At 40.0% G+C, this 144,179-nt stretch overlaps 1 protein-coding gene and 2 long non-coding RNA genes across 7 annotated transcripts; 1 reads left to right on the top strand and 2 right to left on the bottom strand.

The window, feature by feature from the left end:
• Positions 1–64,085: 64,085 nt before the first annotated feature.
• LOC132326647 (uncharacterized) lies at positions 64,086–72,865 on the bottom strand. Its single transcript, XR_009486285.1, has 2 exons — positions 72,730–72,865; positions 64,086–68,646 (listed from the first exon to the last, which is right to left on the bottom strand). It is a non-coding gene; the product is annotated as an uncharacterized LOC132326647 (long non-coding RNA).
• On the top strand, positions 71,308–122,699 carry CPEB2 (cytoplasmic polyadenylation element binding protein 2). 5 transcript variants are annotated; one of them, XM_059845147.1, is made up of 12 exons: positions 71,308–71,428; positions 72,227–73,274; positions 75,947–76,225; positions 86,185–86,275; positions 94,228–94,278; positions 100,785–100,808; positions 104,301–104,471; positions 106,049–106,138; positions 111,677–111,795; positions 112,087–112,201; positions 114,000–114,181; positions 118,731–122,699. In XM_059845147.1, the coding sequence occupies exons 2-12, from the start codon at positions 72,702–72,704 to the stop codon at positions 118,956–118,958; spliced, it is 1,923 nt and encodes a 640-aa protein (XP_059701130.1). In that variant the 5' UTR covers positions 71,308–71,428; positions 72,227–72,701; the 3' UTR covers positions 118,959–122,699. The 5 variants fall into 5 exon arrangements, with proteins under 5 accessions (XP_059701130.1, XP_059701132.1, XP_059701131.1 ...); XM_059845145.1 differs by having other exon boundaries at positions 71,367–73,274; XM_059845146.1 differs by lacking the exon at positions 100,785–100,808 and having other exon boundaries at positions 71,368–73,274.
• On the bottom strand, positions 117,847–129,572 carry LOC132326646 (uncharacterized). Its single transcript, XR_009486284.1, has 2 exons — positions 129,068–129,572; positions 117,847–118,975 (listed from the first exon to the last, which is right to left on the bottom strand). It is a non-coding gene; the product is annotated as an uncharacterized LOC132326646 (long non-coding RNA).
• Positions 129,573–144,179: the final 14,607 nt, after the last annotated feature.

Here is a 144,179-nt window from a genome sequence, read left to right as displayed (position 1 = left end):
AGCACAGGTACATAAATAATAATAACAGCAGTAATAATAGTTAATAATAATTACAATAAATGCACATACATGGAGCTTAACCTCATTGTGAAGTGAGTGCCAAAAGATCAGGGAACTGGTATGCTCTGGGCAATGCCTTTTTTGAACCTACTGTGGTAACTACTTATATTGCACTTTTTCACAATGAAGGCAATGCTGAGGTCCCATGTTCCCACTAAGGCTGTCTCAGGTGTGCTTCACCACAAAAGCAAATCCTGTGCCCCCACAACCCACTCACTACTTTAGTACCTCTGAGGATCATTTTGTCTATAATCCTCCAGCTACCAGCTGGTGTTGGGATATACCCTCCTGGAAATCTGCCTGATCCATCTGCAGGAGCCACCACAAAAGTAATTAATCCTAATGGTCTGAGTTGGGAAACTCCTACCTTAGAGTAGGTATTTTCCTGCTTTGTAACAAAAAGGAGTCATCAGTCTCACTTGTCCTCTGATACAGATTTGAAGGCACACTTGCAGACACCCCAAGTAAGCGTCACTAGCGTTATTGTCGTGGTCTCTTCATACCAGCACAAGCCCCACACCATTGTGACTTCTCCTTACCCACCTCTCATCCTCCTCTGGATTTCTCCTGACATGTGTCCACGAGGATGTATTGGATGTTTCAAGGTCAGATTTCCAAAGTGGCTGAAGGATATGAAGATGAATACAAACCCACTCAGAATTTAAATAACTGAGCACTCGGGTAAATCCCACTAATCCCACCTTTCTTTTAAAGCTCGTATGCATACAAAGTCTATTCTTAGGAAAAGCCATCCACCAGAAGTCACCATTCTCATGCATACTGCCATGCCAGGGGTTCTCTTTTTCTCATAGCAATGAGTCTGCTGGTCAGACAAATCCATTAGCCCTACTTGAAACAGCCTCCACTCAGAGGATGCAAATATAAACATCTCCTGAGCCAGTATATCAGTACTGTCTCTCTTTGATAAATCTTGGCATTTTCTTCTAAAGTTGTTCCATATTTTACAGCTTAATGTTAGCTAATGTGCAAATGTCCTCTGTAATGTCTCTTATGTCTCCTCTCATAATTGAAAGAGTAGCATTTGTGCTGTTAGACCAGCATAGCCACAGGTGAGCACTGGCCTCTAATTTATGAAGAGCTAGCACACATCCCTGATGTGTTCACGTGCTATGTTTATTGCTGAAAAGTATGGGGGCTTTTACCTCGCAAATACATGAAACATTTTCTAAATATAGCTCTTGGTAGTACTTGTTAAAAAAAAGGGGAGTCACAAATTTCTCACTGAAAAATTGCACATTTCAAAAATATCTGCAAATCTTGGAAGAAACTTCATGTAGGTTTTCCAGTATCGCTTTCCCCTCCCCCAAAAAAGGAGTATAAAACTACCACTTTTTGTTTTCAGATCTTTCCTCCTTCCTCTTTAAACTTTTCCCATTGTAAATAGAAGCGGAAAAGAATTTTTAAGAAGGAAGAGAAAGAATTATGAAGAAAAATTGTCATGGGCTTTTAAAAAATCCAGGTTTGGGGCTTTTCTGCTCCTTCCCTGAAATACATTAATTTGGTTGGACTGGAAGCCTCTAGACCAGCCTGTTCTTTGGACTCTGAATGTAAAGAGCACATCCAGCCAGAGGTAAGAATCCAAGGTTTCTGGGAGAAAACAGCATCAGACAGAACAGATGGCAGCTCCTGATTATGCCAGAAAGATGAAATGGTGCTGCCAAAAGTGCAAAGAGTTCATTCAGCTCTATTTAATGCTCTTTGCCAAATTTCCAAAAAGAGTCCAAACTCTCTGTGAAGTCATGTCAAACCTATGGCTGATCCACAGCATGGTACAACTCCTTTCACTCATTTCAAATAAAAGCATGATGGCAACACAGCAAAAAAATGGACAGAGTTCCTCTGATCTAAAAGATGCAGCAATCTTTGCTTCCAGGGGTATGCAACATGCAGATAGGACAGTGAGCCAGGGAAATCGGTCTAAAATCAGTCATGAAGAGAAACACTGGTAAGCAGTCATGCAGACTTTAGACCTAGTGCAATGAAGGGCTCATTTCAGTGGTAAGGAACCCCCAAGAGAGGATCCAGGGCAGTTCCACCACTGCAAGTAACAAGTGTCACCTTCTTGCCCGTCCTACTGAGGAGAAAAGCTGAATTAGCTGAAATAGTCAACAAATAGAAAATCTAGATCAGAAGTGGAATTGAGCAAGTAGGATTACTTTGGGATGTCCTACAGGAATCATCTCTTTTTTCCTCTCCGTGGCTGTTTGAGAGGACCACTAGCAGCCTTAGGAATATTAAAGAGGAGATTATGGAAATCAGTATTAGGGGCTACCTGGAGTATGGACCTTCCCTAGTGCTTGGTAGCTCAAAAGAAGGAGGAAGCAAAAAAAGAAATAAAGAGCTCAGAGGTGTAAGATGAGTGAGAAGAGGAGGCTGTAGGCAAGGTGCTCACTCAGGCTGAGTGACCTCCAGGAGGAGGCAAACACCAGGGGGGCACAAGGAACAAGTAATAAATTGATAGCTGAGGCCAGTGAAAAAGTTGTCTTTTATAGTCTGAGAACAATACAAGATTTTCACTAAAAGCAGATGAAAGTCAGTAATCACCGCCCATGACACTGTAGGCAGCTTACCCCAGCTGGTGTATCAAAAGGTTCACAAAAAGGTAATATGGGTATTGCAGATTTACATGTTAAGAGAAGGAAAGATATAGGAGACATCAGCCAGTTCCTTCAGCAACCCCCTAATGAATAAATTTTTTTCTCTTACTACTGGTTGTACCTATTTTTATTTTAAATAGACTGTCCAAGGACAGGCAGTGCATACCTGTGGTGAAGTTATTTGGAAACTTTCCTATCCAATTTCTGCTTCAGATTTCACTTTGAAAATCTAGCAATTCAAAAACAAACAAAAGCATCCCACAGAATGATACCAAAGGACAAAGTTATTTTGGGAATACAATTTTAATCAGCGCAGTACCAGCATTTAAATCTGCTGCTGTACTGACATGAGTGGGGAAAATATAATTAAAAACAAGGAGTCCAGAGGGACTAGCAGTTTTGGAAATGAATCCACACCTGTGTCACCTTAACATGGGATTACTGCAATTCACTCTTGATGCAGAAACTGTGGAGGGAACAAGCACTGCCAGCTCACTTATTAGGATGAGTTTCAGTGTGAGTGACACCTCTGCTCTGTGATGTACAATGGCCAAAAACCAATTTCTATCTGACTCCCTGCATTAGGGACTCAGCAAATTAGTCACCTCACTTTTTATTTTCATGTGAGTCCATGGTGTCCAGATCACTGTGGTGAGAAGACAAACGAAATCAATAGAATCTCTGCAGCAAAGAGATTATCTATCAAAACAGAGCGGCAAGGGGACAGAAAGGGTACAGCAAACAAGGGTGGCCACTCACCAGACATGGGTGACACGTGCTGAGTACACTTCCTTGTCACCTAGGGACAGGAAACCAATTCCTCTGAAGCACATTACCTTATCTGTGTGTCCCCAATGTTTCCCTGCCCCAGGGACAGGCAACACCCCAGGCTATGGTTCAACATGGAGCCAACACCAAGAGCAGATGTCACTGGGACCATGCCCTGGTCCTACAGGTAGGGACATAGCCCTTCGAAAGCATCTCCCATCCCACACCAGCCCCTGTTTCCCACCACCTCCCAGAGAGTGAGCAGCCCCCCTTCCGACCAGGCCAGAGGGATCCACAAGAATCACTTGGACACTGTAAAAGTAGTATTCCACTGCAGTGTAGGCAGTTCAGGGGCTGGCAATCACAGCCTTTGCTACCATGTGGGCTGATGCTTCCTAATCAGCTATGCAAATCAGGACAGTGTTTGGGTAAGCTTTATTTGGCTAAAACACTGGTTTTCCAGAAGATAAAAATCCCTCTGAAAGCGTGAGAACACCCATACTTGTCAGAAGAGGTTTCTCATTTCTTATTGCTGCATGTTGCGAGGAAAGTAATTATTTATCCTTCTTCCTTTATGTTTTGTTTTTCCTTTATCCTCATCTTATAACTCTGAAGTAAAATCTTGCTGATGTTTTCCAACATAAATCTGCTGTTCATAGTTATTTCAAATAAACTGGATTTCAAACTGAGCCCCAGAATTTCCTAAAATGTTCAAATCTTTTCTGTGACACTTCAAAATGAAACATTTCTCTAAAAAATCCTTTTGAAACATCTACACTATTCTGAAAGGCTTGAAAAAACCACAAGCGAAATAAAAAGTTGCACTTTGAATAATAATTAAAAAAAAATAGTATTGCAATAAAGCCAATTTTTCCATCCAGTTTTTCAGCAGGGTCATCACTCAACCCTGGAATATGGCTATATTTTCTTTAGGGCATAAAAGAGCTGATCTGTATCTGCTAGAAGCAAGGTGACAAAGTATCACCCCCCCGTGAGTGAAATGAGCCGTGTCACTAGAAGTGCAGTCTGAGCCTTCCAAGCTCCTGCCAGGAGAGCTGCAGCACTCTGGGTCCCCAGCACAGGGCAGGCTGGGTGCCCTCCGTGCAGCCCCCAGCACAGGCAGGGTTTGGGATGCACTGGGCACACATCACTGTGTGAGCAGGCAGGAGAGACACCCCTGCAGCTGATGGCAGCAAAGCTGTGTTCACAGGGCTTTGTTTCAGTGCTCTCCTGGCCCTGAGGGCTCTGCTGCCCAGGTAGAATAGTAATAAAGCTCACCAGTAGGTTTTCTTCTTGGAGAAACCCAACCCAACCTCCATTGACAAAATGCTCTTGCACAGGCCAGCTCACAGCCCCCTTTCCCTGGTGGGAGTATTGGAGGCATTCCTGTGTCTGCAGGACCCTTGGAGATATGACTGTAAGAGGACACCTTGCTGCCAAGTACAATATTGCTGCAGCCAATAACCATACTCAGACAGTTTTTCACTGAGCTCATGATCATTTTAAGCATAACCTGTTTTCAGAACCCCTCTGGATGATAAGGGAAAGGTGGAGACAAAGCTAAAGGAGCTGGTGGAGGTCACTGACCAACCTGGAGCTCCCAGCCCTGCTGCTGGCCAGGCTGCCCTGAGCCCTGGGTGAGTGGTGGGAGAGCAAAGCCACTGAACACCTACACGTTATCCATAACTTGTCACACAGCAGCTTTTGTGAAACAGGGAAAATCTCCACTACCCTGATTCTAGGGATATGAATCAGGATTCAGGTGATGGACAGGCTTTTAAACTCAATTTTTTTCAAGCTAAAAGCTTCTGCAGAGGGTGTTTGAGTATACAACATCTTTTATCTAGTGCTTTCACACAAATATATAAAGCTAAGATTGGCAGAAAATGGCAATTGTTTGAAGCCTTTGGCTTACAGTGTATGTGGAGAAGCCAAAGAGGAGAGCCAGTGGTTTTCCATCACCTACCCACCTGTGGTGTTGCGAGGTCTTTAGGATGAGGTGAGAGATGAGAATTTGATTCTGTTTCTCAGGAAGCTGATTTCTTATTTTATGATATTACATTAAAATGATATACTAAAATGATATTAACTATAGAGAAAGGATGCAGACAGAAGGATAGTAAAGAATGAACAATAAAAACCCGTGACTGACCAAAGTCTTGACTTAGTTAAACTAAAATTAGTTATTAAATTAAAACAATTTACATGCTGAGTAAACAATTCTCCAAATCACATTCCAAAACAGAAAAACAAGGAGAAGCTGAAGATTCCCAGCTTCCCAGAAAAAGAAATCGTGGCAAAAAATTTTTCATAAAATATCACAGTAACCCTCGCCCTCCATCCAGGCTGAACTCTCCAGTCCCTGATGCTTGGCACTGCCACAGCAGCTGCCAGGGGACAGAGTCATAAGCTACAAACCACAGACACATACAGACATGTGCAAACAACAGGACTGGCAAAAATCAGACAGGTACTCTTTCTGCACAAACACCTGCCACAACTGAAAGCTGACAGAGGAGAAGTCCTAAACTCCTGCCAGCATTACTTACAATTCCCAGGCACCTGGGTAGCTGTTACCAAACTGGCTGACTTTATGTGAACTTCTGCTAAATAACCCCACGGGTGCCAGCTAGCACTAGAGATTTCACATGCCATTTGAGCAGTAGAGGCTCAGTAGTAAGCCAGCAGAGAGATGAAGAGCAAATCACCGAGTCAGTTTACTACCAATGAGCTCTATTAAGTGACTCTAATGTAGTTCATCGCCCTGGAGTAGTCACTGCCCCTCACTAATCTAATGGTAGCATTGACAAGGATCATTCGCACAGCTCCCCTTAAAAGGTTACCACGATGTGTCAGGACTCTCTGTGCTCAGGATGCCGTGTGGGCCCCCACTGGCACCCCAGGCTTGCCTATCCTCGCTGCAGAGCCGCAGCCCCGGGCGGCACCGGCTCCTCTGCGCACAAGGTCACGCTGCTGCAGCCAGGCACCGGCTGTGCATCCTCCAAACATCTGCCAGGGATTAGCAGAGACAGCACAAACCCATCCTAAGGGCTGAAACAATGCAGAGAAATCGGCTGTTTGACAGCAGTACCTTGCCACCAGGTATCAGTTAATCTGCATTAAGCCTACCCAGCTGTTTCTCGTGGTCAGTGTACATACTCCCCTAATGCTAGGCCATATCACACAGTTGTAGGTTTATGTCCTTGATCATTAAGTGCAGCCACAGCTTAGTTTTACATCTTCTATGTAAAAATGAAGAATAAAAATCACTAGTCCCTCAAGCATCATCTCTGAGCTTTAACTAGCAAGAATTATCCCCTGGATTCTAAATACACAGATCTTTCTGGCTAAAATGTCTGCTTTGCAGCCCCACTCCTTCTCTGTTTTATGATGATGAATTGTTCAAACATCACTGCTATATTTGAATAAAGTCTCCTCTCTTCAACATCCAGTTCTGTCTAGAAAATGAAAGAAAACCACAGCAACTTCCAGATGCAGATGAGAGGAAAGACAAGGAGAGCTAATGTGGACAATGGGCACTTTAAACCCTCTCTACTCTTACAATGTAAATAGATAAATCAGAGAGACACTACTTGAAGTATAAAATTATCTTGGTCTTTCAAAAATAGCTTAAACTGCTTTAAAAAAGAAAAAGAAAAAAAAAAGGGGAAAAAAAAAGCTGTTGAAATTCTACTTAGATTCCCACCTAGGCTCACAGATACAGCCAGATGCTCCAAAGGTGCTGGAGGCCACTTTTTGAGATAGTCTCAAAAGAGACTTTGAGAGAGGATCAAAGGATCAGGGCAATCCTTGGGATGTAATCCCTGGCAAAGAGGGACAAGATTAGGAGAGAGGCAGCGAGGGAAGGTCTCAGACCTTTGACTCTCTCCAGTCTTTCAACCTTGCTCCATGCTCTCCACTGGACATACTCTGTGTCCTTGAGCAGAAACAGGCCAGGTTTGCCCATGTTTGGAGGAGGGCCTCTAAAGCCTCTGTGTCACTTGCTTATTCCTTCCCCAGGCAGCTGTCATGTACCTGCTCCTGCTCAGCTCTAGGGCCACCAGCTGCTTCTGCTGCTCCAGGTCCACAGGTGACCTTGTGGTGGAGCTAAACCAGGATCTTTTTGGTGTTTGTGAGCAAAAAATATAAAGCAGACATGAAGTTTCAAGCTGAGTAGAGGAACTTGCCTGCCTGCCCAGGGCTGTGCATGTGGGAATCCCTACTCACAGAGGGATCTAAACCTCCCCACGTCTTCTGCACAGCCTTGGGGAAGAGACCAGGTCCTAACGCCTCACCACTTGCACAGGAGCCCAGCAGTCCATGATCACTCCTTCCCAAAGGGGGCAGGACACTTATTAATTTCCCATTATTTTCACTTTTTTCTCTCCCACCCTGCAAGTAGCTTGCAGGGTCACACAAGGAGACAAAGCACAGCAAGCTGAGGGAATCCACTCAGACAGGTTTACTCTAGTGGGAGGCAGCCAGTGCTTATTCTGCTCCTACTGAGCAGCACATAAGAATAGTCATTAAGTTCAACAGAGCAAGGCCACACAATAGAAGAAGAAAAGATTACCTCCCTTTTCCATTTTCTTCTGTTAACACAGAAAAAAAAATAACTTCTCAATTCTCCCAGCATTTGAATAAATGTGCTCTAATGATCAAAATATGAATCTCTGACACAAAATCTTTTGGGCCAAATCCCACAATTAATCAAACCCTCACAGCCCAAATGAGGACTCCCCCCAGAAAAAGATGAAGCCATCTGGTCTTAGAGAGTGGGACAGCTGCTGCAATGGTATCCCAGCCTCCCACCACAGAGAAAAGTTCACTGAGAGAAAAATCTCTGCTCTGTGGCAAGAAACTGAGAAGCTCTGGATACCTGGCCACTCCAGGACTGGGGAACTGCCTGTAGGTCCTCTAGTACTGAAAACACCAGTTGAGCACAATTGAGAAAGCAGCTATTGGCTTTCAGTCGCTCTAACAACCCATACCCTTTCTTCCTCTCTAAAAAGAGGGTACCTGCCTACTGACATCATGTACTGTTTGGGCTGTTAGTTTCAGGAATATAAACACATCCACATCCCTCTCCAAATACCCTCTGCCTAATCCACTAATACATTTACAAAGTATTGTACAACAGTGATGCTGAGACTGCCAAGTCAAAGTCTCAAAGAGAGGAAATGCAGAATTAAAGCTGCTCAGTCACTCACATGCTGTTTTACTTCAAATACAATTGGTGCTTCAATTGGTGCACCTGGAAAGAGCTGGGTTATGCAGTGAATTCAGGTGTTGTCCATGGCAGGTTTTCCACATTTGCCACAAAAACCCATGAGGAGAAAATACAAATTAGAGATGACAGAAAAATACTTTAATTGCTTAAAAAGAAATATCACCTAGAGACAGGACTCTCTCTGAGCACATGCCAGAAGGAGCCCTTCTGATACCAGGCAGTGTTTTCAGACCAAGTTGCAAGAGAATGGTTGGTAATTCATGTCACCTTCCTAGTTTTCCAGAGGTCAGACATGGGAGGATAGTCAGCAGTGGCTGTGGAGTGGATACACAGCAGTGAGGAGGAACGCTCCTGGCTGTGGTGAAAACGCCTGGAGTTAATTCTGTGTTCCATGGCCCAGGGCCTCAGTGCCTCAGAAAATACAGTAAACAACAGAAGGTACTTTCAGTGAGCTTGTGCTTAGTTTCTCAGCAGTAAAATGGGAATTACAAGATCACCCAAAACTCACAGCAAAGCTGTAAAGTTAGTAGATTGATGCCCATAACATTTTTGGTGACATCAAAAAAATGTCTAAATAACAAAAAACCCCAGCCCTTCACTGAGGGAAACAGGAGTCCTGGAAACTGCAATGTGAGGTCAAGCATTCCAGCCTCAAAGCAAGAGCATCCAGGACTGGAGCTTAGCAGGCTTCCCCAGCATGGGCCCAGTATGGGTGTACACCAGCTGGATGAGCTCCCCCTGCTCCCAAGTGCTGCTGCTCCCCTGCCAGGATGGGCAGGAGGCATCCTGGGCACCCAGCAGCAGTGCCTGATCCCTGATCCACCGTGCCAAACATTCCCCAGGCCTGATTCAGGCTGTGGGCCAGACCTTGGGTCTACACTGAGCTACACAAGGCTGCTAAATCTGGAAGCAGCTCTGTGTTTCAGTGAATGCAAATGGCCATTAAGCACCACCAAGCTTACTGCTCAAGGCTAATGCACCCAAACGCGTCCTTTCACTCCATGCAAAGTGCTCTGAAGATGAAAAGCATAGGGTATTATTCTGGCAGACACCAGGATCCTAAATGCAACTCTATTTTTTCCTACTTCATGCTGAAGTTGTTAAAATTCTTTGAATATTAAATGTCCAGCCCCACTTTCAGGGTTGACTTAAATGCGGTTTCCAAAAAATGTGCTGAATATTATTCATTTCTCAGGGAATCAAAAAGCAAGAGGCCCTTTGATGGGGTTGCTTGCATTTCTAAATCACATGCACACACACTAGTTAGAAGACTTTGGCAATTATGGTTATATATGCTGGTATCTCAGACAAAAATACGCAATGCAAAAGTCAAGATATTTAGAACTTTTCTCTATTATATTTTTTGTGTCTTTAACCCTAATCTCTCCCACATTACACAGCACAATCCCAGTGTCTGAAGAAATTAAAAGATGAAGCCCAGAATAACCAAAAAGTGCGGAGAACTGCAATCTGCTACCTTCCAAAAACCAAATTCCTTTACACTCACTGATGAACACAAGGAAATAAATTTTGCCCAGTGCTAAATATGGATCTTATCTTGTGTCTAGATCTCAAAAAAAGGATTCTGCAACTTCTTCAGGAAATGTTTATGCTTCAATATTTATCACCTGTGTTGTTAGTGAACTAAACTTGTAGGAGCTGATATGGGATAAAATCTGAGCAGAACATTTGCTCCTGGAAAAAACATACTTGAAGATAAAAGACAAATTTGAACAAAATTTGTAATACAGTTTTATATGTTGGAGTATTTATTCACCATTTAGAAGAGAGTCAGGCTTCCCATGGACAAAACTGGATTGCCAGTGACCCCAGACCACAGCATCCACAGTAGGAGACTTCCCATGCTCTGCCCAATGCAATTTCTAGACCAGCTCTCTGACCTGGCTTTCCTGGGCAACCAGAAGTTAAACATGCAAAAGTACAACACCAAACACTACAGGGCCTAACATTTTGGCACCCAGACTCCTTAGAGCAAGTGAAGATTTTAGCACTAACTTACACCAGGCTTACACAAGTGGGCATGGGCTCCTCTGGCTGGCATGGACAAGAGCCAGGTGTGGCTCAGAAGTGCTGAAGGCTGCTGTGCCTGAGCAAGGATGCCCTGCCTTTCAGGGATTGATCCAAAGTCACTTTGGATTATTGATCCAAGGACTGATGTCACATTTACAGCTGAGGGAACACAGCTGGCTCTCATCTGGCCAGCTCAGGCCACAGGCAGAACACATATGTCTGTCTGCACTTGTCTTTAGAGGCATCCTCTGGTTTGCATGGCATACAGGGAGCCACCCAGATTATCTCAAGGAAAGATGCAAAGCTTAGATGCTTTAGAGAGTCTAGGTGATTCCATGCCAGAGTACATCATCATCTGCTAACAGTGCTCTTGATCACACATGTTCTTTTGTATTCAACACCCAAGACAGGCTTTTCCCACAGAATGCAGCAGGAATTCAATGCTTTCTCCTCCCATACACTGCCTTTAATCTATATTCTTGTGATTATAGACTTCATGTGAGAGGTAAAAGTGCACTTTTTTACCAAAGTCTTTTAACTCAGCTTCTAGCATTCAGTGTAGCAGTCTAGTCATGAAAGTATGCAGTGGGTTTTGGAGGACTTTCTCTGTCTCTCCTCTTAAAATTGCTCTTCTTTTCTTGAAGCAATTGCATATCTACTGGGGCAAAGGAAAAGTGGTTTAGCTAGGTTAAGTGGGTTCACGCTCAGCTGAGGGTAGGGGCAACTTAACAAAACAAATACTCAGCCAAAGTTGAAAAATGTAAATTTTTTGAGAACATTTGTCCCAAAACACCCTGAGGTGGAGCAATCAGGCTTTCCCGGGAGAGAGACAAGCAAGCCAGCCAACAAGGAAGGGATTTAAATTTGACTTTCTCATATCTCTACAATATTGGTGCCACTAATGTGACAGTCTCCCAGTGAAGGATGGTGTGGGTGTTCTTTGCCACTCTCCTCTGCATGGGGAGAGGAAGACTCAGGAAGTGTCTTGAGAGCAGGACTCATAGGCTGGAAAGAAGCCAAGCACCTTACTTGTCATCCCAGCAAAGTCTCAGCATGCACTGGGATTCAGATCTGCAAAACTTTTAGCTCATCTCTGAGTTTGCTGCTGCCACCCATGTGCCAGCCCTGCCACCACCCAGCCAAGATCCAGCAGTGCAGATTTGCCTGAATTCTCTCCCTCAGTGCTTGCTTCCTCACTGCCCTGATATTGCCCTGGTACTGCCTGTCTGCCCTGAAAATAAGAAATATCAAATGATAAACTTAGGCTCTACCTGGCAGGAAGGGACCACAGCAGCTTCCAGATACATCTCATCCTGCTGGGATCACCTTGCTCTTAGTGGAGCAAGGAGGGCAACCCTTCTCCTGTGTCAGGGACATGTGTATGCGTGGCTGCCTGGCCCATGGAGATCACAATCCAGCACCCCACTTCCTCACAGCCAGGTGTTTTGGGGTACAGGCAGTCTCCAGCCTTCTCTGCAATGCTGGGCACATTTGGCCTGAGCACAGATATGAGGGAGAATGTTGTTCCAGGCCAGCACTGCAGACAATCCCTCGAGGTTCAAAAGTCTGTGTGCATGTCAACATTAAACAACATCATCAGATAAAGTGTGCTGCTTCTCCTCTCTCCTGTGTTCTCTCTCTTACTCTGTGGTCCATGATTTCTGTACCCCTTCTGCCCTGTGTCTGTCTGAGCAGCAACAGGAGGCACTAAGAATAGCCCTCTAATCTCTACTCACTTCTTATTCCTCTGATACTTTCAGAGGGAATGGAGGATGCCTTTGCATTCCTTTCATCCTCTGCCTGGGCATGCTCATTTGAGACTACATCTCCTTTCTGCAGCAGAAAGTGTCAATAGCTTGTTTTGTTTTGTTTTCCCATAGTGACAGAGTTTCATCATATGATAGTGTATGTCATATTCTTAATTTTTGGTACCATCTTCTGTTCAGGTCCACAGGGTCACTCATTGTGCTGGTTGTTTCAAATTTCTAAAATATTTCTTCTGCAACTTTTGTAGTTTTCATTTTAAGGTGCTTGATTCCAGGGATTTGAATAATTTGCCAGGGAACAAAAGAAACAGCCAGGAACATGGAATTTGGCATTGACCCAGCCCTTCATTCATAATAAAACTTTCAAAAAATCAGCAATGACTCAGCACTGGCATAATTCACAAACCAGAAAGACCTGCTTTTCTACCTTACAATTACATTAGTAGGTACTTAATCACAGCAAATAACATAGTGGATATTTTATTTTTGAAACCATATGCTGTTGTGTTCATCTCCTGAAATTGCTCTAACACATGGCCTCTCATTTAAAATATCCTTGTCAGATATAATTGGCAAAAGTCATCAGATGAAGCTCACATCATATAATTAGATATATTATATTAGGCTGAATGCATCACTTTAATAGTAATGCCACAACATAGGCTAACAAGATGTTTTAAAATACAAACAACTTCCATGACCTTCTTGAGGCAATAACTCTGATTCTCTGTCATTTTGTTTTGGCAATAATCTATTAAAAATATGTTGGGCAACTTGTTTGGGCCTTTCTAAGCCTCCTCATCCAAACACACCTGTTGTTGCAGATCCACACACCCACACAGCTCAGCTCAGCCCTCTGCTCAGCACCTCCACTGGCACGGGATGAGGAGGGGCTGGAGGTGAGGGGCTGGGGCACTGCTGCCCACCTCCAGCATCACACTGGGCCTGTGCACTACCACACAGCCAAACCACTGCACAGACTTGCTGTTCTTACAAGCTCCCCAGTTCTTACAGCCCAAGGACCCAGTCCCCAATCCTTTGGATGCTCATCCATCACATTAAAAACAAGTTACTTTCCTCCTGGCTGTTATGCACAGTACTATTGCTAATAAACATAAAATGGCTTTTGCTCAACCTAGTCATACCAGGTACTTCATCTAAGGGGAAAAGGAAGCCCAAGTTTTACATTTGGGAAACACCTTAACGAAAAAGAGGCAATGGCCACATGGTGACTCACTGCTTCCTGATGGTATTCTGGTTTTTGAATAACAGTGTGGGTGTGGATGTCTGGGTTTTGGGTGGGTTTCTTTAAGTTAACGATCTGAAGACGCCCCTTGGTTTACCCTGTGATGCTCCTGGCTTCCTGTCTGTGTCACAGCTGAGATGAGTTCATGATGCCTTACATGCCTCAGTTTCTCTAGCACCTCTGTTGCAACATCAACACTAGGAACTGAACTGAAATACGGGTAGGAAAAATACAGCCATCTATTTCCAGAGTTGTACATTGCTGGGCTGTATCCACACACAGGATTTTTAGGACTAAAAAGGTGCACACCATGTCCTTTACCAGAGTAAAGCTGTTATTAGTCTGCTAGCTTGTTTCCCAGGAAAGACATGCCTGTTCACAAATTCACAAGGATAATTATTTGAGCAAACACTCACACTCCCCACTGACCCAGTTAGGCTGTTGGAGAAGCTGGGGACAACCTCTCACACACACAAGTGGCCCTGCACATGCAGCAGCCTTGCTCTCTGTGTCCCCCCAGGACGTGCAGGTCTGAGCAGGCACAGGAATTGGGGGTCAACCCACAGCTGCCCTCTGCTGCAGCTGCCTGCAGGACATTTTGGGGTGCACCCAGAGACGATACTCTATTATATGTATACAGTAAAACAGGGGAGAATTCAAAGCTTTGTCGCATTCCTTTGAAGCTCACTGTATTCAACAAAGATGGTGAAGGGCCTTGAGAGAGAGCCATGTGAGGAGAGGCTGAGGTCACTTGATCTGCTCAGCCTGGAGAAGAGGAGACTGAGAGGAGACCTCATTGCATTCCAGACCTTCCTCATGAGGGGAAGTCGAGGTGCAGGCACTGCTCTCTTCCCTGTGATGACAGTGACAGGATGTGAGGGAATGGCCTGAAGTTGTGTCAGGGGAGGTTTAGGTTGGATATTAGAAAAAGGATCTTCACCAAGAGGGTGTTTGACATGGGAAAGGGCTCCTCGGGGCAATGGTCACAGCATCAAACCTGACAGAGTTCAAGAAGTGTTTGGACAATGCTCTGGGACACATGGTGTGACTCCTGGGGACGGTGCTGTGCAGGGCTGGGAGGTGGACTCCATAACCCTTGTGGGTCCCTTCCAACTCAGCTTATTCTGTGATTCTTATTCTGTGTATTGCCAAGGTCTGCTTCACAGTTAGACATTTTCAGGTGTCAGATTACTGCCTGCAGCTCGTATTCAGGTGAGGAGTAACATCACATAGGGACAAAAATATTACACATAACCTTGTCTGACTTCGGAGAAAAAATTATTTACTTCTAAAGACAAACTTCTTCCCTAAGAAAGCACAGATTTCTTTTCAACACAGCCTGGCTCCCTCATCCATGCAAGATAGACTGATTCATGTCAGATATAAGAATTACACAAAATTAGGATAGTTTGTCCCACAGGAATTTCTAATTCATCCTGATCTTATTTTATCAAATCTTAGACACAGAAATATGGAAGTGGCAGGTCCCAGAATGGGCAAGCTGGATGGTCCAGAGCACTGTACTGGCCAGCCCCTGTCCCCTGCAGTGGCTGCTGATGCTTGCAGAGGATACACTGAACACAAGGACTCCCCATCTTCCCCTGGTCCAGCCATCTGTGACTTGGACTTCAACACCTGAGGGATGCAATGTGTTTATTTGCTACAGTGAGACTGACCTTTCCTTTTACATTTAATACCTTCGAGACCATTTATATTCTTCATCTCCATGTCACTCAGCAACAATCAATTGTACATAATTACATACTGTGTGGAACAGATTTTCCTTGTGTTTATACTGCATTCTATTTAATAATTTCTGTGGGTGCCTCTGAATCTGTTAAACTCAGAGAACAGCATGCAATCTGCATAAATGTCTCTCTAATATCTCTAAGGTTTTATAAAACAATGCATTATTCCATTCACGGTACTTTGTCTTTTCCAAGCCAAAGAGTGCCAAACAACTGTGAATGCCTTACAGTTTTTGTTTCAAGTTGGGTTTTTCTGTTTGCTTTGGACTTTTTTTCTCAATTTTTCTGTATCTTTTCTTGAGTTGGACCAACCAGAACTACTTTTCCTATACGAGATGGGTTCATGAATTTAAATAGTGATATTATTATATTCCTATAATGTTTTTCTCATCATATATAAGGTGCTACTTACCTGTATAATTCTTCCAAATACTAATGCTAATACTATGTGATGATTATCCACAATATTTCCAAGGATTTTTTGGTCTAAGTTGTAATAACTGAAAGTGACCTCCTCATTATACACTTAAAAGTAATGTGCTTTATTTAAGTTCTGTTTTCCTCTATCCTCAACAACTGTGTATTATCTGGAAAGGCCATCCTTTGTTATTCATCTGCTCTTTCTTGATTAGTTGTGCTTGTGTCTAATAAATCTTAGGACAAGAGATGTGAAAATTAAATTAATGATCATTTCAAAAAAGCTTCTTTTCAGAATACTGAAACATTTCACAGTCACATCTTTCAGTGATAATCATTGCTTTGTGATTTTTGATTTTCTCAAATTATATTTAATGTTTGTGAACTTTAGCCAAGCCAAACCCTAGCCTTGTTACCATCAGTGTCCAACTGTACATGTAACACAGTGCCCTGTTGCTCTGTGGCACACCTCTCTTAGCAGCCTGACCCTTCCCAAACACAGCCAGATGTCCATGATACCAGGGGCTTTGTTAAAGGTTTGCTGTTTCATGACATTTGTGTTGTGAGTCAAGTCCAGTCCTGTGGTTATCACTCTGGGGCATACTAAATACAAAAAGCTAAAGTGAAACTAAAAGGATATAAACCTATGTAAGACCAAACCTACCAAAAAAATAAAAAATTAAAAATTCAGGGGTTTGTACCTACAGAAACTTTTTAACTGTCCCGTGCCATGAGATATCTTACTCATTAATCTCAGTCCCTTCTTAAACAATCTGCCTGTGTGGAAAAAAACACACCTACCCCAAGACCTTCCAAAACAAGGAAGCTATTATTTCACATGTGCTTATTTGAAGCTAGCATTGCTTCCTGAATTCATGGTGAATGGTTTTACTTTCCAGCAACATGAATGAGCACAAGTCACAAGAAAAGCCCATGACCCCGTGGCAGTGACAAGGCACTTCTGGGCCCTCTCAGCCAGGGATGTGATCAGCAGTTCCCTCACTGCCAGAAATGGAGCCTTGCCCTGTGTGCATAAAAAACCCCCAGAAACCAGCCAAGAGAGTTAACCATTCCCTCACCCTAGCTCTGTCCATTGCTCTCCTCCTCAGCTCTGCTCCCAGGTCAACATGCAAACCCCAGATTTCTAATACTGGTGCAGGTATTGGAACTGGATTTCTGCTCACACTGAGTGCAGGGCAAAAGGTATTAATTATTTACTCTTTTGATTATGATGTCCTGGGGAGTTTTCTGGCAAGTTAATAGCTCAGCAACTATGGAAGGAGAACTGAAATGTAATGGGCCATAAGTACAGAAACGTTTGGCCATGCAGAGCTTTTCAACACATGATATCAGCCAGGGGTTTGGAGTGTTATTATTCTATTTTTCCTCAATAAAACTTAAGTTTAACTTAATGTGCAAGGGATTGTTTGGCATGATAATAATATATGTATCACTGTAAAAGGTAGTTAATTTATTGCCAGACACCTTTCCTCTCTGCAGTCAATGTTCCTCCTTCAAGAAAAGTGACATCCTGGCCTGGCTGAAATAAATGCAAGAACTCCCTGTGGTTTCAACAGGAGTGAACTTCACCTTGCCCAGGATCTGGGGAAGAGTTGGCATCAGCCTTCAGATTAAAATTCAAGAGTTCCTGGCTCCCCTTTAAAGTGCACATTATTACCATGCTCCCCTGCTCACAGCCATCCATCAGCTCTGCCTATCCCACAAGTGCTTTGTAAAGGCTTCATTTTTTAGAAGCAAACTTCTGTCTTTCTGTCTTCTCATCCAGTTTCCACGTTTGGAGTATTTGAGCATCTTTAGCAGGTTTCTGTCCAACTTTGGCAGCCTCTCTTGGAAGCCACAGAGAATTAATCACCTGCCAAGGAGAAATTAATCACTTTGTTGCTGCCTCCCTCATGTGGGATGGCAGAAATCCGAGCCTTTGGCTGCACCAGAAGCAGCCACATGCCTGCTTCAGACCGCTTCAACTCTCCTGAGTCACCTCTCCCACCTTCTCTCTGCTTGCAGCTAAGCTCAGGCTATTATTAGCTGGTTTTAGTGATGGAATATGCTTGCTTTCCCCCCTGCCCTTTCTGCCAACGAGGATGCACTGTGACTAATACAATCTCCAGCTCCAGGCTGATTTACTGCGATTGAACTGCATAGGCAGGCTCTGCCAAGGCTTCGGCCTCATGGCCATGGGATAGCTCCATCTCAGGCAGAAGGAAAATACCCTGGGGGTCTGCTCACTTCTTCCCCTCCTATTCCAAGTCCATTTCAAAACCTAGGAACTTATCAACAAAGTTCAGCTGTAGCTCAGACCATATCTCCAGCTGCAACTCAGCTGGCAAAGGATGCTCCACTAGCAAACAAAGATCAAGTATGCTTAACTTGTGAGTTCAGTTGCAAAACAAGAAACTGAACAAGATTAGAAAAATCCAGAATTTTTAGGAAAAAATATTGTATGTGTTTTTCAGAAAAAAACTGTATACTGTAACTGCATGACTCCATATTTTGTGGTTTTTTCTGTCTGGTAGCTCATATACTCCACGTACTGTTAGGATGCCTGTTGTTTTGTTGGGGTTTATTTATCCAAGGGGTCTTTGAGAGTGTCTGGGAAAAGTTTAATCTAAAAAAGGTGCATACTTCAGCATGAAAATGTATAAGGACATATAAAACTGAAAGGTTTGAAACCCCTTAATATATATGTTATGTATACACAAATCAATGTAAGAGCATTACGTATTCAGCATTCAAAAACATAATGTACTGGGACAGATGTTGCCTGTGTCATCTTAATTCAGTCTCCCTGTGTGCTTCATACAAATTTAAATTATATAATCACTTTCCTTTCCTGCCCAAACTTGTTGTTTTAAATTTATACAAAATTAATCAACTCTGAAGTTAAATCGAAGGTGTGTAAGCATGCTGGCTATCATCCACAGGGCAATTTTTTGTTGAAGAAATCAGGAGGTACATAGTGAGTGAAATATAACTGGGTTTGTTGAACTTGATCGGATCTTGAACAGAAAGAAGGAGTGGTAGAGTTCAGGCCACCCCTACTCTATCTCTGTAGAAGTGACTTTCCAGGTTCCTTGCTGACTAGACCAAAGAACAGGATGTTAAAACAAAGGAGAAAATTGAAGGAGGAATAAAAGAATATTTTCAGTTCAAGATAAAGATGCTTGGAATAAAATGGAGTACATCACTTTGACACCTGGAGAAGAATTCAATAGCCTCTGCTCCAGACATATGAGCATTGGCCAGAGACAAAAGGGACTGAGACCCTCATAGGAGCACAAAATCACTCCAGTTTATCTTGTTAAAACTGATAACTAAATCCTTATAGTAAGAACTTGGAAATCCTGGTTAACCTCCAATTTAGGAAGGTTTCAGTGAGCACAAATTTCAGAAAGTAGTGCTCTGTCATTCCCCATTCCTAGACCACAGGCAGCTGAGAAGCAGATGCCTTGAATGTCCCAAGTGCACAAAAAGTCCAGCCTGAGGGATCACAACAGAGTGCAGGGGGCTCATTTCCCCAAGCGTCTCCCCAGCTGGATGTGCTGGGTTTAGAGTTAGCTTTCTTCACAGGGGCTGGTGTGGGGCTGTGTGTGGATCTGTGCTGAGCACAGGGTTGATAAAACAGAGATGTTTTTGTTCTTGCTGAGCAGGGCTCCCACAGAGCCAAGGCCTTCCCTGCTTTCTGCACTGCCACACTGGTGAGGGAGCTGGGGGGCCATGGGAGGCTGGGAGGAGACACAGCCAGGACAGGTGACCCAGACTGGCCCAAGGGGTGTTCCAGACCATGTGACATCATGCTCAGTGTATAAAACTGGGGATGAAAAGGAGGAAGTGGGGGCATTTGGAGTGATGGTGTTTGTCTTCCCAAGTCACTGCCATGTGTGATGCTGCCCTGCTCTACAGGGGATGGCTGAGCACTTGCCTGCCCATGGGGAGCAGTGAATTAATTCCTTGTTTTCCTTTGTTTGTGTGTGTGTGGCTTTTGCTTTCCCTATTGAAGTGTCTTTATCTCAGCCCACGAGTTTTACCCTTCTGATTGTTTCCCAGATCCCTCTGGTGGGGCAGTGAGGGAGTGGCTGTGTGGGGCTTGGCTCCTGAAACCACGACACAACAAAATCTGCACCCACAGAGTGCCGAGCGAAATGTGCTGGGTGCCTCTTGGTCCCAGCACCTCTTGGTCCCTGAAGACATTTCATGTGTCACTTTTCATGCTCAGAACAAATTGTATCCACATGAAAGGAATTCTGCCTTACATCTCAGTCTGCCACAGAAAAACTGATCAGAGACTAGAAATTGACTGTTGCTTAGGCCTTTTAACAGATGTAATTATGTGCAAACAGAATTACATGCTTGGATCTTTGGAAGTTCCAGGTTCACAAAGCTGGGAATTGTTATGCAAGAAATCACCTGGAAGAGGAAATTTAAATTAAAAAAAATTCAATTATAGCTGGGAAATATTCAAGAAAAGAGATGAAAAAGACCATAATAAATAGATTTTATTACACATATATATAGAATAAATAATCCTATGAACAAAATAGGGTGATTTACATGTCAACCTGCTTAAAAAATAAGACATAAAACAACCTTATAAATATGGGTAATAATTTGAAAGTGCTGAAAGCTGAGCAACAAATACATATCAGTTAACTCTTAAGAACTGTAGAAAGGTTAGCAGCAGAGGCAGAAATACTCAAGAAGTGAGATCAAGGTACAAAAGGTTAAACATATGGAAATTAACTGGTCCAGCTAACTTGTAGTCTCAAAGTGTTAAAATCTTGTGGAGAAGGTCATCAGACCCTCAATATTGGTTTTCAGTACAGCAGCCATTAAGTTGCAGCTACCTGGCAGACAACACTTGCTACCCAGTAACTGCAAGAACAAATGGGCCATCCTGCTGCTCTGACAGAAACCCCAGGGGCACCACAGAAGAGCAGATAAAAGACCTGAGTTTAAGGCTAATAGTAGAGGTAATAACAAACAGGTTTATGGAAACCATATAGTAGCAAAAAATATTGATGACTTTAAAAAATTGGAAATTTTGTTGATAAAGCCTCCACCACTGGAAAAAAAAAAAAATCCTGAATTGCTTTAAGATATTCAGCATTGAGTCACATATGAAGCAATGGGGAACTCAAACCCAGGTTCACATGATTAAGTGAGAAAGGAAGTTAGTTCTTTGATAGTTTCAAAAGTTATACAGAATCAGAGAGACAGCAATGTTTCTAGTGAGTTTGCTCTGGGGCTAGGTGATAGCTCCATGCCATTTCATACTGAAATGAAAAAAACCTCAAACATTTTAAGGGCAATGACAGAAATATTAGAATATGGTGTAATAGAGAGTAACTGTTCCTCAGTAAAGGACTATACAGATAAAGGTACAGATAAATAACCAGTTCTTAAAGGAAAAGGAAACATCAGTGGGATAAAAATGAGAAGGAGCATAGGTGAAGAACTGACGAGATGGAGATCAAAAGTATCTTCCCAGGACAAGGACTTCAGTTCTTGACAGAACTGGAGAAGCAGTCAGCCATTCGCCCTTGGGTGGCTTCTCTTTCTTCCAGGCCAAAGCAGGAGTAGGTGCTAAATAGATGAAGGCAAGAGAAAAGAAACAAGGTTTCATTTGGTGTCACTGCAAGAGAAACTGAATACCTGCTTTGAAGGAAAGGTATACATTTTTAAAAAGGAAATCCACCCCACCCACAGAGAACAGCGTTCAGGAGGGAGGTCTGGTGCCAGGCACTGCTCTGTCCCATGGACTAGAGCAGTGGCAGGGCTCTGGCAGCTGCTCCTCAGAAGCCCTGCTGACAACTGTACCTGTTCAACACTCCCACAGGGAGACCCTCTCTCTGCAAACTCTTACTAACAAGTATTAATGCAAGAAATTTGGATGGTATAAGGAGATGCATGATTTCAGGAAGAGGGGAAACTGAGAGAGTCTAAGCAGCATTGGAAAATGCTGGGCCCCAACTAAAAAAGATAATTTAAAAGAAGTAGTATCTCTTGGAGCAAAAAGAAACAGTGCACAGAGTGACCACATCAATGATCCAGCCATCTGTAACATACCTTCTCCAACACAGATGAGACAAGTACAAGAACACCTTGAGACCCTGGACTACAAAAAAAAAAATCACCATCCATAACTCAACTGTCTAAACAACAAGCTTGTGAAGTGTCCAGTGAACATAATAAATACCTTTTAGAGTCTGAACAACAGAACACAGAGCTCTAAAACTGAGTGACTTGAACAGCAGGTTCAAAGCACAGTCATTCACAGATGTCCTGAAGGATGGTATTGGCAGACCTGTTTTACAATTGGGTGGCCAAAACTAGAAACCAGGGAGTTCTCCACTGCTCTGCAGGTGTTATTTAAAAAAACAAAACCAAAAAAAAAAAAAAAAAACAAAACAAACCCAAAAAACCCCAAAACCTTTGCACCTATCCCCTCATCTAAGCAAGGCAGCTGTGCACACAGTAAGGGCACCAAAAGGTTCCTGTGCTGCCTGCAGCCCATGTTAACTGAAACAAACCACAAAACTGCTGTGGCTTCTGAAAGGGCCTGGCAAACCTCATTTTATCACAGAAGTACAGAGCTTATTTTTCAGCTTCAGATGTACAATTTTCAAACTTTATGCAAACCTCAGAAAGATTCAATTGTTACAGATACACTCTAAAGAGTTAGAAATACACTGTGAAGAACAAACAAGACCTAGATACCAATCAGATAAAAGAGAAAAAACAAAACAACTGCTGCAAGTCAGGTTTCATGAGAACTCTGATTTTTAAAGCTACTGCTAAGGTACAACCCTGTAGACTTTTGGCCCTATTTTCAGCTCAAAGAAATAACCCCATAATCTGAAAAGAAACAGAAAAGAATACATTTGAAGACCTGAAAGTAGTTAAATCTGAGATACCATGGTATTCTAAAAGTATGAATTAAGCTTTTTCAGAGTTTAAGAAATTTAAGACAAAGAGTTACCAGGATGAAGATGGTCAGGTTCTTTGCATTCAACAAGCAAACCAAAAGAGCAATTTACTGATAGTGCTCTATTTGTTGGTTTTGTGCTGGCGCAGTGTCCACATCTCCAGATCCAAATCCTGCTCTTCTTCAGTCTTCCTAAGAAGCTGCTCCCACTCTGGGGGTCTGGAGTTAATGGAGAGGGGACTTGAGGCAGGCAGGGTGGACCCTCTGGGCTCAGTTCAGGTGCCTCACTGTACATACAGGAGCACATGCAGATTTACACATTAGCCTTGCAGGAATCTCCACCTGGCCTGTTAGGTTTTCCAAAGTGTTTTAACTCCCAGAGTCTTCAAAAGACACCTCTTCAAATACTCCTTTTTTCACCAGCAGCAAAATTTACTTTCTATTGTTTTTTTATCTTCCCTCATCCTGAGAAGAGTTTGGACTGAAGTATGTCTGCTGGAAAGCACCTGATGAGAACAGCAAGCCCAAAGCACACCAGCAGCAAGAAGGTCAGCCCAAACTGCTGTACCTCAGCACAGTTCCTTCCAGCCAAAACCACCCATGAGACTAAAATGTCCAGCCTGCTTGCAAAAAACATTTCTCTTTACAAGCAGTTGCAATGCAAAATAGTGTGCTGTAGAGAGAAGGAAACCTTTTATAAAAAAAGATTGACTTCTGGAATTTATTTAGGTCAACACCAGTGGGACTTTCTCAGAGGGAAGGAAACTTTTTGTGAGCTAAATGTTTACCTCCTTTGTGGGAGCAGCAAATTAGGTGTTTACTCCTTCAAGCAGCAACAGAAGCCAATACACCTGTTCCTTCCAGATTGTCCCTGCTTTTTTTGGCATCCAATACCCTGAAAATGGCTCCAGTGATCTGCCACAGGAAGGCCAGGCGGTTTGACAAAACAGGTTGAAGCATTTGTTTTTTAAGTACTAAAAAACCCCAAAATAGTCAATGGTTGTGCTGGCTAAGAGAATATAATGCTTATTGCCACATTTTATTATTTCTGGCAGCAATCCCGCAGAATATTGAAATTATACTAAAATAAAAACTGATGAAATGTGGGTAAAACCAAACATGCCACATGTATTTATGAAAAAGCCTTTAATCCAATATGGCTGTGCCTTTCCTCATGGGGTAAGGGATGGGATCACAGAGATTATTGTTATCCATGGCCTGATCCATCACTGTTCTGTGAAACACCCAGCCCCAGTTCCCAGCCCTGGGAAGGACAGGGTGACAGGAAGGGCACCTAAAATCCCATCCCTTATCTGCCAAGTGCAAACTTGTGCTCTGTTCCCACAAAAAAACCAGCAGGGAAGGACTGAGGGGTGGAGATAGTGTAAGTGTGAAACCCAAGTTAAGCATCTGCATTTCTCTAGTAGCACCTTGCATCAGCTGTCACCAAATCATCACAGCCTGGTAGGTGACATTCAGTATATTTATGTATATGGAAAGCCACAGCTGGATTCAAACAAATTTTTCTACAAAAGTGATAGGCTGAGAGCAGAGAACATTAAACCTTAGGGGTTAGTTCACAGTCCTGTGAAAAAAAGCATTGGTTTTTTTTCAGTATCAGTCCAAAAATGTCTTCAGTGTCAGAAATGGTGCTGGGCTATGCAGGCAACCCAGCTCAGCCCTGGCCAACAAATCTGCAGAGTAAAGACACAGATTTAAAAATATAAAGGGCTTATGCAAAGGAGCCAGACTGAAAGGTGGATTGAAATTCCCTTTTGACCCTACACTCATCACACACCTAATCCCTTTGGAGCATCAGTGCCTCAGCCCTGGGAGGTGCAAAATAGTAGCTCATCCTCTGGGCACATCAGCACATGATGGAGGTACAGCACTGGCCCTGCCACAGCCAACACCCAGCACAGAGAAACAGCTTATACCAGCAAAAAAAAAGTTGTTTTGCTGGTAGGAATTAAACCACTTTGCTGAACAGATTACATTATAACAACAAAAAGGCCTTTTGATGGTAGGACTGAACTCACAGTAGGGATTTTACTGTTGTAATTATACTCTTGCCATGTCAGCAAAACTTTTTAAACATAGACCAACTCCCTGCATTTTTATCTTTTCAGTTTAAAAGGTTACACAGAGGCAGTAGCTATGGAATTGTTTGGTACCTGGCATGGGAACTGTCTCAGCCCCCTAGAAAGCAATTCATCTTCCAATGGAGAAGGTTCCTGAGAGCAACTTCCCAAAGGAGCCACAGTGATACAGCAGCTCTGGAGCTGTGTCAGGAGAATTGAAGTTGTGGTCCGAGGGGTTTGCAGGTGTACTTTCCTTGCAAGTATTTTTTTTGATGAAGACTTTGGTTGGTGGTTTTGTTGTTTTTTGGGGGGTTTTTTGTTTGTTGGGTTTTTTTTTTTTTTTTTTTGGTAGAGTACCTCTTTGAAATGTTTGCATCTACTGCACTTATAAATCTCAGGGGGTGGGGGATATTAATTCTAGGGAAGAGATTCTGCACTGATGAAATGAGGTGTGCATATGCAGATCAAATCAAATTGTCATCCTTTGGGAAAATCTGACAGGTGAATGCTCCCTATTCTGGATGTGCCAATTCAATGGCAGACACACTTTTTATATATAATGTAATGCAAGAATAAGAAACTTAAGACACATTTGAAGAGGGAAAAAAGGGTGGAGCTCCTTGGCAACAGCTCTAATCCCTTTGAAGGTTCTGGCATCTGCTGAGTCAGGCACTCCCTCCCTATGTTTTAGTTTACAATCAACCACTGAGTCACAGCAAGTTCCTGACTTCCCTGTTGGAGCTACACTGCCATGAACTACAGTTGCATATTTTTAGAGATTGGATCCTTTTATTTAATCTGTTTGGTTTTGTTGTTGTTGTTCAATTATAAATAAACAAATATTGAATAAATAAATTAAAAGAAAGGAAAAAAAAGAGTTCTGAGCTCTCAGCTCTGAGTACAGCTACAAGAGACTTGTTCTCATAAATGCTGTCCTCGAGCCACAAAGCACACTTCATTCCTTGGGAAGTCCTTGGAGCTGGAGAAGCATTTGGAGAGCAGCCATGGGATCCTCACACGAAGCATCTGGAGGTAGGATTGCACTAGCAGAGCTCTCTGCCCTGCTGGATAGACCATGCTCCCCAGCAGCAGACTAATTAGCCAGGGTGGAGCCCCATTCTGATATAAATCCATGCTATGTCTTTCTACAATGCTTCCCAGTGCCACGCAGACACAGGGATGTGGCCTGGAGCCAGCCACCAGTCCTGCCTTATTTCCTCATCCAAAAATTGAAGATGCAGCCTGCCTGCCAGCAGAAACTCCCATTGTGAAACTGAGTTTGCTGATATTTGCAAAGCATTTAAAGGTGTGTCTTAGTGGGAAAAAGTGTCTGAACTCCAGGTAGGTCATAAGAATAAACCTGTTTCTGCTTTTAGCAGACAAAACAGCAGTGAGAAGCATTTCACATGCGCAGAGTTGAACTAGGATTTGTCTTTAATCAAGTTAAGTCAGGTTTCATTCCTGCCCCTGCCAATTATTTAAATCCCATCTCCCCACAAAAGCCTCCAACCCTGCTGTGGTGGAGCTGTTGACTCACTGTCTCTCAATCAGGGTTACAATACACTGACCTGCAGTGATCACCAGCATGGATAGGGTGTAGCTCCATGGGAATGTGTCAGTGTATCTTCTGGCACATCCCTGTACTGCCATGGCACGTGCCAAGCCCCAGAGAGATCCCAGAGAAGTTTCCTGGGAAGAATTAACATAGTGGGTCAGGCAGAAACTTCTCCAGCCATCAGTGGACGTGCCCTAGAAACCTCAGGAGAACGTGATGCAGGTAAAGCCCCTGGAGCACCTGGGTCACCCAAGAGGCATCATGATGACCCTTGGGCTTGTCCCCTTAGTGCCAGGAGATTAGCTCTAGGCAATTCTGCATCAAAATATGCTCTGCATTAACCCAGGCCAGGGAACTGAAACCATGACCCCATCTCTGTGCTTCACGAGAACATCAGGGGGGAAATGCTGAGAAAATGCAATGTGACTGTTCATGGAAGAATGATTTCTGCCTTTTCTTCAAAATGTTTCTTGAGTTTAATAGAAGCATCAACAAACTTATCTATTAAGATCTCCTTTGCTCATCAGCAGTGTTTCTATCTCTAGGCAAAACTTGATATCTGCTTAACAGCGCAGAGCAAATTTATAGGACAGCTTAAGGTAGGAAATAATGAATTCCACTTCAGCAACTGATAGCACATAATTGTGTGTAGCTACAGTTTGTCACACTGAAATTCATGATAATATGTAAGCTCTGGGGTTCAGTTCTTATTTGCCTTTCTTTGTTTAAAGAAATAGAAAAATTAGAAATATTAAAAAATGGAAATAAGTTCCATTAATTAGGTCACTTCCAGTTCAGTGAAATTCTCCATTACTTTTTAAAATGCACTCTTAACCTGTATTTTTTTTAAAAGTAATTTTGTCTGCTTCATTTTCATTTTTCTCCCATGCTCTTTCTGTTTTTGTTTTTTATTTCCATGTACATTATATGAAAAGCATCCATTTCTTTCATCACATTATTTTCAACAACTTTTCTTCAGCTTTAGAAACATTCCAGAATGTCTAAAGAAAATGAAAAATTTGTATGTTTAAAAGTCTTTAAATTTTAAACTTGTAAGTAATGCCTTTTAATGATAGAAAAGCTTAAAGGAAGAGAGTGACATTTATAAAAGCTAATATTTTACCACCAGTTTTATATTTCAATTATAATCCCTTAAATATTAAAAAGCCCAGCATTTCATTTAAGGTTTTGAAGTCTTAAAAGCACATATTTTCATTGAAAAAAAAAAAATCTGAAGAAAAGAATTGAACTTAGTCTGAAAACAGTGACTTTTATTGCTGAAGGAATGGAAATTAAAAGCAGTCATGTTTACTGAGGATCTGATGGTAAGGGGACAAGGTCATAATTTGCACGTAATTACTGGTTTGCACTATCGTTTAACCACTACTGAGATGAATATGTTTTTCTTCCTTCCCTCTTCCTGTGCAGCAGTAGTGTTCAGCACACTTCTTATGCATTAGATGTTCTTGTGCAAATCACTGCTTTCTGTGGCTTGTGATTCAATAGCAAACATTGCTGTCACAAACAAGGTCTGCATCTAGAGATAGCTCTGTATTTTTTGATAATATTTTCAGTCAGTAAGAATGTACCATCAGCACATAATTACAGACTTGCATGCTATGACAAACAAAGATGAAAATATTGTTGACTAGAGTAAACCAGGAATATTTTAAATATGGGGTGTGTCTGCCTTAGTTTAGTACATACAGTCACACCAGACTCCTCTGCATCAATTCACACAGAAAATATCCAGCCAAGTATTCTGGGTGAGCCTATAAATAATACTGTTTCCCAAGGCTGAGAAATATATGCTTCTTGGATAACTTTTAAGGAATTTGATTTTCAGAACTGGCCAAGGTTTTGCTTGCTTTGTTAGTGCCCACTCTGAAAATGCAGTGTCCAGGAAGAGGTGAGCATCCCCACTCTGGGAACCAGTCCTCAGCTGAGGAAGACGTCAGGTGCCAAGAAACAGAGGGGCCCAGACCCACTACACATGTTAGTAGTTTGACCTTTATATCAAAGTTACTTTAAAAATAGCAAGATTTTGTTTCAGCATTTGATGGTGGCAATACTAGACACTGCAGCTAGAATAAAGCCATACACACTGATATCAGTGTTTGTGTGCCCAAGGGAGGGCTACTGCCAGCCCCCTTTTCAGAGGCAGCTCTTCCTGCCGTGGCCATAACTCACCTTATCCATGATGGTCTGTTGATAATTATTTCATGTATGACCCATTGTGCTGCAACGAGCTTGAAAAATAATGACAGAATGTTTGCTCCCTCTCTGATATCTACAGCCTCTGTTCCAAACTCTTGCTTTCAAGGGAAGTGCGAGGCTTGGAAATGGATACGGTTCTTGGGACTCCTCTTTGGCAGTCTGTGTGGTAGTCCTGATATGACCCCCAAAGCCTGATCTTCATATTCTAAGCCAGCTACACCTCAAAATTCACAGTGAAGGTAGTTTGCCTGGGCTACCCAATCTTCTTGGCTTAATAGTCAAGATTTTAATTGCTTCTTCTCCAACATGCATTTACACAGAATTTCTAGAGACAGGATGAGTTCCTGTCTCTAGAAAGCTGGGACAAAATAAATTTCCAATTTCTCCACAAGACAGAACACTATTCTCTGCCTGGCTCTGAGAAGCTGATTGTGGGTGAGCGGGTGCAACCCTCCCATTCTTCTCCAGCTGCCTGTGCCAAGGGCAGAATACTGTGGGGGGTATTCACACACTGCACTCCAGAGCAGCTCTTTGCACGCAGGCTGGAGAGATAGGAGGGTGGGTGGCAATTCATAGAATCACAGTTACTGAAAAGGACCTCTAAGATCCTCGAGTCCAACTGTGAACCCAGCACTGCCAAGTCCCCCATTAAACCATGCCCCTGAGCACTACAGCTGCACGTCTTTCAAATACCTCCAGGGATGGTGACTCCACTACTTCCCTGGGCTGTCTGTTCCAATGCTTGACAACCGTTTCAGTGAAGACGTTTCCGCAAATATCAGATGCTCCTGTTGTTCAGCTTGAGGACCTATCACTTTTTACATGAGAGGAGATCAAGCCCCACCTCACTACAGCTTCCTCTCAGGTACTTGTAGAGAGCAATAAGGTCCCACTCTGAGCCTCCTCTATCCGAGGTTAAAAAACCCCAGGTGCCCCAGCTGTTCCTTGCAGGAATTGTGCTCCAGACCCTTCACCCGCTCCACTGCCCTTCTCTGGACTCCCTCCAGCACTGCAGTGCCTCAGTAGGTCCCCTTGTCATAGGAGGAGATCAGGTTGATCCAGCAGGACCTGCCTTTCATTAACACACACTGGCTGGGCCTGATCCCCTGGTTGTCCAGATCCTTGATGCTGGAATGGCATAAGGAAAGGCTTGTGCAACCTTAATTCAGCCCTCTCCTAATCTTCAATTACAAAATCACATACTGTATTTTCCGTGGGGCTCTGCCTCATTCAGTTCACGAAATAGCTAGTGTTCACTTAATGAGCAACTATTCAATATTTTATTTTCTTCTCACTCAGTGTGTTGCCCTAGGCATGATTTACTAGATGTAATTCAAACCTAGCTGTGCAGCCAAAATTATTAATTTCAGCGCAGCTTTTTTTTCCTTTGATACTCATCCTCACAGCACTCCTGAGTGCTACACAAACAGTAAATAGTATATTTTCATAATACCACTGTGAGGGTGTTTTCATAATTCCCCAGTGTGATTAAATGGGGAGGAGAGGTGGAATTATCCTCTGTGTTTCACAGGTGCATAGAGAAGGCAGAGAAATACAGAGAAGACATTACAGTCCAAATATTCAAAAATTATCACTCTCTTGACAATTTGAGTTCTGACTTTTGAAAATTCTTAATATAATTCCAGTCAAGTCAACCTGTATCCATCAGTGCTCAGAGATGGAGGAGACCTTCTAAGCCATAGACGGGTTCCCTCCTATCACAGGCAGCTTTTTAATAATCTTATCAAATTGGACTGAATAAGAATTGGGTTTCTTGAATTCCTATTAAAAAGCTGAGAACTCACTCCTCTGATAGTTAGAAGCCCTTTTCTAATTTTCAGCCTAAATTTATTCATAGCCAGATTGCACTCATTTGTTCTTAGGCCAACATTGTCCTTCACCTTAAATAGTTCCTCTCCCTCTCTGGCATTTGCCTCTGCTGATAAATTTAGAGTGAGCAATCACATCTTTTTCTCTCTCAGCATTTGTCTTGAGGAGCTAAATGAGCTACACTCCCTAAGCTGACTCTCTCAAATTAAGCTGCCAGGTCCCCTGTTCATCCAAGGAAATGCCTTCCATACCTGCTTCAGCTTGCACTTAGCTGCTCTGGGCATGGCTGACCAGGCTTGCAGGCAGCACCAGACCTTCCTGTATTCACCCAGAGGAAGGTTAAGAGGCAAAAGGGTAACTGCTGGTGACCAAATGAGTTAAAAGTATTTCCATATCTGCCCTGGAAATGGTGTGTCTCAGAATCAGCCTGGGATTTCCACAGCTACAGCACATCAGTAGCACCCCAATGACTGAAGTCTACCAGCACATGCCAATTATGGTCCTTTTCACTTTCCCCCAGAAAGCCTCAACACTGGTTGAAAGAATGCATGTGTTTTGTACCCCTGAATTTCATTTTGCTGCTCTCCTGCCAGGGCTCTGGATCATCACTGCATGCCTCTGCTCCAGTATCCCAGTCCCAGCCTGGATGGTGATGCTCCCACAAAATGTCAGTGTCTGACTCCACTGGCAGACCAGTGAATGTATACCTGTACACACAGGTGTATACCAAGTTGTTTTTTGAATCTGTCTGCTCCTGAGATAAATTTTAAGGAACTAACCAACTAACCAGAAAAAAAAAAAAGAAAAAAAACCAGAGCAATTATTAAAAAACCACACAGGTCAGCCATGAAAACTCAGAGCATTAGATACTCTGATTTCATACCTTTTGAAAAATTCCTCTACTCAGTGGCTGTCAAATGTTGGTCACCTATTTGACATGAAATAAATTATATTTTTATTTCCAAGAAGAATATACTCCATTAAATGTAAGTCTGCTTCAATTATGACATATATGCACCTTTTGGGGATTCATGTGTTTTTCTTTAAGGTGTGAATTGATTTATGCAAGGCCATTTGTAGTCATTTTTTTCAGTCAAACATCTCTCTTAGAATCACATACTAAAACACCTGGTAAATAATGACCAGACCAATTGAACACAACTGGAGAAACAAAACATAATACAAATTTGACAGCAAGAAAAGAATGTAAGGCAAGAAATCCAAGGAGAATAAAAGCAAGGTAGTAAGCGTGTGACACCACGACTTAGCTGAAATAAATCACTTCCAGTTGCACAGACTGCTTGCTTTTCTGGCTAAAAAATCTGCATATTTCAAGGAGAATACAGCAAGGAGGAGGATGCTCCCAATCCACTAGACCACAGCCCAAACCTGGGGGAGTGGCCACAGCAGGTGATGGTAGAACTCACTGAGCAGCTGATAACAGAAGACTGACAACCGTGAGACCATATCAGACTTTGTGTCACTATCCTCTCCACAGATAATAGCCCTGGACAAGCTGAAGGCACCCAGAGGCATACACTGTCAGATTTAGGCCACTTTAGGGATGCTCTTGGGCATATACTGCCTGCAAAATGCTCCAGAGACCGGTGTAGGCAAGAAAAAATTTTCAAGCCAACAAATGATGGTGATTTCAGGACAACTTAGATAACCTCCAAGGCGTAGGAGAGATCAGATTTGAGGTGGAATGATCCAGAAAGGCAGTGAATAAACATTATGCCTCTCTGACCTCAGGAGGGCCCAGCCCAGATAGATAGAAATAGTTGCAAAATACCCTTTGGAAAGTCATAACCTAAATTCAGGGAGATATTAAACAAGGAAGAGGTTTAATATAGGAAGATGTATGTGAAAAGGGTGCGTTGTCACATGTACTTGGGAAAAGAGAGAAGACTTTCTAGCGTGCAGGGGAAGAAAAGCAAGAGCCACAAGGAAGGCTTGGGCAGAGCAGAGAGCAGGTACAAGTGTGTAGGCACTGGTGAGAGAAGAGGTGCAGGAAGGAGCAATGTTCATGCAGGCACTGCAGGTGGGAGGAGGCAACACATGCACTGGAGCCGGGTATTGGAGAGGGGGGACCTCTGCTTATGGCTCCTGCACTGCTCCCTGAGGGTAGCCCTGCCTTCATTACCCAGTGGAGGTAATTTTGGTGCCTCTGTGAACACAAACCAAGTAGATCCAAGGAGCTCCCTTAAAGCAGACAGTTCACCTGCACAGACGGGTCTGGGGAGGTAAGGATGGAAAACATTTGGTGTTACGTCAGTGTGTCTGACAGAAGTGTATTTAGTCTCTTCCCAGTGAATAACACCTATTTTGGGGGCAGAAAAACCCCAACTGTCTGACAAAGCCACACTTCGTATGCCCCTTATTCTTCCTTGGGAAGTATCTTCAGCTGTGAATACGTGTATATACTCTAATGACAGTCAGCTGTCACGTCTGTAAACATACATTTACCTCCCATTAAGGGTTATTTGCCCCTTTTTGTGACCTTTCACCAGCTTTCCATACCCTGGCCATGTGGCACAGATGGTATAATCCTGTCAGGCTAAGGCAGGTGACAGTGCTGCTCAGTGTTTAGTAATCAGTGACTGTAATTAGCCAGACTGGACGCAGGCTCAGATAATAGGGCAGTCAAACAGCTGCCAGTCATGAGGCTTTTCCTGTGGACTGCAGGGGATGGAAGAGAGGATGATATAAATAGGCCATGCATTTTTTCCAATACACTTTATACAGAAACAGTGATGATGTTTCTGTATATATGGTGGTTTTCATTTAAAAAATTCCTTCTAGAGTGACCAATAAAGTATGTTCCATATCAAGAAGAGATTTCAGTTGGTTTTTAAATCTGATGGAGGTGTCTGGAGAGTGTTTAGCAGCACCAGAGCTTTTTCCTATTTGGAGACTGTCTTGTCATGTTTTCCTTACACAGATATATTCACACACACACACAAAATGTGGATGGATGAAGCACTCCAGGTTCCCGATCCTTAAAGCAACTCTTTTAACACAGGAAAGTGCTGTCACAAAGCTTCTACTTGTTTGCATTCAGAGATCAGGATTTAGATAAATAAAATGAAACTTAGTTGTTGTGAAAAGAAAGAAAAACAAAATTAAAGTGATATTATTTTAAAAAATGGAGAGTATTGAAACTTTTTACTGGTTTTAGTTCTTAGAGATCTCAGAGACTGTCCTCATTTCTGATCTTGTGCTACACTACACATTTAGATGATACATAGGCTGCACATGCTGTATTTAAGAGAAGCAAGCAGTGTGCTGAACCAACCATATTTTCATGTGAGAGATGATTCACTGTCTCCTGGATGGTAGAAAATTCTCTGTCCTAAGCAGATGCTCGTGCTTACAGTCTGTGAGGCTGAAAGAGGTTTTATTGCCAAAGAGGCAGCCAGTCATCTCTCGCAGAGGAAAGACTAGCATTCATTGCCTAGGAGGGCTTTCTTTTCCTGACTTCAGTATTTTTTTTCCTATTTTTAAACCTTTTACCTATTATTGCAAAGACACTAATCATGAGATATATTTAATTTTTAAAAATGCACACATTACAATTAATGAACTTCTCCTCATCCTTTATTGCATTTATTCCAACATCTTTTCTCCCTCTTCCCCTCCAAAATTGCACTATTTATCTATATGGAACAGATACCTTAATCTTTTGGGGAAAAAGCGGAGAATAATTTCAATTTCCATGCATTTATGAGAAGACATTCTTAAATAGGCCAGTGAAAGAGATATTGCATCTATAAATAAATTATTCCGAGGCGGGCAGTGGATGGGGTTACACATGGCCATTGTGCGGGGAGGCTGCAAAGCCTGACCCGGGAGTGCAGCTGTTGTCTTTGTGCCGGGCACTCTGCCTCTGCCATTGTTCCCCTGATTACAACAGGCACGTCGGGGGCGCAGGGAGGGCAGGGGGGGTGAGAGGATGGCTGTGCATTGATAACGCCTGGCACTGTCACAGAGGGCGATGCTGGGCTTCTCAGCTGCGGCGCTATCGGGGCGCGGGGCTCTGGAGCGTGTGCGTGTCCCCCGCCTCCCCTCCCTGAATCAGCAATTTCGGGAGATGTGAATGTGTTCACCTCCTGCCAGCTGGATCTTACCCAGACACACACACGGGATTGTGTCAACAGATGGTGTAAAAGGGGACAAAAAGGACAGTATTTCCAAACTGAATACGTAATATCAAACAGGTGTGGAGGTAAGGAGATGGTAATGAGCAAGGAACGGCGAGCTGCAGGAAGGGTGTCTGCGCTGCTCGCAGCAGAGAGGTGGGGAGGGAACTCATTGCTCTCACCATGCTCTACTCAACTGGAGGGGAAAACGGCCATGATCTCTCTGCCACTGCCATTGTCCCCACTAACACCTCAGCTACTGCATGGCCTGGCCGCAGGGAGATAGCAGGGGTGAGGTCCCTGCTGCCCTTTCATCCCCTGCATCATCTTATTTCCAGCAGCACCTCTGAAAGCCCTACACAAAGGTGCTTGGCCTGTCAGCATCCTAAAAGCTGTTCTCAGCTGCTAGCTGGGCAGAGGCAGGCCAGGAGGACAGGACACCAAGAGCAGAGATGTTCCCAGCTCCTGTTACCAGCGGGCCTGGGGCAAAAGGGAGAAATACCCCGGAACAGAAAAGCCCAAATCCACTGGGCTAATCTGGGATGCTGCTGTCAACACAGATGCACTGGGGACATCTGAGCTGCATCAGCATGAAAGGCATCCATGCCCCAGGAGGTATTGCATGGCCCACACCTTGCTACAACAATGTGATTGAATCCCATTTCCTTCTGTGGATCTCCTGACACCTAGGACAGCTGCCACTCACTGCACCATCGACCTTTAGGGCTGCATAGCACACCTGGTGTGTTGAGCCTGGACATGGGCAGGGATGCCCATGAACCTGCCCTGAGCCCTTTGGGAGAAGTCTGCCAGGCATGCAGAATGCAACTGGGTTATTTACCTCCAAAAGATGACAAAGCAGCTGTGCTTGGCAACAGCCATGGAGTCCCTCATGGCCAAACTGCCTGTCCATTTTTATCCCAAGATGTGTCAGAAAAAACACAGTATAGCTTTTTTCTCCCCACTGTCTTGTGAACTGGGATATACAACAGCTCACCATTGCTTCGTAAATTTTTCCCCTTCCTAAAATCCAAAGAAAATCCTTCTATTTCTCAGCAGATGCTATCTGGTCACTCTGAGCTCCTCCTCAACTGCTTCAAAGAAGTATTCATCTTAAACCTACTTAATTTTTATATCCCTGTGGTTTTCCCATTTATTTCCAATTACTGTGTGTCTCACTATCTGTCAGTAATAGGATCACAGGTCTGTCTCCATGTTAAAACTGCTAACAGACACCAGGAGTAAAGGATTTCTGACATGAAAGCCATGGCCACCCATGACAAGTAGGAGTAGAAACTAAGATGCCTGTTACTGTGGGACTGGGACAGTCACTCAATGCTGTTTTGCTGCTTCAGTTGCTGTCAGAGAGGTACTTACAACAACACAATCTGAAAACAAGTTTGCAAAGTAGACATACACTAACTTGTATATTCCTGCATTCTTTCTTTTGTTTATCCTGAACTTTTAATGCATTGCATACAAATTCACCTTACTGATAGTCATGCATTTATTTTATTTGCAATCTGGTACACATCTGTCATATGTAGATGAGCTTCCTTCTCTCATCCCTTTCAAATTGTTCTCCCAAGAACTGTGTTCAGCCAAAACTGAGTGTTGCCATTTCACCATCCTCTGTGATCCCTAAACTGCATTCAACACAATTAGCTTTCTTGTTCATCATGCAATCCTGCCCTCGTTTACCTGGCTAGGTCATTTCCTCTTTCCTCTTCCCTAAATGGGTCAGTGAGAGGATCTTCCTGATTCCTCCTCCAGTTTTCCATGGAGGTACCTGCAAGCCCTCACCATGGTCCCACTCTCTTCTTCCTGAGTCATGATACCAGCTTCCACCACAGGCACCTATATTTTAATCAGCTTCCTCCCAGCTGACTCTTGTTTAATATCTCTCTGTAATTCAGTAAATTAATAAAATCTAAGTTACTGGAGAACCCACCCCAATCACCTTTTCTTCTGATGTGGCTCCAAAAGTTGTAAGATACTAATATACACAGGCTGACACCCAGTACACTGATCAATACCATATCAGTCTTAACTTGTATTCTCTCACACATCCCTCTCTTGTCTGACGTGTGAAGGTCTCTGTTTGCACATCACAGCTGGGGCCTCTGTCCCCCATTGTCTTAATTATGGACTCAATGTGCTGCAGATATATAAATCATGGAAATTTAATCAGGCTTATTGCATCCTTCATCTGGCAGCACAGACTGAAATGAAAACTGTGGTGAAATAAAGGCTATTCCAAATGAAAGGGAATGCTACATAATTCTCTTGATATTTTTCCCTAGATATAGTATCTCTGGGGACCCTCTTCCCCCACATACACGGGCATAAGCCCCAACTCATTCTAAGTCATTTAAAAAGTTACAGTCAACATATAAGACACAGGACCCAGGCTGACATGCTGCCAGTGGTTTGTTTCCACAGAAGATGGGAAGGGAGGAAGGCATATAAGATGGTCCTGGGGATGCTCACATTCTTTCAGAGGTAAAAAAACCCACCAGGGTGAGAACATGGAGCAGGTGAGCACTGGCAGGTTCATGGAGAAAGTAGTCTAGGTTTCTGTCCTGCCTCAATCCCTAAGTCCCTCCCTTTACAGGCTGCTGAGATTCCTGGCTCCTTACCAGCTAGGTAAGGAGCTGCTGCTGCTTTGCATATCCTTTGCTCACCCACTCCTTGCTGGTGGCACAAAGATGGGAGCATTGGAGTGTCACTGTGTTCAGACCCACCTCAGTGAAAGACCAAGCATGAACCAGCAAACTGCCACCTCCACAGATCTATCAGTCCGGGCACAGTAAATACTACCACTGGAGTAAGTATTTAAGCAGACCTGTGGGACAACTTGTTAGGTCATTCCCATTTGCTTAATCAGATCCTGTAATAGGTGTTAAATTGTAACATCTCCTTACACTGATGAGAACCTGACTTATCCACAGGCTATTCCCAAATAGCAAATTGAGACTGCTAAAGTGAATCCACTCAGCATGGGGTAGAGCTATAGAAAAACGAAACACATATCCAAATTGTTATGGAAAAAAATCTCATCTTGATAGGGGAATTTGAGTGAAGTGTGATACACACTTGTTGTCCAAGGGACAGAGCACATTAAAGCTTTTCATCACTGTGCATTGCCAGAGCCTGTATGATTAGCACCTATTGAAATCAATTAGTTTAATCACAGTTTAATATCCTCCAGGTCTGGATGGTTTTGAAAGACGAGCCCCAAAACCTTGCCTCTACAGGGAAAATTACCCATTACTGACACTGGCTACACCCTAGCAGATGCAGATGAATAAGTAAACACATTAAGCTGCTGAGGTAGACTAGGACAAACAGCATTCGGCACTGCTTAGTAACCACTCGGTGTTACTCATCTGCCAATGTGTTGACTGCTGTTTAACTTGTGATGTCCTGATTGACACTTGGAGCCAAGCACTGTTCAGTCTTTGTTCCTTTGGTGAGCAAGGTATGAAGCCTGGGTATCTGTGGTTTTCAGAATAGCGTTTAAAAACAAAGATGAAAGAGTTATTATAATACAGTAGAGTATAAAATTGATGCTGGAATATTATTTTAACTTCAAAATGCTCCTATGAGCATTGCTGAATGGGATGGAATATAACACAGATCCTAGCCAGTATTAATAAGTAAGGATGAAAGCAGATATTGTGCAAAAATTTGGGGGATAAAAAAAAGCAGAATTAAGTACTAAATCAGACCAGCAGAACTGTCAAATGTGTTAGACTATATTCACAGGCACTCATGTGTGACATGCAGGCAGAAAACATAAACATTTGTTTAGTTTGAGTAATTTTGCTTTTTAGAGTAAAAGGCTTTTTTTTTCTTTTTTTTGGAGGAGGAGGTCTTTTATCTACAGTCTGGAATTTTAAAAGTCTTATATCCTGAAAGGACTGTTTGAAGCAGTTCCAGAAGAACTGCTTTTCATTAGCAAGTGCTGACTCAATGATCTGTAGAAATGTATTGAGTTCATCAAAAAAATTAAAGAAAATTATTTGGTTTTACTTCTAAAAGGTTAAATAATTTCAGTTGGACCTCATCACTTAAAGCACTATATACTATGTTTCAAATATGTTATCACTCAAAAGTTGAACTAACAAAGGCAAAACAAACTGGTTTGATTTCATTGAAGTCTTTGATAAAGAGTCCTTTTGATGACTTCAAGGAAAGCAATTCCCAAATAGAATTTCTCAGTAAATTTTGAAATTTCACAGTTTTGTTTAAATTTGAGAAAAAGCAAAAAAAATTAAGTGATTGCCTTTCTTAAGGAACATAAATATTGAACTTAGGCAAAAGCTGATATAATTGTGCCCAGCAGCCCAGGGATTTTTTCAAGTGAGTAAGTGTTTGTGTAGTTATATGTGATATAAGCTTGAACATATGTGATCTAAGTTTGGACATAAAGTCTAGAGAGCTGCCAGGGCAATCCAGTTTTTCAAGCTGCTCTAATACAAACCAGAATCACAGTTATTGCTTTTCTGCAAAATAAGAGAGTCTATACTTATTCTTCTCCCCAGCCTTGTCAGTTGGGTAAAAGGGGCTAAAAAGACACTGAAAAGGCACTCTGGTTATACCTACACTGATAAATAGCACGCTCAGGCATTTTAACTGGCCTAGAGGCTAGGCTGTATGGCTGTGTTCCATGCTCTTGGCCTTTCTCACCCACCTGAAGAGGATGTGTGAGAAACAAGCATCAGTCTGCATCAGCCTCATCAGATGGCAAGCAAAAGGTAGCATTTGTTTACATTTCACAGCAAGACACGGTGGTGTAGACATTACTCTTCATGCACTCTTTCAAAGCCCATGATTATCAAGTTAAGAGCAGGGAGTTAAAACCATAGTCCACTCACCACAGGCTAAAAGAGAGTTTGAAGCCAGCAGTTACCTATTTCAGAGAGGTTTCTTCATGTCATTTTCTTGCCCATGCCCCCAGTCTGTTTTCTGTTCAGCCAGCCTGTAGCAATAGTCCTGAGAAGCACAGATTCTTCTTTTCATCCTGAGTTCTTTAGATTTAGTTTGTATCAAGCATTGACATCTGAACACATAGGCTTATCCTACAGCCACAAACTCTTCAGATTCAAGAAGTACCATCTGCTCTCAGTAAAACTACGTAATCAGCCCAGCTCCTCCATGATAAATTCTTCTGATGCTGCTACACATCATAGGAATGGTCCTGCTCAGAGCAAAGGTCTGCCTGGCCCAGGATAGTAACCCACAGCGGATGCCTCGGGAAGGGTTTGAAAACACACAGTGATGGCTTTCCCTGAAGATGTGTTAGGTATCTAATGCCAGCACTAATGTGTTTGAGTCTAGTTTTTCACAGTGGGATCTTCTTCCATGGATTTTTTGGTGTAGTTTTTTTGCCTCTGCTAGCTCACAGCACACATAACACACACCAACAAATTGCACACCTAAGTACGCACCACGTAAGTAAAAACAAAAGGTAGCTTTGAACTGCTTATATGCTGGGATAGACACCTAGATCTTGATGGAAAGAGGTAAGGAACCAGTAGTCTCCATATTATTTTCTTCAAAACTTAGAAGACCTATAAGTCACCCTTCATGTGAAGGCATTTCCATACATTTCTTGTTTCCTTTCTCTGAACTTTTTCCAGTTCTCCACTACATGTTTTTAAGAAGAGGGGACATGAACTCTGTAGGGATTTATGCAGTTTCTTTTGTTCTCTATTTCTTTTCTAATAATTCCTAACATTCAATTTACATTTTTATTGCTGCTGAGCATTAAATTGGTGGTTTCATAAGAACTATTCATTAAAATTCTGAGATCTCATTCCTAAGTGGTAACGTTCAATTCAGAGCCCATCACACTACAAGGAGAGTTCTGATTGCTTTTTTCATGGGTATCACTTATATTTATCTACATTGAAGTGGTGATACCAAAATTTGCAATACAGTCAAAACTTCAATTTCTGCCATAAAATAAATATTTTCAAAAATATAAAAACTTGCTCTTATTAAGAAATACTTGTTTGAATCTACGTCACTGAAGAATTTTCCAGTAATGACATAATGACAGTGTAACATAAAGAGATCTCTATACATCATTTTATACCACTCTGTTTGAGCAATATTCTAATGAGTCATCATGCTATCTTAGAGCCACAATTCCTTGAGACAAAGGAATAGAAGAAAATCCCACTTTTCATTAACAAAAATCAAGTACATTTCAAGCTACGTGTGTATAAAAGTTAAAAATGTGATATGATTGCATGGTCAAGAACAACAGTAAACAGACAAAAAGAACTTTTTTTCATTTTAACATCCTTTTAAACCCTATTTCATGCTTTGAGAAGCACAATTTTTAACTAGATAACAGAATTATGACGGTGAACAAAGGACGCATGTATAGGTACTGTCAATCAAATTTATGTACAATGGCAATGTGGGATATATTTCTAAACTAGCCTAGAGTTAATCCAGTTGGTTTGGAGTTTCTTTTCAAGAAATCTGGAAATGCTGTCAGATTAATCATATCGTCAAGACCACACTAGTTCTTCAGGATGAAAAGATTTAATACATTCAGGAAAACACCAAACAGACCACAACAATTTAATAGCAAGGAATGTGGTCCTATTTAAGACCTGATGGTGATATTATCTCATTATCCAAATGAGTGTTCTGCCCCACAGGCTCTCAGCTGGTCTAGAAAGCATTGCTCACAGTTTCTCTTCATGGAGCTGTTCCACAATGAGATACCAAGGTCCTGATCTGAAGCACACTGAGTTTGAAAAGCAAAGCATGAAAACTACAAGCATTAGGGAAAAAAACATTTTCTCTGTTTCTATATTATGGCATATATCTACAGATATGGACAATATTTTGTCTCTGTGACTTCATTGTTGTCTTTTGGATCAGGAATGTAAATACTTTGATTTATAAGAGCTATTAGAAATTAGTTATCATTCAAAACATACATAGTTTTAACAATTTAAGGGCAAATCTTAGTCTCATTTAAGTATGCACAACTAGCTAAAATGAAGCCCAAAAAGAATTGTCAGTTGTTTTAGAAACTCCTAATTTTCCAAGTCAAGCTCTTTGGAAATACCAGTTTTATTAAACATTCAAAATAATTAATACTTCAAACTTGTCTTGAGAATAAACAGTTTACTATCTATATCCTCATAAGCAGTAAGCATTTTAAGATAATATATATGCACAAACATAGTGTTCACAAAATCTTTTTTTCCATATTTTCCCTGATGCTATAAGATCCATTTTTAAATCATGACAAACAAAAGATATTTTAGACAATCATTACATGGCACGGTATATAATAAATGTAAATCATCCTATTTCCATCCATAGGATCTTAACCAGTACAAACACAAGAATTCATGTTTCAGATCTTATTTCTAGTAAAAGGCAGATTACCTCTTACCATCCTGTACTCTTCATATTCATTTTACAAAAGAAGCCCTTACTTAATCTTGCTGTCAGTTTAATTATGAAGTGTGAACTGTCACAGTTCTAGTACAAGTTGTGGTCCCTGCTCTGATCGCTTCATGACTTGCACTTTTAATAGTGCATCACTGGAGACAGTTTGGTGTGAAGACCATTAAACCATGGAAAAGCATTCACTCCTTGCTTTGGGACCCAGTGGTAATAACTGAGCTCGATAGCCAGGCAAATCAGTGAAGGCAAACTCCTCCCATCTTTTTCATGCAATGAGATCTGCCTTCTGGACACCTGTGTGTCACCTGAAACAGGAGACACATGGCTTGCTGGAGTAAGGAATAAGGACAACACTCTTGTCCAAATTTTCAGGCTAAAATCTTATTTTGGTGATACTCTTTGCAGGGGCACAATCTCTCATAACTGCCCCACCCCAAGAGTCTTGTATGCTTCTTTTTGAACACCAATGTGTGGAGATACATTAAATGATTTCTGCAAGTACCTTGTTTGCCAGAGAGGTCTTTAGCAAGTCAACCTGAAACTTGCTGTTGTAATATTTTCACCTGGTGTTTTGTTGTTAGGAGTTTACTTAAGTTGGTTAAGCTGGTAAATGTGAGAAACGTCTTGACTTCTATTTGCCCCAGCTACCTTATTTTTTCTTAGATGGTTCCTGGTCCACCCAGCTGACCACTGCCTCTGCGATGAGCTCAGAAAGCTCCATCAACACTCAGGCATGTACAACATGCATAATCTGCACAGCTCTTCTCTGATTAGTATGTGTCTCCTGTTCTCCTGTGTCGCTTCAGCTATCCTCCAAATTACAATGCAAGGTACATTTAAACTCATAAAAATTTCTCAGCTATTTCCTCTCAGGATGAGAGGTTGTTTTGAGATCAGTTGATGTTGTTTTGAAATTTCCAGTGTTGGGCAGATGCAATAGCCCCATGGATTTTGGATTTTGAATTTTCTGACCCTTCTAAGTAAACTAAGCACTAAAAACTGGGAAGCAGGAGAAGCTTGGATGTATAAAATTGTAAATATTCATTTCCCCTTTGGATTTTGACAGAAGCTTTAGCAATTTTGTATTTTGCCTAAATTGCTTCAGTGTGTACATAGTACAGATGGTCAACAGGTAAAATAAAATTCTAACTTTAGTTTTGAGTCTCAGCTTTGTATTGAAGGTGCAAAAGCATTGCTAGGAAGAAAGCTGGGGTATAATGCCTCAGACTGAGATAGAGCACCCTGCAGCTCAGTAGATGTAAAAATGATTCTGCTATAACATCCATATGTGGTAGTAAAGATGAACAGCACTGCTAGCTGGTGGGACAGGTGGGAAAGGTCAGCACTATTGCCTATTCTTCCCATTTCAAGAATCCTAAGGATTACCATAGTGGTATATGCCAAGTGGAAGAAAGAAAAGGCTCTGTTGAAAGTGAATAATCAGTTTCTACATAATGAAAATATGTTCATCTTCAGATTCTAGAGACTGACTTCACAGAGTCACACAGCTCTGAAATCTAAGTGATACAACAATATGCCCTCTAAAAGCTAGCTAGAACACTCTTCCCTTCTTTCAGAAGATCCTGATCTTCCTTGTGGAAGTAAACCTGTGTTTCTGTGAAGTGAAAGTTTACTGCATTATTGTCAGCTTGAAATGACCTACCATACGGCTGTTGGAGATTTCACAAGCAAATTCCTTGTGTGGCTGTGGGAAGGTTTTACACAAGACAGGAAATCACTTGTAAAGTATTTTGACAGAGATTCCAGATTTGTGAGTCTGTCTTAAGTTCTATGTGACATTATCAAAAATTGGCAAAAAAATAAATTACTTTTTTCTATTATATATGCAAGTGTATAACTAAGGAATTACAAAAACTATCTTTGCCTTTTGGGATGAAGTAAGAGAATTAATCTTTTACTTACCGTGAGACAGTGTTACAGAGCTGAAGGGCACAGAAGTATTAAATGTGTTAGGCAATAATTGAAAGCTAGAAATCATGTTGAAGGATATGCACACACACATGATTTTCTATTTTAAAACTTGGTGTAGGATACACCTAATACAAAGATATAATATCTTTCAATCTGCACATAATAAATGGAGCACTTGGGTTTTATCTATTTGGATTTATGCACAACCCAAATGCAACAATCTGGTGCTCTGGGCACCTGTTCCATAAAAACATAGTTCTTAAAACAAGGTGCCCACAATTTATCGTTTCCATATTGTATGGCAAAGTTTAAACTAATAAAACAAACCCACCCCATTTTCAAATGGAGTACACATCATGGCTCATCTCCTAGGATGCATTATAATAGACAAAAATCTAACTTTGTCCTGGCAATTAACTCACTCAAATTATTTTGGGCTTGATGAAGGAAGTATAGGCTTCAAAACTGTGGCACTTCTACATATCAAATTAAAAGACTGTAATTTACATAGACGGGGAAAAGCAGTTTCTATAGCCAGCTACTGGCAAGCCAGGGCAATAGAAATCAAACCAGTCAGTGCCAAAACATAGATCCATTTTCTACTGAACAGCAGCAGGGTAGGAGACAGCATCTTGAGAAGCAGTCAGGCCAAAAGCAATCCTGCCACAAGCACCATGGTGCCCTGAGCTTACCCTCATTGTTCAAACACACCAGCTGTGATTGGGGTGCAGAGGGAAGAAGGGCTGCATCTGTGCAAGGAAATCACTGCAGCATCTGTTTCCTTCCCTGATTTTGATCCCATTTGCAGTTTGATAAGAGAACTGCCATGTTGCACTCTCATAGCATTCTATATGTATCAATCAAAAGGAAAAAAAACCATCAAAAATGAATTCTGAAAATAATTCATCAAGAAAAAAAAGGCCCCATAGAAGCAGACTAATGTCACTGCTGTGTATTTTTAAAGCTTTTGTTTGGAGTTTACAAGTCTGATCTTATTAAAACAAAACTTTACCTTTTTCCAGGCAATGCAATTTCTAGATGAGATGAAGCATAAGCAAACAAAAAGTCTATGGTGGAGTGATTGGCCAGCTCAGTCTGTGCTCCAGGAGCATCCCTGCATTCCCCAGAGCTAGGAAGCTCTTGCACAGCAACATCTAGGGACAAGGCTCTCTCCTGACCCTGGTAGTACCCAAGGCACCCTGTCAGGCCAGTAAGCTGACTGTGGTTGTTTATGTCAGCTCTCTCCTTGACCCAACCACTGGACATAGTCTGGGCAGGAGACCTTGCATCCATTCATAAAGTCCAGCATTCTGGGGCACTCTTGATCACCTGCTCTGCATGAGCAGCCATCAAAAGCAAAGCCTTTGGTTTCTGGATTGCTAGTCCAGCTCCCTACAGAATGACGAATGCTTCAAGTCTTGCCCTGTAAAGCATTTCATGGTTGAGGACCAAGATTGATAAATTTCCTGAGAAACCAACATGGTCAACAGTCACACAATGAAGCCTACACAGTAAAATTAAAACTGACTTTGGGGTGAACAGTTTTAGGATTTCCTGAGAGCCATTCCTGAAGACCTAATAAAAATTAGAAAAGTGCTTAATCTTTTATCTCCAATGAAAAGCATATTCACATACATATTTGCATATCACACTATATGTCATGGTAGGAAACAAATCAGCAAAACAATTCTACATTGTTCTAATATGCACATTTCTTTCTCTGTCAAGTGGATAATTAAAAAAAAACAAAAGACAGATGGGAAGTCATGCTTTGTTTATTGCCTTCACGATAAGGTTTTCTGATGCTGTGGTGGTAAACTTATTTTGAATAGCAAGCATTTACTAGATCCTATTATTCTGCAATTTCTGTGGGAGATTTCTTGCCACCTTGGAAGTTATATGTTTGTTTCTAGAAAGAAAAATTAGCTTTATTCAGAGGTCTAAGTAATTTGGATATATGGCAAGTAGTATCTAAAACAAAAGTCTAATATCAACATCCCCAAAAGTAGATTTTATGACTGTTAAATATACATGTTGCAAAAGATTAGATTTACTGGTTTGCTTATATTGTGTTAGTCATTTATAACGTTTGGTGACTGAACAACATAAACTTATTTTACGGTTCTTTCATCCTTTCTCAAAAGGATTACAGGCTCCTAGTAAGAGAAATTCAGCACAAGGGTTTCTGGAATATAAGCACTGAACATACAAAGGTAGTATTTCTGATGGATAACATTCTTTAAAGGTCTTTTCATGATCCATTAATTTATGAATTACACAGCAGAACAGGCATTGTCAAGGGCTTAATTTCAGTTATATGTTGATCTTCTTCCCTTTAAGCTTTTATCCAAAAAGTAAGTAGGACTAAAAATACCATGTTCCCTTAGCCTGAATCTGACAGGTCATACCATAGAATTAACTGTTTTATTCTTAACTTATCAAAAGGTGGGCAGTTGGGCCGATCCTTATCTATGAACAGGAACACACAAAAAAATCAAAATAGAAAAGAATAGTTCTAAGGCTTGCTTCATTCACAGCACAGTTACAAAAAGCAATGCAATTGCCATGGAATAAAATTTACAGTAAGGAATGAAATATGCAAATTAATGCTGCACAAATATTAAGATTAAAAAATTGTTAAAATTTTTTTACAATTTTCTGGAAAACTGTCCCTCTTGGGAGCCAGATTTCAAGGAAAGCAGCCTACCTCCACCTTGCCAAACCTAATTCAATTCAGGTAAACCAGAAGTAAGTTACTACAGACAGGTTATTTAGAAGTCGATGAGAAATCAGTCTCAGGGTCCACCTTACTTGAAAAGAACATTTGTGCTTTTACTCGTGGCTTAAAGAAGATGCCAAAAAAGAGTCTCATGAGCATAATTATGGAAGTATTCTTACTCCCTGAGTACTGTTCTCCTCAAGGACTGAGGTACAGGCAAATTTCATAAGCCATCATAAATCAATTTTATAGATAATAGCTCAGTGTTTAGAGCTGTTATTTCTCTTCTTTCTCATCTCTCTTTTTCTTACAGCAACAAAAAAAAAAAAAAAACAACCAAGAAAACCAACAAAACAAGCAAACAAACCCCCCCCCCCAAAAAAAAGAAAAACAAAAAAAAACCAAAAGCCCTCAAAAATGAGAGGGAGAATCTGCTAGCAAGCTAAAAGAGTGGTGATAAAATTCTGACCTCAGGAGTTTTTGACACAAGGAGCAACTGTAAGCATTGCTGCTAAATTGAATTTGGCCAAGTGTTCGCAGTACAGTATTTCAAGTAATCCAGATCAGCTGCAATTAGGAGATCTGTTTTTTACTTACAGGGTGTGGCAATATGTAAGAAACTCACGGTATCCTGAGAGAGGGTTTCTTAACTTCCTTCTCATTACACTCAATGGTTTCTGTTTCACAATGAAAAAGTGTGAAAAAATGCTGACAATATTTACATTCAAATTTCTCTTGCAAATAATTATGGTCTTTAATGGCAGCTAAGATGAAACTAACATAAACTTTAATATGACTATGATATTTTTGAATTCTGAAAGAGCAGAAGCCTCTTTTTCTTCCACACATTACCCTAGAGGCATTACCTGACAACGTGTAGTCAGATCTTGGTTTCTTGAAGTTCCCACAACATTTTCAGGCATTGCAATTGATGGCAATGTTCTTGCCATAAGCATAATTGTAATCAAGAGATGAGATATCCATTGAGCCATTATTTAAGTGGAGTAATTATTTTATCTTTTTCAGTAAAACTTACAAAACAAAGAGCATGGTTTTGTTAAGAATCAAACCCAGACATAGCTGTTTGTTCCATACTGTTGTGGTTTGGCTCTCCAAAAGTTTCTTTACATGTCAGCAAATCTGTGACAGGTTGGAAAAATAAAAAAGATTCATTATGAAGGTAAAATTGTCAGAAGTCCAAAAGATCATGTAATTTTCTTGAAACAAGCATAAACATGAAATTCTAGGGATAAATGGGAGAAAGCTGCCTAAGCACACCTGGAAATATTTCAAATGGAAATCATGGATTCTAAGCTACCTCTGAAAATATCCAGCCATCAGTATACAAGTAAACTAAATGCAGTCACTACAGGTGCTATTTTATCAGCATATAAGACAGAGTCATTCCTTACATACATGCTTTCAGTTCCATTCACGAATTTAAAACAGATCTAATGAAATAATTTAAAAATTCTAATTTTTAGTTTAATTACAAGATCAACTTGTTACTGCTTAATAATGCCTTAGTCTTCAGCTGAGCATAGTAATAGATTGTGTGTTCATTCTTAGACTACAAGCATACATGAGAAAAAAAAATCTTTAAAATCTCTGTGAAATGGAGTTGTTTGATCTAATGATTTCTGCCTTGTGTTGGCAATGGGCTACTGGACTGCACACAAATTCATCTCCACTGACATGTGGTAACCCATTAAGCCACTGTAACTCAATTTCATGTCTGACTACATAGAGAGAATTGAACTGATAGAGTTTGAGCAAAGCTTCATGTTGTCAGGGTGACTACAATCTTCCTAAGGTAATAGTTACTTTTCCAAAATGGAGAACAGATTGAACATTTCTCTGCTTAAAGACTTTATACACACATAAATGTTAAACTGCCCATTTTAACAATACCAAGATAGTTAAAATGGTACATCTGGTATCATGTACTGCTGTAATGTTGATATGAACAAAGCCATTCTGACAAAGTTACTTCTGTACAGATGAAAAACTGCTTCACTATTAGGGATCCTCAGCCCTGTGTAATTATATCCAACTTTACAAGCTGTAGTAGTTGTCAAATAGTTGGACCAGCACAGGAAAACACCCCATCTGTTAATTAAGCAAGATCATTTTTAGATCCCTCTGTGATAATTTTCAGGTAGCATGTAATCTAGCTTTCTCAGCCATAGCCTGACACACTCAGAATCTCTTTGTGTCAAAGGAAAGTAGGGAGGAGACGCTGTTTCATTTGCAGATAGCAGGCAGACTGTGCTGTTACAAATGCAGGGAAAACATGTGGAAGGTAACAGAGAAAAGTCAGCTAAAAGGCTTTGTCTGAACTCCAAACTACACAAATGAGTCACCTCCATGGAGCACACTATGACGACATGAACTAACTCTACAAGAAAGTGCTGACCTAGTGTGGGAAACAAGAATTGCCTCACACTTGATTGCTGAAATTCTTGTTGTTTCAAGAATTGCATATTGACAGCCTAAGTTTTTGTCTGCATTGAAAGAGCCAGCATGTTTTTTGTTGTTCTAAAACTAAGTCCAAATAGTTATTTTGAATAAATACTTTAAATAGTCTACAATTTGCTGGAAGTATGGGAAAAAGCACATTTACACTGTTGCTCTTTCTTCCAGAATAACAGCTAGTGTTTGTGTGGTTTGAAGGCATGCATCTGTTTGAAGGCTGAATACTGGCATATTGCTGACATAACAAGTAGGACTTTTAAAGCAGTGCAGTAGTGTATCACCTGTCATTGGCCCTAGTGCCACTGCTAATCACTTTTGGAATAATCCAATGCAATAGACATTGAGGCCATCAATATTTTTCCCATTACCACAATGTAGAGACCATTTGGATAATGATCACTGCCCCAGAAGAGCAATGACAGTTCTGTGCCATCACGCTTTGTCTTGAAGCATTGTGTGCACTGTACATCATCTGGGGCTCTGAATGGCAGCAGGATAAGGATTACCAGCCCTCTGTTCACACAGCAACCACTGGCAAGCAGTGTGGTTGAAGAACTGGGCCCTGTCCAGCTGCTAAGCCTTCTCTTCTTTACATGGAGCAGAGACAAAGTTCAGATGGAGGAAGCAAAAGAAAATCCACTAGGTGCTTTGGGGAGAAGAGAAGTAGCAACTGGGGTTTCAGTCAAGCAAAGAGAAAGGCATAGGATGGTCACCACCAGCTGTAGACTGCATTCATGTCAACATTAAGCTGCATGCAATGTTTCTCTTAAAAAACTCTTCCCATTTGCCTTCCAGTGCATCTACTACTGCATGATGTCTTTTATATGTGTGGGAAGACTAGGAGAGATAACTTGGTTGTACCTACAGGTCTGAAGATTTTCTGTCAGCCTACCAGTGGATAGGTAGCGGAAACTGCATCAGGGTCATGATAAGCAAAGGCCAATGTAGATTAAATTTATTCTCTTGAGGAGGTGTGTGAAATTTACATTGGAGGTTGAAGACTTCCAATCTAGGAGCACCGCTTTGGACGTCATGAGGAATTCTACCAAAGTTTTTCCCATCAGGAAGGAATTGTCCAAGAGCACCCAAAACTCATAAGAGACTAAAAGACAGTTTCATTCAACTCACACCCAGGAACTGTCCTTCGTCAGGATTTTATACTTTAAGTTTCAAATAAGATGCAACATGGGAGCAGGATATATGGTATCAGCCACTTATAACTTCCCTTTGTAACTTCTGTCAAACAGTGCAAAAAAGGGAGAGCTGGGGGGAGCTGGCTCTTCCTCTAGTCTGGGTGGATCATTTAAGGAGAAAATTTAGTCTCTGTGATATCTAAATCATGGCCTATTTATTTTGAATTCCAATGAAGGGCTAATAGTGCTAGTTACAACAGCAGGAATAGTGATGTGGCTATTCACACACAAAAAACCTGGCGGAGACCAAACTCCACTTTCATATAGGTCAGCAAAAAAAAAAAAAGAGTGCGTTGCACTTTGTCACATCTCATTTGGATTGTCTTCAAAATGCTGAGCTAGAGGCAAAAGGTACCACAGTTCATTTCCAATTCCACATCTAATCCTCTCACCTTTAATTTATTTTAAAAGTTTAATCATGAGTTCATAAAGCTCAGATATCAGTTTTTTAATATAAAAAATTTAAGCACCTGCAGGTAAGGCTTTTAGGAACTCATGGTTGGCCCAAGCTTCATTAAAAATAGGGACTCTCACAGTTCACCTTTCTGCAAATGCTACTGTGATAAAATGTAACTTTCATTCCCTTTCCGTTGCTTCAGGCATGTGTCATTTACAGAAAATAAATAGAAGACTTCTATCGCAAAGAAACCATGCTCCACTCGGGGTCAGTGAAAAGCTGCACCTCTCTCTGGAGTTTCTAGCAGCATAGTAAATAACTTTTCTGTGGAAATTGTCACTAACTGCTAGAAACCTTAGTTCTAATAGTAAAAGTACTTGAGATATTCTTAGTATGCAAATAATGCAGTATTTGCAAATAGAGAGACTTTACTAAATTTGGGGGTTTCAATTTACTGTTATTTGATTAAAATGATGATATTAATAGTTCTTCAAAGATGTCAGCCAGCTTTGGAATGCCAGTTGCTGTAGCGTTCTCGAATTTCCAGAAGTAAAATATTTTGACAAGTCCTTTCTCTAAAGGCTCTTAGAGAAACTAAATTACCAGAAGGATGAAAATTCTTCAGCAGATAAACGATGTGTTGGAGCATAGTATTAAATTGTTTTCACCATGGGAGAGAAGTGATCAGATATCTGCACTAGAACTTGCTCTTTCAATATATTCATAAATGATCTGGAAAAGGGAATTGATAATGAGATGGTAAAGTCTGCTGATGACACAAATTACTCAAAACAGTCAATACCTCAAAAGGTGTCATTATACTGAACACTGAGTGATTCAGCAACAAAAAATGTAGACATTATTTAATATTGATACATGCAAAGTAATACACATGGGGGGAAGCCTAACTGTACATACACATGGAAAAATACCAAACAAATAAATAATTTAGTATCACTTCCTCAAGAATCTTAGACTTGTTCAGAACTCTCTGAAAACATCTGTCCAGTGCTCACTGGCAGACAGAAAATGTAAACTGAATTAAAAATCATTCTGTAAGTAAGAAAAGACAAACTATTACACCATTGTATAAACCCAGACTGCGTCCACATTCCAAACACTTCACCTAAGTCTGAATGATCCAAGTCCAAAGGTTTATTAGAGGTAGTGGTGATGTATGCTAGACAACATAGATGAATAGCAGCATACTGTTGTAACTGTATGAGGGTGGATGAAAGTACTTTACAACTTTTAAAGGAGAATAAAAAGAAGAAATAATTGTATATAAAAGTGGATCTAACATAGCTAGTAAGTAAAAAACATTTCCTCACTATTCATCCTACCATAAAACTTAACAAGCACCAAGTATCACAGTTTTAATCAAACAGAAATATTTTTCCATACAATTCACTGCCACACAGTATAGGCTATTGTTACAAGAATGTTGTGGCTAACAAAAATATAAATGTGCTTACTAAATAATTGGAACAATGTGTAGAGAAAGGGTTCAGCAAGGGATAAAAAATAGATGATCCATCTTATCTACAGTTTAAGTAGAGTGTATATTGTGCACAGCTGGAAAATGGGAAAATTATCACTGTGCTTGTCCTATTCTCACTCCTAAGAAACAGTTAAGAGACTGCACTCTGTTCTGATTTAGGGTAGTCATTCTTGTCCTATTATTTAGACTCAAAAGCCACAAGTTTCACAATCTAATTATATCTGCCTTCAAGAACAACTGAAATTTGACTTCTATTTTCAGCACCAGGCAGGAAAACCATTAATCCTCTTTTGCAATAAATAGGGGCTGAGCAGTGCTGGCACAATGATTAACTCCTTCCTGCAGCAATTCTGCATATTCTGTACTGCTGCAGCAATCCCTTCTGACTGCAGAACAAATTCACTCCCTACTTACTCTTCTTCACCTGACTCTGTATCCTATTGATCTCTCATCTTTCTCTAAATTATATTTATCATTTTGTACTTTCCTGATTATTGCATATAAAGGAAACTTCTGTGTTCTCTTCGACATGTGACAGAATATTACATGTAACACAGTCATATTGCATTGTATTTAAAAGCAACATATAAAATTCTTTTGCATTCTGTAGTACAATTTTATTTTCAGCACTGATTTTAATTCAGCTTTGTCTCCCTGAAAATTTCAGAGTGTGAAAAAGTACAAATAATTTCCAGGATTTCATAGTTAGACAGAGAGATAGACAGACACATATATATGGGTAAAGTATTTTCAACATCGTATTCACCAAACTATTTATATCAACAGTTTTATTGATCAGATACTTTCATTAATTTTTATGGTTTGGAAAATGAGATTTTAAATGTAAAATCAGTATCTGTGTGGCTACATGAAGCTGCAGTTCAAAATGGGAGAGCTTAGTGAGCCGCAGTATGCTCAAGCTCTAAGGCAAGGCTGTTCCTCAGCACCAAGGAGAAGGAAAGGTGAGCAAAATCAGCCCTGTCCACTTCTCTCCCCTAAGCAGGCTTATGCACAAATTAAATTGGAGGAAAAAAAAAAACCAAGAACTACAGATAATGGCTGAGCTTTTTAATATAGCTTATATGCTTCACTTCCACAGCATTTTAATGAAATTGGAATGCCTAATTCTTCTGGGTTCTTTTAAAAACCCAGTCTGCATCACCAGACGCATAAACTATGACTGAACGCTGTCTTTGTCTTTTAACATTTCCAAGTCACAGGACAGAAGAACCACATTTTGTATTAATTATAAACTGTATTTACAACAACCAAGTGAAGTGCAGGAAGGCCTGGATTAAAGCAAAATACACGGGATGATTTGTAAGAGCCGTAGTTCCCAACTGGTCTTCAGAACACAGAAGGCATGTGAATAAGCCCCAGAAGGCTGTTATCAGAATAAATCAAAAATCCATTTCCAGAAACTTTAAAGCCTTCAAAATACTGACTTTACAGCACAGAAACAGTGATACAATAAATGCATATTTAGCGTCTACATCTTTTTGCATCAAGGAATCCAAATCTGCTCTGCTCAGCCTGCATAGGTATGTTTGTCACAGCACAAAGCTCTGTGAGCAACAAGGGCCAAGAGGACGGGCTGGTGGCAGACACCTTGCAGAGTAGCAGTCTTCCAGAGATGCTTCAGGAACACAGGCACTCTGAAGAACATCACCATAATTCAAGCTGACCTAGTTCAATTTACTCACTTTGAATAAACAACCTTAAAAGACAAAGGTCTTCTGACACCTAAGGAAGAAAATGGTTCTTCTAAATTCTGTTTATCCTCTAGAGTTTGGGAAAAGCAAGGTGATTTTCAGGGTTGGAGGCTGTTATAACAAGGCCAGATGCAGAAATTAAATAGGAATACCAGGCAGTGTACAAGTCTAATGTGTTGTATGTATTATTTTCAGCACATTTATTTTTTGAGAAATTCATTCTGATGGTTTGAATCAACGCTGTGTTAGCACACTCTGCTTCTTTATTTTGATAATTAATGGCAAGCTTCTCAAATGTTAGCTGAAAATTTTCCTAGGCAGATTTGGGGTTTTTTTTTAGCTTGGCTTCGTGAGAAAATGAAGCTTGCGTGCATCACACCGTCTCTCTGTCATGTTTGTTCAGCTTCAAGTGAATTGAACAGTGTAGTCATTTTTTAAGTAGGAAAATCTTACAACGGACCTGTGCAAAATTCAGCACATCATGGAAGGCAGCTCCCAAAGTCATTAATTTTGCTGCCAGCAAAGATGAGGAGCAGTTTATGAAGTTCATCTTGTAGCAGCTCCTGACAATGCTGGACAGGTATAGGTTGGCCACCTTGCATAAATGCACCTCCAGTATAGTATTTGCTGTGTCATTCCCAGTTGTTAGACCAATAAATGGTAGGTAAAAGCCATGGAATGAAGAGAAGCTAGGGTTAAGTGAGACATCTCACTATGAGGACACAGAGAGATTGGAAAGTACCATGGAAGAGGGCACTTCAGTGGGACAAACTCATATGTCTTGCATACCAAAGAGCCAAAGCCAGAGCAAAACAGTCCTGTTTAATTCTGCTATTCAGGGAAGGATCCTATTCTGTTGGGTTTTCTCTTCATCTCTCTCAATCCACCTATCTCCAGTTTTCCAGCTGGACTTATCTTTCCTCACAGCTCCTACATACAAACCCCTACTGAGGCATGAAGAGCTACAGATAGGTACTCAGCCACCTGAGAGACAGTGGGTAGAGGATAAGCCCACAATCAAACACATATGTATCATAAGCTAATATTATATGTGATGCAAAAGCTAATGCTATATGTGATGTATCATAAGCTAATGTATAATGTGATGCAAAATGACATACAATAGATCATAGAAGAGATGGTTTATCACAGGTAGGGTGATTATGCAATAAGCCAATGTGTTTATTTACGCAAGTGCCAGTTCCACTTGCACACAACAAGCAGCACCTGAAAAGGTGTCCCTCAACTGGACACACAAAAAGAATACATAAGGGCTCATATCAGAGGGATACTGCCTTTTCTTCGCATGCTAAAGAAGAAAACACGCTGATGCTGATGAAACAGCAGGTCTATTTTCACAGCTTTGCAGGATGATAATAGGTGCCTGTTGACAGCTTCCTGAATGGAAAGGAGGATCTTTTTGAAGCACAGGAGTACTTTCACATGCATGTAACAGAGCAGTTTAAGTGCAGACACCTGCCAGCACAGCAACCAGGCAGAACCCTGGCAGACCTGTTTGCCTTAGGAGATGATGATATGTAGCTTGACTTCCAGCATCTCCTGCCATCCCCTTTCCACCCACTGCCCTTTGCAATTCACCAGAACCAAAACAATAAGCAAATCTGTTGTATCCTCCCTCTCTGATAGTGCAATGATAGTAAAGTTTCTTATTTTTGCTTTGGAGAAGTAGGTTTTTTAAACAAAAGCAGTGCTGCAGAAAGGAAGCTAGACTCGGAATAAAAGCTGCTGCAAGCACAACACACCCTTTGTTAGCTGCTGTACACAGCCAGCAAAGCAGCACTCCCAAGCCTGAGTGGCAGTTCTGCAACTCCATCAAGCATCCTGACTGGCAGCAGCCCTTTTTGAAAAAAGATGCAGTATTTGTTACCTAAAACTCTTACTGCAGCAAGAGTAAGTGATAATTCAGGTTTTAAATCAGAACAGACCACCTGCTGTTTTGTGTGTGGCATAATGGTTCACCTGTTTACCATTCCTTATTAAAGTGAGCTGTGTTATGCAAAAAAACCCCAAACAAAACCCCCAAAAAGACAAAACAAAACAAAAATCTATCTTGAAGAAATTAAGCTGATAAGAATTCCAAAAAAGATTCTGATGCCTCTCCCACCGGCCCCAGTATTGATATTGAGTTGTTTATATCAGATATGCCCAAATGATCATAATTATGATCTCAGATATGCCTAGATGACATAATGAACAAGAAAGAAAAAAGAGCTCAAAGTCCTTGCTACCCTGAAACTGTCTGATCCCCCAGCCAGACAGAAGATAGCAGCTATATGAAAGAGAGGACTTCCCTGCAGAGAAGCAGCCCAGTCTCTCCAAGGTTTTACAACCAGCCATGTCTGCCCCTGAGGCTTTGGAGAATAACGAAATAAAAAAAAAAATCCAGAATTAACCTAGAGAATCAGCGTCTCTCCTTCTGCAGTCAGCCAGCTGTTGCCCTGAAGCATAAGACTGAGTTTTTTTAGTCATTATCTTAAAGCAGAGTTGAGTATGAGAAAATGTTGTGGTCAATGAGTGCTCTCTGTTTTCTTTAACAGCATATAAAAAAGGGAGTAACAAAACACAAATACAAATTCACAGATGTAAAGATTGCATGGAACAAATGACCTCCACTGCCTTCCACAGAGATGCTGCCAAGCCTATTCCCAGACTCAGATTAAAGTGTATCCAATTGGATTAAATTCCTAGCAATGGCAAACTTACCACCTACCTACACTGGGAAATTATTTCTACATGTAATCACCCTCACTGCATCTTTATAGTGATTGAATTTTTCAAGCTTTGATTTCCAGCCATTGGTTCTTTTCTGGTTTGTTCCTGCAAGACTGGAATCTATACTTGATTTAGGTGTTCTTTTGTTCCTAATACATTGGTAATGTCTTCTTATTGTCTTAAGCTCTACTGGCCAGTAATAATTCCTTATTACCTTTAGCTTCTCCAAAATGTCATTTACTTTGTGTAGATTCAATTTTCATTCTCAGTTATGCCCCTCTTTTCCATACTTAACATTGATTTCTTGTTTAATTATCACCTTTGTGCCTTCTTTACTAGGCTAGCTTTCCTCTCCAAGGTAACTTACTCATCTGCTCATTAAAGCATAGCCTTTAGAATACCCAGCAGGATTTCCTTGAGAAGTCACACTTTCTATTAAAGCTTCTCCTTTTAGCACTTGGTTAAGGAAACAAATTGTTCTGATGAACTGGTCGATTTTATGTTTCACATAATTCTGCCTGGTGCAAAACCTTTGCTTCCACAAACTAGAGAAACTGCAGTATCTGAGAGTTTTTGGCTAACACCAGCCAACACTGCTCGGTGCATCACCAAGTCCAACACAGATTTATTTCATGCTTGATGCAGATATTTCCATATGACAATATCCTTGAGATTTTCCTGGGATTAGCTTATTCCTAATGTTGTTTAGAAGTAGTTCTCATTCTGGATTTACTGATGGCAGTACATCTTTTCCTCAGACATTGTGAACAAATCCTAGAAATTGATCCTCTCCATTGCATCAGAATTTGTCCATGTATTTGTACTAAATGCCCGCCAGTCTAAAGTCTGCTTTGCTGTTGGTGTAATGGACACAAAATGTGTGCCATTTTCATGGTACTCCAAAATTCCAAATCAATTACCCTAATTTAAAATTTCTGGGTGATTGTAAATATCTTTAAAAGGCAATATAGAAATATTGCTCCCCTTTAATATAACAATTAAAGTTATCATTGTTTTTCATCCTTTGGAATCTTCAAGTAAAATATATTGTGGAGAACTCAACTGAACAATTCGTATTGTGCAAGTAAAATGCCAGTGGTTTGGTTTAATGGTTGTTTTTGTTGGGGTTTTTTTTGGTTGATGTGTTCTTGGTAGATTTTTTTTTTTTTATTCTGGTACTTGGATTGCAAAATCAAATAAGAGTAGCAATGAATATTGATCCAGGTTTTATTACCCAGTACATCAAACATTATACCCAAGCTGCTTTTGTTAAAAAACTGTGGTACTTGAAAATACTTTTAGATATTTCCTGGCTCCTCTAAAACAAAACAGATTCCTTGTCCCATCACAAGTTACTATATCGTATAGATGAAGTTATATGAGGTACAAAAAAGAATTAAAAGGCCCCAGTTCCACCAGTTTTAATACTAAAAGCATTAAGGTAAGTACCTTTCTAAAAAATAATTAAATTTGGGTAGCTTCACTTTCTCAGCAACACAACCAAGATGGAGCCATTCAAGTCATGACTAATCACTTTACTCCAGGCAAGTTCATTCACATCAAAGGAAAGAAACCAAACATAAAGACCTTGAATGTCATAAGAATCACACTGGAGTTGGGCAAGCACATTTTATTTTCGAATTTTGGGGAATTTCTCTGTACTTTTGCATTTGTGAACCAATGGCAAGGAAGAGGGAGAGGAGAGGAGAGGAGAGGAGAGGAGAGGAGAGGAGAGGAGAGGAGAGGAGAGGAGAGGAGAGGAGAGGAGAGGAGAGGAGAGGAGAGGAGAGGAGAGGAGAGGAGAGGGGGAGGGGGAGGGGGAGGGGGAGGGGGAGGGGAGGGGGAGGGGCAGGGGGAGGGGGAGGGGGAGGGGAAGGGGAAGGGGAAGGGGAAGGGGAAGGGGAAGGGGAAGGACAACAAATGAAGCCCAGGGAGGTATCACACCTGTAGTCCCTAGTCTAAGAAACATCAGAAGTATATTAAACAAAAGTATCATTGTGGCAATATGTGAGTTTGAAGGAACTCCAGAAGATGCTGTGGCTTGTTACAGTCTCCTCCCGAGGGCACAGCTCAGGGTAGGGAGCAACACAGGCAAAGCTCTCCAAAAGAAGGAAAGAACTAAAACCAAGTCTCCCTTACTGAGGGTGAAGGCTGAAGTCATTGGGCTTTAGGGTAAAGCCCTTTTCTTCCAGAAGCTTTGTGAACTTCTGTTCCTTGCTTTCATTATATGTAGTCTAAAAGTAAATAGTATTATTGAGGGTAAAGAGATCACAAGATGAACACAAGCCAGCCTGGTGCTCTTGCAGGAATGAAAGCAGATGGTGTTGTAGGTTTCCTCAGTATGCCTACAGCCAGCAAACCAAGAGGACATAGCAATTCCATTCTCCTCAGCACTTACTAGGCCACACCTGGAATACTGTGTCCAGTCTTGGTCCTTTTAGCTAAAAAGACCTACTAAAATTTTGGAGATAATCTAGCAGAAGGCTGTCAAGCTGATCAGAGGACTGGAGACCTTGACAGATGAAAAAAACTTGAAAGAATTGGGTTGGTTCAGCATGAAGAAGAAACAACTGAGCATTGAACACCATTTTCTAACACTTATATTGTTGTAACAAAAATGACAGAGATTCTTTCCAGCAAGATGCCCAGTGCCACAAGGCTGCTTCAGGGGAAACCCATTTCTGTTTAAGAAATTCTTCGCCATGAGAGCAACTGAACTTTGAGCAGGTTACCCAGAGAAGTGGTGAACTCATCAGCCTTGTCAGGCCCCAGATTATCTCATCTAGGGTCCTGCTTTCAACAAGAGCCTAGGGCAGATAATCTCCAGAGCTCCCTTCCACCCTAGGTTTTTCTATATTATTCCAAAACTATCGAAGTTTTATTCTGACTAGAAAACACAAAGCAAACGAAAATACTCAGTGATGCTAGAAATATATAATTTTCAGTTAGAATTCCAGACAGAAAAACAGACTTACTGTGTAGTTTTAGTTAAATTGTATCACTGTCTTCTGTCTCCATTCACCTTCACTGAGGGCTTTCTACAATACCTCTATAAACTTGGTCAGTAAATACACAAACAATTTGCTGATTTTTGATGTCTTGTATATTGCACCTTGAACTGTTGATAGGTATTTATTCAATGCAGTCCTATTTATGTACAAAGCATATATATTATATGTTGTTTCACTGAACACAGTAGGAAGCAAACGGCAGGAGACAGATTCCATGCTCACAGTTTCAATCCCCTCTTTCTCAGGGTCACTCTGCAAGCAGACCTCAGGCTGATGGGTTTCCTTGCTCCCTTTTCTAAGCATCTCTGCTATGCTCTTCCCCTTCCATAAATCCACACAACCACAATAAAATTGATCTCACTATTTTCAGAATACCAAAAAGTTCCTCAGATAGTCTAGCTAAGGCTCTACTATGACTAGCACACTGCCTGCTCTGGAGAGAACAGTTCAGGATTGGAAACTATTGCCAACTAAAAAGAAATTGAAATATTATGCTTCAGTGTTCTTGCACAGCAGGCCTGAAAAAGCTGCAGAGTAATGCAGTAAAAAATGCAAAACTTGTATCCTTCTAAAACACTTATCAAACCATTTCATGACACCATGCAAAGACCTCTATTCTACATTAATTAAAAATAAATAACAGAGTTCTACTGGTAACCAAAACCAGAGTCATTTTCCATTTGTAATGTTTCAACAGTCAGCTGACAGGAAAGATTTTTTTTTAGACTAATTCTACTCATTTACCTTGGTTGAATATATTGGGTGAACATACAGGTATATGCTTTGATGAAAAAACTGGAAATTGTACAGATGAAAAATAGGAAATAAAGAAAATGGCACAGGCATGCTTCCTTGTAAACTGTTTCACTTAAAATGACAGATGTATGCTTCATTAATGATAAAAATATTGGTCACACATGTTGGAAAAAAAAAGTAAACAGCATTTACAAGACTAAAGGCTGTTTTGTCAACTCTGAAATAAATAATAGCAGAAAAAAAGAATATGTAACAGAAGTACTACCAACTACCAATGTGTGCAACACTACCCAGGGCAAACCCAAATATTCTGGTTATCACAGCAAGGTATCACCTTGCTGTCTCCTTCTAATAACCTTGCCTTGAAAAACATATTATTCAATGGAGGCCCTTACAAAGTGTCTCTCATAAAAGGCTTGTGATGAGAAATATGAAAAACAAAATCTTCTCCATGTTTCAAAAACAGCAAGGAGAGCATACTTTCATTCAGCTCTTGCTGTAATTCTCTCATTAGTAATACCACTGCTGACAACGCTGATGTCCTTACTTAAAAAAGATGTTTGAAAACTTGAGAGAAACTACAAGAAAAACTGGTGATACAGAAATCTTGCCTTATGGTTAGAAACTAAAGCGCCTCAATGAGATTTGCTTAACAACTAAAGAGGGTGGAGATGCCTTGATCCCAGCCTTTAAGTATTTTCATTGAATACTGTCCAGCACAAAAGGCTTTTTTAACCCAGCAAAGACTGAACAAGTTAAGTCAAAGCTAAATTCAGACCACAAATAAAACACTTCACATGAACAGTGAGTGTTGGTATGGACTCTTTGTTCTCTGAACTCTTTAAATATGAACGAGACATTTTTCTAATGAAGTTCACCTTGGTCTTGAAGACATACAGTGCAATGCTCTGTGGTCAGTGCTAAGGCTGGACTAGATTACATCACCAAAATGATTGAGCTCTACTTCTCTTAAAGTCTATGCAGCAATTACACTGAGACATGCTTGTAATTTACTCTAAGAACATTTTGTAAATAATTATTAGTGTTACTACACCCTTACTGACCTACCAAAAGTTATTTTCATGTAAATGGGCTACTTTTTTAGAGAATATTTTGACTACTGTCCTAGGACTCACATGCTTAGGACCTAAAATTTAACTGGGATATATGAAAATGCATATATAGCAACTCAATGGCTGATTTGACCAGTGTTAACTGCTGAGGTCTTACAGGGTGTGTAAATGTATTCAACTAATTCTCCAGTGTCCTATTTGCCTGAAGCCCCAGCTGCTTTTTATGGGAGCTAAGAATCTCTAATATTCTGCCAGTGTTTAGCTATTACACATATTAGTTTATGAGGTTCAGCAAAGAACAAGGCTTGTTTATTAACCTTTCACTAAACCCTTCACAAACTCAAACACTGGCAAGAGAATAAGAACCAAAATGCACATGAGTATTATCAGGAAATGTATATATTTATTACTTTCCAATTTCCCCAGCCCTTGGTAACCATTGAATTTTCATTATTGTCATTGATTTGATCACCTCCTTTTAGTTCAGAACATAAATAAGCGGAAAAGTTAAGAGCCAAAATAAAATTCCTTTTCATAAATCATTTGTCTCAATACAGAATTCACCAGCATAATTACGCCCCTATAGTTCTGATGGTATAACTCCCCATGTGGACACTTGAATTCTACAGGCATTCATGCAAGATTAAAAAGCATCCACAAGGCATAATTATACCACTCTAGTCTCTGGTAAATTTACTCTAATAAAGATGACCTTTCAATGTTAAAAAAATGAAATGTTATTTGGGAGGAAGGACAGAAAGGAAAAGCCCTTCAATTTCCTAATGTAGAAATTTTATGAAGTTTTCTGCTCTTTAGCTACAACCTGCTATAAAAGCATGAAGACAAAAAAAAAAAATTACAACTGTGAAAACAAAGGTTCTTTGGATTATGAATTTTGACTGACCACCAGTCACAGCACACTGACCCAAAATGACATCACAGTTACTCAAGGTCATTTGCCAAGGTTTGGGAATTTTTAATGATCTATGTCATCTTCCCTCTTAATATCATGGGTACAATTGATTTGTGGCATAGATGTTCCTCATCTTCTGTAAGATACACTTAAGCAGCAAACTGCTTTGTGCCATTGCATAAAAATGGATCTGAGCTCTCAGTGCCATAATGAGAGAATAAATGACAAAATTACAGTAGGTTTTTTTACCCTCTATGGAAAAGATGAAGGCAACAATTCTGCTCTTTCCTTAATTCCTTCACCTTGTAGCTATGTGGTTAGTAAGCACTTCCAGTGCTCGGTTAGATAAAACTTACCAAAACCTAAACATATGAAAATAGAGAAGTTGATGGTTGAGGCACCCAAGAAATCGTAATTCTTTTATATATGGGCATAAAGGGTTAAAAAATAGAATCTACTGAAATAAACTAAATTTAACTCCACATTTCCCTCAGGTTTTCATTATAGAAGTAAATTAAGGTTGTCTGGATAGCATTTAACTGTGTGTTTTCTTTTTAATATATTTCGTTTTATTGAAGTGCAGTATTTTCCCTACATTTTCTAGGTCTCAATTATTTTTTTATAGCTAATGGGCTTCTAAAATATTTTAACATTAATATTCTAATACATTTAGCTTTTGCATAGTTTCTTGGCAAAGATTTTTTCTTTGATTTCTTTTCTTTACAATTATTAACAATGTTATACATGACCATTAAGAAATAATCATGTGGATAATATGACCTTTAGTAACCAAAATATATGGGGCAAAATTAGCATATTGCTTTTCAATGTCTTTTTATCATAATTGCATGAACGTTCAAAAGTCATGAAGCTTAACATTGATTTACAATTCATCATCAGATCAGACATGTAAATTAGTATGGGAGAACTCAAGATTTCTTGTTTCTGAGTCCCAACTAGACCTAGGCATATTTAGAAGAAGGAGGGAGACCCACAGGAAAATAAGTGAAAGCTTCAGTAGAGTCACTCTGCACTGTTCAGAAATATAACTTAGCGGGTTAAAAAAAAAAACAAAAAAGCCAGAGGTGGGGAAGGCACCTGGGACATGACTAAAACCAGCCAAGTGTTGAGAGAGCCTTCATTTGCTGTATGGCAGATGATAAGTTCAATTCTGCACTGCATCCAGGTCTGCCCCTTTTCCCTCCCAGAGGGACAGCCTTGTCACTGGACAAGTCTCATCATTCCAGCCATGGATGATGGAGCATTTCCTAAAAGGCACTGCATGCCCTCAGCAAATGGAAAAGAGATCATCCTACCCCTCAAGCAGGCTGGTATCTCTTGACTAGCTAAACTCTGATATCCCTGTGGCCAGCCCAGAGCTGTTGACCCCGCCTTGACTACTGGATATATGATCGTAATTACTCACAATTATATGGTTAATGTATTTTTTAATTTTAATCTGTGCTTCTTCAGCTCTAGACTGACTAATTTTAGTTCTACAGTAAATCTGAAGAGTCTGCACTGGCAATTTCGGAGATAATTCCATATTAATTAAAGCAGCAAATTTCTTGCAGAATCTGTTGAAAATAATTTTACTGAAACAGTGGGTGGTGGTGTAAAATTAGTGAGCATCCATCTTACACTCAAAGAGAAAATAAGGTCAAGTATGAGAGAATGTATTTTCACATATAAATCAGATACGTTGCCTTTGGTTTTCGTACAACACAGATGCCATGGTTCAGAAGGGGAACCTGTTCCTCTATTACTTTTTTTGAGTTTAATCAGTAAGCTTTAACAAATTTTCTGGTAGCAATTGAAAGCACTTTTTAAATAGACTGCTGAGGTACAAACATATACTCCTTCTGTTTCAGTTCCTACATGATCTGTACATTCCTCCAGGGGGGCAGACCTAGTAGCTACAGACACATACTTGCTTCGTCCCGCTGCATTCTGAGATCAGGGCTACCTACAGGACTCAATGAATGCTACTTCAAAGCCTCCTTGCCCAAAAATGTTCAGAGTTTCCCTGTGTCTCCTACCTCGTCTTCTACATGCAGTCACACTAGAGTATTTCACCCTTCAGAGCACATTATTCTATCACTGGAAGAACCACACAGTTATTCCTAGCACATTATACAATCCATAAGCTTCTGGAGACCTAGCCAATGATCACTGAAATAATACCCTAAAATTTAAATTTGCCTCCTACACCACAACATTCAGGTACATAAATATAGGCTGAACATGTGTGCAATTAGTAGAGGTGTCTCCTGCATTCTGTAAAGCAGAACCCAAACTTACTCACAGAGCTGTGAACAACACCTTCATGTTTGGTAAATAGTGGCAGCTGCATCTGCACAGTGAATAGAAAAGGAGATGAGAAAATACTGTATTCTGGCTATAGTAGCACACACTGCTGCACAAACCCTTCTTCTGCTCACAGGACACAGGAAAAACCAGCAGTGAAATCTTAGCACTCACAAAATTTTGGTTTATGTTCCAGTAATCTGACCAAATTAACCAGCCATATTATAAGGGCTGTCAAAAATGTTATCTGATATGCAAGTGCACCAGCAACAACACAAGCTTTAAAAGCTTAAAAGCCATTTTGAGAATTAAACAAAGATTGACAGTATCTCTATTTTGTAGTGCCAACTTTTTGAACACTTTGCATTTGTCAAGAAACATATGATGGTGCTGGCAGCAGTTCCCAGTTAGCACTGGTGCCCTTTGTGAAAGCCACTGCCTAAACAAAGAACTAGATATGGTCTCATCGTCAACAAATTTGAAGTGGCTTTGCTCCACTGGTGAATTATTGCTATCCTGTAGGAAGATAGAGAAAGAGTGCAGAATTCTGCAATGCACAAAATAAGCTCTTCACAGATTTATTTGGCTGTTCACATGAGCCATTCTATCACTTTTCAGCAACTCCAGCTTACATTATATCTACAGACTTACAGTAAGCTGAGATAGTCACAGTATTTAAACCTTCAAACAATCTATGCTGCAAATCTGCCAGCCTCCTGTTCATCAGGTCTCATCTCAGCTAAAAATTATCAGTCCAGAGGAATAAGAGCACAGAGGTATACAGATGACTGTAATGCATTCCACCAGACAGCCTTTATGAATTTTTTAGTTGAACTTTCCTCTCTCCTTGTTGTTCTTGCCAACCACATGCAGAACATTTTAGAGACAACAGGAATTCCTTGGAGGTTTGCATGCAGTATTCAATTCCCAACAATAAAAAAAAAAAAAAATCCTTTTTCTAAACCAAGTTTCATCTCATATCATCCTAAATTATAACTAGCATCCAGTACTTGCACTGCAGAGCTGAGAAGCTAGCAGAAATTGCCACATTCAATTAGCACAGCAAAAGTAGCAAACTAGAAATAGGATTTCATTCACTTTAATTCACGAGTTGGTTGCCACAAATACTTGTCTGTAAAACATGGAATTCTGAATACTCTAGACATTATTTTCCTTTCATGAAGATGTTTGTTTACTTTGGCAGTGATTCTCTTGGGAGAAAGTCTAATGACTTCCACTACCAAAAAAATCCAAAACAAAAAAGAAACAGAAACTGCCACTAGCAAGCAAGAGAATATTCGTCGAGTGAGCTGGTTAAACTCCAGGGCACAATGGAGAAAAAACAGAATAGATCGCTGCTTTGCATTCTTGTGACCAGAACCTATATCCTTCAAGTTTAGCAGGCTTTCATGATGGAAGTCAGACTTTGAATAAAGCAAGAAAGCTGCCCATCGCCTGTGAATTTTAAGATTTTTAACCTTAAAAACAAAGGAACCAAAACATAACAAGAGGGTGGGAATAAGAGAACAAAGCAAACTATTTCAACCACTGGTATTAATTTTTCCCACTGCTTTTAATTTCATTTCAACACACAGTGATCTAAGAAAGGTTTTTTTACCCTGTTTTGTTAAAGCTGGGTAATTAATTTTTTTTTAATGAGAAAAACCACCAGGAGAAAAGGTAAGCTACTGTCACTCAACAGTCTGTTCACTGCTGAAAAAGACTTCCCTACCTCCTTTCTAAGGGTGCATGACTATTATTTTCAGAGTTTTAAAAAAATCAAGAACAGAACAGTGAATGGAGCACATTGTTATAAATCTTCAGACCTCTTTTTCCTGTGAAATGTCAAACCTCATCATCTGCTTTTCTATATGAATAACCTGCAGTCCCAGACTGTTTACCATGTTTCCATGGGAGGAAAATGTCATTAACAAAAAGTCAGCTTTAGGGTTAAGAGGAAGCAGCACTAGCAAAAGCATGTGAATCATGTATTTTGTTACCAGTTAGAACAATGTGCTGCTCCTGGAATGCATATGCAAGCTCATGTCACAGTTTAGGCTGAGCAACAAAGGAGGCACATGTCACAGGCCACAGGACAGCAGACCGTGTGCTTCCCTAAACAGCCTGATCCCAGGGAAGACTGGGCAGATCTTTAGCAGAACCCTTGCAAGCACTGCCGGACAGACAGCTACCTAAAGAGAGAGGGCTAAGTCTCTGGAAAAAGAAGTAGATATGCAAAACAAGAAGGAATAGTGAAACAGCAAGAGAAAACAAGAAACAGATTTTTTTTTCTTTTTTTCTTTTTTTTTTTTTTTTTTTTTTTTGTGGCTGTAGAGCCTTGGAAAAGAGGTCAAATGGAGTAGTAAATCATTGCAAATGGTGAAAGGCCTATAAATATTGTGGGCTGTGGAAAGAACAACTTGTTGCATTACAAGCAGGCAATGAATCTCTACAATGCTGAGCCAATCCACAAAAAGATTTTTGAAGTCAATACTATCTGTAACACTTACTTTTAACTGTAACATGCAAAAAAATAATCAAAAAAGCTGTGTTTAGTATTGGAATGAAAGCAAAGATACTTCTAATGTGTATATCTAATTGCAACCCATATTTAAAATCACGGGCATAGGCATAGTGATTTTCCAACTGGCTAATAGGAGGGAAAGAGCAGATTCTACCACTGGTCAGAGCCATTTTGTTTTGTATACATTCGGCTCCTAATATTCTAGTGTGTCCATTTACAAAATGAGGAAGTGCTGAAATAGCTCTGTGTACATATCAAGTCTACATACCATGTCTAAGTTTCACGACTTATGGAGTGTTCACAAAAACTGTAACACTTATTAAGTGATATCTGAGAATTACAAAGCATGGATCCTACCCCACAAAAGAAGTCAGATCTTTTAAAAGGACTTAACCCACAGACCACTCTGAAGTGCACAGCATCTCAGTACAATCCCATTCTTATAACTGCTAAAGGTTTTATTGTTCAACCAAAAAAAAAGAACAGTGAGCCAAAATCCTTTCTCATACAATAATATCCTGTTCCTAACATTGGCCAATAGAAGATGCAATTCTCCTGGGTTTATAAAAGGAAAGAACTTAAGCTGTGCATGGCAATTTCTACAAGAGATGATAACAACTCAGGGGCAAAACCAGTACCTTGATGATCCCTTTCATGTCACCCAAATGGCAGCCAGAAGAGCTGCTCTGTAACCCTTACAGTTTATTTTGTCTTTATGCAGTTATAGTTATTTTACATAGGTTAATGTGATTTGTCCTCCTACTTTCCATTCTATAGCATTGCTGGTTAAACTCACCACACAAAATTTAACACCCATTGCATGATGCAGAACAATATGACCACTGTCTTTCAGGCACCAACAAATCCAGGAGAGCTGTCAGCCCCAGCTCTACCACAGGCCTCCCAGGTGAAGTCAACGTCTGGCACATTTGTTGGAATGAATATACAGAAGCAGGTTGATTAATGGCTGCAAAAACAATAACTTATGTATATTTGGTTCTACTCTACTGACAGCTTACTTTGCAACATCTGTTTTTTTCCATTTACATGTTATGTAGAGTGATATTGCATATGGCTTGGCATTTGTAATGTTTGTTGTCTAGTCTAAGGAATTCATCCCAGCTCCATGACACTCTTGCTTCTTCAAGTCACTCAGGTGAGGCATGGCTCTGCCAGCATGCTCCCCTCTTCAGGCAGTCTTGCTTCAGTAACCATCAGGGAACATGGAGTCCAAGATTCTCAGTCCAAGATCCTAAGGTCTGGAAAGGCAAATTTTGGGAATTCCTGTGTTGCAAATAGTTGAGGTACCTGAAGGAAGCATAACACACACTTAGCTTGTACTTACACATTTGTTTAGGCATTTATTTTCAGACAATATTACTTTCCAACTAGTCTAATCCAAAAAAAGCTCTCAAGCCTTCCCTAGAAAAGCTAGGATAAAAGAAAGCAGGAAGGAATCAAGGGATTACAAGGGAGAGAAAAACATTAACGCAAGAGGGTGTAAAGGCCAAATTGTCCAAAATCATGAAACTGGAGACTGCCAAGGACCTGCCTCAGCACTTCTTGATGGCACCAAAGCGCCAGGTAAGAGAGTTGACTTGGCAGAGGAGAAGCCAGAACTTGTGGCCTCAGCACACAACAAGGAGTTTCATATCTGAGGCAGAAGAGCCTGCAAGATGCTTGGTTTGATTTGGTACAACTGTTCTTGCTTGTATTAGAGTCAAGATGTGTCTCACAAGACCAGGGACCACCAAAGACCTACTGGATTCTGCAGCAAGACAGCCAAAACCTTTCCTCATAATCAACAGAGAGAGAGATCAGGTTTCTCTCTCTAAAAGTACCTTTGTTAGAGAATGAATCATCCTTTGATAGCACCTGTCTTGTGTTTGTCGAACATTAGGCAGCTAATGCAGAGTGGACACACTTTTCACATGGTTAAAAATAGATGATCTTCATTCTGTGAAAGTTGACTTAACAAACAACACATGCAATTGGGGTGAGTGGCTACCATGCCAGAGATAAGCTGTCGTGAAGGATGTGACCACTTTTGTCTTTCAATCCATTTAAAAATACTTGCATATGCCAAGACAACTGTTTTGAAGGAAGAATTGCTACAATTCAGGCTTGATTTAAATGTGAGGGACAGGGAAGCTGACTGCTTACAAAAAACCCCCCACAACTGAACAAGTTCCTACACAGTTTGAAGAAATAGGCAGCTGGTTATAGGAGAGTGCAGCGCAGCACTGCTTCCACTGCTGTTAGACATTGCCTGAGAACGCCCCAGGTAGAGGACAACTTCTGTTCAGGCTTGCACACAACTCAATGTCAGGTGTATGACAGGAACACAAAGGGAAGCCAGATGCTACCAGTTCTGCAGCTCACCAAACTAATGTTTATGAGAACTGTGCTGTGAAGCAATTCACTCGTCAGAGAGGAACCAGTACTCAGTCTGCAACATTTACTCAGCATGCGACCATCCCTAAGGCCTTGGTCTGCACTCTGGATTTTTTAGCCCTCATAGAAGTGCCAAGTTCATGAAACAAATGCCAATATAACAAGTAATTCTGGAGTGCTATGCCATAATACAGCAAAGATAAACACGCATCAATTATTCTTCGATGCTGCAAACGCATTTACATACTAACCCTGCAAGATAGCACGGATTCTCCAATATACATCCACACAGGTTCACAACCACATCAGAGATGACTGGAAATGCTAAAACAAGTTTTTCCCTTCTATGTTTTATATGCATATAGAAAACATACTCAGATATAAGAAAAAAGACTGGGTCAGACCAAAGGTCCATGGGGCAGGAGGAATGAAGCTATCCAGTTGCTGATAGTGGGCATGGACAGACGCCTAGAGAAAAGTTCAACGGGTCAAGCACATAATGGCACTTTCCCCAAGTACTCACACATTCAAGAGCCCTGTATGAATTCTCTCACTGCTGAGCTACAGCCTTCCCAGAGCACAAAGAGGGGCCGCTGGTTTTAGTCTTTCAGGGACATTGACATCAATGTTACATCTGTACGTGCCAAACTGTTAATTTGTTTGCATTGAACAGCTGCCAAGAACTGTGCTTCCACTGTATGGAAAGGGTAAAACCCCACCTTGGATACTGGAATACCTCAGAAGCCACCACCCCGTGCCACCACATTTCAGCACGGGTTCCTCCCGAGCTCCCGTGCGTCTCTGAGGTATCCAACAAACAAGGTTTCTGGCAGGCCCCGTGTGTGTGGCGAGGAAGGGGTGACGAGCCCAGGTTTCCGCGGGAGCTCTGGACGCTGCAGTGCCGTACGGCACAGGGACAGGGACAGGGACAGGGACAGGGACAGGGACAGGGACAGGGACAGGGACAGGGACCGTCCCGCGCCCCGATCCCACACGGACACGGACACACGGCGCACCCAGCACCGGCGCTGGAAGGGGCGGGGCCGGCCGTTGGCTGGGCGGGGCCTTGACACCCGGCCCGTCTCGTGCCGCCGCGCTCGCGCTCCACCCCCCACCCCGCCCCGCCCCGCCCCGCCCGAGGAGCTCTGTCGTGCGTCAATGCAAATGAGCGGCGGGCTAGGCGAAGGGGCGGGGCGGTCCTCCTCTCTCCGCCCTGAGTGAGAGCCTGACGGCATCACAGGCGGCAGGAGGAAGCGGCCTCACGGCTGCCCCTGCCCAGTCTCTTGGGATAAAAGCCGATCGCAGCCGTTGCCGCAAATCGAAATAAAATCTCTTTATTTCAGGTGTTTCTCGCTTGATGATAGAGAGGTCGTCAAAGCCCAACGAGAACCTTCCTTGCCCAAGCGGCCCACAGGGCTGGCACCTCCCTCTGGCTGAAGTGGTAGCACCCACCCGGCCCGTCGGCGCCAGGGGGGCGGGCTCCCGGCTCAATGCATTATTCATGATGGGGCAGGCCCACAGGCTCATTACCAGGGTCCGCCGGGCTGGGGCGGTGCCCGTGACGTCACTGTGACGGATGTTCCGGCGCTCTTAAGGGCGCCGCGGCGGCTCCGAGCCGGCAGCGGGGCGGGGGCGGGGGCGGCCGGGGGGTCAGCAGGAGCCTCGCTGAGGAGACCGGGTCGCTTGCCCTGTGGAGGTACCGGCGGCCTCCCCTCCTTCCCTCCCCGCCAGTGCCAGGCCCGGGAATGCCCTGCTGTCCCCCTGCGTTGCGGTGTCGCGGCTGGGGGGGTCGGACGGAGGAGTTTCTGTCCGGGGGCAGCGACCTGTCCGGGCGAATTCCTTCCTGATCTAGTGGATCCCTGTGGGTGCGACTGCAGGCGGGAAGGGCCGCCTTACCGGGGGTCCCAGTAAACGAAAAGGAAAGAGAAATCTCCTATTAAAATGGGCTTGTATAAAAAAGCTGCAATATTTTTAAAGCAGTACAGTGGCGTTGATGGGAAAGAAGAGAGCTTTATTCTATAAATAAGCTATTTTGGGACTTACATAGTGGTTTGCGATAGGCGGGTGTTTAAACTCTACCCCCGCCCCTCAACACTTCGCCACAAAGATTATTAATTATCTTTGTCTCTTTAGTGTGCTGAGGTGGGGGTTCACCTCTGCGCCGAGCCGGTGTCAGGGGAGCTCCCGCAGACGGCCACCTTAGCCCCTGCCCACCGCCGGGTCCTTCCCCTCCCCGGAGCGGCCGCAGCCGCCTCGCCTCATTCCTCCTGTCCCTTGCCGCCCGCTGTAGCCGGTTCGTCCGACAGCCGGGTCGCCGCTGCCCTCCCTGTTTCCCCTCAGCCGTCGCTGCTGCGCATCATCAAAACATGCAGGATGAGCTGCTCCTGGGGGTGACACAGCAGCAGCAGGCAGGCAGCGAGAGGCTGGGCAGCAGCCCCGCGTCGGGACACCCCCCTCTCGGCCACCCCTCCTCTGACTTTAAACCCTGTCTCAGCCCCCACCAGGATTTAAACAAGCAGCAAGCGCAGCAACCACAGCCGCCGCCTCCTCAGCTGAGCCAGAAGAGGAAAGAGTTTAAGCAGCAGCTCAGCAGCCCAGCCCAGCTCGACAGCAGCCACCCCCTGAATAACCACCACCCCCCAGACTATCATCACCACCCCCCTCAGCAGCAGCAGCAGTTCAGCCACCCCACTGACAAGTACCAGCAGCAGGAGCACAGGCAACAGCAGCAGCTCCAGCTCCTCAGCGCTCAGCCCCCGGAGCCGCCGCGGACGGGGGATCACTCGCACCACCGGCCCGTCGGCCCCGCCGAGCACCAGGGCGGCGCGGACAGGGGGGGTTTGGAGCGGCTCGCCCCTTCCTGCCCGGGGGGATCGGCGTCCGCGGACCCCAATGTGGGGGTGGCCGCCGCCTCCTGCGTGAATCCGCCTTCGTCTCCTCATCTGCAGGCGAGAGCCAAGCTGCCCCCCATGGAGTCCCCCCCGAACAGCCACTTACTGGGCAGCCCCGGGAACCTCCTGCCCGGCGGGCTCGGCTCTGGCTTCAGCAGCCTGCAGAGCCCGGAGATCCCCAGCCCCCATCACCAGAGCGGGGGCGGCTCCTCCTCGGCGGCTTCCCCTCCTCCTCCGCCGCTGCCCGGCTTCGGCACCCCCTGGTCGGTGCAGACCTCGTCGCCGCCTCCGCAGCAGACGCAGCAGCCTCCGGTCTCCAGCGGCGGCGGCGGGCAAATCAGCGCGATGCCACCCCCGAGCCCGGAGTCCGAGACCAGCTTCTACCCGGGGATCCCGTCATCGATCAACCCCGCTTTCTTCCAGAGCTTCTCGCCGGTGTCTCCTCACAACCCCTGCGCCGGGCCCTTCAGCAGCCCCTTCTCGGCCGCTGCCCCCCCGCCGCCGCCGCAGATGAATTTACCTCAGCAGCAGCAGCAGCAGCAACAGCAGAACCGGAGATCCCCTGTGAGCCCCCAGCTCCAGCACCAACACCAGGCGGCGGCCGCCGCCGCCGCCTTCCTGCAGCAGAGAAACTCCTACAACCACCACCAGGTACCGGGCGGCGGCCGCGGCGGGGAGCCCCGGGGCGGGGAAGGAGGACGCGGGGAAGGGACGGAGGCTCGGCTGCCCTCGGTCGGCCGGCTGTGAGAGCCAGGCAGCGTCGCTCTCGCCGTCGCCGGGCGAGGCTGCGCGGCGGTGACAGCCCGGCGGGACCGCGGCGGCAGGGCGGGGCCGGCCCGGCGGGAGGGAGGGCACCTGCGACCCCCGCCCGGTGCGGCGCTGGCGGCCGGAGGGGTCGGGCTGTAGGGGTCTGTGGACAGCAGCCGCCCCACTCCCGGCCGCTCTCCCCGCCCGTTCCGGGTGGCAGGTGCCGGGGTGGCTCTTCTTGCCCTCCTTGGTGCGCCGTCGCCTCCTGAGGGACGCCTGGGTTTTACTTGGGGCGAGAAATGAGGATTTGCCCTTAAAAAAAACAGAGCTCAACCGCTCCTGTTGTTGTCTGGGAGTTCCGCCGTGAAAACGCCCCCCTTGTCCCCCTGAGTCGCCCGCGGCGGGCGCAGTGTCCCCGGAACAATGAGTCTGACAGCTCCGGCCGGCGCCGCCCCCCCGGGCAGCCCCTTCCCCGGCCGCGGGCCGGCCCTCGGGCGGGCTCGGTCGGGCGGGCACAGGTCGCCGAGAGGAGGGTCAGACGCGAAAGTTGACACCGTGCTGCCTTTTCAGGACTTTTGACTGACATTGCTTGAATGTGTATCTGAGGACAGCGCAGTGTTTCAAGTTCCGTAACCGATTTTAATCCGATTTTAATCGAGGTGTTTAACAATCCCGTGTTAAAATGGTAGTTTACGTTTCTTCCTGGAACAGAATATTATTAGAAATCAGTGAGAAGCAAATCCGTGTTAATATTACCAGCTGTTGCATTATAAACCCATTTTGCTCCAATAATTTGCTCATTTATGAAAGGCTGAAGTTACATAGGCCTCATCTTAATTTTTTTTTTCATTCTAGTATTAAATCCAGTCAGATTTAATCAGCGGCGATTCATTTGTATCAGAACTGGAATCTCACATTGTGTACCTGTTGAAGAACTAATTACGCTGCATTATGATTAGGAGCTAGTTGTCCTTAACACTTATAATAACCTTCTTCAAGCAAATTCCAAGCAATTCTCCAACAGTGAGGTGTACAGGAATTTTCTCTCACTTATAAGTTGTGGGTATACTTAAACAGGGCCATGACAGCATAGCTAGCAATATTAGAGGCTTGTTAACATTTGGCATTATCTCTGAAGGTTTGTTTCACAATAGAGTGCCTGCCTCTCCCAAAATTCCAACGCAAATATTCAAGTTTTACAGCGTAATTATCTATAATTATATAGAATAGGATGTTTTCCTGATCACTTGGCCAAGAATGGCTTTAGTGGTTTTTTTTGGTTTGTTTTTTTTTTGGTTTGTTTTCTGGGGGTGAGGGTGGTGGAGGTGTTGTTACAATTTTATCTTTCTGTCTTCAGAAAGTTCTCTTTTACCTGATCCATAACATATTGACATGCTTTAAATTTTTAAGTTATTAGAATGCAGGTTGAGGGTTGCTTGCAGCTAAGCTTGGAGATAAAAGTACTGTGTTTTCACTTCACAGAACTGAATTTAGAATCATCACACACCCCCCCCCACTGCATTTCTATGTTTGAGGAAAAGCGTTTCCAAGAACAGTCAGGTTTGAGACTACTAAAGATAAATACAGTCCTTCACTGTCAGTCATGCTCAGTGGATCCACCTCTTGGTAATATGACAACCACTATAGGTCACTTTTTAGCAGAAGTTTTATCTTATGGATTAAAACTTTATCCTTTAAAAATAGTCTTTCTAAAAACTGCTTCCATTTTCATATTAGAGAATAGAGTGCTCTTAAAAGTGTATTTAGGAAGGTGTAAGGACTGGATAGGTGAAGAAATCATCAAAAAAATTCAGGTACACCCTGCTGAATCCCACAGATTCATTACTCCAGAAATTACTCCATTCATTACTCCAGAAACATTTGAACAGTGGCTTCAGAATAATGCATTTTAATGGAAATGTTCAGATATCTCCTTCAAACAGAGTCTCTGTACAGTAGTCAGTGCTCTTTTTGCTCTTATATGGTAATAGTGAGACCATGATATTCAGAATACTGGCGTGGGGGAAATTAAATCTGCCATTGGAATTTTAATTTTTTAATTTCTACTCACTTTAGTGAAATACTATTACTCATTGAGTACAAATAGGAATACTATTTAATAATAATTTTTAATTTATATATTTGAAATTGTTCTATCACTTTTGCAGAGATTTCATCATACAATAGCAAGTAATGTATGATAAAAACAGGTTTCAGGGTTTTTTGAAAATTGGTTTTACACCCTGAAATTTTTCTTCTGCATAGCTTTAAAAATGCTACCAGTTTCTAAAATGATAATAATGATAAGAATTATACTCAAAATTGCCTGCACAAGTACTGCAGCATTTTTTGGGGAGACATATGGGGGAATAGGATGACTTTTTTTTTTTTTTAATGAAGCTGTGTTTTCTTCCTTGCTTCAATAGCTTATTTACATGTTCTCAGAAGAGAGTGGTTTATAGAAATGACTGTGCGTTGCTTACTTGGTGGTTGGTTGTTTTGGGGTTTGGGTTTTTTTAAGTAGAAAATAATTTTAAGTATTTTAAGAATAATAGAATTTAATCTTTGTTTTTTAGCCTCTTCTGAAGCAGTCACCCTGGAGCAATCAGAGCAGCGGCTGGAGCACAGGAAATATATCCTGGGGAGGAATGCATGGCAGAGACCATCGTAGAACTGGAACCATGGGAATTCCAGGAACTATGAACCAGATCTCTCCTTTGAAGAAGCCTTTTTCTGGTAATGTCATAGCTCCTCCTAAATTTACTCGCTCTACTCCATCACTGACACCAAAATCGTGGATTGAAGATAATGTTTTCCGAACTGACACCAACAGTAATACTCTCCTTCCTTTGCAGGTAAGGATGGTATACCTGCTGTGTTCATGGTCTTGCATTGCATTTTTACTTCATTAATTTTAAATGAGAACTGAACAGTGGTTGCAGTCCTGATACTTGGTTTGACAATTGTGTTTCTGTATTATTTTTAGTCTTAAATTGCAATTAATCCCCATGTGTTGAGTGTATTCAGCAATATATGATTCTCACAGTTGAATAAGAATATTGATTGTCAAAAACCATACAAGCTGTAGGCACTGATGAAGCAATAAAACATAGTATGTTTAATCCAGCAAGTATTTTCTGCCTATGGCAATGCTCATATTCTTAAAAATCCCTTTCAACCTCAGGGTATTTCTTGTTTGCTTTGGCCTTTTACTTAGGTTTTCTTAGTTTTGCAGATGGTTCTCAAGTCTTTGACATGTTCGTCTTTTATTGGTGTTCTAGGCTGATGTTTGTGTGTCAGCAAGATTTTTTTCCTCCACATTGTAGCACCTTTTGTTTTGTCTGGAGGCCCTGTGATTTAGAAGTGTTAAATGGAAGGATGTATCTTAGAAGTAAAGATCTGGATTCGACTGAATTTTGCCAGTGACATCTCACATTACTTTAAGTCACTTAACTCCACCCTCATTAATCTCTTGGTAAAATATTATTTTTCCCATTCTTACTTTTATTAATTGAGTTATTCCTTATTAGCAGAGGCCTTTCATTTGTCATAATTGTGACCACATTTGAGCTGTAATTGCAAAAATGACAATCTAATGGTTATGCAGCTGAAGTAGTGGCAAAAGGTGCTCCTTGGGACCAGATTTCCCTTCAGAGTTCTGGGTTTTCATACCATTTTTCTGGTGAATTTGGCACACGAGGCCATGTCCTGACTCTATCCAGGTGCACTTGATACTTGCAATGTTTTTGAAGCTTAGTTGATTTTTGGATGTGCCAAAGTTATGCTGAAACATGCACATTTGGACCTGATACTGCCAAGACGGATTCCATTAGTTAGCCGTGCTAGCTGGAATATCATAGTTGAATCATCTTTTGTGCGGGTAGAAAGATGGGAGGAAAAAAATGTGGTATTCTTCAGGAATTGTGTTCTATTAAAGAAAACAGATTACAGATAGATAATGCTGTGCAGGGCCACAAAAATAGTAGAAAGCAAATACTGAAATCTGTCCCAAAGATGTTAACCTAAGGAACAGATTTAAAAATATTAATGCTATCATACATTGAGACTGATGTGACATATACACTGGAATTCATACATGGCTAAGCACACAGGTTGTGAATGTATTTGCTCATCCAGTATGCCTTACAGGTCCATGTGACCAATACTGTGAACTTTCAGAAGCTTCTACAGGAGTTTTCAAATATGGATGAACTCATTTTGTGTCTAAACAAGCGTCTTCTGTGTTTAGGCTATCGTCTGAATAATTTGTGCCTAATAAGCTAGGAAAGAAATCCTTGCAGTTTAACTTTATAATATCTTGATGTTTCTGTGTATGGCTTGGTGGATTTTTTTTTAAGGCATAATGTCAAAATAAGAAGTTGAGCATTCTTAATTGTTGGTTACACCTATGAGCACCAGACCATCAATTAAATAGGCCTGTTTGGCTATATTTATGCTGTTGGTCTGTCTATACTTAAATCTCCCTGAAGTGTATAAAGTCATAGTTGGAGAACACAGTAAAAATAAACCTCTTTGAAAGGTTGCAACGTTATCTGCTGCTATTGTGGAAACACTATATGTTTCCATAAATTATTTTGCTACACTGTCATGTTCTTATTTTTCAGTTAGTACACTATTGTTGTATGATTAATTCCTTGTGATGACTGTTACATTTTGCAAGTCATAATGAAAAAGTTAAATGGAGCTTAGAGCTCATGCTTCTTTTCATCAGGACTTGTTGGCAATTGCAATGCTGTCAAGCACCCATCTTGCTGATTTGTGCTATGCTTGTCTCCTTCCATAAAAGGCTGTGGTATTTAGATTGAGGGTTCTTAAAGATACAGTAGCAATTGCAGGAAATACTAAAAAATTAGTACAGATTAAATTTTGTGCTGTTTGGAAAGTCTAGCACAAAAATATTTACATGCATGTAAAAGTTACCTATCTCTTCCAAGCTTCCACAGAGCAAACACATCTTAGTGTGCGTGCCGGATACATACTGCATCATTCACAGTTCAGCATAATACCTTTTTCTTTGGGCTAACTGCAGTAATTTTGTAGGGGAGGGGACAAAGCACCTCTCTTCCAAACTTTAGCTAACTCAAAGTTAGCAATTTAAAAACTGGCTTAGAAAAGCCAGTGTTCTCAGGGACTTTGCATAATCTTCAGCATTCAGCTACCATTTTATAAAAATGCTATATCTTTGCAAAGTCCAGATAGCATTCAGCTCGTCAGCTGCTCATCCATTTTCTGAAAAAACACGTACCTCATGCAAACATGATAAACCACAGGGGAATTGTATGCAAATTCGAAGCTTTGCCATTCCATCAAACTTCTTTATTCTTTGGTGTTTGCATTGCTGGGTGGGCCCCAGACAGAACTTGCATCAGTTCTGATGAAAAAATCATTTCTTGACATTAAACTAATATACCAGTGACAATGAATGTCATTACTGATAAGTGAGTAAACCATTACGAGTATTGCTTGTAGGGATGAAAGCAGATTTTCTGTACTTTTTAGTTAAAATTGAAATATACCCCATATGAAGTTGAATTCACAATGGCCACATTAGTTCCAGCAAAGCCGCTTTTGCTTGCGGAAGTTATGAAAGACCTCTCTTAGGATTTTTTAAAAGTTCAGCAGTTTGTTTTTGTTTTAAGTAAAAAATAATTAAACATCATGGCAATGCTGATTTAAATGTGAGTACATTAGGCACATAGCCAAGTTTTTCTTACATGCCTCACTGTTAGAAGCTTTTCTGCCTTTCTCAGGATTTTAAGATAATACAAACTGCATCAAATACAGTTCTTTCATGGACATAAAACCTTTAGATGTAATTTTGTCTAAGTTCAGCCATCCTCCTTCCACCATTGTGGGTACTTCGTATAGGGAAGGGTTGTTGCCTTGCACTTGAATCATTAAAGGGACAGTTAGAAATCTTGTCAAGTATTGGCACCCTGCAAGTTAAGCATTTAATTGAGGGGCCTATTTCTCTCTCCTTGGAGAGAATCTAGGTTCCTTATTTAGATAATCTAATTCTTTAGAAGAACATACCTGCCACCACTGACCTTATGCAGCCCTGGGGATTCCACTTTAGGCACTTACATTGCATTTCAGGAAGTCAGGTGATATGAATAGTCTCTTTTATTCCCTGACCTAAAGCACAAAAAAAAGCCTCGGTTATAGGGTACAAAGCTGAAAATATATTTCTAAACTTTTATGCAAGTGTTTTTCCCCAAAAATCATGCTACAGGCATATCTGTGGCTAAAACCCAGGGACAGAGATCATGTTTTGTATTATCCACTTTTTTGATTTAAACTGCATGTATGAGGAAGGTGATTTAACTATTTCTAAATTATTTCCTTTTAGAATTGCAGTTTCTGCTAACTCTATTTTGATTGCAAGCTTAGTTTTTCTGTCTTGCAAGTAATTTTACTAAAACTTGTTAAAAATGTTTAATACTACATATCAGTGTTTGACTACTTTCATTCTAGTAAAAACACTGCATTTTTTGAACAAGAATCTAATTTCTATGTCTCTTTTGAATTAAGGAAATACACCATGTTTCTGGGTGGTTTTCACCTTGATTTGTCCTTCCTGTTTGTTCAGACAAACAGTGTGTAATGTTCATGGTCCTGAAAGCTGAGTGTTCTTATTCTGTGTTTAAACATAGCTCTCCAGCTGGGGATTGGTATGGTGAGGTAGTATCTTGCATAAATGCAGATCTTTCTCTTTCTGTTTCTTTTTCTATTTCTTTTTTCTTTGTTTTCAAAGAAAGCAAATCACATGAAAAACAAAATGAGGTTTAATGTTGTGGCACAACAGGTGTTAGTTTTAGATATTTAACTTAAGCAGCTGTCATGTTCTTCTGCCTTAGAATCACTTCCATTTGGAAAATTTCAGATTTTCAATGTGGTAATTCTAATATCAATTCATACACCTTAACATTTTCAATGGCTAATCTAGATGACACACATACCAGTGAATATTAGGTGAAGAGCAAGTTGTTAAAGTTGAGTTCTTAATGCCCTGTTTAGACTCCTAAATGTGTGGTCAATTTTTTCAAAAGTGTTGTGTTTGGCAGCTGATGTTGAACTTGAAGGCATTGAGATTATCTAGCTGCAGAGTTTTCTTACTCTTCGGAGTAATGTAATTGTTCAAACACTGATCTATAAGCCAGGCTTTACCAGTTTATTTTTACTGATGCTGGAATAGAACAGTTTAAGGGTTTTTAATGCAGTGGATTGATTGCCTGGGACTGATTAAAATATCACACACAACGAGGTATTTGTGTTTGAGGACCATTCTGGGGATATCTCTTATTGGGGAAAGCGGTCTATGGCCATGCTTTTAACTTCAGGATCACAACCTTTGAATAAATAGTATTAGGAGCTGCACAGGTTAGCCATTCAAAGCAATCAATTAGTAGGTCTTACCATGCAAATGTTTTTATGACTTCATATTATATGACTTTGTTGCTGCTATTTAAATTTTCTTGAGTTATACAGCTCATTCTATCAATGCAATACAAAATCAGAGTTAGAAAAATTCAACAAAATATTTCACAGCCATGATAGTAAAGGAATGAGTATATGATGGGTATCTTATCTCACCGTGTTCTCTGAGTTAAAATGAATGTGTTCTCACCGAAGATTTATCCAAAAGTACATTTGCTATATGTGCTGATGTATTTGCATTTAAGTACTCAAGACTGTGTAGGTATTTCTAGATGTGGGACAAGGGTGTGAGAAACTCAAAACTTGAATAACAACTTCCCTTTAAAATTTCTAAATGTCCCTTAAAATATTTCATTTAAACTATTAATATAAAAATTTTCTAGATTTGCCACATAAGTCAAGATTGGCAAGACTTTATAATCATCTACATATTCTGGTGTCTGGTTGTTTCCAGGTGATGAATACATATTCTTGAGTTGAAACACTCCAGTATTGGGTTTTTTTGTTCATTTTTAAATGCTTATGTAGCTGGGAAGTGGGTGTGTCTTTACCACAGGACCTGTTCTTGGTGCATTTTAGGCTCAATTTAGTTAGCTTAAGTAGGTGATGTGTAGCTTATTTTAACTTCAAATGCTCTGCTCTCAGGTTGACCATTCACAGATGTCTACTAGTCATCTTTAGTTCATCTTTACCACTAATGACACTCTGAAAAGTAACCAAGCAATTTTGTGTGTCGACTTTGTCTTCCTCTTTGCTTTTTTATAGAGCTAAAATTGTAGTTCCAATAGATTTTCATATTTAGTTTTTCATTTACACTAGTTATGGTTTCAGCAAGGGGCTTATGATTATAGTATATCCACAATAAAATGAGAATGACTTGAAATGTAGTTCTTAGTAGAGGTATTTTAGAATATGTGTGTAGGAATTGTTATTACTGCTAGCGTTAACAATGAATACTATATTCAGGTACTTTTTAAAGTGTAGATACTTTATTACTAAATCACCTGTCACTTTCTAATCTTAAAGCACATTTTTATTCAAGGGTCAGGTTTAAGGTGAAAAAAATGGGATTTGTTAATATTTTATTTGGGGAAGCAGTTTTAAAAAGGCTTCTTTAATTTAGCTTTTAACAAACTCAGTTAATTCATCAAGGTCAAAGTAGGAGTCCTTTTTGCAGCCAAGTAAGACCATACTTGAAATGACTGTAAGCTTTATGACTTCAGCTCCTATCTCATGGTGCTACATTTCTTTAGAATATGAAGAGACATGTAAAGATTAGTCCTTAAAGATACTACCATTTACAGATTTTAATACCAATGTTAGCATTCCAGTTTTTTACTTCAAGTAGTCCCACAAATCAGTAGTTTAAAGCATGTTTCCAAAATTTAAAGGTGTCAGACTTCTTAACTATGAAGTAGTGTTTGTGGTTCAAAATAAGCAAAATTATTCACCACTCAATAGCTTTTGTCATTGTATTTGCTTTATGCATAAGTGAAAGTATATAATCTTAGAGATGTGACTGCAGTTTCTGCAAATGCTCAGACAGGATAATCTTTGCATAAATTGCACGGGTATATATAGAAGTCCTAAGCAGAATGTGCCAAGAAAACCTATTTTTTCATGAGTTTAGTACTGAAACTTGTTCTTCAGAGAAAACTGCCCTTCTGCCATTCATGCATATTCAGATGCATGGCTTGGGGAGTGCTTCTCAAATGCATACTCTTTGGTGTACTTTGCATGACATTGTAAAAAGCTCCTTCTAGCGCTTGTATTCGGTGGGAAGGATACTTTGTGCTTTTCCTATTCCTAAAGTAACTACCATTTTCTGTAAACTTTCTTACATAGACGATTTTTTACTTAACCATATCACTTAGTCCGCAGTTGTGATTCTGATACAGGAAAGGTAGATCAAGCAGGAGTCAAACATTTAGACAGTTAAAAGTAAAAAACTAGTCTGAGAATTTGTAGTGCTTGGGAGAAGTTAACTATCAGCTCTGAGGGGAAAAAAAGCTAGCATTGTGTTGTGACATTCCACTGAGATACAGACCTTCTGACAAAACAAGAGTTCACTTGCTTCTTAGCACAGGACTGATGAGCCACTGAGCTGAAGGAAATGAAAAAATATTTAACAGGAATTCAGCCTTGACAATTCTGGAGTCAGGATGATAGAAAGTGTGTATTAACATACATGCTTAAGTATCAGTGCCTTTGCACAACTGATTATCTTTAGTTTTATTATTTCAACATGGTTGATAAGCAGTTACTTTCGAAAACAATCTGAAACTGTCTTTAAGACAACATGGAAATAGTTCTGATTTTTGGGACTACTTCCATGTTGTTTTAAAAGTAGGTCCAGGTTGTTTTAGAAGATAACTGCTTATCAGTTATGTTGAAATAATGAAACTAAAGCTAATCCGAATTCTTGGGGCTGTTTTCACGTGCATGGAGATCTGGAACAATCATGGTCTGTGATAGTCCTTTTCGTACTTGTCCTAAAAATTGACCAAAACTGTAATGGAAGTTTTCTGATTTAGTTGTGCCTGCTGTAGTGGAGTTGTCCAGTTTTAACAGACCTTTCTAGAAAATACTGGCTGGTGTGTGACCTACATTACTGAAATACTTTTAAGTTCTGTTTTGAAATTAAAGCTTCCTATTTGCATAGATGATAACTGTTCTCTTGGAAGATATGATGAACCTATTTTTGGAACTCAAAGCAGTGTTGTAGCATTATAAAGCTGAGCTGCACAAAGTTTTAGAATGAACCTTGTACCCAAAGAATCTTATTCCTTTAGGGACAATTAAATTTCAGATAGTGTTGCTTTATAGCATGGAATTCATAACTGTCATTTGGAATAGAGATTAAAATTTTGAAGCACTGATTACCAAGACAGTACCCAAACTCACAATTGGGTAGTGTGATGTGTGAGCAGTGGGATAGCAGAATGCAATTCCCATATTTAAATCCTGCTGTACTTCAGTGTATTCACGTTTCGATATTGTGTGCTATCTGCCCATTGTATGTATGTTGTATTGCCCAAAATTAAGTAATGCAATTCAAGGAAACAAACCACAAATGTTCTAAAAAGGATGGGGAAAGCTTATTTTTCCTTCTGCTTCTAGCAGAGCAAGACCTTTTGCTTTAGATACACAGAACTTTCAAACTAAAATGATGCAGGGGTGAAGTTAGAGCCATGGCACCATGCCACCCAGTAGAGCAGTTTACAAATAAATTGCAAGCTCATGTTCTGTGTTTCACTTTTCCATTCCTCTGTAAGATCTAGGACCCAGTAGCCCAGTTCTAGGAATTAACCATGACTGAGCCCGCAGAGTGTCATTAGGTCTGTAATAATGACCATTTCCCAGACAGTCATGTGTTACCTCAGCACATATGCATGTTAAAAATAAATGAGAATTTGTAATGAGCCTGTTACAAAGATGAAACACCATATGCAATTCAGTCTGGTTTTTACCAATACTAGTTCTTTTCCCTTATCAGCTACAAAAGTAGCAAAGCATGTTTTGTCTTTACTCAGTGTTGGTTTTTTCAAGAGCACTGATTACCTTACTTACTAGTGCTGTAAACTGAATTTAAGTCTTCATTAACAATCCTGATGAGATACCTTCTGGATGCTAGGAGACAGTAGGGAGCAGATCCAGCTTGGTCACTGCTCACACCTTCTATAGAAAGCAAGTTTGCTGTGGTAAGCAGGTTCTTTTCATTGTGCTGTTGAGAATCAAACCTGTAAGGGCATGGAAGCAGATTAGTCACTTCAGCAGTCACTTCAGTTTCTTTTGGTGGTTCTTAGGGCAGCTAAACTGAACAAAAGCCAGCCAGTCCCAAAGTTAAGGTTACTGTGAACTAAAATAGTGATGGTGACTTGTTGGCAGTCAAACCAGGTTGAAATTTGCCTCTTGAAGTGTCAGTGGTATTTGGTCTGGGATGTGGCAGGAGACAAGAGAAACCCACATTTTTATATTTTTAACAGATTGCTTACCCAACAGGAGCCCATTACTCTTAATAGTAGTTTGAGATAGAGGTGGGAAAAAAGGCTTCTTCCTCTTCATCCCAACATTGACTGAACTGTTTAAGACCTGAAACTCTGGTTTCATCATGGCAAAGCTGATCAGAAGTCATAGTGTGTGATTCAAAGAAAACTTCTGTTCCAAAGCTTTTTTTATTCCTCCAATGTGAAGAATACCTGTTTGCTGAGGGATGTAGTTTGAAATCAATCTATGGTTTTGCTAAACTGTCATGGAAAGTCACTGACTGTGGGATATACCTTCTGTCCCTATAATACAGGTACTAAGTGCATGGCTGCATCTTTAGGGAATTTCACCAGTCCTGGGATGTATATGATATATTTCATTGTACTCTGCTGAATTACTAGAGTGAAGACCACAGTAAAATTAAGGCACAATTGTAGGATTTTAGTGCAGTACAGTCTAGCCAGAAACCTTGAAAGTAGAAGAGACTGTAGTTTTACAAACTGTTTTCAGTTCCTAAAAGGTATCCCAGAAAGACCAAAGAATTTAGGAGTTGTCTTTTTTCTGTGTCTGTAACTTGGGTTTATTGGAAAACATGGGAGAAAACGGCTCGGGTAAAACAAAATCTGTGAAAACATACTCAGTTCATTGCAATAACTTTTATTACTGTCAGTGGAAGTATTTGTAAAGATAGTACAATAACTTCCTAATAATCATACATAAAAGAAATTGTCCTCTGTGAGGCTGATACTCTATTAGTAAGATTTGTGACATTTTCTTTTCATAGTTGAACTTTAATTTTCCACCTTTTAACTATTAAGAGCTGACCATGTGTAACTCAAGTCTTTGTATGCAAAGGCCCTGAAGCCAGCAAGTGTGGCCTCTGGCAGGGGCTGATGGCCCATGCCAGGCACTTGGCCAAGCACCAAGAAAATGCTGTCTTTTATGTGACATGGCTGTCCTTGTCCTGTAGTTCCCCACCTTCCTCGCTATTTTACTTGTGCATGAAACTAAATTGAACTCTTACAGACATTAGTCTCCTTCATTAATCAGCTTATGCATAACTGTGCTGTGGATCACTAGAACTTATTCAAGCAGTTTTGAAGGAAACAGGAATTCACAGGCTGTCAAATGCATACACAGCATTTCTTCACACTGCATCACACAGAGTTCTTCACACTGCATCTCTAGTTTTATATTTGGATGCTGTTAAAATTACAGTTAATAAACTTAGATCTTACTTTGTATCATTGTCCATCTTCAGAGTGTCTGAGTGGGCAGCTGTTAGAAGGAACTTGTGTTTTCCTTTCAAGTTTTTTGTTAAAAACGAAAGAATTTGTATACCAATACTAAGGCTTTTGTTTTCTTTTAGGATCGAAATAGAATGTATGACAGTCTGAATATGCACTCTTTGGAAAACTCCCTTATTGACATTATGAGAGCAGAGCATGATCCACTTAAAGGTATGTTATTATGCTAAGTAAAGAAAAAAAGGGTCATCCATTCTGCATATTTGAATGAATACTGATTGTTAATTTAGATTTTAAGTTCACATTAAAGTGCAAAATGAACTATTTTTTCATGCAGATGAAAAGTCAATCTTAAGCTGTCTTTTACTGAAAACATTGTTTCACAGTTACTTAAAACAAACCACTCCAAGTGTTGACAGGTAATTTTCCCTTTCTCTGCAGTAAAAGTCGAAAAAATATCCTAAGTCAATTGATAAAATCAGGGTTTGTCCCTTAAAATATTTTTTTCAAATCTACTGGAGCATACTAATGCATCCTAATCTGAAGAAGTCCAGAAGGACAGTTAGCTTTAGAATTCTGGTTCCTCTTACAGTCCTGAGCTCTATTAAGTCATTTGGCCACAGCAGTGAGCATATAGCTAGTATATGTGGGTTTCCATTTTAACTCCTCTTTTCACTGTACATTAACTCAAACTTTCTCAGGTAGCATCTGCGATTGAACGTCGGGACAGGGAGCACAAACAATTTCACTTGGGCTGATCAGATGTTACTTCATTTGTGGTGTTCTGATTAGATTAACACAATCTAATTTTAAAACTATCCAAGACTTTAGGTTTGCTTTGTAGAAATTAAATCTCTGTATTGAAGCAATAGAAAAAATAAAACAATAAATTTTTTTTGCAGCATTGCTTACTCCCATCCATTCTCCTTTTATAGAGGCTCCTATACTTACTGTGTATTGCATTAGCACAGAAAAGCCTGTTGTTCTCCTAATTTGAAGAACACCTTGCTAGTCTGCTCATGATTCTTTTAAGATTTGTGTAGTTACTTGGAAGACCTGTAGCATTCAGATAGCATTTAATGGTATTTAAAGATTAAAAATAGTTAGCCAAAAGTTTGGAGTTTTTTCCCAAGCTGAAAACCTCAACAAAGCATCTGTAAGTATCTAGCATTTGCTTAAACTGTTAATTTTTCTCAACTTTAAAGTAAGTGGAACCCAAAATTAAATTTTCTTAGGTGTTTTTAAATCTGATCTCTTCTTTGTTATGGCCCAGAGAGAATTAAATCCATTTTAGCAATTTTATTCAAGTGCATTATTAAACTCAGTTTCTGTCTATTCTACATGTTTGTAAAACATTAAGTAGAACAAAAGGTTTGAAACCTGTAAACAGCTAGCCCAGTGGTGACTGCCGTGTGCAAAAGCGGCTGAGGTGACCAGCTGTATCATTGCTCTTAAAGAGGATTCTTCTTCCAATTGCCACAGTCAGGTGGTTACTACTTCTTTCCTTGTCTGAAAGCTGCTGTTAGGCATAAAGCTAGAGAGTGCAGATCTTCTACTGCAATATACTGCCATTGGCTCCTCTCACATTCCTGAAGATGAAAATCAGTCTGTTTCTTCTTTCTGTACGTGCTGACACGACAAATGGAATTTGTTGCTTGGTTCCCCCTGCCATCTCACTGTTTTAATTTTATCTCTGTAATGCAGAATAGATTTCAGAGCCACAGTGAGCACAGAAGATTCTAATTTTTATTTTCATTCATCTCTTCATATTTCATTGTGGTACAATAGATGAAAATTATATATTTCCAATAATAATTTTCCAAGGAGAGTAAGAGAGGAAAAAGCTTTAAGACTTGAAAGTTAATTTGGTTCATACATAGATACCTTGAAAAACTCAGTAGTTTCTTTCCATCTGTGCTTTCTAGGGACATGAGAATATGGTGTCAGTCTACAGTTAAGAGATTTATTTTTTTTTACAGTTAAACAGCGATGTTCTTGCAGTGAAAATTTTGCTAAGTTTTTTGTTGGAACTAAAACAGATGGAAGCCATAGATAGTGATGAACTCAAAGGAAATCCATTTTTCTGTTCGAGTGCCAGAGAACAATGCACATGCCAACTGAATTTAAATAGAGTAATTGTGTGCTGCTATCTAAGTTGATGGATAAGATATTTTTTCTCTGTGGATGTGATTTCAGCTGGAACTGCTATGTTATTAACAATAAGGCAGGAGAAATGTTCCTTACAGACTGAAAATGGAAGGAGGAGATGTTGTTGTATATTGGCCTTTTAGTTCTTCTCTACTGTCTACTGATTTTTTTATTCCACATTGATTGGAATTTCTGAGCAACTTTAACTTTTTTTTTTTTCCTTTTCTCTGCCAGACATGAAACTTTAATTTGGTTATATCAGTCTCTGTGACTTTTCACCACAGAAAATCTAAGATTTACTTAAAACTCCATTATGTTTGCTTTCAGAATGCACAGGATTAAGAATATTATTTGTTGCTCCTATTAATATATAACATATTTTATTACAACTAAAGAGTATTTTTTAACTAGGGAATTTTTTTATGACAAGTTTTCAAGTAAATATAAGCACACTAAAACAATGCATCTTTTATATCTGATCACAGCAGTAAAATGAAAGCCCCTGGAATTTTAATCACGTGTTTCAGATTTAGCTGCTTACAATATCTGGAGTATGACTAAGCATCTTGTCTCAAATTTTGCAGAATGCAGAACAGACAGTCTGTGTACTAGCTCATAGCTTCAAGTTTTGCATGTCAAGATCCATTTTAGGAGCAAGTCAAATTTCACCACTTTTGCTTTCATGAATTTGAAAAAAAAATTATTTCAAATATGATTCACTGAAAGCTAAGTTTATGCCTGCCAGAAAATTGTTTATAGATGACTAGTTTTGGCTTTGCTTAGACAAAGCTTTGTCATTACAACATGTGTGATCAAAAGAAAAGTAATTTTTAGCTTTCAATAAGATACTTTCAAGATAGAGTAATAGGGAGAAGATGTTTGACTTTACTAGTCATTGCAGCAGAAATACTGATCATATTAAAACTGATCGTTCCCATGCAGCTTTCTTGAAATGCATTTCATAACAAGACCTTAAGTAATGTTTAAGATTATCCCATCTATTCAATTCCAGTGAAATAAAAACTGAAGTTAAAATAATTCATTTTATTATCATTGTTCATCTAATAGTTCTTAAAATGATTGAAAGAAGAATTAAAATACTGATAGTCTGACACATAGAGGTATTGTTAGTATAACTCTTCAGACATACCACTTGTGTACCTGGTTTTCCTTTTTCCACTTCTGCTCCCCCAAATATCAATGCATTTTGCTGTCAAGAAGCAGGAAAGACAGTGCATTTGGGCTGAAACAGATATGGAGAAAGCTTAGAAGCAGTTGTTACATTTTCTATGCAATATATATTAGTATTGAGGAGACTGATTTAATGGAATTTGTTACCTGCTGTTTTAAAAACTTTCCAGCAAAGATTATTTCACAAAGAGCTTTGTCTTTCTTTCAAAGACATTTGTTTTATATTTTGTGTTATAAAGCTCTGAAGTTTAAAGCTGCATAGTTTCTTCCTAGAGTAATTCAAATTGTGCCAAGAAAAGAATTTCTGAGGCTGGAAAAAAATATAGAGGAAAAAAATTCTCTCCCTTGTCACATAAAAGGCTTTGAAATCTTACATACACATTGTTTATTCTTTCTTTCATAGAAACTTTTTCTGATAAAAGAATATATTTAAGACTGATAAACTGATTTGTCTGAATACATGGAGTATCAGAGACAACCCATTTGGCCTCGTTGTGACTTGCATAGTTCCAATGCAGGCACTGGGAAATGCAATCTCTGGGCTTTGTGTAACTAGGTGTTGGCCAAACACGGGTTTGTGCTGTTGCCTTAACTACACTGGTTCCAAAAACTGTGCTTTCTGAAACTGCTGTCATCCTCAGCCATTCTCTCTTACTGGGAAAAGCTTGACTTGGAAGCTTTTTCTTTTCTACTCAGGAGATCTCTTGAAAAAGAAGGAAAAGGGGTAAGGAGTTTTTGATTTTCAGTCTCTTCATCCAACAAACTAAGACTTTTTTTAAAAAGGGGGAGAGTAGACGTGAAATATTGAACTTGTGAATCTGTGAGTCAGTAATGTTTTAATATATGGGGATTCCTCCAACAGTTCAGTTAAACAGGAATAATAAGTATGCATTTCTAAAAGTAGATTTGAATTTGCCTTAAAATAAAAAGTATGCCAAGAAGAAGTTTACAAAAATTTGTATTTCCTTTGTCCCTATCAGTAATATGAGATTACAGAAATGTTGCTAAAACTAAGTTTGTTACTCTTTCCTCATGTTTGGATTAGCAAGACTCTTAATTGGATTCAGTGGATATAATGGCCCACGAAAACTTACTTGAAGCTTCTAATTTTTTTTTCTGTCCTCACAGAAGAGTTCATTGAGAAATGTGTGAGGCAGGCAGTTCTGTTAATATTAATTACATTTAGGTAAGGAAGAGGAGGCTAGATTTAATAGAACTCTAGTTGTATAAGAAGTGTCAGGCATACCTGCTGCTTCTTGGCAATGCTAGTTTCAATTTAGCCACAATACATGAGAATTATTAATTAGCAGTAAGTAGCATGGTGAAGTTGCAAGTTCAGGCTTGCACAGAGAATTTCTGTAACATGATGATCTTTCTGATACAGAATGGTGAAATTAGGCACTTTATTTGTTCCAGATAGTAGCAGGTTACAAATTTTGGATCTGTAGGCAAGTTCTGTAGAGACATAATGAATTAATTACTTTACAATTTTCAGGAATGGACTAAGTCTATTATTTAAATATTAGCTATTTTCTAACTAATTGGTAGCTGACTTTAAACTATTCACTCATCTTTATTATTAAAACTACTTTTTTAAGCAGGTGGAGGCCACTGGAACTGCTAGAAGACCATTGAATGGTTTACACAGTTCTAGATTATGGAGCAGCATGGGATTAGATAGGATTTGTGCCTAGTTCTTAAAATGGTTTTTTTTTTTAATGCATTGAACAACATACAGTGAAAATAGCCAGCTAGAAAGATGTATGTGATAAAAGCAAAGTAAACTGTTACAAGATGCTGCTCCCATCTTCTGTATTCTACATACTGATATTTTAAGTGAGGTTTAACATAGTAAATGTCCATTTAACTGGAATAAGCTGTTCAAAAATGCTGTGGTCTGAGCTCTGTAAAAAACTGATCTTGAACCCAATTCCACGTGTGAAATATACTGAATTTATGTACATTATTCAGATGGACAGCCTAGAAAACAGTTCATCTTACTTCAGCAGATTAAGCTGAAGGATAAGAACCTAACTAACATCATAAATAAGTAGCAGTGATTGCATTTTGAAAAAGGTAGCAAACATTCTATGTTTAAAATGTTATTAAAGTTGTATGTCCAAGTGGTAGACCAGGTAGCAAATACAGGGGTTTAGTTCACGAGAATGCAGTAAAGTGTGATTTCATTGAAATAACCATGTAAATAAAACTTAGAAGTATCAATACAGCAGTGTGCTGAATATTGTGTTAGTTCTTTTCCTTTCTAACCTTGAAATCATTTATTATTTGAGTTAGTGAATCCATCTCCCCAACAAGGAGATGAGGTTTTGGGCTGCAGTGGTGGGCCCAGCTGTGTGGTGCAGTCCTTCCTTCCCACTCAGTGAGAAGTCCTTCATTATTTCAGCTTGGCATATGTGTTTCAGATGCAGCTTATTTGTGAACCTGTAAAGGAAAGAAGCAAAAGAATGCAAAAGCAGAATTGCATAAACCTAGAATTTACTATTTTTTAGAAGTTTTCCTCCCCAGGTGTTGACATTGGTGAGCTTCTCTCTACCTACTTAAATCTGACTTCTGTTTATGAAATCATTGCAGGGAAAAAACCCCTCTCCTTTTGTCTCTCTTGCTGCATAGGAAAAGAAGATAAATTGAGACAGGGAGAAAGTCACCAGAGTCAAGGAAGTTTGAGATAATGTCTCACAATTTCATTTGTTATTCTCAATAAATGCAGCATTCTGATTTGCAAGGAGCACCTCATACTGTTACAAATGTTTCTATAGCAGTGTATATAAACATGATATGACAGTGATCTTGTGAAATTCTTGCTGTTAGACAAATGAATGTTAGCCTTGATGGAGCAAAAACCTAAGAAGTATAGCAAAGTAACTTGTACACCAGGCTGAGCTGTGGCAGCTCCCAGTCTGCAATTTAAAGATCCTTTTTTGCTGATTCTTTGCCTATTTTACCAGCATGCATTGCTAGAAGGGTAGAATTTTTATAGTTCCAAGAAACATTAGATATAATTGTAGATGTTCAGTATAACAGAAGAAATATATTAAAACTGGACACTTTGAAGGCAAGAAACATAAAGACAGAGGCTCCTACAAAGGTTTTTGTGTTTAGTGTTTTGCCTAAGCCTACTTAATGATTCTGTTGAAGTTAGAGAAGACAGTGGAGTCATTCTGGGCAGAATTCATCTGCTCTTCTCCAGGAGCCTGCCCTAGCCTTTCAGTGCTTCCAAATTCAACAGCAAGTTATTCTCACCTAATCTGCAGGTGTTCTGATACCATCCATTCTTACAGTAATAAAATCTGTATGATAAATAGTTCATAGCTGTATAAAAATCCTTTTTTCCACAATGCCTGTATATAATAAGGCTGAACAAAATTTCCTAAATTATCTTAATCTTGCTATTTTGAAGTTTTACATTTCAGAGTTTGTGATGTGTATATTTTCAAATTATTTTTTGGCAGAAAATTACCATGTTGGTTTCTTAAAGGAGAAGAGGAAAACCTAAACCTTATTATTTACAGATTTATAACAAAAAAATTTTTATTTAACCCCAAAGGTGTCCCTTGGGACTCAGAACTACTTAAAGAAATTTCTAGTCTTGCTGCTAAGATCATGGGTTTTCCAGCAGTAGAGGACCAAACAGAGTATGATAAGAGTAGCTAGACAGTCTTAATATATAGCTTGCTGATTTGGTTTTCTTTTTTCCCCCTGGGGTTTCTTTTTCTTTGCAAGCTGTCCGCATATATATGACCCTTTAAAAATGTGTGAGTTCTAAATGCCCATTGCTTCCAGACTGGGTTCTTTATGCCTCTACAAGCATTCCCATTTCCTTCAAAAGATGTTTAAGTCACAGTATTCACATATATATATATATATATATATATAATGTTCTTCAGATTATAAGCAGACAAGTATATTTGAATAGCAAGATAAATGGCAATGCAGTTTTTTGCACATTCAACCACAGTTTTTCCAAACACAGCAGATATTGTAAATGTCTCTCTAGGTCAGTGTGCACTACTGGTATGTTTTCAGCTTCCTGTAAAAAGAAAAAGTCTCCTTTAATAAAAAGAAATTTGTAGTGAGCAGACGCTTCAGCTTTGCATTTTAAACCATTCATTTAAGTACTAAAGTATAACGTGCTACTGGTGTAGTAAAATGCAGTTCTTGAAAAATTCTAATGTGATGATACAAGGTTTACATATAATTTTTTATTCTGTCTAAAATGCTGAAATTTTTTTCTATAATACTCTAATTTTGTTGAATTTTTCAATAAGCAACTGTTCTAATGTTGCTAGACTTACTGAAAAATAGTACATACCAGGGTTATATGAAATACACCAAGATGTAGTCATAAATCAGTTAATAAAATTTGCATGCATTATTTCTTATTAACATGATTTTTCTTAAATTGCTTCAGTAGAGAAGCATTAAGCTATAGAAATGCATTAAGCTATAGAAATGCCACTCTGTTAAGCAATGTGCATAGTGCAGTTATTCACAGTTGCTGTGAAAGAGAAGACTAAAGCAGTCAGCACTATTTCTGGGTGTCATGAAACAAAAAGTGGCTTTATCCTATTGGAGCTGATCCCAAAGTACACTGCCGATCTTATGACCAGAGAATTAAGGTTAAGAAGTCTGTTCTTGTCAGCTTTAACTTGGGTCAAGGGTATTGTTGGTTAATGTGCTTGGAGTTAAATATTAGCTCTTTATTTCCCTTAGGCAAATTGTAAGCAGTGATTTTTCATTATTTTTTCTAGCATAATAGCTAAAACCTCTGCATTTGTTTTGTTCTTTGGTTTTTGTTTTCTTTTAAGGTCGCTTGAGTTATCCACATCCGGGGACTGACAATCTTCTGATGTTAAATGGTAAGTTCTAATCTTATAACAGTTTCTAATTATCTCTAGCTTAGCTTAAATCTGACATGTTGGTATACAATTATACTGTTCTATTCTGTTACTGAATTACTTGCCTCTGGTCTTCAACACTGATGGGACTGTTGCCATTTCTTGGAGTTGAATGGCAAGAGCTAATCTTGCAACAGACTTTCATTATATCTAGCTTATTGGAAATCTGAAATGCTCATAATGATGCACTATTCTGTTTTGTTCTCAAGCAGTCCAGGGGTATGTTTTCCAAAGAGCTGTAGGAAATCTATTATGCTGAAACAGGAATTAGAAAAATAAGAAGGCCAGAAACACATGTTTTTCTGTATTGGGTAAATAAAGAGTGAACTAGACACTTTATATTACACTCATGTGAAATAACATTTTATTTCTGCTGGGGTTTTTGAAAGTGGCTTTTGTCAAGCACGTGTCTAACCGTGAAATATGCTGAAGTTAGAGTTCATGTTCATGTTCCTCTCCCAGTAGGTCAGACTTCATGAACATCTGCTACTCAGTGAAGGCATGAACTTTAGCCTTTGTTCAAGGCTAAAGAAGGAAGCACAGCTTGGTAATCCATCTAAGTCAATAATAAATCAGGGGTTTTGCACATAAGTGTTTTCTGCATTGGGAAAAATTAGAGCTGTAGTGCCACAGCTTTTCTAGATTAGAAGACACAGAAGCTGTTGTACACAAAGTACACTTTTGTCATTCACTTGATGAGTCTAAGTTTTAACAGTAAAGATCTCTTAATAAAAAAATATGGCCAGAACATGTTTGTTGGTGTCTGAAATTATGTGGAGGGTTTTTTTTGCTCTTGTAATTGCCTTACCCATTCTGCATAGTCATTTACACTTGTGCAAATGGATGTAAAATGCAAACAAATATCTATTTTCCCTGCATAACACTGAGCAAATGTTTAAAATTTTAAGGAAATTAAGATTTACCTTTATGCACAGTAAAGGTAAATACTGCACAATAGCTATTTGTAGAAGTACATCCTTTGGTATTGAATAGGTAACTTTAGGATAATGGAGTATCTTGGAAAGAAAAAATAGGTACTTAACTACAGAAATAAAATCAGTGTTTAGCCAACACTATATTGATTCCTCTACACTGAATATCAATGTGCTTGATGTCACAACATTTACAACACTTTACTTTCTGTGTTTAACTGCAGCTTTAAGACCTGTTCTGCAGACTGGTTTGTTCAGGTGGTATATGTGCAATTGTCATTGTCTGCCACTGTGCAAGGAGGTGTTAGATGGGAAAGTATGAAGAGAAACTGAAGTATTTCAGTGAGATGGCTGTAAGAAATTAAAATATTAATTTCTTTAATTTTACTTAGAATGGTGAATGTCTGTTTTTAGAGTTTTGCATGCTAAAAAGGCACTTGGGAACTATTGTTACTCCGTGGAGTATCTAGGAAGGAAGGGGTATGTTGTTATCATGAGCACTGGAGAAACACCAGTAGTACCAGTCTATTCTAAAATCTTACCACAAAGCTAGAACATGCACTGAAAAATATCTTGCTTTTAATGGCTGTGTGGTTTCTCTTGTACTTTGAAAGGTAGCACTTTGTGTGACTGCTGGCCCCTTTAAAAGCTGCAATATTATTTTCAGCCTTCAGTAAGTGAGATAAAAATAACAGTTTAAGTATCTGAAAGGTGCTGCAACACATAATTTTTTAAATTATGCCCCTTAGAATTTAGTTCAGAGCCTTGTTGTGTAGACATCTAGTCTCTACTACATAGCTGGAGTCTGATGTGGGTGTCAGTGCAGGCCAGGGCAGTAAGGAACATTCTTCAGAGCCCCTGCAGGTTGGCATGTCTTAACTGCAGCTTCTTGTAGCTCAAGAACAGAAGCAATGGAAACAGCTTTTGGGAAGCTCCAGCTACTCAGACTCTGCACAACCTTTCTTTCTCAGCAAGAATTGAGGGACTTCCTCCAAATGTGCAGTAATGAGAATTATGGTTTGAACACCTGTTGATGAACTTGTAAACTTCAGTTTCCTTCTCCACTTAAGTGAGTTCAAGCTAACATTTCCCTCTGTCCCTGTAACTGGTGCCTTGGGGGGAGATTTGGGAAAAGAAGAGTTGATTGAAAGACTCCACATTTATCCCTTAATTTCTCAGTAAGTACTGTAGTAGCCATGAGGAAGAGCAGGAATACCAGACCTTCATGAAAGCAAATCACAAATGTTTTTAAAACCCTCTGCCCTTTATGCATGGACTAATACTTAACACTGACCCTCTGTGGATTTTAGTGAGATTCATTTTAGTGAACTGGTATCTCTGGATTCCAGAAAGGTTCTAACATGACCCAGGCTGAAACTGTGCAGCCCTTTTACGACTAATCACTTCTAAATAAAACTTTTCATTGGGTAGTTTTTCTCTTTGTAAGTGATAGATTTTTTTTTTTCCAACTCATTTAAAATGTACTTACTGAACTGTACCTAATATTAATATTTACAGTTTTCATTTTTTAAATTAATGAAATGAACTAAAGGAAACCTGATTTATGTGTTTTAATAAATTATGTATAATTATGTATCTGTTTCAGCTTAAGCTGTAAAAAAAAGGTAATGCATTTTTAATGACCGTTATCTCTCAAAAGTCAAAAAAAAGATACTTTGGAATGCATATACCTGACTGCAGCTTTCTCAGCTTAGAGAGAACATTTTTTAAGCAAGTAATAATGCAAGAGTCAAGTTTGTTGGCATGTAGGGTGGTTTTCCCCATTATGGGGTTTCCCCCACTTTCTCTTGTTATAAAGCATTGAATTTTTTTCAGTTGCTGTTGAAACAGAATTCCCCATTTGATTAGTTTAGCAAGGGTGTATTAGACTTCTTACAGATACTATAACTGGTTGTGCTTCTAAAGAAAGCACTTCAGTCAGAAATTACTAAATTTCCTATACAGGAATTGCTAAATAAACTTTTGAAGTCTTATAGGCATGCCAAGTTTGAATGGTCATAATGGTGTCTTTCAGCCTTAAAATCTATGAAGGTGTTATTTCTAAAGAAATTTAAATGGAATTTGGGTGTCCAAATCCAATAGAATGAAATGGGAATTAGGCATCTACCTCCTTTTGTCTAGACTCTTGGGCAATTATTGTTATAGCTGTTTATAGATTTCTTTAAATTGCAGTTATTAATGAAAAAGGCTTCATCATGTCTCTATCGCTATTTGATCATTATGTTGCAATGCTAGTGACAAATAGTATTTTATCTTTGTAGGAAGTTTGACTGGTAGTTTTTCCTGGTACACAACATAGTATTTTTAATTCAGCTTAGTCATTCAGCTGAGTTCTTGAAGTATGTGTATATTTGATCTCTGGTTGTGTATTTGAAATATGTGTCTCAGTAAAATAAAACCATACATTTGGTATCTTTGTGGCAACATTGCTCACATAACGTACAGATCTATTGTCTTGATGTTAGACAAGTATGCACAGCAAATGTATTTACTTATGTCTTAAATCTGTGACCCGATTTACATTGCAGAAAAGGGGATTTTAATTTTTCTGATGGGTGTAAGCTGTATTAGCATGCAACTTCAGGGTTATAGAAAAAGAAGGTTTTCGCTAAAAGGAAGTGTCTTTGTTGTATATACAGCACTCTTAATTTTGGAAGGTTCCAGTGTTACTGGATTTCAGTTTATTGGGCATCATTGTACTTCTTGCATGTGTTGCCTTATTGATATTTTTTATAATGAAAGTGTCTTTCATGCATTTTCCCTCATTTGAAATCTTTCCAAGTTACTGGCTAATTAAAATATCCAGCTTTATAAAATAAAAGACAAATTTCTGTATGAATTAGTATTTGGACAAGTTAAAGGAAACAGTTTAATCTCTCCTTTTTTGTTGCTGTAAATCAATTATTTGCCTTCAGTGTCTGGCCTTTTCCAAAAAAGCTGTCTTCCTTGCAATTATTTATGTATAAACATGTGCACTGATTATGTGTATGTTAAATACATCTGTATAGTCTTGATGTATAGGTAAACCTGTAATTAACTATATTTATACAGCTGCCATGCTCTGTAAGCATGCATGCTCTGTAGGGTGGAAAACATTATATGCATATTATTTTAATAAATACAGAAAATCTGCATTTTTCTAGATGTAAAGTAGCACTAAATCCCTGCCCACACTAGTTTGCGCTCTAAATGAGCAAGACATGAATTTTAGGGAGGAAGGTTTGCCATAAAAGTAAAGTAAATGATGTGACAACATCAGGTACAGTTTTTCTCCCGTTTTCCCTGATTTCATTGTTTTGCTAAAGCAAGAAATGCACAGATAACTTTGGTACATTGTTGCAATTTCCATATATATAAAATACTGCACCATCTACTGTTTTAACTGCATTGGGGTTTTTTTAACATTTTAGTAATTCTTTTTTGTTCCTTAAAATTACTGTTTCCTTTTTTTGAATGCACAAAGAAGAATACTTCAGTTGTTCTGTAACAAAATATTTTTCTGCATATCAACTTGTCTTAACTACAAAAATGTAAGAAAATTGCTGAGCTGGTTTGGTGGGCTGAAGGGGGTGGAAGAGAAGAAAAGCAGTACCCTGACACTTGTGCTGAAAGATGAATATTAGTATGCATCACTGTATTATCCTTTATGAGAGAACACTGCACTGCAGACATTGCTGTAGATGGGCTGCCCTTGAATTTTTCCTGCTTACTCTAGTTTTATTTGTGGATGGAATTTATTTAAAAAAAAAAAAAAGGCATGTGAGGGCTAGGCGAGGGCTTAGTGACACTACTGCTAATGCTGTGTGGGAGTCCCTTTGGCCAGGAGTCAGAGATTTGTACATGCTGCAGCACTGACACAGAACTGCATGTCTTCAGAGGGCCTGGCTTCAGGGAGAAAACATGTCTGAAGCTCAGCATCAGTCTCCCCAGCACCTAGTGAGAGAGCTGATCACACAGAAGAATATGTGGTTTTGTGGAAGCTGTTTTGATGTTGGAAATCTGAATTAAAGTGTTTCCACTTGTTTAGATACCCGGGTCTCTTTCAGAAAGTTTTTTTCTATTTTGGCTTTCCAGTAGAAATGTTAAGAATCTGGAAACCTTTAAGCAAAAACTATTCTCTTCAATAATAATTATTTCAGGTGAGAGAGAATAAATCTGAAAGCAAGTTCAGTGCAAATTGGATAGAAAGATGGTGACTGTTGTGCAAAAATAACTTTTCTAAGGGAGAAAAAACAAGAAAGATTTTTTTTTTTTTAGAGTTCCATAAGCAATCTAGTGAATTTCTAGTCAGAAGGGATCAAGATAACAAAGGGAGAAAATACTATATCTAATAAAATTTTTGAAAACCCCTAATCAAATAGGAGGTACCAGGAAATAAGTATTTCATAATATGAGAATGGAACAATGAATGACATTTATGAATCAGTGATTTTGAGTCTATATGTATTTCAGTGGCCCAGAACAACAGTTGCTTTTAGGAGACTTGTATGTATAGAGGCCTCGTAAAATCAAAACTATAATGCCAAGACACAGCAGTCTGTTCCTAAATGTTGCTATGATCTTATGGTTAATAGTAACATCTATTTGGATACTTAATGCCACTGTGTAATGATTAAAGTAATTTTTCTCAGATACTGAGTTTGTTAAACAGGAATAGAAAATACTTTGTGGAAATGTAACAAAGAAATTGCACAAAGCTTAATAGTTTCTGTATTAGTAATCTGTCTATTTTTAGTTTTTTAGCCTTCAGGCAGAGAAGCAATCAGTATGGTCTTCTGAACTGTAGCTTCAAGCCTGATCTCTTTAAGAATCTTGCAAAACTCAAAAGTTAGGAAAATCTTGGATTTACTTGCAGTCTCTGAAATTGTTGCTTTGCCTTTGTGCAGTGTTTTTGATACAATGCTATTTCTTGTGACTTGTGCCCTGATTTTGTTTGCTAGTACAAGGCATCTTTTGTTTCAAACAAAACCTTGCGGTTAATTTTCTGCTAGGTCTTTTCATGAAAAAGGAAGGTCACGGCTTTCAGCATTTGCATTGTCACTGCAAAGGACTGTACAAACTGTTCCATGTGGACCAGGATGTGTCTGTGATTAATTTAACACTTGCTACATGCTTTTTACAGTAGTATTTTCCTTTTTACAGTTTCAATACCATATGTGTGTTATTTAGGCACTTGTGTAAGATACTAATCACATTTTGAGGCTGAATTGCAAAGTTCCCATAATTAATTTGTCCATAATTAACATGAAGTGAAGATCAAGTTTAAAGACATTGAAATATTTGAAATAATTTTACTTACAGCTGGTGTTAGCATCAATTTAGTAGTAAAATAGTATGGTGTTTATGTGAGATTTTAATGCGTTCTCATCTGCAGTTATCAGTACTAAGTGATACTGATAAAGCAGATTTTTACTTACTGCTTACCCACATGGTTCTTTGTATCTTAAATATTTTAGTCTGTGGGCATGATACAGTTATTTGACATTTTACAATTTGTCCTTTGTTTGCATGCAGCGAGGAGTTATGGGCGAAGACGAGGTAATTCACTTCTGTTTGTTACAGTTCAATTAATTCTGATCCGTTACTGATCGTTATGATTAATTAATCCAGATTATTTATTGTAATTGCTTATCTGCATGTTATCTTAGGTTGGGGAGGATGGGAGGGTTTGAGGGAAGGAGGAGTACAGTCTGGATTGTTATGATCATTGTTCTGCTAGAGTCTGAATTGAAAATCCTTTAATCAGTTAAAAATTGCAGTTCTAATCATGATTTAGTTCATGCAAATGGCTACTGCTTGCAGTTATTACACCCTTCAAAAGTATACAATTTGCTAGTTGTCCTTCTAACTCCTTTTGCTTCTGTAGAAGTGGTAGTGTGCAGAGCAAAAGCAAAAAAGCCTTTCTAAACTTAACAGGAAATGTAGTAAACTGCTCCTAGAAGTAGTAAATAATCTTCATAGTATAAGCCAGTATGTGCTCACCTTGAAAAGCTCTACCGGTTTAACTGTGCTAGGATGTGACATGAAGTTTTTTAGAAGACCATGTAAAGCATGCAAGAACAAACTACCAAGATCTTTGGTAGCTTCTAGCATTCACCACACACATCAGTTCATGTGTCTGTCTTGGTCTCTGCATTGGTTCATAACCTAGTGCTTGGTAGCCATAATCTGGAGAGGGATGATGTTGTAGATGATGGCCAGTGGATGAAACAGTTAGTACAATCATTCTGACAATTTCTGCCAGATTCTGCTTAATTTTTTACTGTCATAAAACAAAAAGAAACAAGTGTTTAGAAGGGCTAATCCTTTTCATTCATAGTCATCAGGAGAATTGTGAAAGCCTGTTGAAATGGGAAAGCAAATTACCTTTCTGCTTTCTTTATCTGAGAGACATTTAGAAGTGAAGAGGATGGAGAAGAAAGTAATAGGAGTCATAAAGACCATGTTACTCTGAAAGTGTTTATCTATTGTCCTTCATGTCATCTTAGCTCTCAGAGGAGCTACAGTGCTTTTGGCAAACCTTTACCCACATTAAAGTTAAACTGAGGTCTCTGGTGTCACTTCAGAACGTGTTCTGCTGGTTTTATTTGTAAAGAACAATTCTCACATTGTTCTTAGATTTTAACATGGGTCTGTGGGTACAAATAAATTATTCTGAGGGTTACTCTAAGACTGTTTTCCCTGTTATATACTTGTCTGTATTTTAAGTTTTATTGTCTAAGAAGCACTTCTTATAAACCAAGCTAAATTACAGTAATTTTAGATTTAAGATATTGAGACTAACTCTCCTCCATTAGTGGAATGTCTTAAAATTTCCACTTTCAGTTACCTGCAGGTTCCTACAATATGAGTCTTATTTTATTTCTTCCATTATGCACTTCTTCCTGTCACTGTCATTATGGTAACTGCTCCATCTTCTCCATCACTCACTTTAGTGATTCAGAAATTCATTGTATCCAACTTTCTTGGTCGCGCAACCAAATCTTACCACTTGTTCATATACATCTTAAAGATTTGATCATTCTTACTTGTCTTCATAACTGAAATTCAAATCTATAGTAAGCAGCTGCTACAGTCATAAATTGAATCTTGCTCTTCTCGTGCCGAAATAGTTGATATACAAGAGGAATCTTCTTGCCTGCTTCATCCAGCTATGTTAGCTATGTGTCTCCATTGCTCGCTCACTTTTCTGTCCCATTGAGGACCAGCTACATGCTTTCTCTTTCTCAGGCAACCCTGTGATGTGCTGCTGTGCTGTTTAATGTGTCCTTATGAGACCAAGCATCTCTTGCTCCCCACTAGTCATTCTCAAACATGCCTATCACCAATCCTAATGGAAAGGAGGAGCTTACTATAGCTTTCTACATTTTCAGTACTCCTCTTCATTGGCTGTCTGCTGAAGACACAGATATGCCACCATAAAAATGATGTAGTTATCATTCTTTATTACGTGATACAGTGCTGCAGTCCTGCTTTTAATTTTGTGCTCCTTGTGATACTTCATGGTATTATTTGTTTTATATCATCCTGTGTTTTCACTCAGTTTTTTTGTTGAGATACCACATCAGTGTCAATAGGCATTACCATAACCTAAGTCATTGGTCATAATATTTGCTGTCCGTTTTCCACCCTTGTCTTTTAACCACCTGATTCTGAGGTGATCTTCTGGAAATTAAGGGCTTTCATACTGCTCACACTCCCAGCTGGTCAGCACTGGATCTGCTGGTATTCTTACCAGTGTTTACTGCTAATGTTCTCCTGAGCTGGAGAATTAATGACTGCAGTATTGCTCACAGCCAAGGTACTGTGGACTCAGCTGTCAGGGACCTACTGGTCCTGACTGTGGGTGAATCTGGAAGAAGTTGTCTATTTAAAATGAAAAACTAGCTTGCTTCCCAAAAGTGTGCTAGGTTGTTTTTTTGATTTGGCTTTCTTCTTTTGGGAAAGCAGTTGAATTAATTAATGATTTTTTTTAAATGAGTGGCAAACAGGGAAAATGGCATTTCAGAAGAAATGGTGATGTGAATCATTTATTTTGCTTCACAATGTCTTTCTTTTGAGGCTTTTTGCAATTAGAAGACTGACTTCTGAATTTGAAGCTATCATTAATCTTAATGTTGCTGACTAAAGCAATAAAAGATTGAATATGCCAAGATAAATATCCCGGCCTTCTGAATTTTTATTTTGTTCGGAGTTGTACAAAATTTGTAAATATGAAATGGGGAAAAAATATGTGGGACAGAATTACCATATTTTCACTTCCCTCTGCGCTCCAAGTGTCTGTTTGGGTCAGATTGCATTTGCAAAGCCATCCTGTGAACTTCTCGGATTTTACACTTGCTTTTCAGAGTAACAGTAAACTCACTGGAGTTTACTACATGTTAGGAACCAACACAAGGCTTCCCTCCAAAACTGTAGTAAATTGAGAGTGAGAAGAATAAGTCAGCATTGTGACTCATTTTTCAAGTGTTTCATTTTACACATTTACTAAAATTCTCTTTTGGTTTCTTAGAAATTGAGTATATTCATATGTTACCAGCATCTGATACCTTTAGAAATACGTTTGAAACTTGTGATAGTGGTTTATTTCCCTGTTCAATTAAAATTTAAGGGGTTTAGACACACTGTACTTATTCAGGTGGAGGAAGTTATCAGTTTAAATTGAAGCTAAACCAAAGGGAGACTAACAAAACTCACTTAAGAAAGCTGTAATATTTTCTTTTCATAAATAAGACCCTTTAATTAAAACAAAATACCACTTCTCTACTGGATGCAGCAGAGCAACTACCACATAATGTAATATGAAGTATACACTTAAAGTGGTATCAGCTTGCAATCTTGAAATTCCATTTTGAAGTTTAACACATTTTTTCATTCTGATAATTTTTCTTTAAACTAATGTCAACTTTTCTAATATCTTGGTGTTTTCATTTTGACTCTCCAGACTGCTATTCCCCATTCCCTAAAATTGCAAAACCATGTACTGCCACAAAATGATTTTAATGTACATTATTATCTTTTCTTTTTAAGGCCGTTCTTCCCTCTTCCCAATAGATGATGGCTTGCTGGATGATGGTCACAGTGATCAAGTTGGAGTCTTGAATTCCCCTACCTGCTATTCAGCTCATCAGAACGGAGAAAGAATTGAGCGTTTTTCTCGGAAAGTGTTCGTTGGAGGTCTTCCACCAGATATTGATGAAGGTGAGCTGCCTGAAAACTGAGCAGACTATGTTTGGAGGGAGAAACAAAAACAGCTCATGAAAAACCTGACTTTGTAGTAAAAATAAGCCTCTCATCAAAATAATGTTGTGCAAAAGGCTGTAACTGCATGTTCTTTGTGTGTTGAGCTTAGTATCACCTTTTTTGGTTTTGGGATGGTGCAGGGTTTTCTGATTCTACACTTCCAGCTTAGAGTTGCATGTAATGCCTGGAGTGCATGTTCCTGCTTATCCTGCATATTCCTTTCAAACACATCTTAGCCCTCCTCTCTCTGAGCCTGCTTTATTCTGTAGTCATAGGAAATGTCCATTCGTAAATGAATTTTGTATTCTATTTTACTATTACCTGAAGATCTCAGCAGTAATATAGAAAGGTTAACATTATTCCTGATGAGAAATAGAGAAACTTAGGCAGAGCAAGGTCAAGAGACAGAGCACTCTTGATGCGTTGAACAGAGACTCTACTACAGAAACTCGGGTTGTTAGCCAGCTGAAATTGCTTTGTACACCAGTGGTGATTTGAAGGAATTGTACTGTTTAATATGAGGTTTCTCCTGTGCAGGTAAATGTAAATTGCATGTGAACTTTCTAATGTAAATGGAAGTGCTGTTAGAAGGTTCATGATAATCCTAGAATAACATGCAAACCAATATATAAGCTGACTGTGTTTAATTAACTTTCAGACATGGAAAGACCAGGTTTTGGTTCCATTTTCATTGAGATGCTCTCCTATAATCTACTAAGGGATTTATTTTGATATGCTTCAGCACAGTTGCCTGTAATACTAATGCTAAACAAAAACACATGGAAATTCATTTTATTTCTCTCCTCCCTGTTTATATGATGATGGCAGGATATGACTGAAAGAAATTTATCATACTTGTGTTTGAGTTGCTGCTTTTATATAGTTTAGAGTATTTTTAACCCATGGCCAAGGCTTTTCCAGTCACTGACATGTAGGTGTGGCTGGGATAGAAAGAACTCAGAAAATTGTGCATAGTAGATCTTGAAGCAAAGCTATTCATGGTTGTTGGAAGCATCTTTAAATAGACAATTTTACATTTCTGTCTCTGATACATGCATAGTGTTTGCTGTAGGGCAGATATCCTGTATATATTTCCTATGTATAGGAAACTGTTAGCATGTTAATTGTGGTGTTATTTGATACATAAATATCTACTTAAAAAGCTCTGAACTGTCCATCACTTAGCAGTAAATTTATTTGATTACATTCAAACCAGATTCTGATTTGAATTTAAGGAAGTACCACACAAGTTTCCATGAATGGCTTTAGTTGCCCGTATGCTTCTGAAATGCTGCTGGTTTTAAGCAATAAAAAACAAATGTAAGATTAAAATTACCAGAAATACGCTGTATAAATATTAACACTCTGGAAGATGCATCTATTTAAGTCTTTTGTTTATGAAAATTGTAAATTTTGTTTTGTTTTTCTTCCCATGAAATGTCAACCTTTGCTAGAAGCAAAGGTCTTTGCTTAATAGTATTTTTTCATTGAGTTATGTAATTTCCTTTAATTGCAACTATTTTACATGTTTTTAGATGAAATTACTGCCAGTTTCAGACGATTTGGGCCCTTGGTAGTAGACTGGCCTCACAAAGCAGAGAGCAAGTCCTATTTTCCACCAAAAGGTAAGAGTTAGAAGGTTTTGACCTGTTACTGAGTGCAAACCTTGCTCTGGGAAACTCTCATCTTTTTCCAAAGGGTATAATGTAGAGTCCCTGTGAACACTTAAATCGGTGGGTTCAGTGAAGGTCCTTTACATACTGAGTCTAAAATCTGTTATTTTATTACTGACCCCTGATCAGGTCAACACTCCGTAGTTGTATGCATAATTGATCATCACTTCTGTAGTTGTATTTCTGTCTAGTTTCCAAAACTGAAATTTGATCAAATTTTTTAAGACAAAATCTTAGATAAATATTTTCCTAGGAAGTTAAAGGCAGGATGCAGAAGGATGCATTTTCTTATCTGGTCAAAATAATAAAATATGCATCTTTCACTTTTAGGATATGAACTTCCTGTTGAAGCTCAAATCTTTTTGTTAAATATTGATTTTTTTAAAAAAACTATTTCTAGTGTTGCTGTTAGATTAGATTTTTTACTATTATTTACAAAGTGTTGGAAAAACCATTCTGTAGATCAAGTAATTAAGTCACATAGGATGTCTCTGTACATGTACAGTCATGTATTGTTACATATAAAATAAATGCAGGAGTGTGATCCAGACATGAAAGCAATGCAGAAATTATTGATTTTGTAGAGAATGCAGAAATTCATTTCTTGTTTGGAAGTGACAAATGTAGGTATAGTTCTTTTGTAAACTGATTATTTATTTATCTGTGCATCTATGCTGGGGAAAAGACAGGATTATTATCCCCAATGGGCCCTCTAAAGAGTGGGAATTGAAATTGAAAGCATTTGAATAGCATTTGTGAATGCTGCACAGAAATTCTAAGACAAACAAAGAGACAGGCTTTTTTGATTGTCAGCCCAGCCCACAAAGCTACTGTCTAGTTAAATTTGATTATCTTAGACTGCATCTCTCTTCATAAATTACCAAGAGAAATTCCCAAGGAACTCTTTGAAGAAGATGCATCTCACCGAGTCTGTGATGAATATATAGAAGACAGAAGATGTAATATATTCCTACCTGAAAGGAATGGATTCTGGCATTTGTTTCCAAGGAGATAGTCCTATCTCAGCATCTGAACATCTTAAGGATGTATTTTCAGACTTCCTTATTTGGTAAAGCTTTTTCATATAGTTGTTTATAATTGTAGTAAGAAAAAAACCCAAACTGTGTTTTGGGTAGAGCTTCTTAAAGGCAGAGAATGCAAATAGAAGAACTTCAGTGTATTGATCTAATTAATTCTGGAAATATTTGCAACCTAAGTGCTAAGTTGATTTCCCATGGTTAACTGATCCTTACTTGAAAAATAAAAGCATTTAGTGTTCTATCTTAACACTTCAGCCTAATTTTTAGTTTGCTGCATTATTCAGTATTTTTTGTGTGTAGCCTGACACATTTAAAATACAGTGTCAATTTCTCTTTGTAAATACTCTGGAAACATACAACTGCTGAGTGTTACTGTGTGCATATCTCTTTTGTTCAAAGCAATACATGTGACCCATAATTATTTTGCAGAAGAATTTCATTAAAAATTGTCTTTCATTGGTATTACTTGTGTGAACATCCAATAACCATGTATATGTACATTAATAAGATGTCTGAAATGGCTAAGGATAGGCAAAAAAAAGCTTTGAGATCAATCAGTAATTACCGGTTGAGAAATATATACTATATTAGTTCAGGGAATTAATGTTTTTTTATCATTTTCAGTCTCCATTTTCTAAGTTGTCACTCTGCATGAAATTAATTCAGTGTCTATATTTTTCTTTGTTCAGTTTCATTAGAGATTTGCTATAGTATTGCTTTCCAAAGACATCTCAGAATTAGGCCATTCTTGACTAATTCATGTAAATCTTCTCTGTGGTGAAGAGATGAAGCCTGTTTTGTTTTGTATTGGTTTTTTGGGTTTTTTTGTTACTGTATAGTTTTCCAGACTGTGCTTCCTTCCAAGCTCTCTGCTTACAGAAGGTCCTGAGGGAAGGCCAAGTTCATAATAAGTGTTTCCTTGCTGAAAGAAATTCAGAAAGTGTCTTGATCCATCAAGGCTGGCTGCCTCCTGAGAAACACCAACTGCTTGTTCTTAACTAATTACATTTTATGTTGGTTCACCACAAAATTAGATCGAAACATAACAGGAATTTTTACAACTTTACCCTGATCTTACAAGGAAGCTCTGTTCTGAAAAAAACCCTCAGTTGAGCTCAAAGTACAAAGTCTGTAACAGTGATCTGCCAACTGTGATGCAGAATTCCTTCCTTTCTCACTTGCCACTGTTTATCATAACTCATGTTATTACGTAGTTGGCAAATACACTTATTTGTGAAACAATACACATGTCCAAAGTAACTTGCTGGGTTGAGGACTCCTGATAATGAAGCTCACAAAGAAATGGTGCCATAAAGATATGGAAATTCAAAAAATGCCTTCCAAAATACATCCAGTTGTTTGTGACCTCTGTTCTATTTATAGGCTGTCTCAGAGGATAATCTGATTTAAGCAGGACAATGTCCCCAGCCTTATTCTAACTGGTTGTTTCTGCTGCCTTGTATGACAACAGTTGTGCAGTAACTTCTTTCTTCAAGGTTCCCAGTTGCTAATTCAGAGCTGACTAGCTGAAAATCTCAAGTTGGAAATGTTCTGCTTCTAGTTTCAGAAGCAAAACCCCAGGTCCATATAAGTTCTGTTGAACTTGTTGCCTCCTACTTTGATCACACTGGATAGGATCAAACTCAGGATTCAGGCAAGTAACTGTAGGTATCTTCATGTGTGATTAGTGTCTAAGCTTCCTTTAACAATGTGAATCTGGCCAGTACAGCCAGTGAAGTATAGAGGGCAATTCAGGTCACTGTAACATAAGTTCATTGAGCTTGGTTCATTTACCTAGGCTGAGGATATCTAAAACACTAGATACATGGGTCTCACAAATATAGTGCAGCACCACATTTTTCATCTTACATGTGTTTTGGAGTTTATTCTCCATCAAAGATGACTAAAGGAAAAACTGAAAGATGGGGTGGTTATGTAGATCCATTGTCTGTGTTAACCTGCAGCTTGGACTGATTCTTTGATTTAAGTTAAGGTGCAGCAGTCTCTAGACTAGCACTGTACTGAGGCCATTTAGTGCCCTCAGACTGTGGAGAGTCTGTCAGGACAGTGGAGGAACCAGCCCCAACCCAAAATACCACTGCAGTCACTGGCATGGCACTACATGGGCAGTGCCATGCTAGCTTGCACTGATTTTCTTGACCCCTCCTCTAAGGCATTAGTGACAGGAATTAGCTGGAGGTTGATAAAACTTAAAGCTGCTCTCTGATTTCTACACAGAATATGCATAACAAGAAGCATGTTTTCTCCCTCTGGTAAACTTTCATATTACTTTGAAATAAATAATTTTTTTCCTTGCTAAGAAAATCATGTTAGCATGAATCTAGTCCAGAATGCTTTGCTTTTGATTTGTTTTTAAATAATGAGTACCAAAAAAAACTTTTAATGAATACCATGAAAAGTTTAATTTGGTAGGACTCTTCAGTCATCATGGCTTTTCAAACTTAGCTGATGTGAAAGCACCAGTCCATCTCTTTAGTGAGCACTGTAAATCATTGAAGGTCTAGAGCTGTGTACTACTCCTTCAGAGGGGAGTAGTACAGCTGAGCTCATACCACAAGGCTTTCTGAGGCTTTGAATTAAGTGGGGTAAACCAAGACATGTTTTTTTAGATGAGGTTGAGAAGGCAGTATAAATGTATGTTTTTTCTATTGCTTTCCTTTCCATGTCAGAAGTGGTAGTATGAAGTGACCCTGAGATTAGCTCAGTTGTTCAGAGCATGGTGCTTATAAAAATCCAGGTTGTGGATTCAGTCCCTATATGAGCTATTCACTTAAGAGATGGACTCAGAGATCTTTGTGTCCCATCCAACTCAGAATATTCTGTGAAATCTGTAATAATCTTCATCATTCCTTGAGTTGCTGTACTTGAATTTTCTATCTTTTTGCAAGTTGCTGCAGTTAAGCATATTAATAAGTGCAGACATAGAGGTGGTAGATTATATGGAGGCACTGACCAACCTTGTATTTCTGGAGAATCTTTGTATGTCCGATTCCTTAGACAGTGTTGGGTGCAATTAACCCTCCCTTTGATTAATCAAGTTTTTGCACTCCCATCATTCTTGTGCTGGGCTCTCCATTCAAACTGGAATGTGTGTGTGCTTCTGACCAAGTAAGGACATTACATGGAGCTTATCTCACCCATGCCAGTTGGCATATGCCCTCACTCACGGAGTTTTGCATGGGTAATACGTGAATTTTAAATTCTGTGATAAATACTGTAATATAACCCCATTAAAACATATTTTGAATCTAAATTATTGCTTATTGAACTTAAGTTAAACAGGTCATCATTAAAAAATTACAGTTCAGCAGTGAAGAGTAGACTTTACAAGAAAATGCTTCAGCCCAAGTCCAAAGATTCCCTATGGCATACTTTTTATGAAACTATATAAGATAAAAATAAAAAAATAAAATACGTAAAATCCTGTCATATGTCCTCTTTATGTAGCTGTGATGGGACTGTGGTATCAGGGGTAAGAAATAATGTACAACTTATTGGAAGGACCAGTATAAACTTTACTGCTTTTTCTTAAAATCCCGTTCTTGTTCCCACATGTCTAAAATCAGTTGTGCATTTGTTTCTTATATCTTATGTTGTTAATGCACTGATTCATTAATGGTCTTCAAGATACACCCTCCCACCTTCACCTTGATGACCTACAGTGTCTGTTTGCAGTAAGAAGTGACTGGTGGTTAATTAGTTCCTCTCAGAAATACAGCAAGATTTCCAAAAGGCTTGGTAAAGCATCCATGTTCCTTTTTCCCACTCTAGGGCAGCTGCTTCAGCATTTACTTCTCTATCAAAGTCATAAAACATAACTTTGTGTGAAAATTCTAAACTTGGTAGTAATCTCAGAAAGAAATGTGAGTTATGGTAGCTTTAAAGTTTGTTTTAATATACAACCCTAATTTTGCTATTGGGGTATTTGTAAAGTAACAAATTCAGTGTATCTCATACTGTAACTGTGAAAGTTATGTGTCAGGTTCTTTGCTTGTCTGATTAGTTTTATGTAGAATTAAATAAGCATTTTAATTCTTTTTTTTGGTAGTGTTTGAAAGGTTTGCTGGGTCACTTACGTAATAAAATACTTTGATCTAATCTCCAGAATAGAGATTAGTTCTTTGTGCCAAGTCGGATTTTCATTGTATAATGTCCATTGCAGCCAGTGAATGATGTGTAGCCTAGACTTACAGTGCATGATAGAGCAGACATGTTTGCTTTTATTTGGTTATTTGTCTCATCTGACAATTACTTTACAGATGGAAGTTCTGTTAATTGTGGCAATATAGTGCATAGTTAAAGAAGATGACTAATACGAAAGAACTGGTTTGACTTTCTTTTGCTTTTGTATGGAAAACTGAGTGATAAAGATGATTCTGTAAAATAAAGCTAAGAGAAAATCAATCAATTTGTTTGGGTTTTTTTCCAGGTTACGCATTCCTCCTGTTCCAAGAAGAGAGTTCTGTACAGGCCCTGATTGATGCCTGCATTGAAGAAGATGGAAAGCTCTATCTGTGTGTTTCCAGCCCCACTATCAAGGACAAGCCAGTAAGTACACAGTCAGTGGCCTGCAGGCTATGGCTGCCATCTGTCTAAAGCAGCATTGGAGATTGTGAAGATGAAAAAAATCAAAAGTAAACTACTTTGGCAGAGCTCAACATCTGGAACATTTAGATTGTTTTAAAATTGTGGTACTTCGAATTAATAGGATTAAAACAAAGCAACTAGACATGCTACAGTAATGAGGTTATGACTAACAATTTGTATAGGCTGATGAATATATTTCCACTTTGTAGCAAAACCTAAAGCAGGATACTGTTTTCTTTCCCAATTTAATAGGTTCAGATCCGTCCCTGGAATCTAAGTGATAGTGACTTTGTGATGGATGGTTCGCAACCACTTGATCCTCGGAAAACAATTTTTGTTGGAGGAGTGCCTAGACCATTAAGAGCTGGTGAGTAGAATCTGTGGCAGTTTTTTAAAGTAAGAAATTATTAGAAATAATTTGTACTATGCATAATTTTTGTAGCTAGATATAGATATATATATAAATTGAACAGTCTTGGTAGTTTTAACCACAGTACAATATTCATGTATTCTTAAATTTTTCTACTGTCTAGGTTTGGCCATAAATCACAATTCATTATTGAGATTTGCTGGAAAGTGTTACCTCTCTATAGCTGTAGCGTAGGCTTTGTCACAAGAGGCATAAAACAAAGAGTTTGGTTTTAAAATAATGCTATGGAAACATCTCTGCCCTGCTCCCTGACTGTGGAGTGGTATTTGTACCTGCTTGTCATTGTGCATTAGCTACTCTTCTGCTGCTGTCAGGTCACACACACAAATACCAGTGATAGAGTACTTGAACAAGTAGGCGTAGAGGAAAAAGGAAGAAATTCAGAGAGCTAGCGTTATCTTTTATGGCACAACATTATATGAGATTGCAGGACTCTTTCTAGACTCTTGCCAGAGGTGTGAAGGAAAAAATAAATGCTTCTGTAGCTGTGGAATAGTTGATGTATAGCCTGGATAGTCTGCTTTTTCAGGTTGTCTGCAGTAGCCTTTTACAATGTTTTAGGTGGCCTTCTAGTAGGTAGGTTGCAGTAAATGTTGGAAGTAGAAGCAAACCATACAGTGGTTCAAATCCTCTTTATTATTAGAATGGCTTCTAGATTTCATTAGTCTTTTATAGCTAGTAATGAATTTTATTCTTAGAGAAAGATGAACTTTTAGATGAAAGATGTAAGAAAACCAAGAAATAGTAGTGCAAATTTGGGATACAAAGGATCCTAAACTTTTCTATCTTGGACCTGCAATACTCAAGCTTTTTTGGTCTTTTACTTTTAAGACTCTACTTTTGACTGTAATACAAGCTCTGTAAATGAGCGTAAACATAGTGTGTTCCAAGTACAGATTAATTTTTCTTTAAATTCAGTCCAGTTCTCCATATTACTGTGCTGAATGTCTGTGATAAATTTAATGGATGCATTCTTATGCTCAGCTCAGAAATGCTCTGTGTATGTGAAAATGAAACTTTTATGGCATTGTGAAATAAGAATAATGACTTCACAAAAGCAGTAAAACTCAAGGAGGCTCTTCGAACAGCTTTTGAACATCAAGGACTGCTGACACCTCTATAGCCTAATACAGAGGATTCTAATTCTGAAAAAACAGTGTTTTCCACCCCAGTGAATTGCAACTGAATTCAGTATAATCTGGCAGTCAGAGGATTGCCAAGGTACTTGATCTGTAAAATTTGAAATTTTTGTTTCTTTGAGCTTCAGTATCTATGGTAAGTGTAGCACTGTAGAGATAATAAAGTTCTGTGTGGCTGATGAAAAGATGCTAACTACATTTTTAAATTCACGTAGGATGTAGAGCATTAGGACAGCCAGAGAACATGAACCAAGGAATTTGTGGCATGAGAATCTATTTTATACAGCTTACATTCCAATGCCTGCCCAAAAACTCTTTTGCTGTAATCCTCTGAAGAAAACTGCCCTGGAGTTCTAGTTCCGTGTTATCAAGAACGTACAATTCCATTGTTCTTGGATTTATGTACCCACAGTGTGCAAGATCTGTCTGCTGAGTAATTAATAGCTTATTTGATATTATTTCTTTAATATTTTTAATCTTGTTATTACTGTTTCATTGGCTCTTGAAAAAGCAATAATTAAAATTAACTTTTCTAGTGTTTTTAAAGTTTGTCGTGTAAGAATAGTTTGAGTAAATGCTGTTTTGTTTCTTGATAGTGGAATTGGCTATGATCATGGACCGTCTCTACGGGGGAGTTTGTTATGCAGGAATTGACACTGACCCTGAGCTGAAATACCCAAAAGGTGCTGGACGTGTTGCTTTTTCCAATCAGCAGAGTTACATTGCTGCCATCAGTGCTCGGTTTGTTCAACTTCAGCATGGCGATATTGATAAACGAGTAAGTTACACAGAGTTTTGCTCTGTAAAGAAACTTCTCAGAGTGTGGTACCATTGCATGTGATTTGCTTTCAAGCCAGCTTCTATATTTTTTTTTTAGCATTCATGTAACTCCACTACTTTCAGGAGTATGCCTGAATGCCCCCAGATGAACAACATGTTTCCACAGAGCAGCAGTTTGTTCCTTTGACATATGTTGGACCATATGTTCTTCCCAATCCTGGAGTTCCTGGTTTTATTGTGTGCAGGCAAAGAGCTTGAAAATCTTTTTATCTCCCATGTTCTAATGAAACCAAATACTTTGATAATTCCTCCGTCATTCATAAGAAACTCTTGTATTCATTGGCTTCAGATTAGCTTGATATTTAGAAACTGCCCTTAATTTCAGCCATAATTGTCAGTGCTCAGAAAGTTGGTGAGGCTTAACAGCTAAAATACAAAAGGTCTTACTTTTTCTGTTTGAAAGTCTTCTTCGCACTTAACCAATGCATATTTCTATTTGCTAGAGATGCTTATTCCTAGGAAAAGTAAAACTTATATTAAAAAGACTAGTGAACTTCATAACTCCTAATTAGAAGTATAAGACTAGCAAAGAAAACTGGCATCTAAATTATGTCAGTTTTAAGGGTCACTAGTTTTGATGTCAAGAGCTGCAGAGATAGTCTAGCATTAATAGATGTTCTTAAAAAAATAAAAAAACTATGGTCTTACAGGAAGAAGGGTCAAGTAAGTAAAGTAGTTCAAGGTCCAGTCTCCTCTACAGATCAAAGACACAGGAAAAAGAAGGTAGTACAGTTAACACAAGTCTGCTCTAAGGAGGCAGCATGTGCTTCTCTCCTTTCAAATAGGCAGAGTAACTCAGCTTTATGTATGTGTCTCAAATACTGCTTGCTTATGAGCTGAAATCCCCAAACATGGACCTTCCCAGAGGATGAGTGGGTGTGGATGTGGGTAGTCATCTAGGCTTCAAATTAGATGTGATGGCTACATTTTGGTCATGGGATTGCTATCCTTGTGACTTGCAGCTGTCGTTGACTTATAACTGCTTTTTGCATACTTACGTAACAGAAAAAAAATGGCCTTGGGATTGGGTGAGGGGATATAAAACTATTAATCATCTTGCATTTGAGTATTTGGACAAAATGGGAGTAAGGACCAGATTCCAGAATTTCCTCTAAACAAATGCTAAATGAGTCATTTAGCTTCAGAATTGAGTATTATTAAGTTTCTTTGAGGAACTGTCTAACAGGCATTTGTCTGTGAAGTCACCTGACTTGAAAATTGAGACATGGAGTTGGTTCCACTCCAAATTATGTCTCCCTCAAAAGTAGGAGATGTGGACTTGTACCTTGTAAACCATGGGAAACTTTTATCTTGGTCTTCCTCTTTCCATGGGAAGTGTGTCCTTTGCAGTAGAGAGGTGTATGGTAGACTGGCAGTGCCACCTTATAAGAGAAGGCATGATCCTGGCTTTGAACGCTGCAGTTGCACATACGTTGTTTTGGTGTTTTTTGGTTTTTTGTGATAGGTCACCAGAGATCTGAAGGGCTCTTTGGATGCCAAGCAGGCATCTGAAATGGCACTGCTTGCTGTTTGCAGAGAAAAGGATGTAGGTTGTTAATGGGTGATGGAACACTGCCCGCCTCTTGGAGCGTGGGGGAAAAGAAAAACCAATGCAAAATCTACCACAAATGCTGGATCTGAGAAGCACAGTATTTGACTTACATCCATTGAAACTTAATTTATAAAAACAGTGCTGAGTGATTTCTTCAATTACCAAAAAAAAAAAAAACAAAACAAAAACCACACAAACAAAAAAAAAACCCACCAAAACGCAGACAAGAGGCAAAACAATCCAAACAGCCCCCACCAAGCATAGTTAGAATCTGGAGATTGCTGTTCATGGGGTGGAGATTTTGAGGGGAACAGGCAGGAAGATCTAGGTTGTCTCTTTAAATATCTGAATTCTTAAAGCTTCTTTTTGAAGTAATTTATGTTCTTTCTTTAGTGTTACTTTTCCAACACTTGAAAAATTAATCTCTTGACTCAAGTGTTCCCTTAAATTTGGAATTTCCACATTTATATTACCTTCCTCATTTTTTTCTTATTTTAAAAAATGTATTCTACTCCTGAGGTGTTTCACCAGCAAGATACAGCAGTCCCAAATCTTAACTATTTTAATAAACTTGTCTTTAGGTGCCATGATGGGGTGGGTTTATGAACTTCTTTGTTTACCTGAGAGGAGGGTTAATCTATATTTTTTAAATTATCTTCTTTAATTAAACCATAAGGTCGATCCTTATTTATGTAATTACATATATTTATTACCACCTAGTTATTTACATTACTGAGGAGTCATAGAGAACAGCATCATTTTAGGGAACATCTTGAATCTTAGCTGAAAGTATGAAAAAGGCTATTTTCAGAAATACTTTTTTTACCTCCACGGAGCTTTTACACTAATGCTTTCTCGGCTCTGAAAATACTCTGAAATCAGTACTGCTGATTTATACATGAGCAAGCAGTGAGTATAAATCCAGAAACCACTAGTTTTGTAAATGGGGAATCTGGTCCTGCTTTGGGTACTGCTTTCACCTGAGGTGTTTGTGTATGTTGGCCAGGACAGTGATACAGTCTCTATCTCACTGAAGTCCTCGAGGCGGAGCCTGTTCTGCCCTTTACCTCAGCATTGCCTTTTCATACCAGTTATATCCAGTTTCTGTAGGTCTGCTGTCCTTTCACATTCTCTTCATAACCAGTCTGTGTAGAAGTCTTTTTCGATTGCTAAATTTTGCAGTTCACCTGTTTATCCTTCTGAACTTCAGTTCAAAGTATTTATAGCATTTTTTTGCACATACCTTTTCCAACCTTAATTGGAAATCTTAGTGCCACAATCACTTGACAAACATTGTGATGTTCAACTTCTTCCTTAACTAAGTTCTCGTAGCTTCTCTCCATTTCTCTCGATGTGTAGGTATATTTAGTTTGTCTAACAGATGTTTTTCTTCAGCAAAGTACTCCTCATCCTGTTTTATCATGCATGAAAGGTCAGCTCCAAACATTTCTTTGGAGCTTCAACTCCAAACAATTCATTAAAATACTGTTAACTTTCATGTGCCAGCAGTCTGCATCCATGTCATGTAATATTTCCATTCCCCAAAGTGCTTCTCTAATATTTTTGAAATCATCTTCGTACTGATCTTGGTGCATTAGTGCACTGAAGCTTGAAATAAATGCTGCTTCATGGTTTCAGTAATTCTGAGCCACGAACACAGTTACTGCTAAGGTACCTGTTTGTTGAAGAGTGTGAGCGTAATTGGTGATAAGGCAGGTATTGCAGTGAAATAAGAAGCAGAGCTCGTACTGAATCTAGATTACTGGAAGACACTTACTCTGCTTTTTCTAGGATGGCCTCTACTTCTGAAGCTAAAAACATGAAACCTATTCAGCTGTAAAACTTCAGGGCAGGGAGCTGGATGTGTAAATTTTTTCCTCTGGAAATACACTGAGAAAAGTATCATTTTAAAGTTCTTAGTATTTGATGCATACTCTGTCTGAGTATAGAGTGTACAGTCAATGTCTATACATGGCAATCTTCTGAAGTATTAGTATCTAAGGATAAAAATCTCATGCAGCAGTGAGGAAAATGTGGGATACAACAATACATTCCTTAATGACTGCGTCAACTCATTTTGTGTTTTATTATGAAGTACTTCTTCCTGTCTGATCGCAGTCTGAAGCAGTACAGTTATGCAAAGACATAATGCATATTTACCACTGGACTCCTGCCACTTTTCCATTCTGGCACTCGGATGAGTTTGGGAGAAAGAAGCTGTGTAAGACAGGTGTTTGTAGCTGTCTGTAGACTTGCAAAATGATCTTTAAAAAAATATTTTCAGAATTGTATTGAATACAAATTCCTATACAGTTCAAAGCCACAGAAAGAGAAACTAATAGATTACTAAAATTGGCAGCACCAAATTTGACCATATTCTAAAAATAGGGAGTGAGTTTACAGGGAACAGCTCTGCTAAAGATCTGCATTACAGCTTGCAGAAAGTACCTTTTATTTGCACACAAATGTAGTACATGCAGAGACACTTGTAGTTCAAAAAAAAAATTCTGTGTTTCAGGGTAGTCTCATATGTTCTGTTATTTTTTTGCTAAACCACATAGAATTGTCATTTTGACGTCCAGTTAGGAGACCTTTGAGTGATTGTGTTTTCTTCTGCACTTACATTCATAATATCATTTGCAAAGAACACTCTCCCAGGGTAAATTAGGGGGAGTTTCTGATGCAGCTGTTTATTACATGCCCAGAGTACTTCTAAAGATCTGCCTTGAGGTGTTTTGCAGTGTGAATGGGTCTGAAGGTGATAAATGATAACGAGTAATAACTGTTCAGTTATATAAAGGTGATAATACGACTGACTGCAGATTTCAGGGGCTTTATTTGGCTTCTTTTTTAAACCAGAGAAAAATGAATGCCTTCATACAACTTCAAGTAGAAACAGTTATTAATGGGAATTGTTTCTGTTTCACTCCAACAGGTGGAGGTAAAGCCATACGTGTTGGATGACCAGATGTGTGACGAGTGCCAGGGTGCGCGGTGCGGTGGGAAGTTTGCTCCTTTCTTTTGTGCCAATGTCACTTGCCTGCAGTATTACTGTGAGTTTTGTTGGGCAAATATCCACTCTCGTGCAGGACGTGAATTCCATAAGCCATTGGTAAAGGAGGGGGCTGACCGCCCACGTCAGATCCACTTCCGCTGGAATTAAACATGGTGAACCAGCATCTACATAAGGAGAGAAGGGTGCATGTGGCTTACTGTGTTTGAAGATACTGACATGCAGAAGAAATAAGTGCATTCTTCTGCTTTTCACCCCAGCTATCAATACATGCATCTTTATCAGCAGCCAAAACACTACAAGCCTCTTGTTTTTCACCAAAACCCTACATCTCAGGCTTTCTAATTTTTGTGATATTTTCATGTTAAAATAAAATGTTTTTTTGTATTTTCTCCAAGTTATTTTTATATGTAAAGTTAAAACTAGATATGAGAATGTTTTTGCGTAGGGGCACACAGTCTGCTGCTATATTTAGTGGGTGAAGCGTGCACTTATTTCTAAACATGGGTTTTTAACTTCAAGATCTGCCCCAGTAATTTACCAAAGGTAGCAAAATAGTGAAGATGGAATATGTCTGCTACAAAAGCTTATTTTTATTGTTGTTGCTATTTTCAGTGTATACATAAACTAAAAATTAGGGTTGATTTTTTGCTCTCCATTTTGACTTGCAAGAAATAATACCTCAAGATAATCTGATTTATTAGCTATTTTTAAACATTTTTAATCACAAGCTGTATTAGCTTTGCTGCTATATAGGTGTTATGTGTAATGCCACCTATTAATACGGGATTGAAACGTTTAAGACACACTGCATTACAGATTAAATGCAGGCAGCACAATATGGCCTAAACTGCCATAGTTTTAGAATGTGAAAAAATTGCATGTTTACTTACCTGTATACACCATATGCATGCACTAGAACTATTAATTAACAAGAGGTGAGTTATTGCAAATGTTCAAAAAAAGGCTCTCTTGAAACTAGGTAGCATGAGCAAATTTACAAAATTTCTTACAAAAAACAAACTTGCATGCATTATTGTGACTGAAGTAAAAAAAATGTCCTACATGTGTACAATATGCAAATTAGTTTTAGACTAGAAAGTGCAGCCATTTTGTGACCTGGTCAGTAGTGGAATTCAATTTTATGCAGACTGGATGTAATATTGTAATCCCTGTGCAATTTTGTGATGTGTGCTTCTACTTAATGTGGCGTGATGTAGTATAGATACAAGTTTGAGTAAAAAGCTAGCATTTAAAAAGTTCTTTTAAGCCCCCTTGATTGTTCATGGTTAAGATTTCCTCTACAAACCAAAGATGGCCAGCACACTGCTAACCAGTCACCAAATGTGAAACCCATGACAAATGCATACAAAAATAGACATATATGAGAATGCATAATGCTTTAGAAATTAAATCCTAAGTAAAGTCAAAATGGAGAAGGTGTAATATACAGACGGCTAGTTGCATAACAAACTAAATTTTACCTTTAAGACAACAGTGAAATTTGGCTTAAAAAAGCCTTGCTTACATGTTTGACCTGTGTGCGTTGTGGTCTTCTGTCAAACCGGGGTCACTGTTGCATGAGAAGTAGCTACTTGACAGTCAAGGATAGTCTTTTTATTTTAATGAAGGAGTTCTACTAATGACATTGCTTGCAGACTTTGAAAAACAAATGTAGTTAGGACAGAGGCAATATTTAACTGAACACTAAAAGAAAATCTTAGCAGTGCTTTTGTCTATCTCAGAGCATTTTTAATGCAACTAGCCCCTACTTTTTAAAGGAACAAACAGTTATTCTGCAGCCTAAGCAAACACTCAGCAGTAAATGCTGTAATGCAGAAATAAGAGCCTGATGCTAGAGTTGAAATTACAAGGGTGTTGTTCTTTGCAATCCCTTGGGACAATCCTTCATGTAAGCAAAGTGTTGATCTTATGTTGGTTGTCTACAGTGTGCTTTTTTGTACTGTACAATATGTGGTTCATGTCTAACTGCTGTTTTATTGTGGCTGTGGTTCAAGTTTTTAATGTTTAAAGTTGATGCTGTTTTAAGAAGAGCTTTTTACTAATTTATTTGTCAATGTTCCCTACTTGTTACCTAACCATGATCCTCCAGATTTTTTGGAGTATTCTTTTTTAACCTTAACCCTGCCAAACCTTGATCCATTTTGACATTTGTTATGCACTATTTTTATATCTCTGTGAGAGATTTTTCCAACAGTCAGCTATTTTAAGGCACACTTTTTTTGACTGATGACATCTCCTTTGCTATACCTCAATTTTTGGAATTTAGAAAAGAAATCAGTAGTTTTGCAATGTTAATTATTTAGATATAATTTAATTCTGCAGATTTTTTTAAACTTTATTTTCATATTTTCTGCTTAATGTTTAAAGTTGAAGAGCCTTTAAATATATTAAATACTGAACACTAATATGAAAATAGTGAAAAATTGACATAATTGGAGATGTTGAAAATCACTTTCCCTGTTTAAGTGGAACTACATAAGTAAGTCACAGGGGGAAGAAACAGGGATGCCCTTTTTTGGCATGGGTAAAAATAAATGAAATGTCTGATTTTACTCGTCACTTCATTTCTGGAGCAATTCAACTTACGGTTATCATACCCTGCACCACCTCCTTTTTTTCTTTTCTTTTTCTTTTCCTTTTTTTTTTATCTACTAAGTTCTTATTTTCTAACTGTTGAACACTGTATTTGATTATTTTTTTTTACAGATCATATTTATTTTACTATTTTTGTAGAAGATTGCTAGTTAGTTTGATTGTATTTTTGTATTTTTAAAGCTTCTTCACTTTTGTTCCCCAAATGTGCATATTGCTGCCCATGAGTATGACCGTGGAGGAAAAAAAAAAAACTTTAAAAATCCACACTTTTTGTTAAGAAGGAAACATTTAGCATTTATATATTTGTGTATGGAAAACACTTGATATTTTATCCCTGTTGCATCTGGCTGCACAAAGCCTCTCCTCAAAGATGCTACAAAACTTGAATATAACACATTTTGGAAGGCTGACTAACCTCGATTCTGTGTTGTGATGTGCAATACTGTTTCTAATGTTTGTATAAAAAAATAACAGTGTAAACCTTTTTAATGCAAATTTATTTTTTTCATTGCATATTTTGCAGATTTTATCCACAGTGTCATTTTTTACTGTCAGAAAAGATACCCCTTTTGTCATTGCAACTATTTTTTAAATCCAGAAATCTTTGTACTGATGTAAATGATTGTAGTTATTTTGGATAGTGTTTTGCTAACAAAAGGAGAGACTTTTTTCATGCATATTTCTATTTTGTTTTTTTGGTTTTTATTTTATTTTAATAGTAGTAAAATACTTGGAATAATTTTTCATATTCTTGTCATTAATATTATTTTGTATTTTTATGTGGAAATATATAATTTTATGACGCTAATTGCTAAAGTTTATTTTATGTTGAATTATTTTTGGAGCTGAAATCTTTGTAATATTAAAGCAACTAGTTTCTAATTCCGAGTTTCTGTATAGAATCGCACAAGTGGTTTATGGAGTGTTTGGATTGTAATTATAAATGGTTCTTTGATATGCAAATTAATATTTTCAGTTGATTTTATTTTGTATTCCTAATGGGGTGTTAAAGCAGTTTTTTATTTTTTTCTAAATAAAAAGAGAACCCATGCTTTTATGGACACTAGGTAATCGCCTTCAGCTTAAAAATTTTTTGTTAAATATTTTAGTTTGTTTTACTGTTATCTTCCAGGTGTCTAAATCTCCAGTCTGTCTGTTGTACTGGTAATTTAACTCTGTAATGGAATAGTTTGCTGCCAACTATTTATATTAAGTAATTTTTAAATATTTGTAATATTGTTGACTGACTAATAAACTATTAAGTTATTGGCACGTTTCTTTTGTAGTTTTGTGTCTTGTGCAACTCTTTAACAAAATGCTGTTAATTATTAAAATGGAAAATCAATTGCTCAAATCTCATGAGGAAAAACATGAAGATTGCCTTCACTGCACATTAAAGTCCTGTACTTACTGTCCCTCCCAGATGACTGAAAGAACTTCTAAACCCTGCAAACACAGTACAGCTTTTATAAGCAGGACTCTCTCTTGGGTTTCATTGACAATTTTACCCACTCTTAGATATTCCAATTATTTACTCAGCTTTACAGCCCCCACTCTCCTGTCCTTGGATGTCCCCACTATATCCTTTCCATCCCTATTTCTGCAGATTTGGAGCAACACAAATCCGTATCTATATATCAAATATGTTCCAGATTTGGAACACTATAAAATTTCTTTTCCTGCAGGGAATTCTCTGGCAAGATTCACTGAAGGACTGTCTAAAGGCTCTTTGCCATCCTGCCTAGTGCAAAGAGGCTCGAGTCGGCTGGGGAAACCAGGCCAAGATCTGGATCAGGAGCAGTGAGCGTAGCTGGGTCATTATCAGTGCAGGCAAACTGAAATCTTATGTAATCTTCCACCTTTGGTTCTTCTAACTGAAAATACAGTTTTCCAGGGCCATGCATTCATTATGGGAAATGCAGAACAGAACTTTTTCTCTGCTGCTTTGAACAAACAGTCAAAGTTTCATTGTTGTCACTGTAGGTTGTTTCTTGCCTGTCCAATAGAAATACCTGCTTTCGCTCAGATTTCTGTTTTCCTTCTGCTTCCACCCCCTGTGGCTTTTTTTCTTTGTTCCAATAGATTTTTAGGGAGTTTCCTTTTTAGCATCTTTCTCACTTTAAGGGCTGCCCATACGTCTTTCCAGTTTTTAGAGCCACCTGAGAATGAGGCTGGCTGTTGACTGGAAGTCTGTTACACCTGCATGGATCAATGCAGCTGTAGACCCCATGGAAGATCAACTGCCTTCTGGGAAAAGGCAGCACTGGGTCACCTATGGACATGAGGCGCTCGCAGATGGATGGCTCCAACTGCAGCAGAGTGCCAGAGTGCTCAGCCTTGACAGGTCTGTGCAGGAGCAGGTTCTGCCAGCTCTGGGTTGTGTCTTTGGCTGGAGGTGGTTTGGCAGGCACAGGTTGGCCCCGAGCTGTGTTTCAGGGTGGGGACAGAACTCTGGTACCCAGATGTTGCTGATGTTGATGAATGCTGGTTTGCATTCGGCAGCTGCCCTGGGGATCCAGCAGAAGGGAGCTTGAGCTTGCACTGAGCACGCACTGCTCTCACCGTGGGTGTCCCACCCGCTGTGTGGGACAGCAGGCTGCTCGTCTAGGGCACAGGGGCCATGGCAGTGTTGGCCTGATATCTTAAAATCACAGAATCATCATAGCATGGTTTGGATTGGAAGTTCAGTTTGACCCCTTTGCCGTGGGCAGGGTCACCTTCCACCAGACCAGGCTGCTCAAAGCCCCATCCACCCTGGCTTTGGACACTTCCAGGGATGGGGCATCCACAGCTTCTCTGGCCAACCTGTGCCAGTGTTTGACTGCTCTCACAGTAAAGAATTTCATTCTAATATTTCATCTTAAGCTGTCCAGATGTCCTCTTTCATTTTAAAGCCATCATCCCTTTGTCCTGTCACTACATCGCTGTTTTCCAAATTACCACTTAGTACCTTTTGTTTGTTGTTTTTAATCCAGAAAATCTCCTATTAAATCTAATGTATTGAGACATTAAACATCATATTAACCATGCCTATATGCAGTGTTCCTAAATTATCCCTGGGGAGCTCTAAATCCATCACAGCATTTCAGCTGTAAGAGGAGAGGGAGAGTAGTGCCACATGTGGTGGGTGTGAATGGCAATTCCCTAGCTTTCTATATTTGATGATGTTGGAAGAGATGAAGATTTGTTTTCCACAGCAGTCACTCTGGTCTGGCTTTTTCTATTTTTGTTGTCAGTGGTAGAGGTTTTTATATGCCATCACTTTCATTAGCACTTAATTGTTGGCACAAAGCCTCAGCTGCCAAATTACCTGTCTACTTGCCACATGAAGGGCTGTTATGTTGTTTGCTTTCTGAAGAAGCTGTGCCATTCCAGAGTTAAGGCTGTGCTGTTTTTTGCTACACAGAGGTATTAAGCACTTCTCCATCTTGTGTTAAGTATAAATAGAAGATCAGGTTGTCCTTCAAACCACCGAGTCTGCTCATGGCAAAGAAGGCTGCAGACAGCAGGGAGCTGCCACCCAAGCACTGGCAAGAAGAGAGTCCGAGGTAGCGCAGGAAAGCAGGGCAGAGCTTGTCGTGGCTACGAGAGCCACCAGCTGACCTGAAGAACAAGCAGGAATGATCCATCTATAAGCACAGTGAGCAAGGGGAGGGTGGTGTGTAAAGCTGTTCTATTTTCTTTAAATAGAAAGAAAATCACAGAGCCGAGGTCTAGGTCAATGTTCTGGCCACAACTTGCGTCTGCAGCGCCTCACTGATCTCTCACAGTAATCACTGATCTTTCACCAGGAGCTCTGTGTCGACAGTGCCTGAGATTTCACCCTCTGTACCTAAAGGGCTTTGTACAGCTGAGTGCTTCACTGCAGAAGGCAGGCACTGGGGCTGGCTGGCTGGGTAATGCAGGGAAGAGGGGATTGGCAGGATCTTCTCTCCACATCTCTCACTTTAGGAGGTTCAGATGTCTCTCAGTTTCATTTTATTTCCATCTGCTTTACCCTCAGGTTCATGACACCCTGGTGTTGCAATTTACCCAGAGCTTGTGGACAGATGAACACTTAATGGGAATTTTATCTAAGTATAATCTGCATGCCTGGTGCAGACCAGGGACTTGAACCAGTGTACTGATGTTTTGATGAACGCACTGATCACCCACTGCTTGTGCTCCAGAAATAGAAGATCCTTTGTTTACTCCTTTCAATCAGAATTAAGACAGCTTGGTGCACTAAATTTGTTGACTCTGTGGCAAATATGCAGCACAGCAAAGGGAGAAGCTGCTCTCCACTTACCCAACCAGACAGCCTGGCTATGATCTCATCTCCCTGCCCTGGGTGCCCTCCTGTGGACATGAAGCTACAAAGGGGAAAGTTTAGTAAAGGCCCTGCTATCTCCAGGACATGATGGATACCTTCAATACATTTCTAGGGTACACATGTGCTCCTGGATCTGTTCAAATCCCACCAGCATGACACCATTTGTCTAAGTTACCCACTTTGCTTGAGAACGTGTTGCATTTGGCTAACGTTTCAAATGCTGTGTACAGTGACTCTGCAGGGAGACCCATGAGAGAAAAGTGCTTTTGGGAATTACAGCAGTTTAATACTGAGTTCTTTAAAGCACATAAATAGTAGTTGCCTGAAATGTTACTTCCTTGTACAAGTTAAGAGTTTCTTTAAGCAGAATTCAAAATCAAACAACATTTATCACAATAAATATTGTCAGGGAACTTCAGGTCTCTAAAGGTAATCTGGTAAAAAGTGGGGTCTAAATTAATATTGAAAGGAAAAGATTGAAAAACAGGCTGTCCTCCTTTACTATTTTTTAATAACTTTTTCCTTGATAACAATACTCAGGCAAAAAAAAAGTGTTTGGAAGACTGAATATCCAGAGATAGCATCCAATAGTTACCAATGTCATGGCCATTCCAAGTCACAGGCAGCTCATAGCTGCAATAACAGTTTCATTAAATTCCAGGTATGCCATCCATCTTGCTCTCTGCCTACCAGAACTTTGCCTCAGCTCCACTTCCAGTCTGCTCTGGGAACTGAATGCATCCTAGTCTGGACAGGGGCAGGGACTTTTTGGTAAAACTGGTTTCACTGCCTGCTGACATCAGGCTGAGACTTCCAGCATCTGAGAAGTCAGGTCATCTGATGGTCTCCTGGTCCCCAGCACAGGTGAGACTGTAAGGGGCAAGTTGCTTTGATTCTGCTATTTTTCTTCATGGCTGGGAGGAGGTTTGGGATCTGGGTGTGGAGGCAGAATGGGGGAAGTTTGGCAGCCTCTTGAGTACAAGTGGAATAAGATATTTTATTCTGTTGTGTAAACAGTTATGATTTATTTTATGAACTTATTTCTAACTACAACCCTCAGCATAAATGAAAACTTCCCTGTTGTGTTTAAAAAACAAATCTTATCTACGTCCCTGGAAGGCAAAGCCCAGTGCTGGCACCATAATACCCAAGACAGGTTGAACCGGTTTGGTGCAGCTGAACTTGTGAACCGGAGCTGGATTTCATTCCATCACTTTGGTGCATAGAAGGAGGAAGCCACACAACTTTCCTCACTAGGCCACATAAAAACACCCTCAAAGGCAGTGTCTGGAGCCTGCTTAGACCAGGGGGCTGAACATGACACAGGAGCTGTTTCCAGAAGTGACAGCCAGGTGAGAGCGAGGCAGAGAGCGAAACCTACAGTGGGAATGACTGGAAGTCCTCCAAAAAGCCTTCAATGCCTGTATCTGAAGGGCAAAAATGACTACGGCTTTGATGCATGGTCTTGATCTCTCCTGGTAAATCTCAGGGGAGCAAACATGACTGCTTTTTGTGTATTTGCCTGAAATTAACTTTTCTAAATATCTGAAGAGTGTAAGTGGTGGAGAAGAGGCTGGCTCCAGGAACTGGTACCTGGAGATGCCTCTGTCAGGTCCTTCCTCACCATGCACCAGCCCAGTCCCACCTGCAGATAGTTTCAATTGGCCATAGATAAGAAGAATCTTTGCATCTGCTGTCACTAAGGCTTGACCCAGTGCTGGGGTGGCCAGGACATGGATGTAGATGAAGAATTTTACCTCATGCTCCCTCTTTGGAAGGGACAGAAATGGCTCTGACTGGAGTAGCACCCACAGGTCTGGCTTTGAGCCCTCTCTAAGGACCTAAGTTGCAGCAGGCTATTAAATGTCTGCTTGCTCAAATAGAAAGCTTCACTTCCCATAGTGAAGCTGTCATTTAGGCTGTTTAGCACCAAAGATTAGATTTGCGCTGTTTTCCAATAACCTACTGCATCATCATTTACTCACTCTACTGATACTCCAGCAGATTTCAATGACCTTCTCAAAAATAAAATCAGACTAGATTGACATATTTGCTTTAGAAGATGCTAATCAATATCTATTTTGTTAGCCAATATGGTTATGTCTCCTGTTATTGTGATTTATTTCATTTTTGTTGACCAAAGGTGGTTGAATGGGTGATAACAGTACTGAAAGTGGCAAGGGTTAATAAATTCAGATGAGGTTGTCATCTTATTACCAGAGTGCAGGAAGTGAAGCACAGCCATTTAATTAACCTAGTCGCAATGAATTTTATGCAACATGCAGCTAACACTTCATCTATTAAAACACCACGAAGCAGATGGTAGTGAGCAGTTTTGTCTGCCATAAATAGGGTACCAATTTAAATTACTTGCTGCACAGGATTTTATTGGATGAAATTATCTAGATATTAAATGATGAGATATTTAATAATCTCTTTCTTTAAAGTCATGCATATATGAGACTCTTGGTCCAATAGTAGAAAACTCAATTACTTCCATGAAATCTCCAAAATGGAGAGCTTGGGGAAAAAAAAAAAAGGCAAAGCCTTGATAAATTGACATTTCTTCAAACTCCAAGGCCTTCAGTCATTATCTGTGCTGGAGAATATATACTCCATTATAAAGTTTTACCCTACTTTCTCTATCTGCGTAAGAGATTTTTATTATTCACATAAATGGGTAATCCTTGATGACTATTAAAAGGCCACATTTCTCAATAGACTGGTAGTCTCACTCTTGCTCTTGAAAAATGATTGTGATAAATATTACCAAATTTAACATTTTCCTTTTCATTTCCCACAGTTAGGAAGAGTTATGTGAGCACATGACTGTACATATGGGCAAGGGAGCTGTATATCAAAGGCACAGTGGGCAACTTGGTGCCTGAAGCTGAGTAGCCGCTTTGCTTCCCTGTCTTTTATCCTAGGGAGGGGAACATAAACTTAAAAAACCCAGCCAAACAAACAAGCAAAACAAAACACAGTTGTGTGATATGGCTTCATACGCACATAACAATTTAGACATTTCTGGAACTTGCCAGCTCCTGAAATTATTTCATGCACAAAATTGCTGCCCTCATATAAAATACAAGGCAGAGGAAGAAGCAAATAGGCTCTCCTAAAATCGTGATTGCCTCAGGACTGTGTGAAACCCATTTCTTAGCAGAGAAGCAAATGTTTGAAATCAGAGCAAAATCCCAGGAAGAAAAGCAAAGCCTGAGCCAGCAGAGCAAGTAGGTCGCTGCATGCCCAGGATTGTGCAGCTCCCACAGTCCTAGGCAAGGGCAGAAAATTGTCATTCCACTCCTTCAGAGAAAACAAATCTGACCAACTTTCCTTCAGCATTCTCCTTCTGCCTCCAAAGACAGAGGCTTGTCAACAAGGCTGTGCTTCTGGTGAATAGGGGTTCATTAAGCCCACAGAAAGCCAGAGGGTGTGCACTCATTTGTTTGAATGACTCTCGAAGACTCCTTTATTTGAATGACTTTTTCCTTAGAGAGGCAGAAGGCAAGTGTGTCCTTTGTCACCTCCTCTGATTGCTCTGTCCACTGAACCCCTAGCAATAACTATCAGAAAGTCTCCAGAGATTCGAGGCATCACAATCCATGACAAAGGACATAAATTGCTCTTTTCACAGATGACATCTCGCTTTATCTCAGTAAAACACAAATCTGTGTTCAATGCCTGAAGAAGTCCTGGAGCATTACTCCACTGGAGCAAGGCTTCATGGAAATATGACTAAATCAGAGGTGATCCTTACACAATCATCCAGGGAGATTTTTTTTCATTTTGTATACTATTGACCTCCAGGGGAATTCAACTATTTATTGGTAACAGCCCCACCCTACTTAAGCAAACTGCCACAGTCCTTTTTCAGCCCGCCCTATCAGGAAGGAAGGACTTCATTTGCTATTGAACGAACTGGCACAGGTTTGGCTGTAGCCCAAACCAGTTACATATGGTTACCAACTGGCACAGGTTTGGCTGTAGCCCAAACCAGTTACATATGGTTACCAAGTGTAAGTAACACACAAAAGAGACCAAGAGTAAACTTTCTGAGGCCCAGTAAAACCATAAGAAAAATTAAGGCTTTCCCTGGTGGGCACATGTGATTATCAGACAATGTTACCTGCCCTCTTGGGAAGGGCATGCAGGGCTCCCAGCAGCAGCTCCTCTGCATGAGGAGCTGTGGGGCTCTTGACAACTCTTCATTCTTTCACATGTGGTTAGTGACCAAGGCTTATGGACCTCTTGAGATACACTAACCACACACATGTGGTTAGTGACCAAGGCTTATGGACCTCTTGAGATACAGGCAGATCTAGAGACCATCCTATCACTTCTGGGAGAAGGAAAATCACATTATCTTTGGGCATCCATCCTCACCTCCAAGCTGCCACAGATTGCCACAGCAATGAGACACAATGCTTAAAAGGTGGGAAGGAGAGGACTGAGGAGCAGAACATGGTCTTTGTTCAAGACCACAATGAAATCAACTTTGGACAGTTCAAAAGTAAATTTTATTTGGTTTTCATTCAAACATACTATGAGTTAATTCCTTTCTAGCAATTGCTGCTGAAGATAAATGGAGAGATAGCCAGGTGGAGGAGGCAGTGCCCTAAGTCACAGGAGCTGACACTGCTGCAAGGGGGATCTCAGCCCTTATTCACTCAAAAAAAAAAAAAAAAAGTCTCTCCATGAATACCAAAGCACATCAAAATCCATAGCCTAACAGTTTCTCTCCTTTCATTAAGCATCATTAACAGGGTTTCCTATGACAATAAACAATGAAACAATGTAAAATAGTTTAAAATATTGCTTGGACATTGACAGATATTGATTGGATATTGGTATTGATTGGATAGTGATGCTTTTCTTCAGATAGGTCAATATTACAAGTCAGTCTGCGATGCTGAAGCATTTCAAGGCAAAATAACCAGCCTTGGCCAACTCAAGAGGTCAAAATCAGGCCCAGAAACAAACCCTGTCTCCCGACTGCCAAGTCAGCACTTTATCAACAATGTGCATTGCTCTTTAGTATATTCATTTATAATGCAGATTAGGTGGATAGGAGAAAAATTTAATCATTTAGAATGACTAATAACTATGCTAATGTGTTCAGATAAAATAAGCATTCACATATGCTGAAAGCCTTTATAGTGTAATAAACTTCTGTTATCTTTTGAGGCATGCAGTACTTTGATTTTCATATACCAACTCCTTTTTATTTCAAGTGCAATAAAAAAAATGGTTTTTTGAAAAGATTGCAAAGCTCAAGACTCCTGAACCTCATTTCAGTAGTGCTTGTGTGAAGTGCTGACTAACTACTCCAAACAGTGGGCTCAGGTTGTTGCAGTTTCTTTGGCTGACTGGGCTTTTTGCTCTCTGACAAAGTGTGTCAAACTAATTTGAAGACTTGCACTTCAGAGATGGCAAAGAGCTTAGAGGATATTGATTTCAATGAGTCTGAAACTTTGTGTGTACAGAAACACTAATCCGCTTGGAAGTTACTTTATTTGCCTGCATATGACCAATAGGACACATGCTTTGATCCCCTATCTAAGTTTCTTTTGTTCTTCCTTATAACACAGACACATTTATATAAAACATTTTAACATTCAGGTTTGAAATCAGCCCTGGTTACTAATCACATGCCAGTCTCTGGCACCATGTGTGACACTCACAGGCTTTCCTCTGGCTGCAATTTCTTGGCTATATCCTTCCCACTGCAGCCACAGACCCCAAAGCTGTAGCTGCCAAGGTGCAGGTCAGGCTGGATGTTTTAGGAAACAGATCCCTTTTGCCTGAAAACATCTCCAAGTGATGCTGCAGCCAGTACAGGAGGTCAGCCCTGGGGCCCAGCAGGCTGCTCCATCATGGCATGGCCTTGCCAGCCTTGGGGAAAAACATAATGCTGTTCTTTGTTCCCGCACTGCACCATGTTATGATTCTCCTGTATGGAGCACTTCAAAAGCAGAAAAGTAAGTAAGTGAGAAGTCATGGGAGAAAATAATCTCAGAGTGATACAAAAACAAAAAGAAGCAAGCATCCCCTATTAATTTTAACCCGCACTAAAAATAATTCAAGTCAGTTTGGAGAAAATCAACTGTCTTTTATAGCAAACACAGTGATATTTGTTTAGTCTTCTTCCCTTGAGAAGAATGAAATATCAAAATACCTTGTCTATAAAAGGAAATAATTACCTGACAAAAAGCAATAAATGACCACGTATTAGAAACATCATCAAGAACAATAGAAAGTCTTGGGGCCTGGTTTTCCCTTATAATAGGACAATAAAGAATAACTAAAATTTAAAAAAAAAGTATAAAGCAATGGTGTCTCATTCTGGAAAAAAGCACAAGCCTCACCAAAAGCATTAAAACAAGGAATGTGCCCTAAAATAGGAAATGGGCCCTCTTTACCCAGTTGACTTCTGTGAATGAGTGCAGAGAACTTTATAAAGGGATGGCTGCCAGCATGAGGAAGGCAAATGATGTGGAGGGCATCATCAGGGAAAAATTAGCAGATGAGTCTACTGAAGCTGAGGTAGAAAATAGAAGGGAGGTTGACTAGGAAAATGCAGATCTTAGACAGCTTGTCAGGCAAAATTGCCTACCTGTTTCCATCTCCGTGGAAATGCATGGGTTATATTTGGTACTGGAGATTTTGTCATTCTCATTCCAATGAGTATTTGCCTACAAGAACCTATATTTATATCACAAGGTTAAGTAGTCATGCTGGAAAGCAGTGCTGCAGAATGGACAGAAAGGGACAGACATGCCCAAGTCTTTCTCTAAATATTCACTGCTGCTATTTTCTGAGCCTACTCTACAATTCAGCTCCCAATGGCTGTATTCTTTATGAAGTAGAGCTATGGAAAACAAAGGGTGATGGGAGGATTTGCAGTATTTAGCATTTCCCTGCAATGATGAAAACAGCCAGGAGGACAAGCAGCCCTGGCAGGCAGAGGCGAAGCTGCTGCAGGAGCTGGGTGTGCAGGAGCAGTCCCGGCACGCCCCGCTGGCTGCCTCGGGTGGTGAGGAGCTTTGCACAGACAGCTGGGTTAGTTCCTCATCCTGGCACAGGCTGAGCCACTGTAGATAACATCCTCATCTGCTTTTTTCAGCTCCTTAGCAGAAATGTCATAGATAAGTGCAAGGTGTGAGTATTTAGGAGGAATATTTCCTTATCTTTTAATTAAGAATGTTACAGAAGTGAGTTAGCTTTTTTGTTGGTTTTTTTTTTTCCTTTTGCAAGATAGGTATTGTAGTAGATTTTTCCAGTCTAACCTTTCATAGGCCAGGCATGTGATATGTGGTAAGAGCCATGAGAGGCATTTAAATGATCTCTTTTGAGACCTTTTCATGCTTATTTTAGTTCCAATAGAATTGGGTCTGTTCCAGATGTCCTGATTCACTACAGGATGCTTTTCTTGTTGGAGGAGTGGCTGTGTTTGATCAAGATGGTACTGACCTCATTTGTGAAATCAAGTATCAACTCAGTGTATGGGGAAGTGTCTTCCTAGTGCAGCTTCTAACACTGTTTTTTTAAGAGTGGCTTAATACAAGTTCTATTAAGAGTCAGCCAAGGGGGGGAAAAGAACAAACCTTAGGGACTGTTATATCACACAGACATTTAATTTTCCATTCACCTGATAAAAATTTTAATCAGAAAAAGCTCTTATCTGAAATAAGAGCACTATGGTATTTTTATCAGTCTTAGGCTTTTGTTGATGTGAAATCAACATAAATTGCTGATGCTGAAATCATAATAGTAAGATTGGATAGCTCTTGTTTTATTTCTGTGAGTGAGAAAAATTGTCTATTATGGTCATCTGCATGTTGTTATGCCCTATTCACAGACTGGGGAGCTGAGGTAGAAGCTTTGCTTCATCAAAACTGACCAGACATTATCAAGGTGTATACACTATGTAAACAACTCAGCCTCTCTTTATTTTAAAAGCTGGAATATTCACAAAGCTGTGACCTGAATGATAAAAATAAAAACAAAAGCGAAAGATATATATCTGATGTGTCCTTAATAAAGAGCTGTAAAAATATTGGCTGACTACAGCCTATTACTATATTTAGACATATGTTTCCCTGAAGAATTCAATCACCAGGGTAAAATACTGACAGTTGGCTTATGGTGTTGATATTTCCCATTTATTTCCTCATTCATGTCCCTGTGGAATAGGACAAACAAGCACCTGGGAGAAGAGAGTTGGGGATAGGCTGAGGAGGGGGCTTTGTGTCAGCAAGAAGGTATGAGATACCTTCCCCACCCAGGGAAATTTTGGGAGAAGTGAGTTACCCCCTGTGGCCCAAGGCTGTCCTGCTTGGGCAGTACAGACACCCAGAGATTAAACTGAATCTTTCCCCTGGTCTTTTTCACCTGGAAGAATTCCAGCAGCACCCATCTGGCACTTGCCTGAGAAATCCCTCTGAGGGACGCCCAGGCCTGTGCCCCCGCACCCAGGCCTGCTGTCAGGGGACAGCATGTGCACATCCAGGGCCTGAAAGGAAATCAGCCCTGGAATAAAACACAGCACAACTTCAGCCAGCGTGCAGCCATCAGCAAAACGTGCCAGGGAGGACACATTTGGGCAGCACAGCAGTGCTGGCAGCCGTGGCTGGGGGCTCCTGCTGCCGCCCGTGCCAGCGCCAGGCCCTGGCGCGGTCCAGCACGCACGGCCCGGGTGGCACGGCCCTGCAGCAGCTGCCATCCAGAAAAACGTCCCAGGGAACGTTGCTGGCACAGATGCCTCTGCCTAGCCTGCAGCAATGAACATGGATGGGAGTTAGCTGGTAGGAAAAAGTGAGCAGCAGCATTTTTTGGATCAGCAGCTGGAAACAGAGAGGCCATGTGGGCTGTTTCTCAGCTTAAGCATCCTAGCTGAACTCTGCTCTAAAACAGGAAATACAAAACATGCCTAAAATCTGACAAATGGTGCAGAAGGCTTTCCAGAAAAAGTACCTGGAGGAGATATTTGGAGAGTCATCCACTCTTACCCTTTGGAAGGCTGTGTGCTCAATGAGTGGGGCTAGGGTGGATTTCACATGATGCAGCCCTGCATAGACAGTAAAGATCAAGGGCATTTACATTCTTGTGCAAAGCATCCAGGTCTGACCATTGTTAGAGACAGTATCAATTCCCCTGTACAGATGGATCCATGACAAACTCCACTATGGTAACCTCTGCTGCAGTGAATTTCCAGAAACATAGGAGTGGCATTAACACTGGAGCTGTGGCAGCAATAGCCACAGCAATTGCTCCTCAGAGCTCCTTGTCCCAACTGTTACAGAGAGGAATTCTTTCTGCCTTGTTTTTCTGCTGCTGTTTATGAATATAGGAGATGCATATGATTAAAGTGTCTAGATCTGGAAATCATATTTTAATCTCAGCATGTATGTCAGAGAGGGGCAGAATAGATTAGTTTCTGAATTAATGCTTGTAACAGTTCTATGAATACTTAGACAAATTCACAGTCAAAAGGATATATCAACATTCAATTTAAAAGCCTCTTTAAGGAGTTTCATTGCCATATGTTGACAAGCTAATCTTTAAAAGAGAAAATATCTAAAAGTTTGGCTAACTTCTCAAATGCGTCAATTGATATTTTCCTTAATTTGACCTATTTATCTTAAAACATTTATAATCTGTTAGGGGGATGTTCATAGCTAAATGTCCAATTTGGTTTGTTTGTTTTTTAAATCTGCTGTTCTGTTGCCAAGAAATTAAACAAACAGATGCCACTCTTTTTTGAGGGGCTCCATTAAATACAATGTCTTACCCACCATCTGCTGGATCTGCAGCAGCAATTAACAGCTACACTCTATTCCCAGAGCAGGGCTGACAACAATTGATGGGGCTGGGTTCCTGGCATTTTCTCCTTCCCACTCCCCATCCTCTCTCTTCCAAATACCTATAATACAATATTTCTGCATAGAGGACTGTGTCTGCTCAGAAGAGGAAGGAATGAGCTATTCCTTGTTCTTCAAACTGTTGTGGATGAAAGTCCTCCCCAGACATTACACTTTTTAAACAAAGAGCATATTCAACAATAACAACTGAGCCCATAGATGTCTGCAAAAGGCTGCATGAGCAAAGTTTGTCTGACATCTTTTGGAACAGGTCACCTCTGCAACAGTGTGCAGCTGCTCTGAGGAGCCCAGGGCCAGGGCTGCACACAGGCTCTTTTCTTCTGCACCACTGGTTCAGTCCCACCTGTGTGGGAAGCCACTGAAAATTCCTACCTCTGTTTGATATGGAAATACCTGAGGAGGCTCAGCCTAGTGAGCAGCCGTGAATCATGAGCACTGGGTGTGATTCATGCCCATTGTCTGACAGCCAGGTAACTGGCTTTGTAGGAGTAAACACACTTGGAGATGGAGTCTTTTATTGGCAAGTGGCACTCTTAGTCACAGGACAACATGGAGTGTTTGGATTCCCTTTACTGACTGGGGTGTCAGCCTTCAGCCTACCATCCAGTCCTTTCTTTTAGCTGAGCAGATTGATTAGAAGCCAAGTCCAGTTGTGCCAGGGAGGGTTTAAATTGGTCATTAGGAAAATTTTCTACACCAGAATGATTGTCAAACTCTGGAATAGCCTGCCCAGGGAAATGATAGAGTCACCATCCCTGGAAGTATTTAAAAGACCCGTAAATGCGGCACATAGGGACTTGGTTTAGTGATGGACTTTTCTGTGCTGGGATAAGGGTTGGACTTGATGATAAAGGTCTTTTCCAACCTAAACAATTCTATGATTCTATGATTACTTACCCTGGAACAGAATAACTTCCCTGGCCTTTTCTTCTGTGTTTGTGGTGAGGGCACTGAGGCTTTTCTTGGACTACTGGGCCTGGATGTTAGTTATGCTCTCCCTGACTTCAGGGGGATTCTCAGGGCACCAGAGAAGGCACTAGAATGAATTTTAAAACATCTGTTTATTCAAGGCTCCAGGTTTTTAATTGATGCCCAAAGTCCATATGCAAATATACTAGCCTGCCAACTCCCTTAGCTTCTGGCACATGTTCTTATAACTCTCCAGTGTCAAGGTCTTCCTTAAAAGACAATGAGCTTCCTCCAAAAAATGCATTTTTACAGTATTATCTGAGAGAAATTCTTGATGCTGCAACAGTGTATAGCTTTATTTTCAACAAGTTATTGGCATTGCTGTAATGGCAGAAGGATTTGAGTTCCTCTGTCTGTCAGGCTAATAGCCTATCCTCAGCACAGCTGGTTTCTTCAATGAGGAATGAAGAAAATAAAAAGACATCAGGGTTTAACATTTCAGATGCTCAGCTTTGCCACAGTGTCAGGATAGACAGGTGTACATTATTTTGGAAATTAAAATTTCCATCCTGATAATAAATCTGTATAGCAATTATCCTTATTGCCCTGTATGGTGGCTGTTTGTAAAGGCAATCTGAACTTTAAAAAGGCATCTCATAAATCAGGTGAGATTTAAAATCTTCCAAGAGTTTGTAAATCTGCCCAGGATTTAGGGATTAATTGAAGAGCAGACAGCTTAATACATTAACCTTTCACCTCTGCAGTCCTGGGCTCAAAAGCTCAATTAGGTCAAGAAGTAAAAAAATAGATTGGTGATTTTGTCCTAGTCCTTATGAGTGCTGGGGTTCAGGAAAGCCAGGTTAGCACTGCCTTCATTGACCCATTTTGTCAGCAAGAATTTGCTTTGGGCGTTGCATGTCTTGTCTGCTGCTGGCATTCCATTATGAGGTTATTAACCTAAGTGTAAAGGCAGGTGCCCGAGGAGAACAGTTAGTAGGCTTTGGTGGCTGTAAAAAAAGGTCGGGAATGTCAAGGACAACCCTAAGTAGTTTGTTTCCTAAAACTGATCCAGGTTCATTGAAGGGATTGCAGGGATGCTGCAACAGGTGAGGACAGGAGGGAACATCCCCATTAGCCCTTCTGCAGCCCTGCCCCACCAGGTGAACCTTCACACTCATTGTCACTTGCCATGCTCCCACCCCAGTGCTGCCTGTGCCCTTCTCACAGGGCTTGCCAAGTAAGCAACTTAACAGGTAGGCAGTAAGAGAACTGGGGTCAGCAGTCCTTCCTTAATTTCTTTGTCTCTCTCTGAACACAAGAAAATTCAACAGCATGCAGCAACATGGACCATCCTTCTCCCAGTTTCCCTCTCTTGTGGAAGATGGGGACACTGCAGAGATCCTGGTTGTACCCTCAGCTATGTGACAACAGGGTGTTCTGTCATTTGGCAGTGACTCTCAGCAGCATGTCCTTGCTGACTGGGAACCAAAGTTTGCTTTACAAGGATGGTCCAATGATGAAGGTGAAAGTGTAGCCAACATCCATAAAGATGGTTGAGTAACCCATCCATGAGTGAATGGCCAATGTGGCTGACCCTTGCCTGTTTCCCTGGCTTGCCAACAGTTCATTCCCTGTGGCTTAGCAGTGACCATTGGTGGCAGAACACAGTGTGATCTGCACCTGTGTCAAGTCTGGGGAGAGGGATTGAGCAGTGCCAGTGTCGGCAGCAGACATCTCCCTGGGGCCTGAGTCCCTACTAAATAGCACCAGATTGGGAAGTCACTTGGTGTGACCATCCCTCTCTGTCAGTGTACAAGTATACCCACAGATTTATGTTCCTCACAACCCTCAGACCACCCTTGAGAAATATCCATGCAAAAATAAAAATTGCCCATGACCCCTCTCTTTGACTTTTTGACCTCTCCCTTTTCTCCACAAATACGCTGTCTGCTTGGAGTTGCCAGCTGACTGATGAGATTGGGTCTGATCTCTGCTCTGAGAGGACATTTGAAAATAATGTGATTTCCTGGAACTCAGAAACACAGACATATAATCTACATTTCCAGTGCGGAGTTGAGTTTTTTGGTCTTCTTGGAACAGATGTCATCCTGGGGGTTTTTAACCTCACAAAAATGCATTTGTTACTAATGCAGGACAGAGGTGAGATAAAAAACACACTGTGAAATCCAGTGATAGAAATTTTAATTTTTTTTTTTTTTTTTTTTGCTTGGGATCTTTTCTCTTGTTCCAGCTGGTTGAAAAACACTTGGAATGGATCAGCAAGACTTACATGACTGAAAACAAACCTTTGCCAGCAGCAGAACCAGACTGACAGAAACAGGACAAGAGTTTTTTCATGCCACAAAACTGTTACTAAGCAGCATATAGTTTCATGTGTGTTTGCACTTTGCCCTTCCTGACTGAATTATGAAATATTATTTACTAAAAAACATTTTTGTTCACTTTTTAAGAGAATTAATATGATTAAAGGGTCAGTTGAGAAGTGATGATTGAAGTTCCAACTATTAAAATGCACTCAGTGTGCAGGGAAAATAAAAAGGCACTGAAATTCTTTTCAAACCCAAGCACCAGGTGCATTAATTACATTTCATTGCATGTTGGTTTATTACTGCGGTCACTTGTGCCTTATGATCTGCATTCACACCTGCGTTCTATGGATATCTTGGTATTTCACTAAACAAGATGAATATTGGCCAGATGGTGACTCCAGTAGGAAGCATTTCACATAGATTTTCCTGCTCTGCGCAGTTGCCTCTAAAGGAATCCTGAAAGTCATGCTACACCAAAGCAGACCCAAACAATACAGAGATCATTTTGAAATCAACTGTCTTGACAGCATATTCAAAAAGGATCAGATGACTGACAAATCAAGGCCTTGTAACATGGATCTTACTGATAAATCTCTTGTGTGCAGCACAATGGCATCGTTTGTACTAGCATTTCACCCCATGGGGTGACCCTGCCCTGTGCAGGAACATTATTCCACAGAAAACTGGGTCAGCTCAGGTCTGAAACACTTAGCACAGATGACTCAGTGGGTTGTTTTTGTTTTGTTTTTTTTTTGGTGTTCTGTTTTTTCTCCAGGTTGCACACATGACCTTTCTTCCATAGTACAGGTTAGTTAATGTACAACAGGCATCCAGCCCCTGGCAGGTGCCACGATGAGGAGTCAGGACAAGAACCCCACCACGCCTGGCACCTTGGCTTTTGACCAAGGTGGGGAGCACTTCAGGAGAGGTGGGAGGGACACAGACCTCACTGTGCCTCTTACTGGCACTGTCAGGCTCTTACCCAACACATCAGAAGTTATTTGCTGACCTGCACCAGAAATAAACAACAGATTTTCATGCTGGCATGTTTTTACACTGTTGAAAATTTGGACAAACCTTCTAAACTTGCAATTAGCACCTACCTCAAACCCACCTCACCTAGAACACATAGCATCATTCCAGGGTACCATCCAGCACTGTCTGTGAGATTTGCTGCTGCTTCAGGATGTGTAGAAGGTTTTGACTGTGTGACCAAGATTTTTTATTTTGGACATCCATGTTCAGGTTTCTTTTTGTTGTCCTTCACTTGCAGATGTCAGTCGAGGATGATGTGACCATAGCAACTGAAGTGTCAATACAAATTGTCACACAATCAGAAGCATAGAGTTTTCATGGTCTCCATGGGCTTGTAGTACAATTTTCTCTCCCCCTGGGTATGCTAGGAGGAGCTCAAGGAGTGCAGCCAGTTCTTGCCAGCTCCCTCCTCTGCTCACTCTGCCAGGATTAAGCTGTGCTGCCAACCAGTGCCAGAATCCTTTCTTCTTCTGGGGGCTGGCAGACACCTTTTCCCACCTTACAGCAGGTAAAGCTGGGATGCTCTGAGTGTGCTCCTTGCAGAGTGTGGTGCCTAGGCTGTTTCTGCAGTACCTCTGGGAGAGGCTAGGCAGACATGAAGGGACTAAGAGGAGAAAATGCAGCAGCACAGCTGGCAGGCTAGGGCACAGGGAGGGCGCATGGTGTTGGGAATGGGGACTTGCCCTGAGAGTAGAACATTGCAATACCCTAAGTCTGAGTACTGATGAAGTGGATAGAGGCGTAGAAAAGCCCCCCCCAACATGAAGACAGTCACCAAGTCAACACTGATGTGTACAAAGGAAGGCAGAAAGTGAAGCACAGGGCTGGCCAGCCACTGAGCTCGGTGCATCCACCAACCCAGACGGGAGCTGAGCCCAACCAGCCCCACACCAGCTGCAGGTGGCCAGCCCCTCACCCTGTTGGTGTTCAGGGATGACCCTAGAGCTGGAAGATGCTGACCCCTCTGACAGGTGAGCTCCTTGGGCTGATGACCCTGTTGTTCCTCACAGAGGCACACAGCACTGGATCCAACCTACAAAAACAAGGAGCCAAAAAAGCATGAATTAACACTCCCACCTTTCTCCCAGGAATGCTTCCCCCAAGATGCTGTTTAAAAGAAGACCAATATCTCACTCTCAAGTGTAGGCAAATCCTATTACAAGTTGAGATTAACCGTCAGTCAGATAACTCACCAGCGCAGAGATCAAATATAAAAGATGTATGTTCTGTGTCATCTGTTTAGCAACCTTAAATTAGCTCACACGGGTGGATGGTGCTGGCCAAATGGCAGAACATGTGCTGCAAATGGAAATCAGAGTCAAAGCAGAATCCTGTGGGATACCCCCAGCAATTTTAAAGCAGCTATCTTATTACCTAAGCAATTTTCAGGGATAAGCAGAATTCAGACGCAGCCGACAAGGCTCTCTCATCCAACCTTGGTGAAACTACTTCATTATTATTTCAGTAGTGCCTGGAGAGCTCTATCTGCTGCTCCAGTTTCTCTGCAAAACCCCTTCCAACAACCCACAATAAAAGACATCCCTGTGAGAACAGGCTTGCAGTTTAATTTAAGACAAGGAACAGCAAGTGAAAGTAACAAACAACCAGAGAGACTAGAAGGGAGAGGGTTGAAGGAAATGGTGGAAAGCACTTGTCCCTGGAGTCCCTGTATGTGTACACACACATACTAGATACAGATTAATGCGTGCACAGATATTTCAGAAGGCATTTAACCTGAATATAAGGCATCCAAAAATAATTTATAAAAGAAATTCACATTCCCTCAGTGCTGGATGATGGGAGACACCTGCCTTGCTCTTTGCTGAGGATGAACTGTACACAGGTTGGTTTGACTTGGCTTTTTTCATACCACTAGCAACTTTGGAGTCTATAGGCAGCAGTCACATAACTGACTAGACTTAATGATCTTAAAGGTCTTGTCCAACCTAGACAATTCTATGACTGTATGATTGAAATCTCTCTTGTTTCTCAGTGTACATAGTACATACATTTGACCTCACAGCCTTGGCCTGGGAAACAGGAGAAATAAGAGGTTTGTGCAAAGTGGCCTTGATGTAAAGTCTAGGGGGGCTGTCTTGCAGCCATGTGCTCTTTGCTGCCTGGGATATGACTGTAATTGAGCTGGGAAGCAAATAAATTCAGCAAAATTCACATCAAAGGGATCTGTTTGTTTGTGTATTGTTTAAATATTTCACATTTCTTTTAAGTCTTGCTGAACAACTACGGCATGGCCTTACTTCATGTAGAGCCCCCAACCACTTCCCAGGCAAGCCCTTATCATGTGTGTGGGTGAGGAGGTTCAACCTGGCAAACCCTCAGGGAAATCAGCATGTCTTGAATTTCTCCTGGGGGCTGTGGGCTTAGGACAGTTTTTCCTTTTTCCTAGGGGAAACTAGGTGTGCTTAATCCATCATTCATCTTCCTACCACCTGGCATCAAATTACAGTAGGAAACATATTGTTTGGGCACACCAAATGCAAAAAGGATTCTCTAAAAGTGAAAAACAATTTGCAGAGGTACTGATGACAGCAGAATGCTTTGAACATTTCCAGGTTTGTGTTTGCTCAGGGCTCAGGTATTATTAGAGGAGGCACAGTAATGCCATTGAAGTGCAAACAGTTGTGAACATGACTGTTGTAATCAAAACCCAGTGCTTGTTTGGAAGTGGCATCTTAAGAAGCAAAAAAATATTTTTGAAGAGGTCACTTCGAGAAAGAATAATTGAAATTCCTTTGTGTCAACAGCAGCATGTGCACTACTCTGGGATGAGGAGATTCCTCCTTTTGCCCCAGCCCCTAGAAGCAAAATGTGCAGGAGTGTCTCCTGAAACCCTGACAATGTGCAATACAAATTCACTTTGAAAAAAGAGCATCTCTGGTGATGTCTACAGGCTTTTGACTTTGCTCTTTCCTTCAAACACCACTCGTGATGCTGAGCGCATATTCTCTTGGCCTATTTGTTCCTGGCAAACAAAGAGCAAATTCTCCTGGGTACAGCAATCCATTTTTAACACTCTGTAATTATTTAGAAAAATGTTTTGATAGGAGAAGTGAAAAACTGGGGCATTTCAGGTTCAGGAGAAAGTTCTTGGAGCATTATGTGAAACAGGGATTTGGAATCTCTTTATTTATGGCACTACCTCCAAAAAAAAGTCCACATTTTCAGCTGTGGCATTTGAATCTATTTGCAAGTCACTGAACAGCCTCTCATCACTAAGTGCAGAAGGCACAAAACTCCTGAGAGTCTGCTCCAAAATGGTGAGGGAAGGGAGAACACAAGGACTTTTCTCCATGAGCATTGCTGGCAGGGCAGGTGCAGAAAACTGTCCCTTTCTGAGCTATTGTCTCATTCTGTCCTCCCAAAATCTATGGGTCTTCATATGTTAATGTACCCTTTTTGGAAGCCCTATGATGGAAGACATTGCAGCAGAAAATGTCAGAGTCCTTAGCAGGAGACTCCAGTGCTGTGAGTTATATGGCCCAAAGGCACACAGGCTTGACACAGGCAAGGAGCTGTGTCTCCTGCCATCCTCTGGCCAGCTGAGAATGTCAAGGATGAAGTCTAGAAGCTAAATGTCAATTCAATTTTCCTACAAGGGCATATTTTTCTTTAAGAAAAGCTTGGGCAGAAAATCACTGAGATCAGGCCTGTGCATTGGGTGCACAGCAGCCTGTACACACGCTGCTTGCTAACTTCACCCTCTCTTCTTTTTCTTCCTCTGGTACTGGTATTCAGTGTCTGTGACACTACTTTGTGCCTGTCTGTAAGGCTGAGCCACTGAGACTGGAAAGGTGACCAGTAGGTCTAGCAGGTGGGGGCATTGTGCTGCAGAGGGAGGTGTGGGAAGGATGTAAATGCAACCAATAAAAAAAAAAATTAAAAAATAGAACCGAATAGAAATGAAAGTGTTACAGGCCTGATGTCCTCAAAAGACCCATTTTCTTTCAGGGAGACTCAAAAGATAAAAAAAGGGGGAAAGCCCCTAACTCAGTATATGCACTGCCATCTCCTGGTGGACAGAGAGCCCCGTCCTGCCCTGCCCTTCTGGCTGCCCTTGTGTCACAGCCTCTTCCATCACTGAAGGACAATGGCAGCATCAGGAAAAGGCCCTGACAAAAGGCCCCAAAAGAGATGTATTTTGCTAGTGTTCTGCATGCTAAAGGCAGAAGAGCATCCGGCTACATGGGGTTTGCTGAAACCAAGGACAAAGTCCCCCAACCTGTGGTGGGAGCTGGGTCCATCCCAGTGTTGGCCATCAACA

This window comes from Haemorhous mexicanus, chromosome 4 (assembly GCF_027477595.1).
Source record: "Haemorhous mexicanus isolate bHaeMex1 chromosome 4, bHaeMex1.pri, whole genome shotgun sequence".
In the NCBI taxonomy this organism is placed as follows: Eukaryota; Metazoa; Chordata; class Aves; order Passeriformes; family Fringillidae; genus Haemorhous; species Haemorhous mexicanus.
This window is presented reverse-complemented; position numbering and strand designations above follow the sequence as displayed.

What these genes read in the sequence shown, in the direction of transcription:
- CPEB2 (XM_059845145.1), top strand. Translation starts at nt 72,099, where the DNA reads ATGCAGGATGAGCTGCTCCTGGGGGTGACACAGCAGCAGCAGGCAGGC. An exon ending in ACTCCTACAACCACCACCAG is followed by an intron (nt 73,275 to 75,946) that starts GTACCGGGCGGC and finishes TTTGTTTTTTAG; the next exon opens with CCTCTTCTGAAGCAGTCACC. An exon ending in ATGGCGATATTGATAAACGA is followed by an intron (nt 114,182 to 118,730) that starts GTAAGTTACACA and finishes TCACTCCAACAG; the next exon opens with GTGGAGGTAAAGCCATACGT.